The 121,896-nt window shown below is 39.9% G+C and overlaps 4 protein-coding genes across 8 annotated transcripts; 3 read left to right on the top strand and 1 right to left on the bottom strand.

Annotated features, from left to right (window-relative positions):
* Window positions 1-1,243: 1,243 nt before the first annotated feature.
* On the bottom strand, window positions 1,244-50,569 carry CFI (complement factor I). Its single transcript, XM_019962316.2, has 15 exons — window positions 50,418-50,569; window positions 42,828-42,875; window positions 36,640-36,699; window positions 33,123-33,402; window positions 31,146-31,299; window positions 25,098-25,261; window positions 24,153-24,266; window positions 23,903-24,013; window positions 18,298-18,321; window positions 15,658-15,693; window positions 13,695-13,798; window positions 13,414-13,517; window positions 9,669-9,946; window positions 3,607-3,711; window positions 1,244-1,658 (listed from the first exon to the last, which is right to left on the bottom strand). Exons 1-15 carry the CDS (start codon window positions 50,472-50,474, stop codon window positions 1,441-1,443), a joined length of 1,857 nt encoding a protein of 618 aa, XP_019817875.2. The 5' UTR covers window positions 50,475-50,569; the 3' UTR covers window positions 1,244-1,440.
* Window positions 50,570-60,083: 9,514 nt separating this feature from the next.
* GAR1 (GAR1 ribonucleoprotein) lies at window positions 60,084-67,848 on the top strand. 4 transcript variants are annotated; one of them, XM_070791073.1, is made up of 7 exons: window positions 60,084-60,169; window positions 60,756-60,966; window positions 62,441-62,595; window positions 63,050-63,109; window positions 63,329-63,467; window positions 67,099-67,164; window positions 67,528-67,848. In XM_070791073.1, the coding sequence occupies exons 2-7, from the start codon at window positions 60,768-60,770 to the stop codon at window positions 67,539-67,541; spliced, it is 633 nt and encodes a 210-aa protein (XP_070647174.1). In that variant the 5' UTR covers window positions 60,084-60,169; window positions 60,756-60,767; the 3' UTR covers window positions 67,542-67,848. The 4 variants fall into 4 exon arrangements, with proteins under 4 accessions (XP_070647174.1, XP_019817872.2, XP_070647172.1 ...); XM_019962313.2 differs by having other exon boundaries at window positions 60,123-60,278; XM_070791071.1 differs by lacking the exon at window positions 60,084-60,169 and adding an exon at window positions 60,176-60,439 and having other exon boundaries at window positions 60,760-60,966.
* Window positions 67,849-67,992: 144 nt separating this feature from the next.
* On the top strand, window positions 67,993-95,724 carry RRH (retinal pigment epithelium-derived rhodopsin homolog). Of its 2 annotated transcripts, XM_019962311.2 has the most exons (7): window positions 67,993-74,982; window positions 80,131-80,321; window positions 82,088-82,187; window positions 82,705-82,858; window positions 83,743-83,911; window positions 86,225-86,403; window positions 87,797-95,724. In XM_019962311.2, the coding sequence occupies exons 1-7, from the start codon at window positions 74,853-74,855 to the stop codon at window positions 87,909-87,911; spliced, it is 1,038 nt and encodes a 345-aa protein (XP_019817870.2). In that variant the 5' UTR covers window positions 67,993-74,852; the 3' UTR covers window positions 87,912-95,724. The 2 variants fall into 2 exon arrangements, 1 of the variants encoding a protein (XP_019817870.2); XR_011567080.1 differs by lacking the exons at window positions 67,993-74,982; window positions 87,797-95,724 and adding an exon at window positions 75,022-76,415 and having other exon boundaries at window positions 80,131-86,362.
* Window positions 95,725-95,919: 195 nt separating this feature from the next.
* On the top strand, window positions 95,920-114,748 carry LRIT3 (leucine rich repeat, Ig-like and transmembrane domains 3). Its single transcript, XM_019962310.2, has 3 exons — window positions 95,920-98,981; window positions 110,860-111,165; window positions 112,070-114,748. The coding sequence occupies exons 1-3, from the start codon at window positions 98,534-98,536 to the stop codon at window positions 113,173-113,175; spliced, it is 1,860 nt and encodes a 619-aa protein (XP_019817869.2). The 5' UTR covers window positions 95,920-98,533; the 3' UTR covers window positions 113,176-114,748.
* The last annotated feature ends 7,148 nt before the right edge of the window (window positions 114,749-121,896 follow it).

Below are 121,896 nucleotides of genomic sequence, written 5' to 3'. Positions count from 1 at the left end.
TATTATTATTATTAATACAACTGGAAGCTATCCAGAACTGGTTCTGGCTCTCAGGTTTTAAAGGTAATATTTATGTGAAAAAAATACACCTCTGTCTTCAGGATGTTGATAGCTGCCCTTAAAAAGAAAATAATAGTAAAAGCAGCGAGCACTGTTCACGGACAAAGTGCTAGGGATGCTGATAAGAAGACAAAGTCTCCTGTGTCTTGCAGTGTAGTGGGGGCTGTGGGGTGGTGGGTGGTGGGTGTTTGGGGAGGGGGTAGATAACTGAAAACAGAATGTGTTGGGTGATGACAAGCGCTGTGGTGAGATTAAAGGAGGCTCACGTGATAGAGAGGAACTGCATGCCCAGTGTACGCTGAGGCCACAGGGGATTTACTAAGGTGGGAAGGATGGGTTGAAGAATAGGGGTAGAGTTCGGGGTTGGCCTTTCTTTGAAAATGCTATCAGGCACCCAGGAGACATGTTAAGTGCTCGGTGAGATGCACAGTCCGGACTTTAGGAAAGGCCAGGGCTGGAAATACGGATTTGTGTGGTGCTGGACTGTGGTGGGATTTAAGGAGGACTTGTGAAATAGGGAACAGAAAGTTTGAATACTTAAAGAAACAGAAAAGTGGGACAAGAGCTGTGCGGTCCATTATTTTCCTGTGACAAGTATTATGGCAACGGTTTTTCTGTAACATGTAGCTTCATTTTCTCAAAATTCCAGTTTCCTTTTTAAAAGTGGGAAATGAGGCACAAAAAAGAGAATAAATTGCAGGGCCAAGCCATGAGCAGGTGCTAGAGTTGGGGTTTGAACTGGGCTTATGGGAATCCAATGTCCTTCCACTTGCTAAACCTTGGTACAGTCAATACAACACTCCCAGGCTTCCCTGGTGTCCAGGGGTTAAGAATCCACCTTGCAATGCAAGGGACACGGGTTCAATCCCTAGTCCAGGCAGATCCCACACGCTTTGGGGCAACTAAGCCTGTGGGCCACAACTACTGAGCCCACAGCGCTGCACCTGCTGAAGCCCTTGCGCCTAGAGCATGTGCTCCGCAACAAGATGAGAAGCTACCGTGATGAGGAGCCAGGGCACCGCCATGAAGAGTAGCCCCCACTCGTGGCGACCAGAGAAAGTCCACATGCAGCAAGCAACAAAGACCCACAGTCAAAAAAGAAATACACAAGTCTTAAAAAAAAACATACAGCACTCCTGAATGAACAGATTATCCAGGTCTCTTATAAATAAAATAAAATATATATGCTTGACTGAAATATTTATTTGAGAATTATACAGCAAAATTGCAAAATGGCATAAACTTTGTAGAGACCTTTAAAAAATGTCCCATCAAACCGCCTGTATTTTTTTCCTTGAAGAAGTACTAATTATTCAGTATCATTTCAATTAAAATGGAGCTCCTGAGAGAAAAAGAGTAGAGAGAAGAGAGATCATAGTTTTATATGTTGTGCTGAGAAATAAGAGACCTTCCTACATGTTGACTAATCCAGTCAAAATAATTGGCCACTTTGGTGTAAACGCCTGGGAACTCTGATTTTCCGCAGTTTTCACCCCAACTCACAACACCCCAAACGTAAGTCACGTTGTTGACATCCTGACACACTAAGGGGCCTCCAGAGTCCCCTTTACACGCATCAATAGAACCATCATCTGTACCTGAGGAAGACAAGGGACAAAGAAAATCACACATTTACTTCCATTGTCAAGGCTGTTCTTCCACCAATGCCTGTACTGACATGGACTTTCTTTTTATTTTTTTCAAGTTTTTTGTTTGTAGTTTTTGAACGTGCTGTGTGGCATGTGGGATCTTAGTTCCCTGACCAGGGATTGAACTCCCACCCCCTGCATTGGAAGTGTGCAGTCTTAACAACTGGACCTCCAGCAAAGTCCCAAACACTGACTTTCTTACACTTTCCTAACAGGCAATAACGATGGGCTCCCTTACAGAGCAGGCCCAAAGAGTTGTGGAAATGCAGGTTGGAAAATACTGTGTCTTTTATTAATACTCATTCTCCAAGTTTAGCAAGTACTCTCCTGCTTCCTCTACTTTGTGGAAGCATATTTCATAATGAGATGGCAATCTCAAAGTAGCATCAGTAGCTGAGTGGAAAAATAATAGGGGTACCTAGTACTCACTGATGGAGAAGGCAATGCACCCCACTCTAGTACTCTTGCCTGGAAAATCCCATGGATGGAGGAGCCTGGCAGGCTGCAGACCATGGGGTCGAGAAGAGTCGGAAATGACTGAGTGACTTCACTTTCACTTTTCCCTTTCATGCATTGGAGAAGGAAATGGCAACCCACTCCAGTGTTCTTGCCTGGAGAATCCCAGGGATGGGGGAGCCTGGTGGGCTGCCGTCTATGGGGTCGCACAGAGTTGGACATGACTGAAGTGACTTAGCAGCAGTAGCAGCAGTACTCACTGAGTGCTTAATATGTATTAATTGTTCACTGTTTTAATCCCCATCACAACCCTATGAGGGAAGGATCATTAGTATACCTATTTTAATATGAGATAAGGGCCCAGAGACATTAATGAACCTGTCTAGGGTCACACAGCTAATAAGTGGCAGAGCCTGAACTTGAACCCAGGTAGCCAGACTTCTGAGCTTATCCTCTTAACTGTGCAATCATGCCTGGGTAGATTGTGTGCTGTTCTCTCCTTTTGTGTTCTGAAATCCTTAGCTCCCTTTTAAGATGGTGGGGTGGGGGGAGCACAGGGAATGGTCTGTTTACTTTCTTCTCACTCTTGTGACTTTTCAAGATTTTAAACGCTGTATCCAAGAAGTTGGGGCTTCCCTGATGGCTCAGCAATAAAGCATCTGCTTGCAGTGCAGGAGATGCAGGAGACTCAGGTTTGATCCCTGGGTTGGGAAGATTCCCTGGAGGAGGGCACGGCAACCCACTCCAGTATTCTTGTCTGGAGAATTCCATGGACAGAGGAGCCTGGCAGGCTATGGTCCAAAATGTCACAAAGAGTTGGATGCGACTGAGCACACAGACGCATCCAGGAAGTTACAGGATGTCCATAAGTCTGCCTTTTTCTATAACCCACTGTTTGTAAGTGACTTCAGTAAAGTGTGCTAAACGCCCTGCCCTGGCTGGCACCCTGCCTTCGGGTCACCACCAGAAGCAGAAACTGATGTAGTTGTGTTAGGTGGTGGCACTAGCATCCCTGGGATATTGAAGGAGGGAGGGGCAGCGGTCCTGAGAAGCCAAAGGGATTTCTAAGGGGGGAGATCTGACTTCCAACTGGACGCATTTGAAATGAGATCCTCTGGACTTTTACTTAAAAGTTTAGGCTTTGAGCCTGAATATACCATTGCTTGTCTATAAGACTTTGTCGTGTTGATGTTTAGTCGCTAAGTTGTGTCTGACTCTTTGTGACCCCCCACGGACTGTAGCCAGGCAGGCTCCTCTGTGCATGGGATTTCCCAAGCAAGAATACTGGGACAGGTTGTCATTTCCTTCTCTAGGGGATCTTTATATCTAGAGGCCAAAGGAAAAGCTTGGAGGCCCAGAACAAGGCGGTGACTCAGTGGGGAGGACAAAGGTGTTTGGTAGGGACCATGGAGACGTCTCCCAGAAGCCACCTCGTGCTTACCTGCACACTGCATCTCTTTTTCAAAGTAGCGACCTGGGTAGAACTCTGAGCAGTTGTTTATTAGATGAACTTCACCCCACCTAAGTGAATATACTTTTTGGTTATCTAAACAAAGTGAAACAAAGAGGCATTTAGAAGTTACAAATGAGGAATCTAAGTATTTACTTTCATAATTTAGTAAACCATTAGGAACATAAAGAATATATATATTCTTTAATACAAATGTAAACTTTTGAGGAGAACTCACTAGCAAATTTAGTCATACATTGCTCATATCCCATTTCTATAATTGTCTTTCTAAAAATAGTCAAGAAGCCTTATGGAATATCTCGCCTGGGTACTGTGAGATGGGCTTTCCTGGTGGCTCAGTCAGTAAAGAATCTGCCTGCAATGCAGGAGACCAGGGTTCACTCCCTGAGTTGGGAAGATCCCTTGGAGAAGGAAACGGCAACCCACTCCAGTATTCTTGCCTGGAGAATCCCATGGACAGAGGAGTTTGAAGGGCTATATGGTCCGTGGGGTCACAAAGAGTTGGACATGACTGAGTGACTAAGACAGTACACTGTGAAATGAATGGGATAGCCTCCTTCTGATCACTGAGTCTAGTGGTCAGGTGGGGTGGGGGTGGGGGGTGGCTAGAAATCTGTGATCAGGGTCTTCTCACATAAATAGTTCCAGTCTTCTTATAGTCCCTTATTTGCTTGAAAGTCCTTGTTAGAGTGAAAACAACTTTTAAATACAAAAACTTAAAATGACAATACACATGAAGGAATTGGTATCTATGAGTTTTTGTGTCTGTGAGGAACTGCATCTCCTAAATGATTTGAAAGTGACTTAAAGAAGATTTAGGATTTCCCTTTAAGTCACAGATTTGGGACTTGAACTTGGTCCAAGGAAAGAGAATGACCAGGAGCTGTTGCTGATTGACAGTCCAGGGAAGATGAGAAAGCTAAGAACACAGATTCATATACCTCAGGTATAAGAAGTGAATTTTTGTCCCATCTCCCCTCTTCCTTTTTCCCACCCTACAGCAATTTGTATGTGCTCCAGGAGGGCAGGGGCTGGGCCTGACCTGATTCATTCACTGCTGCACCTAGCCTCATGTTGGTACCAAGTAGTTACTTAATAAATATTTATGTAATTAATGCATGAACTCAGTAATTCCATTATACAATAAACATTTTATGCCAAATGACTTGGCTCCTCAATTAATCTACAAATCTCTGTCTCTACCTGGGGACAGAGACCTCTGGTTTACCTTGAAAGGACACCCCCACAGATCCTACCCAAGTTGTTGTGGGCTAATATTCTTCTCTTCTGGGAAACAGAGGGAGAAACGAATGCTTTCTAACACATTCCTCCAACAAATATGACAAATCAGGAAAGAGTTTCTTTTTTCTCCTTCAAGTCATACTTCACATTAGTCTTTTTTTTTTCTTTTAATATTTATTTTTATTTATTTATTTGGCTGGCCCTCCCTGGTGGTTCAGTGGTAAAGAATCTACCTGCAGTGCAGGAGACCTGGGTTTGAACCCTGGGTTGGGAAGATCCTCTGGAGAAGGAAATGGCAAGCCACTCCAGTATTCTTGCCTGGGAAATCCCATGGACAGAGGAGTCTGGAGGCTACAGCCCATGGGGTCACAGAGCTGGGCATAACTTAGCAACTAAAACTCCTTTATTTGGCTGCACTGGGACTTAACTGTGGCATGTGAGTTCTAGTTCCCTGACCAGGGATCAAACCTGGGCTCTCTGCATTGGGAGCTCAGAATCTCAGCTACTAGACCACCAGGGAAGTCCCTCAAGTTAATCTTAAGATGACTGCCTTCTTTAGGATAAGAGCTTTCCAAAAATTAGCAAGTTATTATTTCCCCTAACTCAGGATAAGCCTTCCAAAACTGGGAGCTCTTGTAACACACGAGTGATTTTTGAGCCTCCAGACACTGTTTCCTCCCCTGAACTCTTGTTTTGACGCTCCTTGAAGCCTCCCTCACAGTCCGCTGCCTGGTGGTGGCGCTTCTGTCTGATGGCACCTCTGCACTGTCAGTCCCTGGAGACCTGACCTTGGTCATTCCACTTTGTAGCCTTAGCACCTCTTGTTTGTTGGCTATGTCCATGGTTTTCATCGGTGAGATTCTAGCACTTTAGCATTACTATCTTGCACTCACAGTTGGGGCTCAATAAATGTGATGATTAATAAATAAGCCAACATATAAGAACAAATCTACTAGCTTATAGAAAATACATGAAATAGGAGCACATGTTAAATGCTGCGTCAAGAATACAATCAGCAAATTTCAAGGTGTGGGAATTCTAAAATAAGAATGACCCAGATTTATTTAAAATAAATACATTTTAAATAAAGACGTAACTGTTCTAGATTTAAAAGGTTTAAGAAAAATAGCTGCTGAATGCAACATGTAGACTTTGGATCCCAGTGGAAATAATCTGTAAAAATGTTTTGTAAATGATTAAGGCATGTTCAACACAACTGGTTATTGGATGATATTATGGAATTGTTTTTATTAGGCAATGCCAAAGAATGCTCAAACTACCACACAATTGCACTCATCTCACACGCTAGCAAAATAATGCTCAAAATTCTCCAAGCCAGGCTTCAACGGTATGTGAACCGTGAACTTCCAGATGTTCAAGCTGGTTTTAGAAAAGGCAGAAGAACCAGAGATCAAATTGCCAACATCCGCTGGATCATGGAAAAAGCAAGAGAGTTCCAGAAAAACATCTACTTATGTTTTATTGACTATGCCAAAGTCTTTGACTGTGTGGATCACAATAAACTGTGGAAAATTCTGAAAGAGATGGGAATACCAGACCACCTGACCTGCTTCTTAAGAAATCTGTATGCAAATCAGGAAGGAACAGTTAGAACTGGACATGGAACAACAGACTGGTTCCAAATAGGAAAAGGAGTACATCAAGGCTGTATATTGTCACCCGGCTTATTTAAATTATATGCAGAGTACATCATGAGAAACGCTGGGCTGGATGAAGCACAAGCGGGAATCAAGATTGCCGGGAGAATATCAATAACCTCAGATATGCAGATGACACCACCCTTACGGCAGAAAGTGAAGAACTAAAGAGCCTCTTGATGAAAGTGAAAGTGGAGAGTGAAAAAGTTGGCTTAAAGCTCAACATTCAGGAAACTAAGATCATGGCCTCCGGTCCCATCACTTCATGGCAAATAGATGGAGAAACAGTGGAAACAGTGTCAGACTTTATTTTGGGGGGGCTCCAAAATCACTGTAGATGGTGACTGCAGCCATGAAATTAAAAGACGCTTACTCCTTGGAAGGAAAGTTATGACCAACCTAGACAGCATATTCAAAAGCAGAGACATTACTTTGCCAACAAAGGTTTGTCTAGTCAAGGCTATGGTTTTTCCAGTAGTCATGTATGGATGTGAGAGTTGGACTGTGAAGAAACCTGAGCACCAAAGAATTGATGCTTTTGAACTGTGGTCTTGGAGAAGACTCTTGAGAGTCTCTTGGACTGTAAGGAGATCCAATCAGTCCATGCTAGAGGAAATCAGTCCTGAATGTTCATTGGAAGTACTGATGTTGAAGCTGAAACTCCAATACTTTGGCCATCCAAAGTGAAGAGCTGACTTATTTGAAAAGACCCTGATGCTGGGAAAGATTGAAGGTGGAAGGAGAAGGGGACGACAGAGGATGAGATGGTTGGATGGCATCACCGACTCAATGGACATGAGTTTGGGCAAACTCCAGGAGTTGGTGATGGACAGGGAGGCCTGGCATGCTGCAGTCCATGGGGTCGCAAAGAGTCAGACATGACTGAGCGACTAAATTGAACTGAACTGATGAAGGGTTGGTTTTGTTTTTTTAAGTTTTCACCTGGTAAAGACTGCATATTTGTGGGTGAGATTACATGGTGTCTGAGATTTGATTTGATATCCTCCAGGGGGAAAAAAATAAATTCACCGTGGGGGAATAAGTTGATAAGCTCCTACTGTCATTCAGATCCTTTCTCCACCCTTCAATGCTCCGCCCCCTATCCCGAGGGCTGGAGGGACTGCCTCAAGGAAGAATGAATTCGGCCCTGGTTTCCAGCTGCTTTCCGACAAAGGACTCAGCAAAAGGAGAAGCAGGGAAGGAGAGAGGATAATGAGACTGGGGCTGGCTATAGCCTTCAACCCGAGGTCATTGCTTCTCGCAAGGTAGCTTGCTGTGCCCAAGACTCTCCTTCTGGTAACTTCTTCACCTTATACCTTCAGATCTAGGAAAGGTCTCAGTTCTGGGACTGTTTGACCTGGATTCCTGCACAGCCCTTGTGGTTCCCCAACCTCTCACTCACTTTGTTATTAACTCCTTTATAAATAAACTTTCCTATTATCCTATTGTGCTTGTGATTGATTCAGGGAGCTAAAACAAGAATAGGGAATGTTGGTAACTGAAAACTGCATGGTGAAAATCAGGTTTATTATACTTTTATCTCTACTTTTGTGATCACATATAAATGCACATAATAAGTTTTTTAAAAAGAAAACGGAATTCCTTTGTGGTCCAGTCATTAGGACTCTCACTGCCGAGGGCCCAGATTCAACCCCTGTTCGGGACACTAAGATCTGGTGAGCCATGCAGTGCAGCCAAAATAAAATAAAGTGTTGGTATTTTAAAAAAGAACAAATAAAAGAACATAATACTTTCTGGATAAATTAATTACTAATAAAATTTTAGCATTTTGTAAGTCTTGGGTATTCAAACATACTATAAATTCAGGTTCATTTGTATGCATATTTTACACTTTTCTCATGGCTCAGCTGGTAAAGAATCTGCCTGCAATGTGGGAGACCTGGGCTCAATCCCTGGGTTGGGAAGACCCCCTGGAGAAAGGAACGGCTATCCATTCCAGTATTCTGGCCTGGAGAATTCCACGGACTGAATAGTCCATGTGGTCGCAAAGACTTGAACGCAGCTGAGTAACTTTCACTTTATACTTTTCCATATGGCAGTTATAAAGAGTGTGTTGCAATAGGAGTCTGTTAGGCAAATGCAGTGAAGCTATTTACAAAGAAAGTTTAAGAGATCGAAAGGAAGCTAAATTTCTAGGCTGACTTCAAGATGAGGGGACAAGTATTGTCTAAATTAATTCTAATCTGTCTCTAATTTAGTAGGTCTTTCTAATAAGGTGAAGTCGCTCAGTCGTGTCCGACTTTTTGCGACCCCACAGACTGTAGCCTACCAGGCTCTTCCATCCATGGGATTTTTCCAAGCAAGAGTACTAGAGTGGGTTGCCATTTCCTTCTCCAGAGCATCTTCCCGACCCAGGGATTGAACCCAGGTCTCCTGCATTGTAGGCAGATGCTTTACCGTCTGAGCCACCAGGGAAGTCTCTTCTAATAATTTGCCCCTAAGCAAAGTAAATCTCTTATTCATATGAATGTTCACCTCAAGTCATCTTAGAAGCTCAAAGGATAAATTCTTTACGTTATCTTTCTCTTTGTGGAATGTTCGGGTGTGAGGCATGGAGAATGGGGGAGGGCAGAGGAGAGAGGGGAAGGCTGTGGGATCACTGACTCGGCACATACTGTGACAATACCTTTGAAAAACATTTTATCTTTCATTCATGTCATTCCAACCAATCCCCAAAGTTCATGCTAGATGTCCCCTGTCACTCTGCTTTTTTCTTGGTGAATGGTTACCCCTCAATGGATGTTTCACTATCGCAGAGTATAGGTATCCTTGAAACTCTGGGTCAGGATCAGTTACATAATTCGCAGAGCCAAATTAAATTTAATTTTAAAAATTAAAAATGTGAGGTGAGGCCGCTGCAAAAATGACTGAGAATCTCATGATGGTGACAGCAGAGTAGTACAGCAAGCACAAGGCCCTTCGGTGCCCAGAGCTTGGGGTGCTGGGTCCCCACACAGGTCCTCTGCCTGGGAGGGGGCCCTGGCTGGACACTCACTTTTCTGGATTTGATGCACTGTTTCTCTCTGAACCCTGGGAGATTAGCTCCTATGCCTTTCTCTTCCTATTCATTTTTCAACCCCCGCATTCTGATGAACAAACTATAAAACATACCTTTTTCTCGCCCCCAGCCAGAAACGATGCACTTATCATTAGGTTGAAATAGGTACGGAGACCAGGGGACACAGGCGGGGATGGATTTACTCAACACACATTCTTTTTCGTTTGGGCGTTTTTTCATTTCAATCAAAGCTATGTCGTTTTGGTAGGTAGTTCCATTGTAGTTTTCATGGATAATAATTCGATTCACCGAGTGAACAACCGTCTGAAAGCCAGGTCTTAACCAGTCTGTAAATGATGTCCATATTTGGTAACGATGCATTCTGCTGATTCTGTAACAGATAGGAAAGGCGGAAAATATATTGAGTTGGGATAGGGGGAAGCAAGTATAAATTGGACTTCTGATGCTTCATCTTTAAATTCTCCCCTTTTAAGGAGCTTTTTCATTTTCCCAGATTTTTTAAATCCTTGCTGCCATGAAGCACTGCAATGAAATTGTCTTAGGACAGAATTAAAGTCAGTGGATAAATGTAGAAAGGAATAGTTCATCTACTTGCTAAATATTAGGGACATAAAGGTCTCACTACTTACCAGAGATGCCAACAGTAGAATGAGTTGGCTACCTCTGAAGTAAGAGTGTGGGAATTGAGGATATTTAAGCAGAAACCAGAGAGCATCTAGCCAGGAATGTGCTTGAGGAAGTGGGGAGTCAGAGCACAGGATCCTAGAAGTTCCTGGGGTGAAGACCTGGGAATCATCATTGTAACCTTTAAAACTGACTTCATCCTAACTTTGCGTTGTATTATTTGCTCAAGAACCTTTACTGGGTCTTATTCATCTACAGAAAGATACCTGAGTTGAGTACTGTATCTGGAACACAGTAGCTGTTTCAAAATTTGGTTGAAATGGTGAATGGGTTAAATATTGCCTGTCCTCATGCCTCCCTCCATTTTCTTACCAATTTTCATTTTGTGGTTTCCAGCAAATTTGGCATCTACTATCACTTTCTTGGGCTTCCCAGGTAGCTTAGCTGGAAAAGAATCTGCCTGCAATGCAGGAGACCCTGGTTTGATTCCTGTCGGGAAGCTCGCCTGGAGAATGGATAGGCTACCCACTCCAGTATTCTTGGGGTTCCCTGGTGGCTCAGACAGTAAAGAATCCACCTACAATGCGGGAGACCAGGGTTTGATCCCTGGGTTGGGAAGAGCCCCTGGAGGAGGGCATGGCCACTCTAGTATTCTTGCCTGGAGAATCGCTATGGACAGAGGAGCCTGGCAGGCCACAGTCCATGGGCCTCAAAGAGTCAGACATGACTCAACAACTAAGCACAGCACAGCTTACATCACCTTCTCAGGGAAACACCTTACTGTTAAACAGTGGTGTCCTAGGAGCTAATGAGGTGTTTAGGATGTTTTTATTTACACTCAGTGTTCTAAGAATGCTGTGCTTCATATTAATTTTGGTTATATTTCAGGATCGGAGGTCCTGAATATTGTTCAAAGGTTAACTGTTCATCCATTCAATTTACTTAATAAATATTTAATATGCTGAGTGAATGTGGGTAAGCCAATTAGGAAGCAGATGGTATAATCCAGAAAAGAGGTGGGAGCATGGTAATAGTGGAGATAAAAAGAGACTTTGAGAATTAAATAACTGGCAATTAAAAACACCATCTGGAAGAAATTGTAGTACATATACACAATGGAATGTTACTTAGCCATAAAAAGAAACACATTTGAGTCAGTTCTAGTGAGGTGGATGAACCTAGAGCCTGTTATACAGAGTGAACGAAGTCAGAAAGAGAAAAACAAATATTGTATATGAACACATACATATGGAATCTAGAAAAATGGTGCTGATGAACTTATTTGCAGGGCGGGAATAGAGACTCAGACATGGAGAACAGACTTACAGACACAATGAGGGGAGGAGAGGGTGGGACGGATTGAAAGAGTAGCATTGAAATATATACACTAGTGTGTGTAAAACAGACAGCCAGTGGGAAGCTGCAATATGGTGCCGGGAACTCATCCTGGTGCTCTGTGCCAACCCAGAAGGGTGGGATGGGGTGGGAGGGAAGCTCAAGAGGGAGGGGGCATATGTGAACCTATGGTTGACTCATGCTGATGTATGGCAGAAACCAACAAAACATTGTAAAGCAATTATCCTCCAATTAAAAATTTAAAAAAAATTTTAAATGCCATCTGGAGTTGGTGATATATAGCTGAGCTGTGTGGTAGGGTTGAGGGAATGAAATGCGATCATTTCTAGATTTCTGCCTTGTATAGCTAGATGAATGGTGTTGCCATCTGCTGGGATAGGAAACAGTAGGTCAGGACAATATTTGGGGGAAGGGGCAAATCATGAGTTCAGTCTTATTATTTTTTATATTTAATTTCTTGGCCGCAGTGTGGGGCAGGTGGGATCTTAGTTCCCCGACCAGGGATCAAACTAGTATCCCCTTGCATTCGAAGTACGGAGTCTTAACCACTGGATCACTAGGGAAGTCTCGGAGCTCAGTCTTAGACCTTTTGAATTTTATGTACTATTACTTCTATACAGCCAAGATAGTGTACTGTAGGGTCAGGGTTGGAGAGGGCTAGACTGGAGATATCACTGTGTCAGCATATGGCGGTATTTTAAAGTGCAGATAACTTTAGAAAGAAGAAGTAAGAAGAGAAGAGGAAGCCAGGATACACATTGAGGAACTTCAGTATTTCACTTGAGCCATAATGCTCAGTCACTGGAGGAGGAAGCTGCAAAGAAGGCAGAGAAGGTGTGGCCAGAGAGGTAGGTAGAAAACCAGAAGAGCGTTGCGTTACAGAAGCCAAGGGAAAAGGGTTGTTCAGAAGGAAGAAACAAGATTTGGTGCTTTGCTCCAATCCATGAGGATTTTTATGGGTGTCATTCAACAGATTTCCTGTCCCTCTAAAGTTTGGGTCACCTGCAGATTTTCTAAACAGGCCTTCATCTAAGTTACTGTCACATATGCTGACCTTGGTTTTACCCTGGCTCTGCTACAGACTGGGCTTCCCAGGTGGCGCTGTGGAGAAGAGTCTGCCTGCCAAGGCAGGAGATACAAGACCCACGGATTCGATCCCTGAGCCAGGAAGATCCCATAGAGTAGGAAATGGTAACCCATTCCAGTATTCTTGCCTGGAGAACCCCATGGTCAGAGGAGCCTGGTGGGCTACGGTCAGGTGGCTACAGTTATGGTGTCGAAGAGAGCTGGACAGGACTGAAGCAACTTAGCACACACCCAAGCTCTGCTGCAGACCTGTAGTGTTGTTTTGGCCAAGTTATGCAACTTCTAGTTTCAGTCCGCCTATCTAGAAAATGGGAGGAATAATATTTGCCTCTCGAGAATGTTAAGAATGTTAAAACAAAAATAACATCTATGAAAGCTCTGGGCACAGTATCGGGTCTGTAAGAGGTACTCCATACATGGTGTTTCATTCATTCTAAAGGTCGGAACTGAAGCCAGAATTCAGAACTCTGTCCTTGACCCATGCAAATGAGCCAAGTGAAACAACTCAGTGCCTACAGGCTCCATCTGCCCTTGCCAGCTGAAGTCAACAACTTGGTCTGTGGGCAACATACTGGGTTCTGAGCAACTGGCCTCTGGACTCCTGATCATGAACATCAGAGAGGGTGTTTAGCAGACAACAGAGTGGAACTTAGTGATTTTTCTTACATAGGTTTTATCATTCAACTTTATCATAACCTCTATTATCTAATTTCATTGTTTCAGAAATCAGGAATCTATTGGAGAGGGTTTTTTTTTTTTTTTTTTTTTTACCTGACACAATGGGCAGCAGTCAGAATCCAACAGCCACCGATGTAAATTCCCCCACAGTGGATTTTGTCTCCTTCCTTGATTGCCATCTGCCACGGGAATTCTCCCTGTAAAGACACTCATGTGGTCACTGCCATTCTGCCAGACAGGTGGCTTGAAGATTTCCATCGCAAGGTTCTTAGTCTCTAATAATTACCATCCCTCCCCCTCACTTTCCCTGCCCCCCCCCCCCAAACTTGGGCGGCTCCTGGGAAATGACATTATAACTTTTTGTGCCGGTTTACCATTTTTGCTGGCTTGCCTCCTACGACTCGTTTCCTTCGAATGTGCATGTTGTTTTTAACTCCACAGGATAGTTTAGGCAAAAATGACTTTGTAAATTTTCTTTCTTTAAGAAAAGAAGAGATTGTATCATTATGATTTTTGAAACCACTACCTTCTGGGCAAACTTCTTGATTATCTATGCCACAAAAACAGCAGAGTCACAACTAATATGAAGCAGCCCAGATTCATTAGTAAGTTATTTTGGATGCTATTCACCTTGTTTAAAAATTCTGGCTTCATATTAAAAATTAAGCTTAAAATTGGCTTGATTCTCTGAAGTTCTACCGAAAGGTGGACTTGTGGCCGAAGGAGGCTGCCTGAGGGGTTACACACTGACCAGCCTCTGGCAGATAAGAGAAGCCACATGCCCAGACATTACTACTGTGACAGTTCGAGATGGGGTGACACCTCTGGATGAGGTTAACAAGCAGAACTCCACAGTCTACTTTCATAGTTCTTACTTTCTAGAGACTGTTTATGTGGGACTCTTCACTAATATTAATATTAACATTAATAATGTTAATGTTGAGTTCTTTCTATGTGTCAGATCCCATACTAAATACTTTGTATATAGTTTGTATCACTTAATCATCATATTAACACTGAGAGGTAACACGCCAGGAATCCCTGGACAATCCAGGATCAGGAGGCTGGGAGGGGGCTGTGTTTTTAGCCACTTAACATGTGATGGGTGTTTCCTTCCTCAGTGAGCACACTCAGACATAGCACATGTCACTGGGAGGCATCTAGAGTCAGGCTTAAGACACCAATTTGCAAGGGAATTCATGACAAAGAAGAAAGTAAAAGTATAAGATGCTCTTCTTATTATCTCGCTCTATTTTATCATGTCATGAAAATTTTTATAAACTTGCTTCTTAGTCCCAAATGAGAAAGGAAAATTAATATCACTGTCAATTACTTTGAGCACATAAGAAACAGGTAGGTCCTCAAGGGAGAGAAGTTGTGAACGATTATGGATAAAAGATTTTGGAGGAGTCCCATCCAGCCTAAGAACTGGGTTAGGGGAAGAGTGTGATGATAAATTTTAAATTTCTGCTTGTACCTTTAAGAAGGAGACCCCCATCTATTGAGGACTGTCAAATCAGCTTGGATTGAACCTGAAAATTAATTTATTACCCTGAGTAGAAAATAAAGGGCCTTTGTTGGAAATCCCTCTGACTGATATCTGCAGCTTTGAGATCTAAATCTTCCACTCATTGCCTGATTTTTAAAAAATTGCTGATGAACTCTGGGGCCTGGCAATCAGAAGGGAGTCTTACATGGGCTTCAGTTTTCAATCCTCCTAAAATAGGGAGATATTTCACTCCCAATTTGTATTTGAGCTTGTTACTAACCTAAGGTCACACAGCTAACAAATAACTAAGTCAGGAATTAATATGTAAGTTTGACTCAAAAATTCCTATCAGTTACTGTCTTCCCAGGAACTTAATACTTTGTTTAAATTTGGCTCTCAGTGTAGACTTGGCCAAAAAACAGATCTTCACAGATTTCCTGTTATCATGGTTTAAAATATTGCAAAAGAATCTATTATTTTTGTACTTAAAATGTATGTCCTGGATCACAAATCTGGTTGGCTTTGACAAAACTGATCTGACAAAGCTCATAGCAAATAGAAAAACTGTATATGTAGAACTAGACTATTTTTTTCCATTTCAAAATAAGCCATATATATTAACCCATTTTAAAAGTAGTTCTCAAGAAGTATTTAAGCTTGTTTTTCTTAAAAATGATAAGAAAAGTAGTAATGGTTTTTTTTGTTGTTGTTTAAATTGAAATCAAAGGAAATTAGTTCTTGAATCAATTATATTGCATATATGCATATATACTCACATACACACACATGACATTAAAATGCAAATTTGACCAGTGAAGCACTAGTAAAAGAGAATAATGTTAACTTACCTGCATCCATATCAGCAGTCAACATTTCTGCTGCTTCTATAATCAAACAAAAGTTCTAATGTTTAAGTTATGTTTATAGTAAAAATTAAATCATTAAAAACATTTAAACTTTGATAATAATTTTCCGTCTGAACTCTGTCCTACCTTTAAAAAGGACAATACGAAATAATCTTATTTCCTTTCTGTAGATAGGTAATTGTGAAGGCTCAAGACAGTGACCAAAAGAGTCCTGAGCTGACATTAAAAAGGGTCTTCACATTTTGTATATAATAAGGTATCTCTTAACAGGGGTCATGCAATAATTCATCAGTTTCAGTATCCAGCAGGGTTATTATTAGTCATCTGGGATGCAGAAGTCACAAGTTAAACAAAAACAAGAACAGATTTGCTCTTTTTCTTTCTTAGACTTCGGCTTGAAGTTATACAGGATGATTCCATCTTCACTCTGCTGTCCTGAAACATTTCAGTTGTGAACAAATCATGATTTCTTTGACCTGAGCATCCAAAAGTGAATTCCCACAAAAGGTTGCTCTGTCTTGGATGAGGCTGCAGCCCAGAGAGGCAATGTTACTTTGTTGCAGCTGTCCTGGGCATTATTACTGTATTTCCCACGTTTTGGGGAGGGGAAGATTTACATGTATCTGTTACACTACACATCTAGGTTATTTTCTGCTCAGAGCTTTCACAAAAGCAGTAAGATAAACCAAAGAGAAGACTTCATATTAAATGCTCAACAAAGGGCGTTGGGGAAAGTCCAGTATAGCTGACATATACTGGATATTACAAGACAAGCAGAAAGCTCCAAAGCACAGATCATAAGAAAAACAATCAATGACTTTGATTAAATAAAGATTTTAAAATTTAAAGATTAAAGACTTGTATTCAACAAAGCTCACGATGGCCAAAATTAATAGGTGGGTGACAGAATGGAAGAAGGTATTTGCATGTCTAAAACAGAAAATGGATTAATATCTAGAATGCTAGAAGAAAGAAGACTGCGGCCCCAATATGAAACGAGGCAAAAGACGGGAATTGGCAAAGGGATAGACGAAAAGGAAGAGGAAACTCAAAAGGCTAGCATGCATGTGAAAAGATACCCAGAATCATTGGTTATGCCATAAGTTCAAATAAATAAGCAATGCCGTATCACTTGAGAGTATGAGACCAGGAAAATTAGAAAGCTGGATAGTACTAAATGTTAGTGGAGCGGAGGCAGGCCCTTGGGGGGTGGTATTGGTGGAGGTGAGCAGCTTTGCCACAGAATATGCAGGCACCAGTTTGTCAAATGACTCTAACAATTTCTGGCCCAGCTTGATGCCTCAGAGAAATCTCCCACACGTCCTTAAGGAGAGTATATTCATCGCTGCATGTGAGTGTGGGCTGAGAGTCCAGTACTGAGCAGGTAGAGAGTAACCTGTGAAAGGTGAACACCACATAGCGTTTCATTATGTGGCAGTTAGAAGCAACAGATTAGACAGAAACATCACAACATGGACAGGTCTTAAAAATGCAATGCTTTATGAAAAGATAAAAAGGAAACAGAGGATACACAACACCATACCCTGTGAATTACAAATGTACCCTCACAAGAGAACAACCGACACTGGATAGGAATGTATACAAACAAAAAGACACACATGTTAAATCACATTACAGTGGTTGCTATGGGGAATGAGCGAGTCTAAGGTACAGGAGTAATGGAGAATCAATGAAGCAAGAGAGGGGCCTTCCTGAACCAGAGATGACTGTGTGCTGCTCATCTCTGGCGAGGAGTTGTCACTGGGCTGAGGAGTGTCACTAACTCATCACTTTGCACCTGAAGTCTGAAACTAGAAAGGAAGGAAGTGCAAGAGGGAGGGAAGGGGGAAAGGAATTAAGAAGAGGAAACAAACAAGTATCAAAATGAAAGAAAAAGGACAGCAGCAGCCTTGGAGGGCAAAATGACAAGAGGGAGGGAATACAAAGAAACAGTGGAAATTAGCCATTTAGAACAGGGGTGATCTTGGCTATATAAAAGTCACTCAGGAATCCTGAGAAACCCTCAGGAGGACCAAAAGCCTCTGGCGGTCATTTTAGATGAATAACGAAGAAAAGGATGACTCTAAAGAGCTGGAAGATTTGGGGATGTCTGTTACAAAAGTAAATAAGAAAATATCTAAGGTGAAAAGATGTTATCTTTCCTCTGAAGACAGTTTCTTCAGCAGTTGCCTTGGTTTTGAGGAGAAAGGAAAGGAAGAGAAGGCTATCTGGCAGAGGTGCAATGTGCAGAGAAGGCGCTTGGCAGGCTGTGAGCGGGGAGTGTGAGAAGGGATATACCCCACTGCGGGACAAGGCCTCTGTGCCTAAGCAAATGGTGAAACTGGTCATATACATCATCCTCGGTTAATGGTTACCTTCAAATATAACAATATAAATATAAGCAGTGCTTGTGTTTTGTTTCAATTCTGCAACATCCCAAGACTTTAATAAAATTTTTACTTTGAGCTACAAGTAAAGGGCATGAAAAAAACCCCAAAAAATTTACCACAGGAAAGCATCATTTTTACATGAAAAGAAAAATACACACCATTTCAAGCTAGGACCCTTTATTCTTCTTTTCAGTTCTACAATATAAATTTTCTATGATAAAAGTATCTTTACCTTTAATTTCAGGGTGTCCAGTTTCTAAAAACAAAAGAAAAAAACTCACTGTAGCAAAGAGATCATTTTCACTTAAATTAAATGTACACTAATCATCAATTTTCAGTACAGAATAACAACTTAACATTTATAAAAAGATAAAAGGGGCCCACACTATGTCACTTTTTGTAGCAAATACTTTGATTTTTAATAGTGCCTAACAAATGTTTCCTCTTATATTTAAACACACACCAACTTTACCACAGCAAGGAAATCATTTTCACTTGAGTTTAAAAGAGATTCTTATGTTAGATATATTTGAATACATACCTAACAGCAGATTTATTATATAGTTAGACAAAAAATTTGTCTGGAAGTTCACGGTTCACGTATTGCTGAAACCTGGCTTGGAGAATGTTAAGCATTACTTTACTAGCATGTGAGTGCAATTGTGCAATGGTTTGAGCATTCCAGATGTTCAAGTTGGTTTTAGAAAAGGCAGAGGAACCAGAGATCAAATTGCCATCTGCTGGATCATCGAAAAAGCAAGAGAGTTCCAGAAAAACATCTATCTCTGCTTTATTGACTATGCCAAAGCCTTTGACTGTGTGGATCACAATAAACTGTGGAAAATTCTGAAAGAGATGGGCATACCAGACCACCTGACCTGCCTTTGAGAAACCTGTATGCAGGTCAGGAAGCAACAGTTAGAACTGGACATGGAACAACAGACTGGTTCCAAATAGGAAAAGGAGTATGTCAAGGCTGTATGTTGTCACCCTGCTTATTTAACTTATATGCAGAGCACATCATGAGAAATGCTGGGCTGGAAGAAGCACAAGCTGGAATCAAGATTGCCAGGAGAAATATCAATAACCTCAGATATGCAGATGACACCACCCTTATGGCAGAAAGTGACGAGGAACTAAAAAGCCTCGTGATGAAAGTGAAAGAGGAGAGTGAAAAAGTTGGCTTAAAGCTCAACATTAAGAAAATGAAGATCATGGCATCTGGTCCCATCACTTCATGGCAGATAGATGGGCAAACAGTGGGAACAGTGGCTGACTTTATTTTTGGGGGCTTCAAAATCACTGTAGATGGTGACTGCAGCCATGATTATTAAAAGACACTTACTCCTTGGAAGAAAAGTATGGCCAACCTAGACAGCATATTCAAAAGCAGAGACATTACTTTGCCAACAGAGGTCTGTCTAGTCAAGGCTATGGTTTTTCCAGGGGTCATGTATGGGTATGAGAGTTGGACTGTGAAGAAAGCTGAGCACCGAAGATTTGATGCTTTTGACTGCGGTGTTGGAGAAGACTCTTGATAGTCCCTTGGACTGCAAGGAGATCCAACCAGTCCATCCTAAAGGAGATCAGTCCTGGGTGTTCATTGGAAGGACTGATGTTGAAGCTGGAAACTCCAATACTTTGGCCACCTGATGCAAAGAGCTGACTCATTGGAAAAGACCCTGATGCTGGGAAAGATTGAGGGCAGGAGGAGAAGAGGACAACAGAGGATGATACGGTTGGATGGCATCATCGACTCAATGGATATGGGTTTGGGTGGACTCCAGGAGTTGCTGATGCACAGGGAGGCCTGGCGTGTTGTGGTTCATGGGGTCGCAAAGAGTTGGACATGACTGAGCAACTGAACTGAACTGAACTGAACTTGAGCATTCTTTGGCATTGCCTTTCTTTGGGATTGGAATGAAAACTGACCTTTTCCAGTCCTGTGGCCACTGCTGAGTTTTCCAAATTTGCTGGCATATTGAGTGCAGCACTTTCACAGCATCATCTTTCAAGATTTGAAATAGCTCAACTGGAATTCCATCACCTCCACTAGCTTTGTTTGTAGTGATGCTTCCTAAGGCCCACTTGACTTCACATTCCAGGATCTGGCTCTAGGTCAGTGATCACACCATCGTGATGATCTGGGTCATGAAGATCTTTTTTGTACACTTTTTCTGTGTATTCTTGACACCTCTTCTTTATATCTTCTACTTCTGTTAGGTCCATACCATTTCTGTCCTTTATCGAGCCCATCTTTGCATGAAATGTTCCCTTGGTATCTCTAATTTTCCTTAAGAGATCTCTAGTCTTTCCCATTCTATTGTTTTCCTCTATTTCTTTGCACTGATCTCTGAGGAAGGCTTTCTTATCCCTCCTTGCTATTCTTTGGAACTCTGTATTCAAATGGGTATATCTTTCCTTTTCTCCTTTGCTTTTCCCTTCTCTTCTTTTCACAGCTATTTGTAAGGCCTCCTCACAGCCATTTTGCTTTTTTCCATTTCTTTTCCATGGGGATGGTCTTGATCCCTGTCTCCTGTACAATGTCACGAACCTTCATCCATAGTTCATCGGGCACTCTATCAGATCTAGTCCCTTAAATCTATTTCTCACTTCCACCGTACAATCATAAGGGATTTGATTTAGGTCATACCTGAATGGTCTAGTGGCTTTCTCCACTTTCTTCAATTTCAGTCTGAATTTGGCAATAAGGGGTTCATGATCCAAGCCACAGTCAGCTCCCAGTCTTGTTTTTGCTGTTAGAGCTTCTCCATCTTTGGCTGCAAAGAATATAATCAACCTGATTTCGGTGTTGACCATCTGGTGATGTCCATGTGGAGAGTCTTCTCTTGTGTTGTTGGAAGAGGGTGTTTGCTATAACCAGTGTGTTCTCTTGGCAGAACTCTATTAGCCTTTGCCCTGCTTCGTTCTGTACTCCAAGGCCAAATTTGCCTGTTACTCCTGGTGTTTCTTGACTTCCTACTTTTGCATTCTAGTCCCCTATAATGAAAAGGACATCTTTTTTGGTGTTAGTTCTAGAAGGTCTTGTAGGTCTTCATAGAACTGTTCAACTTCAGCTTCTTCAGCGTTACTGGTTGGGGCATAGACTTGGATTACCATGATATTGAATGGTTTGCCTTGGAAATGAACAGAGATCATTCTGTCATTTTTTGAGACTGCATCCAAGTACTGCATTTTGGAGTCTTTTGTTGAGTATGATGGCTACTCCATTTCTTCTAAGGGATTCCTGCCCACAGTAGTAGATATAATGGTCATCTGAGTTAAATTTGCCCATTCCGGTCCATCTTAGTTCACTGATTCCTAGAATGTCAATGTTCACTCTTGCCATCTCCTGTTTGACCACTTCCAATTTGCCTTGATTCATGGACCTAAGATCCAGGTTTCTATGCACTTTAAAGAAGGCACTTTACCGGGGGCGTTTGGAATGTAAAAATAGTTAGCCTCTGTTTTAAAGGCATGTACTGTTGAAAAGGGAAGGTAAGACAGGTATAAAACACTACAATAAACTATTAACAGTAATGCAGTGATGTCCTGACACAGACACAACCACTATACAAGAGGCTGTTGTGTCACTTCCCAGCTTGTGTAAAGTGACATCACGTCAGTGGCTTGAAATCATCCATGGTGGGAATAATTTACACCATAGAAATTAGCAAAAGCTGCAAATTAGGGAGTTCCTCTCCCTCTTCAAAGCCCACCGTTAAACATTTATCAGCACACCACCAGATTCACTCCATGTACGTCAGGTGGATGCAAGGACCTGCACACACTCCTCCAGCAGCCTTCCCTATCTTTGAGAAAGGGAGCTCCATCCTTTCCGTTCTCAAGCCAAAATACCTGGAGTCATCCTTGACTGCTCATTTGTTCTCACACCCCCATCCAATTCATAAGCAAATCATTCTGATTCTATTTTTAAAATATATCCAGAATCTGACTGCTTCTCATCATTTCCATTCCTACCAGCTTATCCTAGTCACTGTCATCTTCCCTGGATTACTCAGTAGCTTCATCCCTGGTCTCCCTGCTTCTCCCCTCACCCTCATACAGCCTATTCCCCACACAGCAGCCAGAGTAATCTTGATTTAAAAATGTAACTCAGATCATGCTATTCCTCTGCTTAGAGTCCCCATTTCATTCCTTAACAGACGTCCCTAGATCTTCCCTGATCACCTCAACCAAGCACCTCTCCAACCTCTCCTATTGCCTGTTTTTTTTTTTTTTTTTAATTTATTTATTTGGCTGCCCTGGGTCTCAGCTGCAGCACAAGGGAACTTTTAGTTGTGGCATGTGAACTCTTAGTTGGGGCATGTGGGGTCTAGTTCCCCGGCCAGGAATTGAACCTGGGATCCTTGCATTGGGACTGTGGAGTCTTAGCCACTGGACCCCCAGGGAAGTCCCCTCCTGCTTGTCTCTTAATCTCTCACTACGCACAGGTGGAATTCCTGCCACATAAGCCTCCTTGCTGACTGTCCCATACTGGAATGTTCCTATCTTAGCAAAACCACACTGGTTGTTGCCTCTGCCTAGAACACTCTTCTGCAGACTTCTGCATGGCTGGATCATCATTTTCTTCAGTTCTTTACCTAAAAACAAAAGTGAGCGAGCCTTCCCAAGCCACCTTATCTACACTTCCAGAATTTATCCCCCCTTTTATATCTTCTTTTCCTGCTTTTATAAAAAAAGTACTTATTATTTTACTAGATATTTTTACTTATTTTTCTTTATTGTTTCTCTTCCTCCACTAGAATATAAGATCCATGAAGGCACAGGTATTTTGAAGTGTTATTCACAGTGGTAACCCCAGCGTCTTAGAATAGGATCCAGCACACGCAGTAAGAACTCAATGAATATCCATTGAGTAGATGAATAAATATATTAACTTAGGAAGATTTTTCCTCCAGAATACATTAATGGGAGAATGAGGTCAGTCTGGGTGGGATGCATTAAGTTCCGTTCAGTTCAGTCGCTCAGTCATGTCCAACTCTTTGTGACCCCATGGACTGCAGCATGCATTAGGTACCTAGTAAATATTCCCTACCTTTGGAGGTTTTCCAGTGAGCACTAAAAAACAAAGAGCACCTGCTCACTGCTTTGAAATTCAGTAAGCAAAAGGAAGGAATTAAATAACACTTTGCCTTTCAATAATGAACTGCATTTCATGGAAACAAAATAGTTCTTCTCTACAAGATTCCAGTTAATAAATGCAGAAGGAATGTTGAATTAGAAATTGTCATTATTTTAAAGAAGAAAGGAGGGATAAATTAGGAGTTTGGGATTAATAAACACAGACACACACACACACCTCCCAACACACAATGGATAACTAACAAAGATCTACTGTATAGCACAGGAAAATATATTCAATATATTGTAATGACCTCTAAGGGCAAAGAATCTGGAAGAGAACATATATATATATATGGATATCACTATGAAGTGAAGTGAAGTGTTTGTCCCTCAGTCATGTCCAACTCTTTGCAACCCCACAGATTATAGCCCGCCAGGCTCCTCTGTCCATGGAATTCTCCAGGCCAGAATACTGGAGTGGGTAGCTGTTCCCTTGCCCGCAGATTTTCCCAACCCAGGGATCAAGCATTGCAGTTTCAATTCTTTATCACTGGAGCTACCAGAGAAGCCCACACCTAAAACTAACACAATATTGTAAGTTGATTATACTTCAGTAAAAACTTTAGAAAAAGAAATTGCCATTTTACAGGCCCTATTGACAAATTGGATCTAGGCAATAATTACAAAGTCTGCTAAAACCCCTGGGTCAAATAATAATAATAAAACATAACCACAAAACTTTAAATTACCTTCACAACCAACTTCATCTTCTCCCGTGATACAGTCCAGCTCACCATTGCACTTATACTGCTTTGGAATACAAACACCCGATTTACAGAGAAAACCTTCACCTCGGCAGTCTGTGCAAACACAAATAGAAGAGGGGATTTTTTTTCATTCTTAAGATGCAATAAGATGGGATCTTAAGTCAATGGGAAAGCTGCTTCTGTTTTCTTAGAAGAAAGCACTTGGGAGTTTAAAGGCTGGGTTCATCTCTACCTTTACAGCACAGCTCATCACTCTTGTCTACACAGTCATTGACACCATCACAGGCCTTCTTCTGAGGAATGCGTTTCCCATTCACACATTGAAAGGAGTCCTTTTTTGGAGGAGCTGTAAAGTAGAATTGTCTGTGTGAAATTTATTTAGCAAGTTGTGGATGACATCTTTATCACATGTTTGGAATAATGGCATGAAGATAAATTCAGGCACAGATAAAAAGTGATATAAAATGCACGAGTGGTAGCATTACCATAATATATTAATAGGGAAAATAAATGCCAAAGCTGGCTTATGGAGGCCCTTTGCTAATCTCTGAAAGCCAGCATTTATTGTGGAGGCTTCTTCTGAGACTGGGAAAGGGGATCCGGGAATCCGGAGCCCTTGCAAACACTGGTGCTCACGCACTCCTTTCATGCTGACCCAGCCCCACCCCGAGGCTTACTTGGGCGGTGCCATTTACATTTTGATGGCTCTTTTTTTTAGCACCAAAAAGGATATGATCTTTAACACTATATATATAGCTAAAATATTCCAATGTCAGGATGAAGGAGAAAAGCAGCAGTGATTGTCTCAAGCATAGATGCGATCACTTAACCATTTTAAAGGAATATGTAATCAGCTGGACTCCTCAAAGGAGATGCTGAGTTTCTTCTAATATTTACCTGTGTTTGCTACATCAGTTTTAATCCATATGTTCAAAGAATCAAAGGGGAATCAAACAACTTTACTTCCCATGTAGGAAGTAAAGGATAGAAGGATATTTGAATGGAAAAAAGTACAATAGGGGAAAAGCGCCGATTTGGGCTCTAAAACCCAAAATGTGATTTTGTCATTGTGTGTGACTGGCAACAGGAGATCCGTAATTTGTTTGTTTAGTACAGACTTGGTGTGAAACAAACAGTCTCTAAGGAAGGGAAAATATTGGGCAAGTACTCCACTAACCTGCACTCTCTGTGTAACACACCACACCAGCCAACCCCTCCGAATTGTGTACTCCCTTAGTGAAAGTACATTCAGCCAAACTGGTCTCTAATCCTCGACAACGCACATGCAGACATTCAGCAGAATTTGGATCAGGATCTCTTCTATGAGTATCAAGAGCACCCCTGCAAATCAAACAAATGAAACGTTAAAGTAGAATAGTTAGTGCTTTGTGTTTCTAATTCTACTGGAGGAGGTGAGGGACTAATTTCCTTTTATTTTCTATGTATGGGTGATAGGTTAGGCAAGATGCTTACATTCTCTGAGCTTCCATATCTTCCCCAGTAACAAGGAATATAACTCCCTCACTGAGTTTTGTAAAGATGAACAAAAACAGTCAATTTAAATTGACTGGAAAAGTTCAAAATACGACAAGCAACCAAAAAGCAAAAGCAACCTGTTTGATTTGCAGGGGTGCTCTTGATACTTATAGAAGAGATCCTGATCTAAATTGGTTTCTCCTCCTCTGTTTCTTGTTAAGAAGAAATGCCTCTTTGATCAAACATTCCTGATTTCTTTCCAACCTGAGATGTGTCATCCTTGGCCTCTCCACCGGTTAACTCCTCTTTTCTCCAGAAAAGGGAGAAGATTAATTTGATCAGAAAATCTTGGAAATAAAAAGCAGGCCAGGTCAACCCTGCTCTTCCATTCTCCCCCTGCTCCATGCTGAGTCTTACCTGGTTGGCCCCATGGTTACCTGGGATCAGGGAGGTTGAGTTAGTTTAATTCTAACAGTTGCCTTAATTCTCTACTTTTATGCTAAGCTGTGACCTCAATTCAGTCTTGACAGTGTCAAGTGGTATTTTGACATCTATATGCCATTGCTTGGACTTCTCAGTTTGTTCAGAATTTGTGTAGCTAAGAGGCTACCTCAGTGACCCACTATCCTAGAGATGGTGAGTTACAGTGAGCTTCCAGAACATTCAATTGCTCTCTGCTTTTCTGTAGAAGTTAATGAGGGAAATGGGTTAAAAATAAAAGGTTCAGCAAAGATGCAGGAGGCAAATGTAAGCACAAAATTAAGCAGTAATGGCAATGTAAATATCTGATAAATTACAATGAAAGGGAAAAAGAGAGCAATTAAAGGGAACAAAGATCCATAATGAAGATATAGCACTCATGAAACTGTGCCAAACTGAGTCGAAATATGAGAACAAATGGGAGTCATTTGGGGCAGTCTGACATGTGAATAAGTTGAGAAATCTCTCAACATATGACTATCTGGAAGTACTAGATAAATGCCCTCAATGAGCTCTTAAGGAATTAAGGGAAATACCCACTGGCTAAATCAGAGAAGTCTGTTCATGAGCTTATACAAAGTATGATAAGAACAAAATACTGGGAGATCAAAGAGTGAGAGAGTTTGCCATTAGGTTGAATCATAGGTTGTAGGTCACAAACTGTCAAAAATGAGAACTATCTAATGACTCAATTTAATGATAAGAGACTCTCACTAATGAACTACTAACAGATGTGGTTTAGAAAAAATAAAATTGAATGAAAAATGAAGAAGTGAGATGCAAGAAGCAACAACAAACCAAGAAGTTGGCAAATATGAAGTCCATCTGAATAACCACTGACTGAACAACAGTACTCAGATCAGATCAGATCAGTCGCTCAGTCGTGTCCGACGCTTTGCCACCCCATGAATCGCAGCATGCCAGGCCTCCCTGTCCATCACCAACTCCCGGAGTTCACCCAGACTCACGTCCATCGAGTCAGTGATGCCATCCAGCCATCTCATCCTCTGTCGTCCCCTTCTCCTGCCCCCAATCCCTCCCAGCATCAGAGTCTTTTCCAATGAGTCAACTCTTCGCATGAGGTGGCCAAAGTACTGGAGTTTCAGCTTTAGCATCATTCCTTGGTAATTGTTTATTACATAATGATAGCAATTAACTTCAGGAATATATACAAATAAGGTGGAACAAAATACTGAAAAGTTGATATGGAAACAACATTCTTTGTATTATTTCTGAAGAGGGCAAGAACTTCATAATTTAAGGATTCATGGTATAAATGTGAAGATAACCATTAATGGAATAGAAATAGGATATATATGATTTTCAAACCAAGTAGAGGAAGAAAAGGAAGATTAAGAAAACAACAACAGCTTTATTAACCCAACAGAATTTTTAAAAGGAAGAAACAAGAGGATATGAAAAGGGCAAATAATAAGCCCCAAATAAGACAGGAAAATCAACAACGTAAATAATCACAATAATGTAAATGGACTAAACTCTTCAGCTATCATCATATTGTATTTTTTAAAGAAATGAGATATATGCTGTTTATAAGGGACACACTCAAAAGATAAAGACCTTGAAAACTTATAAATAAATAAATGGGAAAATATTTGAATAAAGCAATTGACATGATTTTTTATTCTAATGGAATAAAAATTTTTATTCTAACACATCTATTATGTAGAACCCTGCATATGAAGCATTTGAAATATACTCAGTACAAAGGAAGTCTCAAAAAATGTTTAAACAATTGTCCTCATGTGGAGAAATTCTCTCTCCACAATACAATTAAATAGGAAATTTATAACAAAAAGTTAACCAAAAGCAAACTAATACATTCATTAGGAAAGTAAAAAAAGAAACTTCTAAATTATGTTTGAGTCAAGGGGGAATTATACTGAAAATTAGAAATATTTTGAACTGAACAATAAATAGAATACTCACTAGTAAAGGCATGCAGATGAAGCATTAACTAGAGGGAAATTTGTACCTTAAATGCTTATATTAGAAAGGAAGAAAAACTGAAAATTGACAAGCTAAGGATTTAACTCACAGAATTAGAAAGAATACAATAGGGAAAAGCAGAGAGAGAGAGAGAGAGCCAAAGATAACAGCAAACATTAATGAAAACAAAGAAACAAGATTTACAAATATAAAAGCGAAAGACATTAATCCAATAGACAAATCTTTGCAAGGTTGATGAGAAAAAATGAGAAAGAAAGAGTATACAAACAACATTAGGTACGAAGGAATGGACATAATCATAGATGAATAGAGACAGTAATGCATGCAACTGTACGGATGCAAATGTAGAGTATGCAACTCTACGGATCAGCAAAGGATTTGCACCCAGAGACCTGAGCAAACCTACAGTTTGTGCACTCAGCAGTGTTCTAAGTACTAGTCAAGCATAAACACATTTCATCCTCATGACTACACTGTGAGGCAGGCAGTATTCTCAGGTTACATTTGAGGAAGCTGAGGCATGGAAAGACAGGGTAATCAAAAGACGAATAGTTGGAAGAATAAAATCAGCCCTGGGAAAAAGCATTATATCTACTACTGCGGGCAAGAATCCCTCAGAAGAAATGGAGTAGCCATCATGGTCAACAAAAGAGTCCAAAATGCAGTACTTGGATGCAATCTCAAAAACGACAGAATGATCTCTGTTCGTTTCCAAGGCAAACCATTCAATATCATAGTAATCCAAGTCTATGCCCCAACCAGTAACGCTGAAGAAGCTGAAGTTGAACAGTTCTATGAAGACCTACAAGACCTTCTAGAACTAACACCCAAAAAAGATGTCCTTTTCATTATAGGGGACTAGAATGCAAAAGTAGGAAGTCAAGAAACACCTGGAGTAACAGGCAAATTTGGCCTTGGAGTACAGAACGAAGCAGGGCAAAGGCTAATAGAGTTCTGCCAAGAGAACACACTGGTCATAGCAAACACCCTCTTCCAACAACACAAGAGAAGACTCTCCACATGGACATCACCAGATGGTCAACACCAAAATCAGCTTGATTATATTCTTTGCAGCCAAAGATGGAGAAGCTCTATACAGTCAGCAAAAACAAGACCAGGAGCTGACTGTGGCTCAGATCATGAACTCCTTATTACCAAATTTAGACTTAAATTGAAGAAAGTAGGGAAAACCACTAAACCATTCAGGTATGACCTAAATCAAATCCCTTATGATTATACAGTGGAAGTGAGAAATAGATTTAAGGGATTAGATCTGATAGATAGAGTGCCTGATGAACTATGGAATGAGGTTCGTGACATTGAACAGGAGACAGGGATCAAGACCATCCCCATGGAAAAGAAATGCAAAAAAGCAAAATGGCTGTCTGGGGAGGCCTTACAAATAGCTGTGAAAAGAAGAGAAGTGAAAAGCAAAGGAGAAAAGGAAAGATATAAGCATCTGAATGCAGAGTTCCAAAGAATAGCAAGAAGAGATAAGAAAGCCTTCTTCAGCGATCAATGCAAAGAAATAGAGGAAAAAAACAGAATGGGAAAGACTAGAGATCTCTTAAGGAAAATTAGAGATACCAAGGGAACATTTCATGCAAAGATGGGCTCGATAAAGGACAGAAATGGTATGGACCTAACCGAAGTAGAAGATATTAAGAAGAGGTGGCAAGAATACACAAAAATGTACAAAAAAGATCTTCATGACCAAGATAATCACGATGGTGTGATCACTGACCTAGAGCCAGACATCCTGAAATGTGAAGTCAACTGGGCCTTAGGAAGCATCACTATGAACAAAGCTAGTGGAGGTGATGGAATTCCAGTTGAGCTATTTCAAATCCTGAAAGATGATGCTGTGAAAGTGCTGCACTCAATATGCCAGCAAATTTAGAAAACTCAGCAGTGGCCACAGGACTGGAAAAGGTCAGTTTTCATTCTGATCCCAAAGAAAGGCAATGCCAAAGAATGCTCAAACTACCGCACAATTGCACTCATCTCACATGCTAGTAAAGTAATGCTCAAAATTCTCCAAGCCAGGCTTCAGCAATATGTGAACTTGAACTTCATGATGTTCAAGCTGGTTTTAGAAAGGGCAGAGGAACCAGAGATCAAATTGCCAACATCCGCTGGATCATGGAAAAAGCAAGAGAGTTCCAGAAAAACATCTATTTCTGCTTTATGGGCTATGCCAAAGCCTTTGACTGTGTGGATCACAATAAACTGTGGAAAATTCTGAAAGAGATGGGAATACCAGACCACCTGACCTGCCTCTTGAGAAATCTGTATGCAGGTCAGGAAGCAACAGTTAGAACTGGACATGGAACAACAGACTGGCTCCAAATAGGAAAAGGAGTATGTCAAGGCTGTATATTGTCACCCTGCTTATTTAACTTATATGCAGAGTACATCATGAGAAACGCTGGGCTGGAAGAAGCACAAGCTGGAATCAAGATTGCCGGGAGAAATATCAATAACCTCAGATATGCAGATGACACCACCCTTATGGCAGAAAGTTAAGAGGATCTAAAGAGCCTCTTGATAAAAGTGAAAGAGGAGAGTGAAAAAGTTGGCTTAAAGCTCAACATTCAGAAAATGAAGATCATGGCATCTGGTCCCATCACTTCATGGGAAATAGATGGAGAAACAGTGGAAACGGTGTCAGACTTTATTTCTTTGGGCTCCAAAATCGCTGCAGATGGTGACTGCAGCCATGAAATTAAAAGACGCTTACTCCTTGGAAGGAAAGTTATGTCCAACCTAGACAGCATATTCAAAAGCAGAGACATTACTTTGCCAACAAAGGTCCGTCTAGTCAAGGCTATGGTTTTTCCTGTGGTCATGTATGGATGTGAGAGTTGGACTGTGAAGAAGGCTGAGCGCTGAGGAATTGATGCTTTTGAACTGTGGTGTTGGAGAAGACTCTTGAGAGTCCTTTGGACTGCAAGGAGATCCAACCAGTCCATTCTGAAGGAGATCAGCCCTGGGATTTCTTTGGAAGGAATGATGCTAAAGCTGAAACTCCAGTACTTTGGCCACCTCATGTGAAGAGTTGACTCATTGGAAAAGACTCTGATGCTGGGAGGGATTGGGGGCCCGAGGAGAAGGGGACGACAGAGGATGAGATGGCTGGATGGCATCACTGACTCGATGGACGTGAGTCTGAGTGAACTCCGGGAATTGGTGATGGACAGGGAGGCCTGGCATGCTGCGATTCATGGGGTTGCAAAGAGTCGGACACGACTGAGCGACTGAGCTGAACTGAATTGGGAAAATTCAATGAGCATGCACTCACAGTTGAAATCCACGGTCAATGCAGGCCACGTTGGCCTCAGTAATGCTCCAGCTGTCTCCACACACAAACATTTTTGTATCTAGGTCTGCAAGTTTTACAGCAACAATTCCTTCTGAATCTTGTTTTCCATTTGACAAGGAAACACTAAATTGCCCTGAAAGTTAAAAAAATATATTTTTAAAGAATTAGCAACAGTCATGCATTCATTTTTTCTCCTCTTGATTAAAAGCCTCTAAAGAAATAAAATGAATAATTTTTAATTAACTTTGAAAACTATGAAGATGTTAATAAATAATGGTAAACAATTATTTTATGAGTTTATTAATTATCAGTGGCTGAAGTACCCAGTTGTAAAAAAAAATCATAAAATCCTCACATCAATTTTATGAAGACTAGGGTGGTATTTATTTCCATTTTTACACATGAGGAACCTACATTTATCCAGTTTTATACATGAGATTAAGTTGCTTGCTCAAGGTGTGAAGCCAGGAATCTGTACTTGCCATATTGATCTGACTCCAAAATCCATGCTCTTAAAAGTAAGCTAAACAAGTAAAGAAAATGTAAGAAAGGTTTACGTATTCTCACATACTTAAGGCACTGCATGCCTGAAGAGAACGGAAGTCTGACACTGACGAATAATCTCCACTATTGCTTTCCTCCTCTCCAACAGGTAAAAGAGCCGGACTCAGGGATCTTCCTTCCTCCTGTCCACAATACCTCAGCATCTTACCTCAGCAACACAAAAATATTTAGGCTACTGTGTTCTAGTGCACGTCATGGTATCTTTAAAAAGAATGTTTCAAGCATTCTGTAAATTCATGAAATGTCTGTGATAATTCATATCCAAAGACAACGAGCTTGAAACTCGCTGTCATAGTTCAAATTTCATGAGCACTTCTTGTTCACTCTCCACAGAGCTTTATGTACATGGTTTAAGTTTCACAAGAATCTTATGAGTTAGGAACTACTGTTACTCACATTTTACAGATGCGGAAACTGCAGTCCAGAGAGGCTGCACAGCTTGTCAATAATGGAGGGGGTGCTTGGAGGGGCTTGCAACTAAATCTGACTGACAGTGAGACCCTCAATCTTCTTATTTATTTTTGGTTGCGCTGGGTCTTCATTGCCCCCGCGGGCTTCTCATTGCAGGGGCTTCTCTTGCCGTGGTACACAGGCTCTGAGGAGCACGGGCTTCAGTAGTTGTGGCTCCTGGGCTCTAGAGCGCAGGCTTGGTAGTTGTGGTGCAGGGGCTTAGTTGCTCCAAGGAATGTGGGATCTTTCTGGACCAGGGATTGAACCCATGTCTCCTGCATTGGCAGGCTGATTCTTTACCACTGGGCCACCAGGGCAGCCCAAGAGTCTTTTCATCTTAATCACTCCACTAATTCATGTATTAGGGTCCCAGCCTCCTCGTTACATTAGGCACCTGATTGAAGTCTTGACAAGCTCTCTGATCTGATGTGTCGTTTGCTAGGGTGGAGTATGTCCTTGGCCAGCAGTGGCCTGAGCTAAACCTCGGATCAGGGCTGATGAGGCTGGGGCTAGGGAGAGGGGTAGGGATTGGTGGGATGGAAACTGGAAGAAATGACTGGGGTTAGGGGTACAAAGAGGTTCTATTTCAGTCCCAATCTCATGTAAAGCATTTCCCCCTGGGTTCTAAAGCAACTCAACAGCTCTGGGAACAATCCCTTTAGCCAAGTAGAAGTGAGTAGGGATGGTTCTGACGGGCTGGGCAGCAGAGAGTGGCATAGGCACTGGGAGTGGGAAGGACCAGCCTCAGGGTCACATGCTCTAGATTCAATGGCTGGCTGTGTTCTGATGATCCCTAATTTCTTTATTATCACCCCAACTACTACTGAGGGTCTAGAGAAGAATTTTGAGTTGTCATTATAACATTCAAAAGGAAAAGTATTTTCTAATAGAAAATATAGTAGACAATTTTCTTCTTAATATAATAAACTAGGCTTTTCCTACCTCCACCTGTGCATGCTCCACTTTTTAAAAACTTTGCCTCAGGACGATAACATTCAAAACTCTTCTGCTGACAGTAAGTTGAGTAGCTTTTCCCATTAGTTGAACACACCCTGGTACCATTCTTCGGGCACTGATAAGGAAGTTTACAAAGACACGTCCCATCGATGCATTTCTGCCACGGTTGGCAGAAGACTTTGTTGCAGGAGAGATGTGTGTGTTTTTCAGTTAAGCACTTTTTATCCACGAAATCTTTTTGAGATGTGTCTTGTGTTGAAGTGGGCTATAAAGCATAAAATAAACATTAACTTAGCAACAAACTAAAATATTTTTAAAGATGTAAACCTGAAGGAAAGAAACAAAACTGACTCACCTACTCCACAGCATAGATAAGGGTGATGTGGTCTGGTGGTTTTCAGACTCAAACAACTCTGGCTTCTAGTCCCAACTTGGGCACTTACAGTTTAATTGGTCTTGAGCAAGTTACCTACCCTCATGAAACATGAGCCTCCTCATCTGTAAAATTGGGTATTACCTTCTATTTCACAAGGTTATTGCCAAGATTAGAAATAAGATGTGTATAATAGTTGAGAGGTACTAGGCATGAAATCAGTGGGAGCTGTAATTATTCAAAAGCCAAATAAAATTCTGCCTTTGAAGTAATCAACGTATCTCACCAGTCACCTTGCTGCTGCTAAGTCACTTCAGTTGTGTCCGACTCTGTGCAACCCCACAGATGGCAGCCCCCCGGGCTCCCCCGTCCCTGGGATTCTCCAGGCAAGAACACTGGAGTGGGTTGCCATTTCCTTCTCCAATGCATGAAAGTGAAAAGTCAAAGTGAAGTCGCTCAGTCGTGTCTGACTCTTAGCGACCCCATAGACTGCAGCCTACCAGGCTCCTCCGTCCATGGGATTTTCCAGGCAAGAGTTCTGGAGTGGGGTGCCATTGCCTTCTCTGCACCAGTCACCTTAAGGAGTAGCAAATTTGGTGCTGATTATAGTCTCATGGAATGGACTGATGAATGAAGCTGATTAATTCTATTAATAAATGCAAAACCATTTGCCAAACTCCTACTTTGTGCAAAATCCTGGTAAAATGAACATGATATTGGCTCTGTCTTTCAAGGGTTTGACACCTAGACAGTAAGATAGAAATACACATAAAAACTAGGGTAAGTGATGTAGCAGTCATACAAACAAGATGCAGTACTCTTGGAGATCCAGAGTGGGAGAGACTACATCTTTCCAGGGGCTTTTTTGTTGTTGTTGCCACTCCATGGGGCATCGGGGATCTTAGTTTCCCAACTAGGGATCAGACTCTTGACCCTTGCAGTGGAAATGCAGAATCTTAACCACTGAACCACCAGGGAAGTCCCTCCAGGTGCATTTTAAAAGGCTTCATGGAGCATCTAAGCAGAGCGAGGAAAGTCAGGTGTTAGCAGAGGGTTGGTGCTAGCAAAACACAGGAAGGGTGGTGCACATCATGAGCAGTCCCACCTGATGGCTCTAGGCTTGTGTGTGCTTCAGCTGGGGTGGTCACGGGTTAGGAAACCCTGCCTAAGGAGTATACCAGCCAGAAGGGAGACAGGCAAGCCCATCTCTGGTAGACATGAGTCAAGGTAGATATGCTCAAGCTCCCTGGTAGACATGGGCCAAAGATGCCATCAGGACTGTGTTCTGGGTCCTTGGCCTGACTAGGAGGCTTGGGAACATCTCGAAGAAGAGCTGATATCTGGATTGAGTTCTGAGAGTGCTCAGGAGGAGTCTACTGGCAGGGTGGGGTGGGTACACACTCCAGGCAGAACTGTGAAACCCTGACAGTAAAAACAGTGCATTTCAGGCTGAGGGATAGAGCAAGAGGGTGGTGGGGGATAAGGTAGCCAGTCCTGAGGGAGTCCCTGGGAGACTTTTTTTGAATTTCCTTAAATTTGCATTGGAGGAAGATCTTTCTGGAGATCAGATCAGACAGCTAGGCAGGAGGCCAATTAGACCTGTTGGGGAATTCTCTGGCAGTCCAGTGGTTAAGACTCCACGCTTCCATTGCAGGGGCCCCTGTTCCATCCTTGGTTGGGAAACTAAGATTCCGCATATGATCAGTGCTGCTAAAAAAAAAAAAAAAGACCTCCAGGAATCCAGAAGAAATACAGTGAAGGCTGGAAATAGTTCAATTGGGTCAAAAGCCAGTTGTGGAAAGTTAATGCTCTCTCTCTCTCTCTGTGCTCCAGGTATCCCTCTGAAGGATGGGCGTCCTTTTATCTGGTCTCCCCAGCCTCGGGCCATAAGAGTTCCCACCCCTCCCCAACCCGTACTCTTGCTCAGTGGGCAGAAACAAGTTAAACAATCTTTAAGGGCTGTGATGAAGAAAAAAATCAGTCACTTAAAGACCACATAAAACTTTGCAAAAGCTGTGAAAGTCATTCTATCTGATGTGATTTTTAGTAAACTTTATCAAATAACCAGGAAATTTGACAAATTTATCATTAAATACACCAATTTTTGATACACTGGTCTAGAATAAAATCTACTACTTAATACTTTCCATGGTTCCATGTACCTTTTTTGGTAGCACTTATTAGAGTTGAACTTTGTAATTATTTAGCTCCTGTACCTTCCACTGATAAAATTTAAGTGCCCTGACAGCTAGGACAGTCACCCTTTTAGGGACAATCACCTTTCTATTGAAAAATCAATATTTTAATTGGGTGAAAATTTTTCTTTTTTCCCCAAATTTATCCCTTTCTGAGGTGTCATTTTCCCCTGAGTTTTAGACTGAAACTTGGACAAGTGTCATCAACTTTTCAGTCATTCTTAGAGCAAAAACAAAAAATTAAAAGACACTTGGTCTCATGAGGAGTCACATATTGAAGGAGGAAACAGACAGAACAGGCTCCATCTTGAGAGCAGGACTCAATCTCGGGCTGGACTGTGGACTTTGAGTTATTTATGTCCAGTATCTGTGGAAGTGACATACCAACTGGAAAACCAGAACCCCCCCACCACCCCCCACCCCATGGAAGAGCCCCAGGGCTTGTACCTAGACTCTCGGGGCCTAAAAGAATACCCTAATTATCTGTGTAACTGAATAGAATCATAAATTCTATTATGCTTATTGGAATATGACCACAGGCCTATTGATAATTGTCCACTGTTAACTACCTAGGCTTGAGGCCTATGAATCATGGGTTAACTTTGATTGTATCTTTCTTTTCCTTTGTTCAGACTAGTTTCAGGGAATGTGGGGAGGTGGGTTTGGGGACATACACTTAGGGTATATAGATCACATCAGATCAGATCAGATCATTTGCTCAGTCGTGTCCAACTCTTTGCGACCCCATGAATCGCAGGGTATATAAGGTCTTCACAAAAACTGGTTGGGGTCCTTGGCTAAGAGGAGACTCTGCCTTGGGCCTGCCGGTGTAATAAACTGCACTCTACTATCTGCATTGTCCTTCCAAGTGAGTTTGTTTCCCGGAATGTGTGGCTACAACAACATAACAGCAAGTAATTATATAGACTCTGACCTTCACTTCAGATGAAGCTTCTGTCTCCTTGCTCAGACTTGCTTCAGGGGCATGGTGAGCCTGGAATGCATTGAATGAACAGTGAAAAACAAAACACACAAATAACCAAAAAGACCCCCCAAAAACAAACCAAAAAAAAAAAAAACCACACACACACACACTCTGAGGAGAATTTTCCCCTTTTTAGTAGCTGAAGATGTGGAATAAGCAGAAGATATTTTGCTCTTCAGCCAGAGAGATGTTGCTCATGTGTCTAATTTTGCAGAGAGCTTCAGAAGAGGAAGCTGAAAAAAAGGCCACTGAATTTGATGAACAAAGATGACTGGGATCCTTGAGGCAGAAGTTTTAGCTGAATGTCAGAGGCAGAGACCAGACGTTGGTGAGCTGAGGCCAGAATGGGCAGTGAAGAAATGGGAACAGAAGCATGGGCTAACTCTGTTGATCGGTCCTGTACTCAGACATGGGAGACTGACCACAGACTTTACAGAAACTTCTGCCTCCTCTCCAAGTTTCATTAAAATGAGAGTAATATAATTTTTAAAAAAGGCATAATCAATGAGGCCAAGGAGAATGGGGGAGAGGATTATAGACTTGGGATATTATTGAAAGGTTGGAAGCCGGAAAGCAGATGGGCAGGTGGTAATAGGTTTAGCACACGACAGAGCAATGAAACCCAAACCTAATGAGGGAACTCCATAAGAATAAAGCAAATTAACCCCCAGAGGACCCCAGAAAAGCTTAGGAACTGGGGCCCCTACTACTTCTGAAGAAGATGGAGTGGCTAAAAGAACCAAAGGATTAGTTAAAAGAATGGCTGTATGAATATGTTTTTAAGGAATCTCATATAAACAGCAGAAGAAACAACAAATATTTGAAAGTTGTTTCTAGTTAGAGAGAGTCAAGGGTGAGGAGGTGTGTGTGAGAGAGGTGTTTAATGTTATGTGTATCTGTGGTAGTCGCTCGGTCATGTCCCTTTGTGACCCTTTGACCCCAAGGACTGTAGCCTTCCAGGCTCCTCTGTCCATGGGATTCTCCAGGCAAGAATACTAACAGTGGGTTGTTATTCCTTTCTCCAGAGGATCTTCCTGACCCAGGGATTGAACCTGGGTCTCCTACATTGCAGGCAGATTCTTTACCATCTGAGCCACCAGGGAAGTCCATCTAAGCCCAACCAATTGTTAAATAAATTATTAAATATTTTAATATCACCATGATTTTAAGCCCTGTGGTATTATTTGCCTTTGTAATTGTATATAGAATTAATTTAGTAAAAAACAGCTAAATGAAAAAGAAGGTCATCATGCTTTCAGTATAGAAAGCATTAAGGTTAGACTTTGAAGGGGAAAAAAATGGAAAGATAGTATCATAAAGGGACACAGTAAAGAGAGATTTTTGTTGTTAGGTGAGATTTCATCATGAGTAAAGGGTAAGGTCAGTAATCCAATGGAATGGGAAAGATGGGAGCTTTAAGAGAGAAAGGGCAAAATTGTTAGAATAAGGTTGAGGATGGGATGGGAGAAGGTATAAGCAGAGCATGGGGGAGAAGATTGCCTTTGGAATTAGGCAGTTTTCTATTTCTAAAATTTCTTATTGTAAGTGGAATCAATTTTATGATAATATTACCATTTAAAATTTAAGATTGATGGTAATGGCAAATACCAACACTGTGGCTGCTGACAACGGCAATAATCAAAGGAAAGTTAGAAAATTATTTGTGATGGTGGAAAACAGTAAAAGTAAGGCTTTCTTATTCACTGTGTAAAACCTGATGGCAAAAAGTTTTAACTCTAAAGGGACTGGGTAAGTCACAGTTGCCCATGGAGCCTCAATGTCTAAGCAGTAGGCTGATGATCTTAGAGGACATTATTAAAGGGGTTTGTACATGCATTTTTACACCAGTCTTTGCTGTAGACAGAATATAAACTATTCCTCATACATTCATGTGTGTTTATCTTTCCAATGGGTGTGGAAGCTGTTAAAATTAATAAGAAGCAAAATTATTTAAATCATCACTGAAATAATATTGATTGTGTAACTTCCTTCCTTCCTACAATAACGGATTGTAATAACTAAAGTTACAGCTACTATTCTGCCTATAGTTGATGGTGAAAGGTAGAGTGGTGGATGTAAGTATTTTCTTAGGATTTGTTTTTGTGGTAAACATAATACTATTTACTAAAATCTCATGTAGCTCTTATTTCCAAGCAAATGGTGAGGCTGCATTTCCTTCTTGTGGCTGGATGTGGTGGTGACTTGCTTTGCCCACAGAAATGTAAGCTGAAGTAACATGTATTGGTTTCAGGTAGAAACATTTAATTTCCAGTGCTCAACAATGCTACTTACTTCTGCTCTGCTATGGTGATCAGGGGAGCATGTGTTTCAGAGGCACCATAGAATCAAACCAGCTCAGAAGGTTGGCCCAACACATGGAGGACGTGTTCACTGGAGAGTTACCCAGACCCACAGTCTTTGCATGAGAAAAAATTAACTTTTCTTATGTCAAGCCACTAAGATTTGAGGATTGGTTCTTATTGGAGTGTAGCCAAAACTGACTGATACAGATAGCCATCTAGAAATAGTCTTTATAATCCCAAACCTTGAGAACCACTTGTCTAGGGAGATTGGGACAAACTGAATCATTCTGTGTGTAAGCTATGTGTGAGCTGATGGAGTATGCTAAAGAAGCCTTTTCCCCATTGTTATTGAGTCTGGAATTTAAAGCTGAAAAAGAAGAGTACCAAATACATGGAAAGTACTCCCAGTTGTAGCCTGGGACTGTCTGCCTCACTCACGTGAGGTGTGTAATTGTGCAAATGCAGATTCTTGGACCCAAGCATTCGATCTCCTGAGTTAGAATTTCTGAGGGGAGACCTTGAATCTGTACTGTAAACAAGCTCCATAAAGATTCTTACACTCCCCAAGGATGGAGAGCCACTCCTATTGTGCAATAATTTTCAAAGTGGATTACATAAACCCCAGGGATGTGAAGATAACCCAGAGGGTGAAATAACTTTGTATGTTTTATTGAAAAAGTAGAAAGACAGAAATGAACCTTTTCTAATATTTGAATATGGATTGGCTCTTCACAGCATATTCACTCACTATTTATTGAGAGCCTACTATATGCTGGGCACTGCTCTGGGTCCTGGGGACACAAGTGCAAAAAGTAAATAAAGAATAAACATAGGGACCTCCCTGGTGATCCAGTGGCTAAGACTTTGTGTTTCCAATGCAGGGGGCCCAGGTTCAGTCCCAGGACATGCATGACATCACACATGTCACAATTAAAGATTCCAAATAAGACCCGGTGCAGACAAATAAATAAATATTTTTTTAAAAAAGAATAAATATGTAGTATGACATAAGGAGACAAACACAAACACACAGTAAGAGAAAGAGAGAGATTGTGGAGAGTGAGGGGAAGGATTGCTATTTTTGCATATAGGGTTGTCAAGGAAGACTTTGAGGAAAAGTCCTTGGAGCAGATGCCTGAAGGTGAGTGAGTAAGCCATGCAGATATCTAGGGGTGAAGTGTCACAGTCAGAGGAAACAGCCAGAGCAAAAGTTGAGGGGTAGAAGTATATGTGATGTGCTCTTGGACCAGGACGCTGGTGTGGCTGGAGGGCTGTGAATGGCTGAAGAGAGAACAGGAGGAGATGAGGCCAGAGAATTGGAGGGATGTGTGATTGATCACATAGGACCTTGTTGGCTACTGGAAAGATTTTGGCTTATCCACTGGAGGATGTGAGCAAATGATGTTGAGAGGGTAGGCAGATAATGAAGAATTGGTAAAGGAGATAAGAAGACGTGGCCAGTGAAGTAAAAGACAAATAAACAGAAAATGGTGACACAGAGGCAGAGAGAAGGAAGGGATGATTAGCAGTTGTGTGATACTCCTCCAGTAAGATGGGGATCTTGACAAAGGTTATTTTGGTAGAATGTGGGAACTCAAGCCAGACTGGGTTGGGAAGCCCCAAGAAATAATAGAAAGAGAAATTGAGCATAGCAACTTTTTTGAAGATTAGATGTCAAGAAGCACAGAGAAATGGGGTAATAATTGGAGGGCATTATTGACTACACTAAAGCCTTTGACTCTGTGGATCACAGCAAACTGGAAAATTCTTAAAGAGATGGGAACACCAGACCACCTTACCTGACTCCTGTGAAACCTGTGTGCAGGTCAAGAAGCAACAGTTAGAACTGGACATGGAACAATGGACTAGTTCAAAATCGGGAAAGGAGTACGTCAAGGGTGTATATTGTCACCCTGCTTATTTAACTTATGTGCAGAGAACATCATGTGAAATGCCAGGCTGGATGAAGCACAAGCTGGAATCAAGATCACCAGGAGAAGTATCAATAACCTCAGATATGCAGATGACACCACCCTATGGCAGAAAGTGAAGAGGAACTAAAGAGCCTCTTAATGAAGGTAGAAGAGGAGAGTGAAAAAGCTGGCTTAAAATTCAGCATTCAGAAAACTAATATCATGGCATCTGATCTAATCACTTTATGGCAAATAGATGGGGAAACAATGGAAACGGTGACAGACTATTTTCTTGGGCTCCAAAATCACTGCAGATGGTGACTGCAACAATGCAGTTAAAGGAGACATGCTCTTTGGAAGAAAACCTATGATAAACCTAGACAGCATATTAAAAAGCAGAGACGTTACTATGCCAACAAAAGTCCGTCTTGTCAAAGCTATAGTTTTTCCAGTAGTCACGCATGGATGTGAGAATTGGAAGGCTGAGCATTGAAGAATTGTTAATTTTGAACTGCAGTGTTGGAGAAGACTCTTGAGAGTCCCTTGGACTGCAAGGAGATCAAACCAGTCAATCCTAAACAAATCAGTCCCAAATACTCATTAGAAGAACTGATGTTGAAGCTGAAGCTCCAATACTTTGACCACCTCATGTGAAGAGCTGACTCATAAGAAAAGACCCTGATGCTGGGAAAGATTGAAGGCAGGAAGAGAAAGGGATGACAGAGGATGAGATGGTTGGACGGCGTCATCAACTCAATGGACATGAGTTTGGGCAAGCCCCAGGAAATGGTGAAGGTCAGGGAAGTCTGGCGTGCTGCAGTCCATGGGGTTGCAAAGAGCTGGACCTGACTGAGTGACTAAACAACAAAATGGGGTCAAGAGAAGGTTTCTCTGTCAGGATGGAGAATCATATTCATGTGCTTGATTATGGGACATTATAGACTATATCATCTACTTTTAGCTGAAATAATCTTCACAGATGGACAAGCGATTTAGAGATGCATGTACTGAAATGATATCAGATTGACAATAATGCCAAAATACAACATCAATAAACAAGAAAATGGCAGAGTCTACACTTCCAGCTACAGCAGAAGCTGTTCACTAGCCACACCATGGGGTTCAAGATCCCACAATCCACATGAGTCAAATAGAAAGCTAATCAGATATGAAAAGAAGCCAACCCTCCCCCAATCAATAATATTAAAGAGACTAATTGAAATATAGGTTTCCATCGAATATTATCATTGAAACTTTCCCTGTGTTTATTGTGTGTGTTGACTTAGCAGCAGCAGCAGCTCTTTGTAAGGTATCTTTTCCAATTAATATGATATTGAAATCAAATGAAAAAATTTAAAAATAGTGTATTTGATGATTATATTTCATTAAAGATTAACAGTAAGATTATTATTAAAGTACTTGTTTTTAAAATTTTATTTTTTAAAGTATATTTATACAGTAGAGTATATATTATTTATAAATAAATATATTCACATATACTTGGGGAACATGCACAAAAATTTTTAGTGATTACTACAATAGCCTAGTTATCTCTAAAACATGACTCAATTCCCTTAGCTGCTGTTTCTTTTTTTTTTTAGGGGGGATCATTTCTTTGGTATTTGTGATGCTGTAATGATTATCCTGCTGTAAACTTTATCTTTTTATTCTAGGCAGGAGTACAAGTTAGCTTTTTTGTTAGCCATGGCACGTGGATTGTGGGATCTTAGTTCCTCGACCAGGGATTGATCCTGCACCCTTGGCAGTGAAAGCACGGTGAAAGGCCTAAGCACTTGACCTCCAGGGAATTTCCCAGTGAAGCCATTTTAGATGGACAGTTGGTTATTAGACAACAAACAAGAAAAAAACAAAAACACAACAATCTACTATCCCACCCTGGTATACAGCCATATAGCTTTACCTCTGATTTCTTCACTGCCTTTGACTTTCCTCGTTTTCTAAAATTATCCTATAAACAAAAGAAAAAAATAATCAATTATGACCAAGTAGAGCAAAAGTCCACCATTTTCCATCCTGCTTTTTGCTGTAAAAACGTCGAAAATTCCCCTCTACTGCTAACTAGCTGTGTGATTTTTGGTAAATGACTTTACCTTGATGGTTGTTTCTTCTTCTGTGAAATGTGGAAAATAAAAAGAATATCCTCACAGAGCTGCTGTGAACAGCAAGTGCAAAATACATGGGACGGCACAAATAAACACTGAAGATCCTACACAGACGCTAATGTGACGCTGACTGTGGTAGACTGCTTATGGCCCCAGTTCTACTGCTCTTTATCCTATCCTTTGCTGTTCTCTCTTCCTCCGGAGAGGGGAGGTACGTTTTCCTACTTCTAGATTCTGGGCCTGGCCAGTGACTTGCTTTGGACAACAGAAAGTCAGCATATGTGACAAGAGATGCTTGGAGGGTACTTGTGCAACTGGGTCTGTCCTTCTGCTTCTCTGCCATAGCTACAGGAAGAAGATGATCGGGCCAGCAACAAAGAATCACTCCAGCTGAGCCCACCTTAGATGAGATGATCTCCAGCTAACCTGTAGGCGAGTAAACTAAATCAGGTTACATGCCACTGAGATTTTGTGATGACTGGATCAGGATGGCCAACAGGTACAATCAGGATTTCCCTGGAAAACACTGAGGAATAAGATGGAAAAGTTTCAAAAGGAGTAAGCAATATAAACTTTTGTCTTTCTTCCAGAAGTGAATAAACAGCTCATATCCTGAAAGTTAACAGTCATATCAGAACATTTCCACTGAAAGAGTTTTAGGCCCTATGCGGCCTCAGTTCCTTCTCATCGTGGTCTTCACTAGCAATTTTTCCCTCCAATTTTATTTCAGGGTCATTTCCATCACTTTTGCCTCAGAGAGTGCAAAACAAAACAAAACAATGGCGTAGTTTCTTGGTCTTGTTTTGTTATAATGAATGTAAAATGGATGAAAAAATTTTTTCATTTTTAATTGATATTTTTTAAAATAGAAAACACATAGAAATATTACAAACATGTTCAAAAGGGTGCCTGTAAAAATTATATTTCTCTCCTGTTATCCCTTCATTCCCTCAAGCACTACCGCAGAGTCAACCACTTAATAGTTCCTAGTGAACCTTTCCGGAGAAGGCAATGGCATGCCACTCCAATACTCTTGCCTGGAAAATCCCATGGATGGAGGAGCCGGGTGGGCTGCAGTCCATGGGGTCGCTAAGAGTCGAACACGACTGAGCAACTTCACTTTCACTTTTCACTTTCATGCATTGGAGAAGGAAATGGCAACCCACTCCAGTGTTCTTGCCTGGAGAATCCCAGGGACAGGGGAGCCTGGTGGGCTGCCATCTATGGGGTCGCAGAGTCAGACACGACTGACGTGACTTAGCAGCAGCAGCAGTGAACCTTTCCAGAGATCATCACTGTATATGTGAACCCATACTTTACTAATTCTGCACCCCCAACACCAGTATAATTTACAACCAGTAGCCAACAAAGGGAATTTAGATTGTTTCCAATGTTCTGTTATTATAAAGTGTTGTATAAATCTCCTCGTATAATACACATTATTTCCCCCATATGCTAAGTATATTTGTCAGTACTTACCTGGGAGTAACACTGCTGAATCAAAGAAATGAGCAGTTTTAGTTTAGAAAGACATTGGCTAATTTCTCTCTCTAGTGTGCATGCTCAGTTGCAAACTCTTGTGACCCCATGGACTGAAGCCCGCCAAGCTCCTCTGTTCATGAAAATTTCCAGGCAAGAATACTGGAGTGAGTTGTCATTTCCTACTACAGGAGATCTTCTCCACCCAGGGATGAACCTGGGTCTCCTGAATTGGCAGGTAGATTCTTTACCACTGAGCCACCTGAGAAGCCCTTCTCTCTCTAGAAATTGCTCAAATTTGAACTCTTATCATCAATATATCAGTTCAGTTCAGTCGCTCAGTCATGTCCAACTCTTTGCAACCTCATGAACTGCAGCATGTCAGGCTTCCCCGTTCTCACCAACTCCTGGAGCTTGCTCAAAGACATGTACATCGAGTTGGTGATGCCATCCAATCATCTCATCCTCTGATGTCCCCTTCTCCTCCTGCCTTCAATCTTTTCCAGCAATAGGATCTTTTCCAATGAGTCATTTCTTTGCATCAAGTGACCAAGTATTCGAGTTTCAGGTTTGTTGAAACAGTTTCAGCTTCAGCATCAGTCCTTCCAACAAATATTCAGACTGATTTCTTTTAGGATTGACTGGTTGGATCTCCTTGCAGTCCAAGGGACTCTCAAGGGTCTTCTCCAACACACAGTTCAAAATTATCAGTTCTTTGGCACTCGGCTTTCTTTATGGTCCAACTCTCACATCCATACATGACTACTGGAAAAACCATAGCTTTGACTAGATGGACCTTTGTCCATCATAGAGAGGCAAAGTCATGTCTCTGCTTTTTAATATACTGTCTAGGTTGGTCATAGCTTTTTTTCCAAGGAGCAAGTGTCTTTTAATTTCATGGCTGCAGTCACTATCTGCAGTGATTTCGGAGCCCAAGAAAATAAAGTCTGTCACTGTTTCCATTGTTTCCCCATCTATTTACCATGAAGCGATGGGACTGGATGCCATGATCCCAGTTTTTTGAATGTTGAGTTTTAAGCCACATTTTCACTCTCCTCTTTCATCAAGAGGCTCTTTAGTTCTTCTTAGCTTTCTGTCATAAGGGTGGTGTTATCTGCGTATCTGTGGTTATTGATATTTCTCCAACCCCATGGACTATACAGTCCATTGTATTCTCCAGGCCAGAATATTGGAGTGGGTAGCCTATCCCTTCTCCAGGGGTCATCAATATATGACAGGGCCTATTTTCCATCTTCTTGACCACAGAAAACATTAAACATTTTTATCTTTGTCAATTAGCTATATAAAAATGTCATCAGAGAATAGTTTTATCTGCATTTTCCCCCAATTACTGAGGTTGAACACATTTCTTTTTTTTTTTTTTTTTTTAATTAATCAACTACTTTGTGGCTGTACTGGGTCTTCACTGCTGCATATAGGCCCTCTCTAGGTGCTGCAAGTGGAGCCTCCTCCCTAGCTGTGGTGCTTCTCACTGCAGTGGCTTTGCTTGTTGCGAAGCACAGGCTCCAGAGTGCATGTGCCCAGCAGTTGTGGTGCACGGGCTTAGCTGCCCCACGGCATGTGGAATCTTCCCAGACCAGGGATGGAACCCGTGTCCCCTGCATTACCGGGCGGATTCTTAGCCACTGGATCACCAGGGACATTCTAGGTTCATTATCTTTTATCAAATTTCAGAAGTTTTTGGTTATTAATTCTTCAAATATTCTCCGACTCTCTCTTCTCCTTCTGAGATTCCAATTGTGTGTATACTGATGGTTTCTCTTTTTATTCTTCTTTCTGCTCCTCAGATAATTTAATTGACCAATCTTCAGCTTCACTTACTCCTCTGCCTGCTCAAATCTGCTATTAAAACCCTCTAGTGAATTCTTTGTTATACTTTTCAGTCTAATTCCTTAAGTTTCTATCTTTCATGGATATTCTCTATTTGTTCCTACATCCTCCTCGTTTTTTTTTTTTTTTTTTTTTGGTTATTTGAATATATTTAAGATGTTTGACTTAAAGTCTTTGTCTGGTGAGTTCAAAGTCTGTTCTTCCTCAGAAATAATTTCTCCTGTGAATGGGCCATATTTTCTTGTTTCATTGCATGCTTCATATTCTTTGTTGGAGACTGGATATTTTTAATATTATAATGTTGTAATTTTTGAAATCAAATTCTTTCTTCTTCTCAGGGTTTGCTTTCCTTGATTCCTGTAGACTATAGCTATTTATTGATTTTTCAAAACTGTTTCTATAAAGGTTTTTTTTTTTTTTTTTGTCCTGTGTGGTTTCTGAAGTCTTGGTTTCTTTACCTTGCATTTAGCTAGGATTTAGACAAAGATTTCCTTCAACACAAGCAACCAGAGAGAGAGGAAAAGAAAGGGAAATGGACAGGGAGGGGAAAAAAGAGAAAGGAAGGAAGAAGGAAATGAAAGAAAGGAAAGAAGGAAAGAAAAGAATAAGGAATCCTTGAAATTGAGAACAACAAAAAAACCTCTTCCGAGCTTGCAAATTGCCTCTGTGCTGGGGCACTTCAGTGCTCAGTACTTAACCAGAGTTTTGAAAATTCTGTCTTAGCTTTTACTTCACATTTGCACTGAGCCTGGAGGTCTAGGCTTAGGGTCTTCTTAGGTGTTTTCTGGGCTTCTTGCCTGGGCATGTGTGTTGCTTTCTAAATTCTTCAGGATACACAGGGGCTTTTGAATGCCCTAATTTCCAGCTGAAACTCTAACTTTTCCTTCCAAGCTTCTGCACTCTATTGTAGGCCTCAACTGTTTTGTCTCAGGTGGAGGTAGATTGTTTATTTGCTTGCCTTTATGATGTTTTTGAGGAATGCCTGCTGCCTTTCCACTCTGAGTTCCAGGTTAGATGAAAAAAAGACAAATTTATTGCTTCAGTCTTTCAAGTAGCCCCTGGATAGGTTAGAACAGACAAACACAATTTCTTTTTAAATAAAGTCTGCTCTGCTCCATTTAGAACTGGGGACTAGAGTTCCACACTGGGAATCTGGATTGCTATCTTCAAGACTGCCACTGAGTTGGTATCTGGGTGGGGTAAGGGCAAGTAGAAATACTGCAGTTTTCCTGCCATTTTTAAGTTGCCTTTTTCCTTCATTCAGCATTCACTTGGGTACCGTGGGACCTTGATAACTGGAGTTCTGACAAAGTTGGTTTTGAACACTTGCTTGACTTTTCTAGTTTTTTTTGTGGACAAGTGTTTGGATTTGCCTACTCTGCCTTGCTAGCTGACGTCACTCTCTACACTGTGTATTGCCTCTGTGCATATTCTCTTTCCAGATCTCATCACTCTGTTGACCATTACCCCAGTTCTTTCCTTCCAAAATACTACCCGTATAAACCGAATTTTATAATATGCTTTTAGGGTTAAAAAAAAAAAGCTTTGGTCAGGGATTATGTCACAGCCAAGTATACCACAGTATTTAACCATATTGACTAAAATATTTGGCTTCCCTATTCATTACTGGGACTTCCCTGGTGGCTCTGATGGTAAAGGAACTGCCTGCAATGCAGGAGACGGTTTGATCCTTAGGTTGGGAAGATCCTGTGGCAAAGGGAATGGCTAGGTACTCCAGAATTTTTGCCTGGGGAATTCCAAGGACCGAGATCCCTGTTCCTTACCACCCCTTTGTTACTGACACAGCAGCCACTCCCTCTGCACTCTGAGTTTCTTTCCCACCCTTTCCTAAGTCCCCTTACCTCTCTGTCTGGGTAGGTTCAGTAAAACCAGGATTCTCATCTCACTGTTCAGAACAACTTCACTGCCAGCCCATCCCATCATTGACATAATCCACTTTCAAATCAGTCCATCGAAATGTTTTGATATAAAAAGGGGGTGGGGCTTTTTATCCCCTAGAAGGAAATCTGCTCCCAGCTTTTACAATACAAAACTTTCTCCCAGCTGTACATATTTTATTTCATGTTGAAAATGTAGATACATTTTAAAACTTAGAACATATTTATGTTGTCTCTATAGTTGTTGCTCTTCAGCCGCTAAATCAGGTCTGATTCTTTGTGACCCCATGGACTGTAGCCCACCAGGCTCCTCTGTCTATGGATTCTCCAGGCAAGAATACTGGAGTGGGTTGCCATTGCCTTTTCCAGGGGATCTTCCCGACCCAGGGAAGAACTCAGGTCTCCTGCATTGGCAGGTGGATTCTTTACTGCTGAGCCACCAGGGAAGCCCCTATCTCTATGGTAAGCTCTATTTAAAAATGATTATTTCTCAGCAGGTGCCATAAAAAATCATTCCATTTCCTTTTATAAAGAAATAATAATATTTTACGAAGTTGTGATTTCAAAATGCTGCTTCTTAAAGGAATGAAGACAATTTTATGATTGGATGATTGTTCAGTAAAAGAAAGAGGCTCTTTTCCTTTGTGGAAGTGAAAACTATTTTCAGTTTTCTTTTTTATTCTGCTTTTGTTCCAGGAACCCAAAATGTGGCTGAAATATCCTTTTTTTCAGAAAACAAAATTTTCTTGTTATAATGCAACACACATTTATTTGGTATTTAAAAAAGAAAAATGAAGAATGAATAAGACAAAATTTTTGAACTCTGAAAATTTGTAAATATATGAAACATAAAAATCATGAGTAATCCCATTACTCAGAGATACTGTTATCTGTTTAATATACACTCCCCATGAACTTTTAAACTGCCATTTATATAAGCAGTTATTAATATATTTGTGTATGTATGTGTGTGTGTATTTTTCTTAACAAAAATAAGATTTTAGTGAGGCATTTTTTAATTTCAATAAATATAAAAGCATCATTTTAATGTGATAGTTATTTTTGGATGTGCAATAATTTAATCTATTTTAATCAACAAGCACTTACTTTATTTCCATTTGGTTTGTACTCTAAACATTGCATATATAGTTTAGAACTTATAAGAAACTTAAGTATTTAATTCTGATATCTTAGGTAGTTCTCTTTAAACATTTTCTGCTATAAACGGACTTAAAAACAAAACAATTTTTGGAATTATTTCAAAACTCTTTGATTACAAAAGTAGGCAAATCATTAGCAAGTCTCTAATATGTCTTAAACATTTCTAACCTTAACAGGCTACCTTCCAGACTGGCTACGATCTGTTGTTTTGGCTTTAACTCCTTGAGTTGCCTACAAAGTCTCTACTCTGATCAAGTGGGTTTATTCATGGAGAGGAGCCCAGTGCTTTGCTGTCTTTCTGGCCATACCACTTGCTGTTTTTCAGGCTGAAAATCATTTCCTCTTTCTCTCCACTGATCAGATCTAATCCAGAATTATGCTGCTGCTGCTAAGTCGCTTCAGTCGTGTCCGACTCTGTGCGACCCCATAGCTCAAATCCCACTTGGCCCATAAACCCTTCCCAATCTCTGAGCAGGAAGGGATTTTTCCTCTCATTAAAGTCCCTTGGCAGATGATGATATTTGTGCCATTTTTTGGCAATTAAATATATATGTCTTATAACAGTTCCTTCTCATGTTTTCAAATATTTTTCAAATTATGCTTCTTATTTCCTCATTGGTATATTTGTATCATCTTTCTACAACTGTACAAAAGGCTGTTGAAGGAAGAATCAGTCTTGCTCATCTCTATACCTTGCACATAGATAGGGCTTAATAAATGTTTACTGATTTAATAATTACTATAAATCATAGATCTATTAGTAAAATTTTCATTCAGTCCAATCTCTATGCACAGATATTAGCATATGAAAAAAGCAATTTCTTCAAGCTTTTTCATCAAGATATAACATAAAATCTTGGTTACTGACTAAATACTGTCATCGTTGGCAAGTGAACTATGTAATCTTTAAGTCAAAATAATATCCTTGAGTTTTTTTCTGTATTTTTACAATATTTGAACTATCTACTTAAAAGTTTGTATAAATATTGAATTGCTTACCTCACAAAAACTTAAGTAGAAGCACAAAAGTAAGAGAATGACATGACCAAACTTCATGTTGGAGACAATCAGGGTCTGTGTCTCTACTGTGGACTCCTCTGCACCCCAGGTATTCTTTGAAATTTAATTTTTAACCTCTGAAAAAATATTTAAAAAGAGCAGCCCTCCTAAAGAGCTTTGTACTTTTGAACTTGTGGAGAATTTGGCAAAAATCCAGAGTTTTACCGTAAATGAAACCAAAAAGACCTCAGCAAATAGCTGAGGGACTGTTTTCCCGCAGAGAAAACTGATGCCCCACCTCAATACTGAACAATGCCTTGTTCTGTTTGCTACAGTAGGCAGACACCACTGAAAGAAATTTCTTATGCTTTGGTAAACACAGAATCATATTTTTCTTTAAGGACGAAGACTAGGAAATGGTAAGGAGTAAAACGTCCATCGTATTGAATGCTATGCTGAACACTAAAAATCCTCACCAAAATGCTTCCTTTATCAATCATGGGTTGTCCTGTGATAAGTTCTTTTTCTCTCAGCAGAAATGCTGTCACAGTTCGATTCTCTTGAAGCAGATGTGAGACAGAGTTTGGGGTGGGAGATACTTGTCAGGAATCAGCTCCTGGGAAAGGAAAGGAGGAGAAGCAGGAATGAACAGAAAGAGAAAGCAAACTGCAATGTGGGTTCAACAAAGTCTTGGCCAGCTTGGCAGGGGGAGGCTCTGGAGTGATAGCAGCCAGTCACAGGGGCCCTGGGTCATGCAGAAATGGCTGGGTCCTGCCTGCCTTTCTCAGTGACGTGACCTGGTGACAGTTGCCCAGGAAATGCACGCCCTTGGGTGAGTGGGTCTTCAGTTGCTGTCAGACAGAAGTGTCCGCTGACCACACTCTTCACAGCCAGACAGCCAGACCTTCCTTGAAAGGGGGATCTGGGAAACTCATCTCCTGGTCTTTCAGAGTCTACCATTTGCACCTTTGAGGTCTACTTTCTATGTATGTTTTAAGTGTGGCTCCTTCAAAATTGCAGTGGGCCTCTTCCTGAGAGATAATTTAGGAGAGGGAAGTTGCAGGGGGTTGGGGTGGGGGAAGGAACTGTAGCCCCTGGCCTTGCGGTTGATCTTGGGGCTGCAGTTAATCCTCATCCTCTGCCTCCTTCCCGTCCATTCTAGATTCCCTTCACCCTGAGTCTCCCCCTCTGCTGGCCTCAGTGGCTTACCTGGTGGCATGACCCTCAACCTCTTCCTGGAGTGGCCTGAGCCCCTGAAAACCATTCCCTTCTCAAACCATGGCTGCTGTTCCTATCCCTCTACTGTCACAAGAGATACCTGAGTAGCTCATACGGTTCCCCACACATTTCTCCCTACCCTGGCTGTGTAACAGCAGACTTCCTCTGAAGTGATAGGTTACTCCTATCAAGATGGTGACCCCTCCTCTCCCCAGGTAGCTCAATGTGCGCCAGGCAGAAGGCAGAGCATATAGTTCACTGGGATTCTTGTTGTGCCCCAGGGCAACGGTGTGTTTTCTTTGAGAAACAGACCTCAGAGTGCAAAGTGTGGGGACAGGAAGCACATGGCTTCCAGTTGGTCATCAGAAGTGATGGCAAGTGTGGCCATTTCTGCTTCTGCTTCTTGGGTCGCAGACCTGTGTTTTCTCTCTGTTGCAGACACAGTGCGGCATGACGGTCCTTCGATTCAATGCATATACTGCTTCTTGGAGGACAGCACCCAGTCCTCAGAGTATTGTCTTAAGTGGCACCTCAGTTCGGCCTTCAGCAGGCTACGCCAATGCTCCGTAAGGCAGTCAGCTTCACAGTAGTGCAGTTATATGGTATGACCAGTGAATTGCTTGGCCAGAGCTCCAAGCTCACATCTCCTTTGTTAGAAAGTGGGTTCCCCTATCTAGTAGGATGTTACACGGGATCCCTTGTTGGAGGATTAAATACTCTGTAATCCTTTGACTCATGACCCTGTGGCCCTGCAGGTAGGAAAGGTACCTGACTTTATGTCTGTTTATTTCTGTCTATTCCTGTGAGGATGTACCTCTGGCCTTTTTAAGAGTGAAATAACTGAATGATCAATTTACCACTGAGTGGCTAGCTGGTATCCTTGATGAGCTGTGCCATCTTGGGGGCTCAGCATTGGTCTCTGTTGCTGTCAGATTGGACATTTGTTGGTGGCAGTAGCCAAAGAAACCTTCAGGGCCTGTGATGTTACTGGCCATCTCTGTCACCATAGCCATTTTATCCTTGTGCCTGCTGTGCTAGTACTGAGGTGCTTGATGACTGAGACTGGTGGATATCAATTAGCTGAGTCATTTTGTTGATGATTGATAACTTTTCTTTAGTGGATGTTCTCTGGTGGTGTTAACATGCATTACAAAGATTTTTATACTTCATTCCCACTCCTACAGGTACGTCTACAAGTTTTCTACTCAGACCTTCTTGTTCTTAATCTTTGAATATCTTTCATTATAGGGAAAAAGACCATCAGGCAATTACTACTGCCTGTGATTCCATATCCAGTCTAACCTTAGGCCTCTTTTTTCCCACGCAAAGTGGACAGCCATGTGTACAAGCTGAAGCTCTGCCCACTGGGAGGACTTTCTTCCACCACTGTGTTTCAGACAATTACCAAGCATGGCTGTCATTCAGCTGCCACTTTCAGGTTGTACCTACATACAGAGCCAACCCATCTGTGAAGCAAACTCAAATGTTTCTCTCCTCCTTCAGCTGCTCACACCAGGGTTCCCATAGAGCCACAGGTGTGGGCTGAGGGACACGGGTGCAACAGTTTGGATTTGGGGGAAAAGAGAGAAATCTGGGCCACCTGCTCAAGTACTTTGCTTGTGCCCTTTGCTCCTCTGTGCTCTTTGTTCCAGATGTGACAGGTTCATCTTATGTTTTTGCTCGGCCTGTTCAACCTTGTACTTCATGGGTCTGTTAGGACCCCGCTCGTAGTGCGCATTTCTCACACAGCGACCTCTCAGTCATTCCACATTTACCAGTGTCCAGTAGGGTGTAGGTTGTTTCTCAAAAAGAATAACTCTCTGCTGCACATGCCATGGCCTTGCTGCAGAACTTGAGGGTGCTGTTCTTCCACTGGGTCTTCCTCAAACACTCTGCGCTGTTTTTTCCCATCTGTGATACCTCCAAAACCACAGGGTCTTCTGGATAACCACTGCAGAACTCTCTCCTGCTCTGGGAACCAAAGCATTCTTCAGTGTGAAATATTTGCCCCCAAATCAAATATTCCCAAAAGGAATATCTCCAAAAAGACTGACTAAATTTTGTGCTTCCTTCTTTGTGAAATGAAATACAAGACAAAATAATTTGTCTTTTACTTTAGATATCTTGGAAGCAATCTGAGCTCTGTTCTCTCATAATTTTGCTCATGTGCCACTTGTCACCTGCTCTCTGGAGCATGTATGTCTTATCAAGGCATTCAGCATGCTGGCCACCTCTTGCTTATCTGCTCTGATTAAGGTAAAGCCATCAGTGTAATAAAACAATTTAATGTTCTATAAGAAATCTCAATGATACCCAGATCTCTTCAGACTTTCTTATGGCAGAAGTTGGAAGACAAGACTTATTAGAAAATTATAAATGTATACTGTTGTTCATCCCATGTGAATGCAAACTGTTTCCGATATTCTTTTCTGCTTAAAATACTTACAGTGGTTTCAGTTTTCCTGAAAACATTCTTATTGATATACTTTATAATATTGCTGAAACTAGAATCAAGGTTCTTATCTCTAAAAGAAATTTGATTGAAACAAATATGAAACCCTAGCAGGGGTGGAATTTCTAAGCTTAGAAAGAATAGAAGAAAACAAAAAGACATTTATATATCCAAATTATATTAAACATTTTATAACAAAAAAGCACTGAAAAGTGAACTAAGCATATAACTCAGGATACTATTTAAAAAATAATGAAAAAGAATCAAAGTGGTACAAAGGAACTAATAAAGACATAAGCAATAGTAAATAAACCAGAAACTAAAAAACTAGTAGACTTGATAAGTAACATGAGTCATTATGAGAAAAAATTTTTAAAAAGAGAGAGTAAAACAATTTTAGAGGAAAATTTAGCTATTGAAGTGGTCATTTCTAGGGGGCTGCCAACATCCATTGTCCTTCATAATAGGGTCCCAATTTTCTGTGTGGAATTATCTTTCTTCTATTATGAGTTGTTTTTGGTAGGAGAGTAATTCCAGGCACCTGCTTTCCAAATGGAAGTTGAGAAATCCATATCCAGCCTCCTTCCATTCCCTTTTATAGCCCAGGGACTGATCAAAGAGTCTCTGTCTCTCTGGTGTTTGGGTCTTGAGTTAAGTGATAAGAGAACAAAAGAAACAGTTGTGAATTATTTATTGCAGCAAAAGGAGACCATACTGGTCAGACTGTTTCAGCTACAGATAAGCTTCCTTGGATTCCTTTAGGCCTTATTAAGTATCTTTAGTTCTTAAGCCTAGTTTCTTAGCCACCTGTCAGTACTTGCGAACATCCTGTTATTTTCTACTGAATTTTCTTTTACTAAAGTTAGCCAGTGAGGCTTGGTGGCTTGTCACTTAGAAATTTAAGTGATAAAGTCGTGTGCAATTTATCAAATAACCTGAAGATCCGGGAAAAAAAAATGTCAAGGAAAATACAATTATCAGAATCGACTTGGGATGAGATAGAAAATTCAAATAAATTAATAGCTAAGATGAAATGGAAATATTAAAGATTTTAAACTCCCAAAGGCACTAAGTTTTACCAACTTTTTTAAGAAAAATCATTCTCCTGTTATTTAAACTTTTTCAGAACATAAAAAAAGATAAAAAGCTCTCTGACTTACTAGCAATACTCTGACATACTTATCCAAAACTGGGTAAGATAAGCCTTTGAAAGAAATCTATAAACTAATCTTAATTATTAATATACATGCAATGATCCTAAATAAAATGTTAGGAAACCATATACCATAAACCACAATATAGCAAAAGAATAACATATCATGACCAAGTGTGGACCATTTCAGAAAATATGGGGGTGTTCAACATTAGGATATCTATTAGTGTTGTTGTTCAGTTACTGTGTCAGGTCAGATTCTTTGCAACCCCACGAACTGCAGCATGCCAGGATTTCATATCCTTCAATATCTCCCGGAGTTTGCTCAAACTCATGTCCATCGAGTCAGTGATGCCATCCAACCATTTAATCCTCTGTTGCCCCCCTTTTCCTCCTGCCTTCAACCTTTCCCAGCCCCAGGGTCTTTTCCAATGAGTTGGCTTTTTGATTCAGGTGGCCAAATTATTGGAGCCTCAGCTTCAGCATCAGTCCTTCCAATGAATATTTAGGACTGATTTCCTTTAGGATTGACTGGTTTGATTTCCTTGCAGTTCACGGGACTCTCAAGAGTCTTCTCCAGTACCACAGTTCAAAAGAATCAATTCTTGGGGCTCAGCCTTCTTTATGGTCCAACTCTCATATCCATACATGACTACTGGAAAAACCATAGGTTTCACTATATCGGCCTTTGTTGGCAAAATGATGTCTCTGTCTTTTTAATATGCTGTCTAGGTTTGTCATAGCTTTTCTTCCAAGGAGCATGCGTTTTTTAATTTCATGGCTGCGGTCACCGTCTGCAGTGATTTTGGAGAGCAAGGAAATAAAATCTGCCACTGTTTCCATTTCTTCCCCATCTATTTGCCATGAAGTCATGGGATCAAATACCATGATCTTCATTTTTTGAATGTTGAGTTTTAAGCCAGTTTTTTCACCTTCATCAAGAGGCTCTTTAGTTTCTCTTTGCTTTCTGCCATTAGGATGGTATTATCTGCCTATCTGAGGTTGTTGATATTTCTTCTGAGTGTAATTCACTATACTAAAATATTTAATTAATTAAAATAATAGATTAGATAAGAGAGTCTGTATTATTATACCACAAGATATGGAAAAGGTATATGATATGAGTTTAACACCAATTTTTAATTTTTAAAAAGTGAGTAATCTAGGAAAGAACAAATATCATTAACCCGATAAAATGTAGAAACCAACCACATATACTAGTGAAACACTGGAGCCAAACTCAGAGTCTGGAATAAAATCAAGGATGCTATATTTCAATACTGTTGTTATAATTAGAGGCAACAAATATGAAAAATTTATAAATGTTGGAGTGGAAGAAACAAAATTGCTGTAATTTGTAGTTGAGATGATTGTCTACTTAGACAAAATTAATTGAAAACTATTAGACCTAAAGTCAAAGTTTGTTAAAGTGACTGGATATGAAGTCAAGGTAAGAAAATGAATTTCCTATTTGTCAGCAGTTAACAAAAAGAAAATGCAACAAATAGCTCACAATGACTGACATTTTCTATAGTTTATATCTCTTACCTCCCAACATCTCAGTGAAAATAAATAAAAATAATTCCATTACAGCACTGAAAAATGAAGAGGGAATCCATCAAGAGGACACAGTGAGGATTTACTTGAAGACATACAATAGAGAGGAAGAGATTAACTGCAAACTGATGTAGCTCCAAAATCACTGCTGATGGTGACTGCAACCATGAAATTAAAAGACACTTACTCCTTGGAAGGAAAGTTATGACCAACCTAGACAGCGTATTAAAAAGTAGAGACATTACTTTGCCAACAAAGGTCCGTCTAGTCAAGGCTATGGTTTTTCCAGTAGTCAGGTATGGATGTGAGAGTTGGACTATTAAGAAAGCTGAAGAATTGACGCTTTTGAACTACAGAGTTGGAGAAGACTCTTGAGAGTCCCTTGGACTGCAAGGAGATCCAACCAGTCCATCCTAAAGGAGATCAGTCCTGGGTGTTCATTGGAGGGACTGATGTTGAAGCTGAAACTCCAATACTTTGGCCACCTGATGTGCAGAACTGACTCATTTGAAAAGACCCTGATGCTGGGAAAGACTGAAGGCAGGAGGAGAAGGGGACGAGGGAGGATGAGATGGTTGGATGGCATCACCGACTCAATGGACATGAGTTTGGGTGGGCTCTGGGAGTTGGTGATGGACAGGGAGGCGGGCATGCTGCAGTTCATGGGGTCGCAAAGAGTCGGACATGACTGAGCGACTGAACTGAACTGATTGTACAATGATAACATATAATATTATACAGTAACTCTAATTTGATAAAAATTTAAAAAAATTGAGATCCTTTGTGAGGAGGAGGAAATGACACAGAGTAGGCCAATAAGTTTTAGTCCTGGACAAAAATAAACAGATTCATAGAAAAACACCATTCTTTAAACAGCACTGAGGTGCACAATGTGAACCATTTAACTATGCACTTCAGAATGATTAATGTGGTACAGTTATATTATGCATATTTTACTATAGTTGGAAAAAAAGAGCATTGATCATTATTATTGGATTCTTATGTCTGCTGATCATGTTAATGTACTGGGATGGAGACTTGTGCTGTGTGCTCAGTTGCTCAGTTGTGTCCAACTTTGTGCATGGCCTGCCAGGCTTCTCTGTCCATGGGATTTCCCAGACCAGACAAGAATACTGGAGTGGGTTGCCATTTCCTTCTCTAGGGGATCTTCCCAACCCAGGGGTTGAACCCACACCTCTTGCATCTCCTGCATTGGTAGGCAGATTCTTCATCACTGTGTCACCTGGGTATATAAAATTTTTATGCAGGGTTTTCTGAGACATAAAAATTAATTCAATGGTTCTTTCAAGGGTAAAAGGATAGAAAAAGGCTGATCAAATGGATGGGAAATGGAGCTCTTCCAAGAAGGAGGTGATTGCCAGTGGCAGAGAAAGAGAAGCAAGGCAATGATGCTGGTCTGATGGGGCATAAAAATGGTGTAGAGCACTGGAGGGAAACAAAATTAATTATACAGAAGGCCTAGTCAATGGAGAAATTTTACTTTAGACTTGTTACTAAAAGAAATGGGAAACTATTTAGGGTCCTGAAGATGGCTATGGTATGAGGAAACTCTATTAAGTTCAGTATGTCATCACATGCATTACAGATGGAGGGAAGAAAAGGGTGGAGGCATTTATTTCAAGACAACAAAGATGCTCAGAATGTGAGGATGTTGTAGTTCACTGCAATTATTTCTCAACTTTTGAGTTGTTGTAGATTATATTGGGTGATTTAGGATAGGAATAACAGAGGAGAGTGTGGTAGCGGCAACAGGAGGCCTGTATCGACAGTACGAATCTACTTTAGATGGAATGAATAGAAATAGATAGCTTTGAATAAAGAGACTGCCACCGAGGTAGGGTGGGGATGATGATAGGAGAGTGCTGAGATGTTGGAGTCCAAAGATTCAGAAACCAAGAGTATGATGCTACCATGAAGACAAACAGGGAATTGGAAAGATGAAAAACTTGAAAAGAGGAAGGAGGTGGTGATACAGCAAAGGATTGATGGGGTATGAGAATCCATGGTTTCACTTTGTCCCTCTAGTTAGTTGGGGAAGTTTCTTCCCTTCTGTCAGTTTCTTATATGTAAAATAAAGGGGTATCATGTAATCTTGAAGGTTCCAAAGGAGTTCAATGGTTTCAACACATTGAGTTGGAGAAAACAGACACCAAGACTGCACAGTCCATGGAGTTGCAGAGTCAGACACGAAGTTCAGTTCAGTTCAGTTGCTCAGTCGTGTCTGACTCTTTGCGACCCCATGAATCGCAGCACGCCAGGCCTCCCTGTCCATCACCAACTCCCGGAGTTCACTCAAACTCACGTCCATCGAGTCGGTGATGCCATCCAGCCATCTCATCCTCTGACGTCCCCTTCTCCTCCTGCCCCCAATCCCTCCCAGCATCAGAGTCTTTTCCAATGAGTCAACTCTTTGCATGAGGTGGCCAAAGTACTGGAGTTTCAGCTTTAGCATCATTCTTCCAAAGAACACCCAGAACTGATCTCCTTTAGAATGGACTGGTTGGATCTCCTTGCAGTCCAAGGGACTCTCAAGAGTCTTCTCCAACACCACAGTTCAAAGCATCAATTCTTCAGCGCTCAGCTTTCTTCACAGTTCAACTCTCGCATCGATACATGACCACTGGAAAAACCATAGCCTTGACTAGACGGGCTTTTGTTGGCAAAGTAATGTCTCTGCTTTTCAATATGCTATCTAGGTTGGTCATAACTTTTCTTCCAAGGAGTAAGCGTCTTTTAATTTCATGGCTGCAGTCACCATCTGCAGTGATTCTGGAGCCCCCCAAAATAAAGTCTGACACTGTTTCCACTGTTTCTCCATCTATTTCCCATGAAGTGATGGGACCAGGTACCATGATCTTCGTTTTCTGAATGTTGAGGTTTAAGCCAACTGTTTCACTTCTCTTTCATTCTCATCAAGAGGCTTTTTAGTTCCTCTTCACTTTCTGCCATAAGGGTAGTGACCATAGGATAAAACGATGGGTACAGTACTGCCCACAATCGTGCGTACTTCAAAGGATCCGGCAGAAACAAACGACTTGAAAGAACTCAGACAAGCCCTTTCATTGGGTTCGGATGCGGACAGATCCACCTTCCGGCAGAGCGCGGCTCAAATCTCCTTAGTAGACAACTGGGGGAGCCGCAAGCAACTGTCGAGCAAGAGGACCGCCTCGCAGTCTAACAATACAGCACGGACCTCCACTCAGCTCGCAACCGGAACTTGCTGGGCCGCGGGGAGAGGGGCGGACCCTGACGCCAGTCATCGCCAAGGGCAACGCCGCAGAGCGGAACTTCCTGCAACGTCATGCTTCCAAGGACGCCGATATTGTGTGTCACTTCCTCTGCTCGCCGTAGGCAAGTAAAGCTGATTGTCGTAAAGTAACGGTTGATGTTGGGATATTACTGATACTCTTCCAGCATTGAAGGCTCTCTCGGACAGGCGACAGCGTACCTGCTTTCGCAGGTGCCTGGTTTTTTTTCTAAACCCGTTATTCGAGTTTCTAGGCGAATCCCTCCCCACTTCAGTTTTGTCCCGGTACGGTGGCCGAAGAGGCTCGTGTGAGGCGGAAGTACCGGGCGGGTGGGTGTGAGCACCCGGGCCTGAGGTGCACGTGGCGCCGGTAGGTAGCGGGAGGAGGCTAAGCGGTCTGAGAATCTTGGACGTGGAACCCAGCGGAGGGAGGGAGGGAATGTGGCTGAGGCCCTTCCTGCCTGCTGGGGGAGGAGGTATTCACCCGGGGCGACGGGGCTCGTGATGAGTGGTCGGTCGGCGCTCACAGGGCTGTCGGCAGGTCACACTCACCTTTCGGGCGAGTCTCTGGCCCTCTAGCCGTGGTTGAGGTGGCAGAGTTGCTGTTACCATTGTTATCCGCGTTTACGGTTTCTGATTGAGGCCCAGAGGCCCCAGTGAATGAACGGCACGCACTGTTTTTCTCACCAGGTAGGAGCGAACATGTCTTTTCGAGGTGGAGGTCGCGGAGGATTTAATCGAGGTGGCGGCTTCGGTCGCGGCGGCAGCAGCAACAACCACTTCCGAGGTGGAGGCGGCGGTAATTTCAGAGGCGGCGGCGGCAGAGGAGGATTCGGCCGAGGGGGAGGCCGTGGAGGCTTTAACAAAGGCCAAGACCAAGGACCTCCAGAACAAGTAGTTTGTATGTAGGCTTCAGAGCTTGACCTACTTGGGCGCGGAGGGTGGAATGGAGTCGGGGGCGGAGGTTGTAGGTCCGTGTTATTAGTAAGTTTGACTAGGAGTCTGGTGCTGAAAGGTAGATGCAGCAGCTGTCTTTCTCAGGGGGTTGGTTCTTAGTTGTGGAGTCAAGCCTACGGAGAGGCGGTAAACTGACTTCACATCGTGCTGTAGAAAGTAAGAAAGCTGAAGGACACCTAAAATACATTATGGAAACAGAACTAGAGTTTTGGCTAAAAGGGAGATATAAATAGGTATTTTATGTCCTTACCCGTACTGTTTCCATTTTACAGATAAGAAAATTGATTCAGAGTTAAGTTTCTTTGCTAGGGTCATAGTGATGAGTGATCAGTAAGGATATATTTGGGATACAAAGCCAAGTTTCCTGACTCTTAATTGCCGCTCTTAAGTAAATGAAGTGAGTTTAAAAAAAAAAAAAACACACCACAACTTGCTGAGAAGGGAAACTGCACGGGGGAGTAAAAAAAATAATAAAGACCTAATTAGAGCAGTTTTGGGGTAATTATCAAAGAGATAGGGTGGAAGTTGTAGAAAGTGAGACAAAATTTGACAGTAGACAAAGAGGAGACAGGATAAATAGAGTCTAATATATGAAGAGCAAGTTGGATCAGTATGCAAAATGGTGTAGAGGTCAGTGGCTAGAGTCAAAGGTCCTATCCCCGTAACAGTCCATGCATGACACATTGAGAGCATTGCGAAAGTGAAGAAAAAAGGAAGGGTTAGATGGGAGAGAGATTTCAGTGGAAACAAACTTAGAACTTGACTAATACTAGAAATAAAAGGTTCTTGATTTTGAACCTGGGTGATGGGAATTGAGATTTGGTTTTATAGGAATATGGTGAGTATTTTAGTTTGGGGTGGATGTAAGTTAGATATAAAAGTAGTTATATGAAATTCCAGACTTTCTTGATAAGGATCGAAGAGTCAGTGAAAAGGTGATAGTGGGAAGTTTTAAAAGGGGAAGGAGGGAAAACAGGCAGGAGAACAATAGACTGTCTTAGAGTTATGGATGGGTAGAAGGAAGAAGAGACAATAGAATGAAGCATAGTATTTAATCAAATAATAATAGTAACTATAATAAAATAACTTACAGTTTGAGTGGTCTCAATGTGCCAGGCACTTTCTAAGCACTTGACACTTATTGTTGTTCTTAATCCTCACAGTACTAGGTGTTAGGCGAGGGTTTTGTTGTTAGCCCTACATTAAAGATGAAGACACTGAAGAATAGAGAAGGTTAGATAGACCCTTACTCTAGGTCACATAGTATTTGGTGGAGTTGGTACTAAGCCAGGAAGGCTTTTTTGCCTTAAGACAGATATGGTGAAATCCCAGGCAGCCAAGAGGAAAGCTTCTAGAAGAGATTGGTCAATATCATTTGAAACTGTTTTATATTTTAACAATTTCGTGTCCTATTTCAGTGTTAGGAGAGTTCCTGCACCCTTGTGAAGATGACATAGTGTGTAAATGTACCACAGATGAAAATAAAGTACCTTATTTCAATGCTCCAGTTTATTTAGAAAACAAAGAACAAATTGGAAAAGTGGATGAAATATTTGGACAGCTTAGAGATTTTGTATCCTTTTTAATTGAAGATGTAGCAATCCTGTTGAAAGGTCATGATTTGTTTTTTCTGGAGTTAAGTATTGATTAAACTGAACTTGGTGCTTCATTGAAATGGATGCAGTATTGCTAAGATTGGACCATAAAGGAGAACCAGGACAGGGGAATGTATTTCCAGATAAATTGAAAAGATAGGCTTCTTAAGTGTGCCTTCCTTTTTGGAAGGTTTTAGAAATGATTGTCACTTGGATCAGTGCCACTTGCTTTGCTTTCACTATGATGATGCTACTGCAATAGTATGGTGGAACTGGAAGTTTTAAAACAAAAACTTCACTTCTGTTTGGAAACTCATTTCTTACTTTTCGTGAATATTTCTGTATATTCTAACCTTGTTATTTTAAAAATTACATGTGAATTCAGAAGATTACTTTTCATTATAATTGCTTATTCCTTAATAAAATTAATAGTATTTTTCAGTTAAATTATCAGAGAACATGAAAGCATCTTCCTTTAAAAAACTACAGAAGGTGAGTCAAGCTGACACCTAGATCCTTGGTTTTTAAATGAATGACCTACCTTAGGACAGTTTTACTTAAAGGTACTTGAGACTTCTTCAGTGTATCACTAGTGAAGTTAGAGGGTTGGAATTTGACCCAGGCAGTTTTGAGTCTAGTGTGTCGGTTCTTAATGATTATATTATATTACCCCCCAGCTCATCACACTAATTGTTTCTGTTATACTTCCAGTTTTATATAGACCCATATAAGCTGCTGCCGTTGCAGAGGTTTCTACCTCGACCTCCTGGTGAAAAGGGACCTCCAAGAGGTGGTGGCAGGGGAGGTCAAGGAGGAGGAAGAGGCAGAGGTGGCAGAGGTGGTAGAGGTGGTAAGTTCCCCATGGAGGAAAATTTCTAATGAGATTTCAAAGTCACTGCCTATTTAAAGAGTACAATTTAATTTTGAATATAAGCCAACTTTTCTTATGGTTATTTATTTCTTTTAGTAAGGCTCTTTTCAAATCTTGGCAGATTACCATAGTAATAAATGCTTAGTTTCTATAATGTATAGGATTATCTTAATTGAATTTTAATTTTTTAATTAGTATTTAACAAAACTTCATGAAGGTGGGTGATATCTTTATTTTTATGGATGAGGAAATGGAAGCTTAGAAATGTTAATTTGTCCTAATCAAACAAGTGGCGGCTCAGAAATAAAACCAGTATCTTCTGATGTAATATCAAAGACTATTACCAATAAATTCATTGCTTTGATTTCAGTGTGTTGATATTATGTATTTCCCCACAGCTTTGGTACATTTACTGTGTAGGCAGCCAGGTGATAAGCAAGGTTGGGGACGAGCTGGGATGCGGCATCTGGGAATGATGTGCTAGGTGGGTGACAGGATGATGGGCAGAGCCAAAGTGGTAAGGAAGAGGAGCTGCCAAGTGGGTTACTGTATCAGAAAAGAGAATTCTGTTTTCACTTTTGCCTCTCAATTTAACGAATGTTTCACTCTGTAAATGTGCCTTTTTGGATCCAGATAACTTGGAGATAATCTCTTAAGAGATATGTTTATATTTATTTCTTTGGAAGTATACCTTTAAGAATTTGAATGGAGATCCCCTCATTCCCATTTTATATTCAGTCTTATATATAATAGTTTAAAAAATTCACAACTTTATTTTCTTAAAATCTTAATCTTTTTATATTGTATTTTGGACATATACGTTTGTTTCTGTATAATTTCTCTTTTTATGTTTCATCATTCTTTTACAAAGCTATCCCCCAAAATAAGTAAAAGTAGGAACTGCAGTAGGAAGCCAAATGTATTGAATAATAGAAAAAAATTATGTAAAATTTTAAAATTTCAAAGCTCTTCAGCATATGGACATCAGTGTCTGTTTTCAGCTCAGTTAACCTTAAATGTTGTGTCCATGGTACTTCCCAGGTGGTGCTAGTGGGAAAGAATCCACCTGCCAATATAGGAGACTTAAGGGACATGGGTTCGATCCCTGGGTTGGGAAGATTCCTTGGAGGAGGGCATGCCAACCCATTCCAGTATTCTTGCCTGGAGAATCCGATAGACAGAGGGGCCTGGTGGGCTACAGTCCATCAGGTCACAAAGAGTTGGACACGACTGAAGCAACTTAGCAGGCATGGTAGTACTCCCAGAACCAAACCACCCATGTCTGCTACTTTTTGTTCTTAGAATTAAGAAGCCTTAGTGCAGTTTAAAAAGTATATACCATAAGCAAAAGTTGAGGTACAGATACATTTAACAATAGGGCTAAATTGAACTTTAAAGTAACAAGCTTTTCTAATGTAGTAAAACAAAACTTGTTTAAAAAGTTGTAACCAAGGATTTTAGCTTTCCGCTGGATTGAGAAACTACTACTGTTTCTCCATTTTTATCTTTTAAAAAATTCTGTGAGATAAAATAAGTGAATATATGTTAGGTTGGTGCAGAAATAATTGTAATTTTGCATTGTTGAACTTTGCCCTTTGATATTAGAATACATTCTTAAATAAATATGATTATATTATACTTCATTTTAATGCACATTTCTTTATATTTTTTGCTAATGACATTAGCAATAAAAATACAAAGATCATGGCATCTGGTCCTATCACTTCATGACAAATACGTGGGGAAAATGTGGAAACAGTGTCAGATTTCATTTTATTGGGCTCCAAAATCACTGCAGATGGTGACTGCAGCCACGAAATTAAAAGACGCTTGCTCCTTGGAAGGAAAGCTGTGACAAACCTAGACCGCGTTTTAAAAAGCAGAGACGTTACTTTGCTGACAAAAGTCTGTCTAGTCAAAGCTCTGGTTTTTCCAGTAGTCATGAGTGAATGTGAGAATTGGACAATAAAGAAAGCTGAGTGTCAAAGAACTGGTGCTTTCAAATTGCGGTGCTGGAAAGGGCTCTTGAGAGTCCCTTGAACTGCAAAGAGATCAGATCAGTCAATTCTAAAGGAAATCAGTCCAGAATATTCATTGGAAGGACTGGTGCTGAAGTCGAAGGTCCAGTATTTTGGCCCCCTGATTTTAAGAGCCGACTCATTGGAAAAGACCCTGATGCTGGGAACGATTCAAGGCAGGAGAAGGGACCACAGAGGATGAAATGGTTGGATGGCATGACTGACTCAATGGACATGTTTGAGCAAACTCAACATGATAGTGAAGGACAGGGAAGCCTGGCATGCTGCATGCAGTTCATGGGGTCAGAAAGAGTCAGACACGATGTAGTGATTGAACAACAACAACAATGACATATTACTTGCTGTTTATTTTGTATGTATTTTAGACTATGCAAATGATGTTGGACAAAAAGCAAAATCTAGCAGTTTTCTTATTTGAGTTCAAAAATGGGTCATAAAGCATGGAGATAACTTGCAATATCAAGAACTCATTTGGCCCAGGAACTAACAAATGTACAGTGCGGTGGTGGTTCAAGAAGTTTTGCAAAGGAAACAAGAGCCTTGATGAGTGCAGAGGCTGGCCACTGGAAAGTGACTCCGAGCCATTGAGAGCCACATTAAAGCCGATCCTCTTAAAACTACACGAGAAGTTGCCTAAGAACTTATTGACCATTCTATGGTGGTTTGACATTTGAAGCAAATTGGAAAGGTGAAAAAGCTTGAGAGGGTGCCTCATGAGCTGACTGCAAAAAAAAAATCATTTCAGTGTGTCATCCTCTTTTATTCTGTGTAACAACAACGAGGCATTTCTTGATTGAATTGTGACGTGCAACAAAAAGTGGATTTTATATGATGCCAGTGATGACCAGCTCAGTGGTTGGATTGAGAAGAGGCTCTAAAATACTTCCCTAAGCCAGACTTGCACCAAAAAAAGGGTAATGGTCACCATTTGGTGGTCTGCTGCCAGTCTTCTGATCCACTACAGCTTTCTGAATCCTGGTGAAACCATTACATCTGAGAAGTATCCTCAGCAAATTGATGAGATGCGCCGAAAACTTGCAATGCTTGCAGCCGGATCAGTAGAATGGGCCCTATTCTTTTCCGTGACAACACTTGACCTAATGTCGAACAGCCAGCACTTCAAAACTTGAACAAATTGGGCTGTGAAGTTTTGCCTCATTTGCTGAATTCACCAGACCTCTAGCCTTATTCATCTGACCTCTTGGCAAATAACTACAACTTCTTCAAGCATCTTGACAACTTTTTGCAGGGAAGAAGCTTCCACAACCAGCAGGATACAGAAAATGCTCTCCAAGAGTTCATTGAATCCCATAGCATGGGTTTTTATGTTACAGGAATAAACAAACTTATTTCTCGTTGGCAAAAGTGTGTTGGTTGTAATGGTTCCTATTTTGATTAATAAGGAAGTACTTGAGCCTAGTTATAATTTAAAATTCAGGGTCTGAAACTGCAGTAACTTTTGTAACAACCTAATACTGTTCTTTATAATTGTAAGAAATATATTGATGTTTATAGGCTTATCAAAATATGATAGGTTACAGTTATTTAATTAATATTTCCTTTATTTTTAGGTGGTTTTAGAGGTGGAAGAGGAGGTGGAGGTTTCAGAGGAGGAAGAGGGGGTGGTGGTTTCAGAGGTGAGTGGGAAAAAAAAAACTTGAAGTAACTGAATTTCTAGAAATGGTATTGTCTACTAACTTTTATTTCTTTTTGCCAGCAAGTATGTAGAACACCATGGTATTCCTTTTTTTAGCTGAATATACAGTTTCATTTTATATCACGTTTACCTTTGAATTTTTTCACCTGCTTCTGCTTTACTTTGCTGTATTATTAATTTGAAAAGCAAAAAGGTGGTAATATAAATGATAGTTAAATTTGGTAAAGTATGTTTGTTGAACTTTACGAGAACTAATGCTGATTTTAAACTTGAATTCTGGCTAATAGTGTTGTTTAAAGTTCACTTTTCTATATTTTTAATATTTTCATTTTCTCTTAATCAGGAAGAGGACATTAAGTGTAACAGTTGACAGAAACTTCACCAGTTGACTTCTGCATTAACCTCATAATCTGCTTCAGTGGATCAGAAACTTGTTTCTTGAGCACATTTTGAAGAACTGGTCTTTTAGGACAGTGGAACTAAAATGCCAACGTTATGCAAAAATGAGTGTGGCAGAACAGGCAGCTTTGCCTCAGAAGAGTATGAATAAGTGTTTTAACATTTTGTACATTGTTCGGAACTTTGTGGGTGTTTAATAAAGGGACAGCTTTTAATTGGAGCATATTTGAATTTTGTAAATAAAGTGTTTTATTTCTTTAAGTAATTTAGAGCTGTGTTTATTAAACCAGAGTTTAAAGGGACAGCCTACTAGATTTAAGATAGAAAAAGAGGATGTTTACATATCTAACTGAGCTTTAAAGAAAAAGCAGGCTAGTAGAGCAGTATTTCACATTATTTATAAATTAACACTCCCTTTAAAATGTTAGCATTTTGTATATAAGAACATCAGCACCCTTTATCACATTTTTTCCCTTTTGTGTGTTAGGACACAAATCAAAGCAAGACAACTTCTCTAATTGTAACTCATAATTGATTAGAAAATTTTAGTGTTAATTATGAATCTATTAAAGTTGGAAAAACTCTGTTCAGGTTGAGAACTAGAAATTCAAGACATTTCTGAAGAAATATTTAACTTTTTCATTCAATATAGATGGAATGTTGAAAGCTTCATTGAATGTTTTTATTTTCATTTTTTAAGGGACTCCAGGTTTAAGGTTTTACTGACCATAAATAAATATTTGATTGCTTGCTACATGTTCATATTCTTGGATAGGGACATTACAAATGAAATTGATTGTGGCCCTCAATGCTGTTATAGTATCAAGATATAACAATGATAGCAAGTTAGAATACTGTGATATAGGATAATTTCCCCTACCATTGATTCCAACCTGCCCTCCCTCCCCAACATGGTTCATTCTTGGAATGAGTTGTCGTGTTATTTGTTCAGTTTTCTAGCATGCTTTACCTAACACTTGGTTAACTCTTGAATGCTTATTTGAGTAGCATATAGTATTGCCTAAGTCAGTATTTGCGTTTTCCTTATGCTTTTTGATTAATGGAATTGTAGCAGGATTAATAAATGTATAAAACATAAGTATGTATGATGAACAAATATGTTGAAAATTTTTCACAGAAGCAGTTATTCTATTATAACTTGGGAAAGGAATCTGTTTGATTTAGAATTCTTGGGTTGAAACTCTCAGTTAAAGTTAGGGCCAGGGTTTTTACTCTTGTTCTTTTAGCAAGCACTAAAGTGACTATGGTATTTTCCTACGGACAAATAATACACAGTTCCTACACCTTTTTTTAACATTAAAAAAAAAAGTCTTTAAAATGGCTGTGTAGAAGTAATGTATAGGTTGTAGACAAACCACTTTTGAGATTTTCTTCACCTTTTAACTTGGATATATCTATCTTAGTCACTCAGTTGTCTCCAGCTCCTTGCCACCTCCAGACTGCTGGATACCAGGCTTCCTTGTCCATCACCAACTCCTGGAGCTTGCTCAAACTCATGTCCGTAGAGTTGGTGATGCCATCCAACCATCTCATCCTCTTTCGTCCCCTTAACCTCCCATCTTCAATCTTTTCCAGCAACAGTATCTTTTCTAAGGAATCAATTCTTCACATCAGGTGGCCAAAGTATTGGAGCTTCAGCATAAGTCCTTCCAATGAATATTCAGGACTGATCTCCTTTAGGATGGACTGGTTGGATCTCCTTGCAGTCCAAGGGACTCTCAAGAGTCTTCTCCAATACCACAGGTCAAAAGCATCAATTCTTTGGTGCTCAACTTTCCTTATAGTTCAACTCTCACATCCATATGTGACTACTGGAAAAACCATAGCTTTGACTAGACGGACCTTTATTAGCAAAGTCACGTCTCGGCTTTTTAATATGCTGTCTAGATTGGTCATTGGAGAAGGAAATGGCAACCCACTCCAGTGTTCTTGCCTGGAGAATCCCAGGGACGGGGGAGCCTGGTGGGCTGCCATCTATGGGGTTGCACAGAGTCGGACACGACCGAAACGACTTAGCAGATTGGTCATAGCTTTTCTTCCAAGGAGCAAGCGTCTTTATTTCATGGCTGCAGTCACCATCTGCAGTGATTTAGGAGCCCAAGAAAAGTCTCATTGTTTCCATTGTTTCCCCATCTATTTACCATGAAGTGAATGTTAAGTTTTAAGCCAGCCTTTTCACTTCTCTTTTACTTTCATGAAGAGGTTCTTTAGTTCCTCTCGCTTTCTCTCATAAGGGTGGTGTCATCTGCATATCTGAAGTTACTGATATTTCTCCCGGCGATCTTGATTCTGTTTTGTGCTTCAACCAGCCCGGCGTTTCGCATGATGTACTTTGCATATAAGTTAAATAAGCAGGGTGACAATATAAAGCCTTGACATACTCCTTTCCCAATTTGGAACCAGTCTGTTCCATGTCCGGTCCTAACTGTTGATGTGCATACAGATTTTGCAGGAGACAGGTAAGGTGGTCTGGTATTCCCATTTGAAGAATTTTCCAGTTTGTTGTGATCCACACAGTCAAAGGCTTTGGCATAGTCAATAAAGCAGAAGTAGATATTTTTTTCTGGAATTTTCTTGCTTTTTCTGTGATTCAACGGATGTTGGCAGTTTGATCTCTGGTTCCTCTGCCTTTTCTAAATCCAGCTTGAACATCTGGAAGTTCTCGGTTCATGTACTGTTGAAGCCTGGCTTGGAGAATTTTGAGCATTTGCCAGCATGTGAAATGAGTGCAGTTGTGCAGTATTTTGAACATTTTTGGGGGATTGGAATGAAAACTGACCTTTTCTAGTCCTGTGTCCACTGCTGAGTTTTCCAAATTTGCTGGTGTATTGAGTGCAGCACTTTTACAGCATCATCTTAGAGGATTTGAAATAGCTCAGCTGAATTCCATCATCTCCAGTAGCTTTGTTCATAGTCATGCTTCATAAGGGCCACTTGACTTCGAATTCCAGGATGTCTGGCTCTAGATGAGTGATCACATCATTGCAGTTATCTGGACCATTAAGACCTTTTTAAAAGTTCTGTGTATTCTTGCCACCTCTTTTTAATATCTTCTGCTTCTGTTAGGTCCATACCATTTCTGTCCTTTATTGTGCCCATCTTTGCATGAAATGTTCCCTTGGTATCTCTAATTTTCTTGAAGTGCTGTCTAGTTTTTCCCATTCTATTGTTTTCCTCTGCAGTGATCACTCGGGAAGGCTTTCTTATCTCTCTCCTTGCTATTCTTTAGAACTCTGCATTCAGATGGGTATATCTTTCTTTTTCTCCAAAGCCTTTTGCTTCTCTTCTCAGCTATTTGTAAGGCCTCCTCAGACAACCTTTTTGCATTTCTTTTTCTTGGGGATGGTTTTGATCACTGCCTCCTATATAATGTCAGGAACCTCCATTCATAGTTCTTCAGGCATTCTTGTCTATGAGATCTAATCCCTTGAATATGTTTGTCACTTCTACTATATAATCATAAGGGATTTGATTTAGGTCATGCCTGAATGATCTAGTGGTTTTCCCTACTTTCTTCGATTTAAATCTGAATTTTGCAGTAGGAGTTCATGATCTGAGCCACAGACAGCTCCCGGTCTTGTTTTTGCTGACTGTAGAGAGCTTCTCTATCTTTGGCTGCAGAGAATATAATTAGTCTGATTTCTGTATTGACCATCTGGTAATGTCCATATGTAGAGTTGTCTCTTGTGTTGTTGGAAGAGGGTGTTTGCTATGACCAGTGCGTTAGGCATTAGCCATCTTTTAACTTTTATTTCCACATCCTATTTTTCTTTTTTCTTTTCCTTATAGTAGTTCTTCTGGGTTTCCTTTGGTATATTAGTGGTGTTTTTGTGTGTGTGTGTGTGTGGCCTCACTGAATGGCATGTGGGATCTTAGTTCCCTGACCAGGTATTGACTCTGTGCCCCCTGGACTGCTAGGGAAGTCCCTAGGGCATTTGGTTTTGAATCTAGTTCATATGTTTAGGAAACCTAACATTAATACATTTTGTACTGTGGTATCACTGAGCTCCATTGTAAAAGATACTTTAATAGTTCAGTCAGTTCAGTTGCTCAGTTGTGTCCGACTCTTTGCGACCCCATGAATCGCAGCACACCAGGCCTCCCTGTCCATCACCAACTCCCGGAGTTCACTCAGACTCACGTCTATCGAGTCAGTGATGCCATCCAGCCATCTCATCCTCTGTCGTCCCCTTCTTCTCCTGCCCCCAATCCCTCCCAGCATCAGTCTTTTGCAATGAGTCAACTCTTCGCATGAGGTGGCCAAAGTACTGGAGTTTCAGCTTCAGATCATTCCCTCCAAAGAAATCCCAGGGCTGATCTCCTTCAGAATGGACTGGTTGGATCTCCTTGCAGTCCAAGGGACTCTCAAGAGTCTTCTCCAACACCACACTTCAAAAACATCAATTCTTCGGCGCTCAGCCTTCTTCACAGTCCAACTCTCACATCCATACATGACCTCAGGAAAAACCATAGCCTTGACTAGATGGACCTTTGTTGGCAAAGTAATGTCTCTGCTTTTGAATATGCTATCTAGGTTGGTCATAACTTTCCTTCCAAGGAGTAAGCGTCTTTTAATTTCATGGCTGCAGTCATCATCTGCAGTGATTTTGGAGCCCCCCAAAAATAAAAGTCTAATACTGTTTCTACTGTTTCCCCATCTATTTCCCATGAAGTGATGGGACCGGATGCCAAGATCTTAGTCTCCTGAATGTTGAGCTTTAAGCCAACTTTTTCACTCTCCACTTTGACTTTCATCAAGAGGTTTTTGAGTTCCTCTTCACTTTCTGCCATAAGGGTGGTGTCATCTGCATATCTGAGGTTATTGATATTTCTCCTGGCAATCTTGATTCCAGCTTGTGTTTCTTCCAGTCCAGCGTTTCTCATGATGTACTCTACATATAAGTTAAATAAGCAGGGTGACAATATACAGCCTTGACGTACTCCTTTTCCTATTTGGAAGCAGTCTGTTGTTCCATGTCCAGTTCTAACTGTTGCTTCCTGACCTGCATACAGATTTCTCAAGAGGCACATCAAGTGATCTGGTATTCCCATCTCTTTCAGAATTTTCCACAGTTTATTGTGATCCACACAGTCAAAGGCTTTGGCATAGTCAATAAAGCAGAAATAGATGTTTTTCTGGAACTTTCTTGCTTTTTCCATGATCCAGCGGATGTTGGCAATTTGATCTCTGGTTCCTCTGCCTTTTCTAAAACCAGCTTGAACATCAGGAAGTTCACGGTTCACGTATAGTTACTAACATATTAAATCTTTTGACGTGTTAGCTGAATAACTTTCTGAGTGCTTGCATCATGCTAAAATGGTAGTTGTTGCCATAGCAATGAAAAGGTTTAGTGGAATACAAGCAATATTACCTGGTATCCCTGAGCATTTGAGAAGAGTTATGAAAGGAGGACTTATTTTAGGCCAGTTTAAGTTTATAAAATCGAAGAATCATGAGCTGTGTTAACTTGACATGCTTATAGTTATATTTCTTAGTATTCTAAGCCTCATCACAATATAGTTTTTCCATGTGACTTATGAAGGAAGCATAAAAAATTATTTAGAATGTACCTATCACAATCATAATCTGTAAAACTTTTATCAATAGCGAATAGTCATCTTTGGAATTATTTTTCTTCAGTTTTTGTAAATAGAGCTAATTATTTCTGGAAAATTTAAATGGTGGTACAACTAACTAGGCATAATCCTTTACAGAAAAGATAGAAACTATGAACAAAAGCAAACTCAAAACGTTTTGAGTGAATAGTGATTGCAAAAAAAAAAAAAAGCAAAAAAGAGAAAGACTTGAAACCTAGTAACCCATGGTTTTTTAAATAGAGAGGTCATTTTAGGATTACATTAATTGCTTTAGGGTTGTTTGAAAATATTTTGATATTGGAATACTAATGAGATTCACTTTTCTGGTATACTCTTCACAATATTACTATATGTGTCATAAAAATTTGAATACTAGTAGCTGTAAGATCTGGGACAGATGAACCCACCTGATTTCAACTTCTTCAGTTTATTCAAGTATATGGCTGAAAATTGAGGCAAAAGGACTACCTTGTGTCCCCTTTCTGCTAGGACATGCTAAGATTATAGAATTAAGAGGGTAAATATAGCCCTCTAGTGGTTCTGTTATATACTTACACTGTTAACTTTGGTGCATCTATCATTTTTCTTAAATTGCCGATTTTTAGGAATTTCACTATTGAGTAGAATCAGATTTTTATAATATATGGCATAAAAAATTACAAAGAAAAAATATGGTAGGGATATCTTATTCTAACAATAAATGTTCATATTAGATTATCATCCATTTATGTAATACACTTTTGGAGTTAAGATAATCCAGAATATTAGAATTGCTCTGTAGTTTATGAGGTGAATTGTTCACTCTAGATACTTTGCTGGTGTATGCTATGATTATTAACCAGATAACAACTGACGCATATCAAAATGTAGTGTAAATGAACTTAGGTGGATTATGAAGTAGATCATGTTATATCTGTGCTTTGAAATATAGAGTTATTAATAACTTAGATTTAGGTTTCTTGACCTGGAATTTATGGTATAGCTTTAGGGGAAAACAAATTGCAGAATTATTTTGTATATATATAACCCCATTTTTTGAAAAGAATGGGGGGAAAAATGGAGGAAACATTAAATAGTTCTATAAACAAATGTTTCTATAAGCAAAGAAAAAGAATATACAGGAAGCTATTATTATCATTAGGAGAGTGAAGTTTGTAAGGTTGGAGGGGATTGCTTCTTTATCTCTAATGATTTAAATTGTTATGAAAAAACAAAAGGAACTGGAGTGGAAAACTTGGAAGGATCAACAGGAAACAGCCACCTTAACCTGTATAGTTTTAGAGGACTAATGCTGACTCTTAATTTCCAGCAGAAATCAGTTAGTTCAGGTCCTGATCTGATTTTCTGAGTTTGTTTATTGTTTGAATGGGACGTGTGCACTTGATAATCTCCTTGGGTACAAACTGATGCCCAAATTGGTTAAAATGTGTGTTGTTTGGTATTTCTCTTTATTTTGCTAGTAAGCTTTTCCCTTCTTCTGGGGATTAAAATCCTTTCTTCTGTAGCCCAATTACATTTGTTAAAGGAGGGCCTCTATGAAAAGGCCCTTCTTTGAGGTCTTTAAGTGGAGATGGAAATGATTGGTTCTGAAAATTTTTCTCTCACTGGCTTTTGAAACATTTCGTAGATATTGAAAGCTCATTATGAAGGATGTCTCAATATCTTCACTCCAAAATGCTAAGGAATAATTTAGGCAACAGTTCATACTGTAAAAATGAAAATGGCTCTGTCTTTTCACAGACTGAACACAACATTGTTGCAGCTTACTTGATTACCGCAGGTATGGATATTTACTCCATTAACAGTTATTTTGCTTTTGAATGAGTGAAGGCAAGCTGTGGTTTTTAGCATAAGGTAGTAGAAGAAGCATGGGTTCAGAGATAGTGTTTCAAGTTCTGTTCTGTTGGCCAACCTTGACAAGTCACTTATCCTTTCTCAGTTGTTGTGCGCATGTGATAAATAAGGATGTAAAGATCAAATAAGAGAATATAGGTCAAAGGATAAATGGAAACATTGTTAATGGTGGTTAGTCTAACAAGTTATTCTGAATTTTGATAGGCAGTGAGATGGGGCTGAGAAAAGTTTTCTAGAAAACAAATAATCATCTGTATGTGTGGTTATTATATTGTCAAATGAATTTTTATTGAGGGAGAATGTGCACTGTGGCAAAAATGTATTTTTATGGCATTTACTGTTCTCATACATACTTTCTGTAGTTTTGTCATCAGTGGTAGAATCTAGTTCAGACTGAAAGATCCTGGAAAGAAAATTAGTTGTAAAAAGAGAGAGCAGATTGTATTATCATTGAGGACAGAGTTTGAGCTCGTTTTTTAATGCTGTCTTGGAAAACTGAAGTTTGGTTTTCATTTTTTAGTCTCTTTGCAGCAGTGAGCAAGTTCCTTTATGTTTTTGTTCTTCCATTTTCATATCTATAAAACGGGGATAAGAATAAGCTACCAGTTGGGATTGTTGTGAAAAGTAAAAAAAAATAATGCACAAATATACCTAAATGATATATACAGTGTATGTTGGACAAATACTAATGAATTTTAGAAGTAACTCTTATTATTTTTTGGATTGACTTATGAAAAATTGTAAGTATATTCAAAAGTAGAGTAAAAGCATAGCAAATCCTACTATACCCAGTTTATTCTTTATAATTGCTTAATTTCCCCATTACTCACAACTAGAGTATCACTTCTCTGCTAGAAACTATGGTTCCTCAGTTAATTTTCATAAATTTTAGTGATATGCTAATAACTTTTTCATTTGAATACCTCTGTATGATAAGCCCTGGGTGAGTTCTGTTTTCTTTTTTTGTGTGTGTTGCAACAAAAGGAGAAAACAATATGCTACTTAATGAGATAATCTCCTTATCACAGCTACACAGGAATACTTTGTATACAAACTTTTGGTTTAGTTAGTTTTTGGTAGATGACCAAGAAAAGCTATCTTTTTTGATCTGGTTACAAAGGAAGCATGCAAAGAAGATTTCCTGTTAAGAAAATGTTCTCTCGTGTTCTTATTCCTGTAACAACAATAACAGTAATAGCAGTCTTACTATGACAATGATGACTCTGCTACTACTGTTGCCATGACTACAACCACCATCACCACCACTACTGCTAATGTTATCGTTTGAATTCTTGGTATATACCAAGCACTGCTATAAGCACTTACCTGTTTGGAATAATTCATCCTTAAACTAATTCAGTAAGTAAATTTGTTTTATTTTCTCCATTTATACTGATAGAGTTTAAGTAACTTTACCAACACACACACATCTACTAAGTAGCTACACCAGTATTGAACTCAGGTTCTTTGGCTCTAGAACCCTCATGTATAATCACAAGGATCAGTTTTAATGTATATGTGTTGTATTTTTAGCAGGTGAACTGAAGGGAGCATGTCTTGCCTCATTATGCTTTTGTTTAAATGTTTATTGTTCTTTGGGCTCCCAAAACCCCACCTTTAACAAAACTCACTTAAACCAAGACTATGAGGAAAAAAGTTTAGTCAAAGCATTTATTTCATTTGCTACTGTTACAAAAAGCCTATTTTTCATTTTAAATTTCATTTTTAATTTAATAGTTCTCTTGGATTTTAGCTCTTAACAAACTTTTACCAACTTAAGCTCTCCCTTTTTCCAGTTTATTCTGGTGGTAAGAAGGCATGCTGAATTAAGGATCTGAAATAGATTCATTACAGGTGCATTATAGGCTAAAGGATAAGAGATATTAGGCTGAAACAATGACTGCATACCAGCTAATGAAGAACCTTAGCTGTGAAGGCAGTAGGGGGCCACTAAATGACATGATCCAATTTGCGTTTTAGATATATGCTGTAATGGTAGCTAACAGACCAGGTAGGAGGCACCCTGGGTAGGAGGTATGGTAAAGGTTAAGAAGGCTTCTGAGGAGGAAGTAGTGGCAATAGAGATAGAAAGAGCTAGAATTTAGAATCCATGGTGGTTGGATGTGGAGACTGGTGAGGGAGCATCAAAGATGACAAGTAGGTTTCTTTTTTTGGGCCATTGGATAAATGGTGAAGCTATTCACACCTGGAGAAGAACATGTTTGGGGCAGGAATGAAAATCTCTGGGTTCAGTTTGAGAGAAGTCCCACAAAAAGCTGGACACATGGGTTTGAATTTTATGAGATTGATCTGGAAAGTATCAGCATATAGCCTTGACTCTGAACTCACTGAGTGTATGTTGAATGTGAAAAGAAAGAGGTCTAGGACAGAAACTTGGACAATGCATATGTTTAATAAGGTAGAGATGAAGAAAGAAAGACCAGGAAGTAGACTGAGAAGGATCTCCCGAAGAGATTGGAGAAGAGCCACAGAAGCCGAAGGGAAATTAAGTGAAAGTGTGTTAATTGCTCAGTCGTGTATGACTGTTTGCAACCCCGTGGACTGTAGCCCACCAGGGTGCTCTGTCAATGGAGTTCTCCAGGCAAGAATACTGGCATGGGTTGCCATGGCCTTCTCCAGGGGATCTTCCCAACCCAGGGATCAAACCCATGTCTCCTGTATTGCAGGCAGATTCTTTACCTCTGAGCCACCAGGGAAGTCCCTAAATTAAGTTAACTTAGACCTAACTACTAAATAATCTGTTGTCTACTCATTAGAAAACATGGGTTTCCATGGTTGCTCAGTCAGTAAAGAATCTGCCTGCAGTGCAGGAGATATGGGTTTGATTCCTGGGTCAGGAAGATTCCCCTGGGGAAGGGAATGGCTACCCACTCCAGTATTCCTGCCTGGAGAATCCCATGCAGAGAGCAGCCTGGTGGGCTATAGTCCATGAGGTCTCAAAGAGTCAGACACAATTGACTAACCCTTTCACAGCTAGAAAATCGAGCACAGTGCTTGAGACAGCTGCAGAGAAAATAAAAGGACTAAACTGTTTCCCTCATTCCCCACATTATATCTAAAACTACCCCATAAGTACAATTACTTTATTCTAGTTTGGTAGGCAACAAATTTACTACACTGTGTTTTTATCTGACTTTTAAAAAATCAACAAATCTGTAACTAACCAGAAAGATTCTTCAGTTCACTAAACTTTTTGGAGCTACAATACTGCATGCAAAACTAATGAGCCAAAGAATCATCAAATTTTATATCATTGTATCTTAATTATGCTTGCAGGAATAATAGATATTAAGCAATATGAGTTTTAGTCATCTGTTAAATCTGCTATATGTCACATACTCAACATAGAAGCCATTAGAAGCCTATAATTTACACAGGAAGATTAGGAATATAAGAGTTAAATAATATAGCATCACGTAAGATGAAGTATAATATAGACAAGTACTTTGAAAATTTATTAGTGATGAGAGGATACTATGAGGAAGACAAGCCTTGGAGGGCAGAATCAGGCTTGAACAGAATTTTGAAGCGTGGGTAGCATTTGGATAGGTAAAGGAGTAGGGTGTTCCAAGTGAGAGAAATGAGAGTTGAAATTTACCACACGCCTGGTGTGTCTGATAGATACTAGATGGAGGGCTTCTTTGACAAGTGTGAACATTTGCTTAGAGAAGGTAAAAACTGTTCGAAGCAGAGACTGGGGTATCAGGTTGGGACATGTGAACTTTTATCCCACAGATGTTGGGGAGTAAATTGAGAAGAGTCTGGGTTAATTCTATGTTGTAGCAAGCTTATTCTGCCAGCAGCGTGCAGGAGGAAAAGAACAGGAACCTGGAAGATTAGTAGAATGTTGAACAGAAGTTTTGACCAAGGGGCCAAATATAATAGAAGTTCTTCCTTAGCTGATACCTTTGTGTGTTGGTACTTGGAAACCTTCCTTCTCTCTGGCAATAGCTGGGTCTGCTCACCAGAGTTCTCTTCATGATGGTGAACACCCTCTATTCCTTTTGTCCTTTACCCCTCCTTTAGCCCCGAGGAGTCTGGTAATGGCTCTACCCTCTCTCAGTTGTTAGGACTTAGTATGGCTTACATCTGGCTGAAGGGAAACTTATATTTCAGATGGGGGTGTTAAGCAGGCTAACATTCACATCCAGTCTACTCAACAGTATTTCTCATTGTAAATTAGTACATTGGCATTCAGATTAAGAATTTCAGTCATCAGTCTACCTGAATCCAGCCAGTTCTGGGGCACTGACAACATTGAGTCTCTGGACCTGCAGGGCTAAGAGTCAGATACCAGACTGTGGAAACTTCACTAGGGTGATGTGGCCTGTGAGGTTTCTGAGTGGATCTGAGAGCCAACTTGACTTCCTGTCTACCTAGCCAAACCTTGTTGTGTGCATTCTTATTTAGGGATGTATGTGTATGTGTGTGTGTAATCAGATTTGAACATGTTAAATTTTAAGTAATATTGAAACAGTCATATGATCTTACATACTGTAGATGCTTAATAAATGTCTAATGGCAATGAGTTGTATGAAAAGGGATGAGGGACTGGAGCGTATTTCAGGAATAGAAAGTGACAGAAGTGCTGTTAGGATAGAATGATAGCTGAGGCCTGAGAAACAACAGAGAAAGAAGAGCCTCCATCTTCAGGAAGGAGGAAAGGAAATAAAGCTGCCAAAGGAGACTATATGGTCATACACACACACACACACACACACACAACTATATGTATCCTAAAAATCAGCATTGGTATCAATGGGAGTCACTTCAAGGACAAAGTGATCAATAGTGATGTTGTTAAATGCCAGCCTTTGGTGCTGGTTTATACAAGTGGCAGATTCTTTGTGTTTTGATTTTTATATTTCTGTTTTCACAAGAGGGCTGTGACAATATTGCAACTAGTTTGAAGAATAGCTGGAGCTCTTCCAGTGAATGAACCAAAACCAATTTGTGAATTTGCTTTGTTTCTGAAGGAATTTAAATATTTAATTTTTATTTTAGTTTTGCACATTCAAATTAAGTGAAGTGTGTGATTTTTTTATGTTCTCAGGTGTGATAAGTATCCTCAGCAACATAATTGTTCTAGGCATCTTCATTAAGTTCAAGGAGCTTCGGACACCCACAAATGCAATTATCATCAACCTGGCTGTTACTGATATAGGGGTCAGTAGCATTGGCTACCCCATGTCTGCTGCTTCAGATCTGCATGGAAGCTGGAAATTTGGATATGCAGGATGTCAGGTATCAGAGATCCTTAGAATCAAAGCAAAATGAACTAGATTAAGAACTTGTAAGTTTAAGTCTCTTTACAAAATCAAATAGTTTTACGTAGCATAATAGATATGGTGCTCTCATTGAAAATAGCTTCAGGAGTGACTGGGAAATATATTCTTTAATAAGAGAAATGAAAGCAGTAGCCATCATTATATTTTCAAAATTTCCCCAACCTAAAGGAAAAAATTAAACTAGCAAAAAATTAGAAATCAGTTAGAGAAGAAAAGTGAACATTTGCATATTCAAATAAAAACTTGTATATTGCAAATTCAAAAAGAAATACTCTGCTTTCATTTGAAACAATAAAATATTTAATGACCATATCATAATGTCTAAATAATATAGTTAAACTACATGTTGTTGATTTTTTTCTGTGGTAAGTTCTTTGTGAGAATTGCTCTTAAATATATCTACTATAATTTTTACTGTGGTAAGTTCTTTGTGAGAATTGCTGGTAAATATATCTACTATAATTTTTACTGACAAGAAAATAAATTAATATAGTTTGCAGAAATGACTTTTGCCCCAATTTTTTTAGAACTGTTTGCTGTTTTAAGCTATATAGCTGTAGAGAATAAAATGAAAACGGTAGAGAATAGTGAATACCCATTTATGCATCAACAGGTTTTATCAAATCTTGATGTTTCGCAATATGACCTTCAGGTTGTTTGGGGCTTCTTGCTTTTTGTTTTTGGTTGTGCTTCAGGGCTTGTGGGATCTTAGTTCCCCAACCAGGGATGGAACCCAGGGCCCTGGCAATGAAAGTGCAGAGTCCTAACCACTGGACTGCCAGGGAATTCTCTGTTCCCAGTTGTTTTAAATCACAAATGTTCTCATACATGTCTCTTTCTGCAGTATATGAGAGTTTCTTTAGATACATTACTAGAGGAGGAATGGTTTGGTTGTAGATAACACAACGTCAGCTTTATCAAGTGTGGCCAAATTAGTCTTCAAAATGATTGTTCCAATTATGAGAACTTCTGTTGCTCCACATTTTCGCCAGTGCTTGGGATTGTCAGACTTTTAAATTTGTAGTGTTATAATGGATGTAAAATCGTATCTTATGATTTGCATTTCTTTCAATATTTAATGTGATTGTATATCTTATGTCATAGGCACTCTGGTTTCCTCTTGTGTGAATAGCCCATTTTTCTGTTTGTCTTTTCCCCTTAGTGAATTGTCTGTTTTCTGAATACCAGTCTTTTGTTGGTTATATGCACTGCACTTGATTTATGGTTTGGTTTTGCCTTCTTTAGAGTATGTATAGAAGTTTTACTTTAAATCTTAGCTTTTTAAAAAAGCTTATTTTAATTAATGAAGTCCCAGAATGTTTTCTATAAGTACCTTTATTAAGCCATTTACAATTTGACAATAGATGATGTATTTTAACATTAGTAAAATAGAAAATGGTGCTTCCCTGATGGCTGAGTGGTAAAGAATCTGCCTACAGTGAAGGAAATGCAGGTGCGATCCCTGGGTTGTGAAGATTCCCTGGAGGAGGAAATAGAACCCACTCTAGTACTCTTGCCTGTAAAATCCCATGGACAGAGCAGTCAGCATGCAAAGAGTTGAACATGACTGAGCGATGGAACACACACACAAAATAGAAAACACTCAATGTATTTATTTACTATTTAATGTATTTAAAATATATTTTAGCAGTGGGATAAAAGTATAAATGTCTCTTGGGAGGGTGTGTAGAATGGTGGAATCGTTCCAATTTTGATTTTCAGATTTATGCTGGGTTGAATATTTTTTTTGGAATGGCAAGTATTGGATTGCTCACGGTCGTGGCTGTGGATCGATACCTGACCATCTGCCATCCTGATGCAGGTACAGCACTTTCTCAGCTTTTGCAATGAACCCATTTGCCTAAGTTCTGCTTGTCACACCTTCACTTCAAAATGTATTAATAAATGTAGTGACTTGTGACATGGTCAGCCTTCTTTCTCTGATAATTCTTGATTGGAAGTTTCAGTGGTTTTCTATTACAGCTAGAATAAAATTCACATTTCATAACACGGCCGCCAAGACCTGCGTGTTCTGACTCCTGACTACCTTGCAGCATAGCCTGGGATCTTGTCACTTTGGGGTACTGGTGAAACCCTTTCCCAATTTGGGGCCTTTGTAAATGCTATTTCCCTAGTGCTTCTCCCTGCCTATCCTCTGATTCATCATTTTATCATTCAAGTTTCAGCTTAAATGTTATTTTTTTCCAGAATATGAATTCATAGGTTTTGTGTGAACTAAAGTGCTCTTGGTGATAATTTTGAATAATCAGTTAAAACAAGATGAAGATATGAATCACATCATTGGGAAATGATTTAATATTCCATGTATTTGTTAATAGGAAGAAGAATGACCACCAACACTTACATCAGCATGATTCTGGGGGCCTGGACCAATGGCCTGTTTTGGGCTTTGATGCCTATCATTGGGTGGGCTAGTTATGCCCCAGATCCTACTGGGGCCACCTGTACCATAAACTGGCGGAAAAATGATGTGTAAGAAACATGTATGCAGTTTATAATTAAACGCTTCTAATGCAGACAGACACATTTTCACCATTTCAAATTTAACCTCAGATCTAATGTTTCTCATATAGAGTGTGGCAAAGGGTTTCCTTGGTTTAGATGATGTGATTCCGACTAGAGACGAATTGAGAAACGTGAATTATGTTAATTTGCAAGGACAGGGCATCCCTTTGTCTCCCTGCTCTGCTCCCTCCTTTCTGTCCTTTGGCAGCAAAGGGGATACAGAGCCTCCTTTAGCGGCACCTTAGAGGTAGGACCTGAGGGGAAAAGGACTGGAGAAAGTTCTGGAGAAAGCCCAGGCTTTCTTTTCTGGTGCTAAAGCATCTTCTGAGAATTACACAGCAAAAGTGCAGTCGCTGCAAAGATCGCTTACTCATCAGTGATGCTCTTCTATGTTTACTAAGGAGAAGAAGGTAATTTAGTCCATTAAAGGAAGTGAAAGATTACTCAGAAAAGTAAACAGAAAATTTCTCTCAAACTAAATCTAAGTCTAAACATTTTTCTGTACAGGGTCAAAAAATAAATATTTTAGATTTTACAGGCAAGGTTGTCTCCATTGCAACTATTCAACTCTGCCTGTGGAAGCAGCCATAGACAGTAAGGAAATGACTGTGGTTCCAATAAAATTTTATTTACAAAAACAGGCGACAGGCTGGATTTGCCCACAGGTCATAGTTTGCCAACCCCTAGTCTGAATGAACTAAAAGTCGAATGTACCTCCTAAGCTGTTTACTAATACTAGACAATGCCAGTATTACTTCTGCTAATTATTCTGTTTCCCTTCCCCTATTTAGTACGTTAGATGAATAGTGATTTAATGTCATGATTTAATTATTTCCTTTTCTTACTTTCAGGTCTTTTGTTTCTTACACGATGATGGTAGTTGCGATAAATTTTATCGTGCCCTTAACAGTGATGTTTTACTGTTATTACCATGTCACTCAATCCATTAAACATCATGGTACTAATAACTGCACTGAGTACCTCAACAGAGATTGGTCAGATCAGGTAGATGTAACAAAGGTAAGGCATTAAAATCCTTTAATCAAGCTTCTACATGGACATGGTTCCTTGGCCCTGTAGTCATCTCTCCCCAACTCCCAGTTCTTATTTTCTGGCTCTTTTTTCTAGTGTTGGCCTCCATATTTCTAAACAATGTGCTTATCTCCTGTTTCAGGTATTTTTGTTTGCTGCTACTTCTTGATTTCCTACTGTGAACAAAGACTTTCTCTTATACCATCATCTTTTCCTTCTCCCCACCAACACCTCTCATCTTGTCAATAAAATGTTAATATTTGGCTAGATGAAAAGTAAATTTTATATAGAACAGTCTTATGGACTCTGTGGGAGAGGGAGAGGGTGGGAAGATTTGGGAGAATGGCAATGAAACATATAAAATATCATGTAGGAAACGAGTTGCCAGTCCAGGTTCGATGCATGATGCTGGATGCTTGGGGCTGGTGCACTGGGACGGCCCAGAGGGATGGTATGGGGAGGGAGGAGGGAGGAGGGTTCGGGATGGGGAGCGCATGTATACCTGTGGAGGATTCATTTTGATATTTGGCAAAACTAATACAATTATGTAAAGTTTAAAAATAAAATAAAATTGGAAGAAAAAAAAAAAAAAAGAAAAGTCAATTTTACATTATTGTGACTATCTAAATTTCATTTATTGCAGATCTCTGTAGGGCTGTATGACTTATATTTCTTTTTTTTATACAACTATTCCCCCTTTGGAGTTAACAGTTCATTCCTTTTCTTTTTCTTTCTTGTCTTCTGTCCATCTCTCTCCCCTTCTCTTCTTCTCTCCCTCTCTCCTCCCTTTCCACCCCCTATCTCTCTGTAGCTTTGTTTCCTGACTGTTCTGTGTGACAATGAAGTGATTTTGGAAAGTGGAAGCTTTAGTCACTCAGTTGTGTCCAACTCTTTGTGACCCCATGGACTGTAGCCCACCAGGCTCCTCCAGGCAGGAATACTGGAGTCAGTAACTGTTTCCTTCTCCAGGGTGATCTTCCCAACTCAGGGATCGAACCCAGGTCTCCTGCATTGCATGCAGATTCTTTACTGTATGAGCCACCAGGGGAGCCTGGCAGTCCTATGTACCTGTTCCTAATTCATCTCTAAATAGACGCTTCAGTTTCCTCTTAGTATTTTCATATGCATCAGAGACTAAATTGACTTCATCCTTTTCTTAGTTATCCTCCTGACACCCCCAGATCTCCTGCTCCAGATTACACTGGCTCTTCTTTAAGATGACTACCTAGAAAGTCAGTATCCCCACATCTCCTTTATCACAAGCTGAGAATGCTTTGGCCTGTCTCCTGGATCAGATCACCTGTTTTCTGGATTGCATGTCTTCCTTTTTTTTTTTTTTTTTTTTGGTTGATTTTCTCACAGTTGGTGGAACACATCCCCTAACAGAGTCCTGAGAACATTATAGGGAAGTCAAATTTTTAAGATTTGGCATGCCTGAAAATGTCTTAATGCTCCTATTATATTTGATTGATTGTTCACTTGGCATAGAATTCAAAGTAGAAAACTAATTTTCAGAGATTTTTGAAAGCATTACTATATAGTCTCTCAGTTTTAGGTGTTGCTGCTGAGAAGACTGACAGTTTCCTGGTGGTCTGTGTTCTCTCTGGAAGCTTGTCACTTTCTCTGTGTCTCCAGTTTTCCCTCTGAAATGTGATGCTGATGTGCCTTGGTATAGCTCTTTATTCACCCACGTACCTGGTACGGGGCGAGTGCTTTCAATGTCGAGACTCAGATCTCCCCTTCTGGGAGCTTCCTTGTATCATTTCTCTCGTGAATTTCACTGCCCTTTTTGTTTTCTCTATTCTCTTTTTATTTGGATATTTAATCTCCTGGATTTATCTTTTAATTTTCTTAAATATTCTCTCCTACACTGTCTCTCTTTGGGGTTTTGTTTGTTTGTCTTGGTTTCTACTTTCTGAGAGATTTCTTCAACCATGTCCAGGACTGAGATTGGCTGAGGAGATGCTCAAGCCTGGGTTGTAAAATTTAAACAAGCACTGAAAAGCTCAGTAACCCAAAAAAGATAAATCCAGCTGTATTCTCCGCAGCTCACCAGCAGAAAAAGGGCATTCTTTACATTCATGAACCAGTTCATCCATTTCACAAGCTCCAGTTATCATAGCTGGCTTTAGGTGTATTAACAGAGTACAATGAGGGGAAAATTTCGGTGTTTCCTCTATGTCTTCAACATCATAAACTTATTCAAGTTCCAATCCAGATAATTTTTCATGCAGTTTTAGATATACTAGCTATTTTGATATTTTAGCTATTGGGCTTGGTGAATACTGATTTCTTTTACAGATGTCTGTGATAATGATACTCATGTTTCTGGTGGCGTGGTCCCCTTATTCCATCGTGTGCTTATGGGCATCTTTTGGTGACCCAAAGAAGATTCCTCCCTCAATGGCCATCATAGCTCCTCTGTTTGCAAAATCTTCTACATTCTACAATCCTTGTATTTATGTGATTGCTAATAAAAAGTAAGTCATGTCTAAAATGCTTCTCAACTAAAAAAAAAAAAGTGTATACAGAAAGAATATTAGAAAGGCAATGGATAATGTTCTAAATTTTGGGGGAGGTAAATGACATAAACTCGCTTCAGGTGAAATTAAGAGTTATTTGGTTCATGCAACTGCACTGCAGAAGTATTCAGGACCTGAAATGTCTAGGACTCCAGTTCTGTGACAGACTCTTCCCTCATGGAGGCGAAATGATCATGGGTAATTTCAAGACCAAGTTCCACCAGCTAAGCATCCCCAAATGCAAGTTTCATCTTTGATGGCCCTCTGGCAGCAATGACCCTGGAAGGTTTTGCAAAGAAAAGAGTGATTCTGTTACTGGAAAGTGGACAAAGCAAGGCCAGTTGGGTTCCATATGTGGGTAGCATAACTGTATATTTACTAGAAGGAAGACATATCATTCAGATGCAAGAGAAAAATTCATTGTTAACATAACAGGCTTCAGGACTGTGTAGTCACTGAGGATAATGGAGACTCTTCCTTTTCCCCTTTTGTTGAGCCTCTGAGCAAGGATTTCTTTCCTGCCTCCTCAGTGCAGCTTTTGTCGTTTAGTCGCTAAGTCGTGTCTGACCCTTTTGCGACTCCATGGGCTGTCCATGGGATTTCCAGGCAAGAATACTGGAATGGGTTGCCATTTCCTTCTCCAGGGGATCTTCCTGACCCAGGGATCGAACCTGAGGCTCCTGCTGAGTCTCCTGCATTGCAGGCTGTTTCTTTACCCTTGAGCCTCTGGGTAGGGCAGCTTAGACTGCTTCATTTCCTGTTACTGCTTAAAGGTGGATTGAACCAATCTACTGTGCTTAAATATTTGACCAGAAAATCTCAGTAGATGTGAAGTACTGATAATTTGATCCTGGATTGCCAGTGCTGCTTCTATTAAGCTTATATATTTATGCACATGTTTGGGAAAGCAACTTTAGCAATAGGTATATGAAGAAACATAAAAACTTAAGATCAAATAGACCACATAAGAAGAATAAAGAACACATCTTAAATTTAGAGTCTATTAGTAGTTATTTTGGAAAGGTCAGGCATTAAACTTGCCTTTGCTCATTAGAATAAATGTCTGAAATACCCATCCTTAGTTCAAGTAAATGACTCCTTGCAACTGACATTGTCATCTTAGACATAGTTATTGCAGTGTTTACAATCAGTGGTGCAAAATTGATCTTTATTTGTACTGTATACTTTATAATACATTTATAAAGGGTCTCAATAGGATATGTTAAAATTGGAAGCAGAAATTTATTTGGAGATGCTAATTGGCAGTAGTGGCATCTTAGTCATATTTGAAAGTTCTTTAAGCATTCCAAGTCATCATGGGATAATGCCAGATTTTCCCTTTTTATTATAGGTTTCGAAGGGCGATGCTTGCCATGTTCAAATGTCAAACTACCCAAGCAATGCCTGTGACGAGTGTTTTACCAATGGATGTACCTCAAAACCCACTGACTTCTGGAAAAGTCTGAAATAAGAGGAACTCACACATTTACCAAAACATTTTCTTTACTTTTTTTTTGTAGTGGTTTAATTTCATTTTAAATGTGAGCTCATTTCAATCAAATAGAGACATAGAATATTGTCCTAATAGACGATAAATTTCTCCAGTGTAGTTTATAGTTCTGTTTGTGCACTGGCTACCGTTGGGAATGTTTCACTATTTCCTTATATGTAAACATACTACTCATCTAGTTTGATGAAGAGGCACATGAGATTAAGGCCTCTTCTCTTTCTCCCTATCATGGTATATATTACAGTGTATCAATGACCTGGTGTTTTGCCTAGTTCCTCCACTAGATCAGAAGCAACTGTTATTTTAATGTTCAGTTCAGTTCAGTTCCGTCACTCAGTCATCTCTGACTCTTTGCGACCCCATGAACTGCAGCACACCAGGCCTCCCTGTAATTTTAATGTTAGAATAAATTAATAGTAATAATAGTTATTATCATTGAAAAAGCAAGAGAGTTCCAGAAAAACATCTATTTCTGCTTTATTGACTATGCCAAAGCCTTTGACTGTGTGGATCACAATAAACTGTGGAAAATTCTGAAAGAGATGGGAATACCAGGCCACCTGACCTGCCTCTTGAGAAACCTGTATGTAGATCAGGAAGCAACAGTTAGAATTGGACATGGAACAACAGACTGGTTCCAAATAGGAAAAGGGGTACGTCAAGGCTATATATTGTCACCCTGCTTATTTAACTTATATGCAGAGTACATCATGAGAAAGGCTGGTCTGGAAGAAGTACAAGCTGGAATCAAGATTGCCAGGAGAAATATCAATAACCTCAGATATGCAGATGGCACCACCCTTATGGCAGAAAGTGAAGAAGAACTAAAGACCCTCTTGATCAAAGTGAAAGAGGAGAGTGAAAAAGTTGGCTTAACTTCAGAAAACGAAGATCATGGCATCTGATCCCATCACTTCATGGCAAATAGGTGGGGAAACTGTAGCTGACTTCATTTTTTTGGGCTCCAAAATCACTGCAGATGGTGATTGAAACCATGAAATTAAAAGATGCTTACTCCTTGGAAGGAAAGTTATGACCAACCTAGACAGAATATTAAAAAGCAGAGACATTACTTTGTCAACAAAGGTCCGTCTAGTCAAGGCTATGGTTTTTCCTGTGGTCATGTATGGATGTGAGAGTTGGACTATCAAGAAAGTTGAGCACCAAATAATTGATGCTTTTGAACTGTGGTGTTAGAGAAGACTCTTTGAGAGTCCCTTGGACTGCAAGGAGATCCAACCAGTCCATCCTAAAGGAGACCAGTCCTGGGTGTTCATTGGAAGGACTGATGTTGAAGCTGGAACTCCAATACTTTGGCCACCTGATACAAAGAGCTGACTCATTGGAAAAGACCCTGATGCTGGGAGGGATTGGGGGCAGGAGGAGAAGGGGACGACAGAGGATGATATGGTTGGATGGCATCACTGACTCAATGGAGATGAGTTTGGGTAAACTCTGGGAGTTGATGATGGACAGGGAGGCCTGGCGTGCTGCGGTTCACGGGGTTGCAAGGAATTGGACACGACTGAGCAACTGAACTGAACTGAACTGAATAATAGTTAATGGGCTTCCCTAGTGGCTCAATGGTAAAGAATCTGCTTGCCAATGCAGGAGTTATGGGTTCAATCCCTGGGTCAGGAAGATCCCCTGGAAAAAGAAATGGCAACTCACTCCAGTATTGTAGGAAATTCTGCAGACAGAGGAGCCTCAGGGTATAGTCCATGGGGTCACCAAAGAGTTGGAGATGACTTATCAACTAAAAGACACAACAACAAATACGGTTAATAGTCTTTAATAAATAATTACTGAAATAAGTTGTTGGAATTTATTTCTAGCTAAAATGGGAAACTGTCAGGATTTCACAATTTTCAAATTTTAATGCAATTATTCACTTAACTATTTAACAAAAATGATCAAATGAATATTAAGCACTATTGTTTTTAAATCACATGTCAGTCAATGCCATATATATTTTATGTAACAGTATAACCTGTGCATATTAATATGTGTTCTACTTTTTTAAGTACTATTTTTATGTGTATGTATTTCCATATATTTGACATGAGAATTAAGTTTAATCAGAGTGGAGTGGGGGTTTCTGTATGTTTGTTCTCTTTTTCGTATCTTGTTTTGTTGATGAAAAAATTAATCAATAGTCAGTGTAAGAAAGGAATAGGAAATTTTATTCGAGCTAGCCTCATGTTTATAACCCAAGAGACGGTCTTTCAGAAAGCTCTGAGGACTGTTCCAGAAAGGTGAATGGGGAGGCCGGTATATATGTGCAATGAAGAACATATCTTGGTAAAAAGTTACTGCTTTTTCAAGGAACAGGTATCTTAGCTAATGTTTTTAGTGCTCTTTTAAGTATGGAAAAATGCAAGAAACTGGGTTCATAAAATTTTCTCCTTAAAATACATAACCATCTGAGGGTCAGTTCTGCCGGTTTCCCCAGAGCAAAAAGTGCTTCATCCTGACCTTCACCCTGAATTCCTACAATTCCCTGAATTGTAGGTCAATGCCTACTGTGGCTAATGACTTGATTCTTGTAGAACTGGACAGTCGGCACCATTGTTTATTTTATAATCCCCTCCTTTGGGTAATAATTTCGGCCAAGGTTAGAGAAGGATTTTGCGACTCATGTGTCCCTCCGTGCTAGGAATGCTCATTCCCAGGTCAGGTGGGGATTTTGTTGATAGGCCACTCCGTTTGCTGTTCCTGGACTAGGCCCCGTTAACAGCAACCAAAAGCCTCTGGGCTACCTGTCTTACCAGTCTGTTATGGTCCAAGAACTGTTCCCTTTTGTTGATTATCCCTGTATATAGACTTTCACCATTACAATTCTTGATCTTATTATAGAACTATATATTTGGTCAATTGTTTTAAGTTCTCTAGTCATTATTACTTTTATCTGAGGCTCAGTCATACATCTGGTAATGCAGGAAACAATAATCTGGTAAAACAGACTGAATACAAATAATATAGCTAGTAACATTAATAAGGTCATAAGCAAGCATTTAAGCTAAGAATTTCCATTACGTGTGGCCCAGTATATCCCCAGGTCATCTGGCCCAGTCTGTTCTGTACTAATTGTGGACCAATAATGGATATTTAAATTGCTGAAATATTCCCAGTGGTTCATCCACAACTCTTAAGAATTGTGGATGAACCACTGGGAATATTTTAGTACAAATACTTTTTGTGTGGGGAAGGCAAGGAGAAATTACTCTATCTGAGTGTTTCCTCAGAGTAGAATTACTGGATAAAAGTATAGAAACAGTATTATTGTTGCGAGCTTGCACTCTGCAAAGACTGAACTAATTTACATGGCCACTGGCAGTGAAGAAGTTCACTTTTCCCATTATAGTCCTGCTAATAGTGCTGTATCAGTTCTTTAAAACTAAAAGCTATATACTTGAACAAATTCATTTCATTTCACATTTTTTTAACTGCTAGTGAGGCTGTGTATCTTTGCATATTGTGTTTTCTTATGTATTTATTTTTGTAGGCTGTTTCTTTAGCACCTTTGACTGCAAATAAAGGAAAACCAGGGCACTAATCCAAATATATACAACTGTCCATATGTTTGTATTGGTAAACTGCTATAATAATCTGCTAATTTATTTCTCCATCCTCTGCCTTTCTCCACTGTAATCAATGTATCAGCTTTATAACTGGAATACTCTTCTTTTAAAAATAAAACTCCCATCCCCCAAATCTTCAGCTCAGAAAACCTTCAGTCAGTACGTCCCTGGTAGTCCAATGTCCAAGACTCCGAGCCCCCAGGGCAGGAGGCCTGGGTTTAGTCCCTGGTCAGGGAACTAGATCCCATGCGCCACAACTAGGAGTTCTCGTGCTGCAGCCAAAAAGATTCACTGCCACAACGAAAGGCCCTGCACGCCACAACAAAGACTGAGGGTCCCAGTGCTGCGGCGGAGACCCAGCACTGCCAAAAATAAATATTTGAAACAAAGAGATACAAGTAATTTCTCCTTTTTTTAAAAAAAATGCACATATCTTAAACCAAAAAAATCAATCATCTGCCAAGTAACTATAACTCTGTCAGTTGGACCCTCATGAGCCTCTTCAACACGGTCCCACAAGGACTCTTCAGCTTTTTGTCTTGCTCCTGTATGTGTGTTTTGTACATACAACCTGAAATGCTTATATTTCTCTAAGAACTACATGCTCTTTCTTGCTTCCTCCCTTGGTTCCTGCTGTCCCTCTGCTTGCCACTTTCAGATTTTCCACTTAATACATTGGTGTGCCTCAAAGGGGCATCTCAGGTACCACTTGCTCTAGGAAGCCTTTCCCCACCAATACTGTTGGGTCTGATGATCTCTTGTGCTTCTTCCAAGTGTATTCTGTGCCTCTCTCTATCGTGTGATTCCTTTTGTGTAGTGATCGTGTCTTATCCATTTTTCTACCCCTCAGTTCGGTTCAGTCACTCAGTTGTATCTGACTCTTTGCAACCCCATGAACCGCAGCAGGCCAGGCCTCCCTTTCCATCACCAACTCCCGGAATTTACTCAAACCCATGTCCATTGAGTCGGCGATGCCATCCAACCATCTCATCCTCTGTCATCCCCTTCTCCTCTCACTTTCAATCTTTCCCAGCATCAGGGTCTTTTCAAATGAGTTGGTTTTTTGCATCAGGTGGCCAAAGTATTGGAGTTTCAGGTTCAGCATCAGTCCTTCCAATGAATATTCAGGACTGATTTCCTTTAGGATGGACTGGTTGGATCTCCTTGCAGTCCAAGGGACTCTCAAGAATCTTCTCTAACACCACAGTTCAAAAGCATCAATTCTACCCTTAGGACTTAATTTACTGCTTCGTACATAGTACAAAGCACTGAATTCTTTAAATGCTCAGTAAATACTGAATGAGCAAATGAATTGTGAGGATTCTGCAACTTTCCAGTATTTTATTTTGAGAAAATTCATTTGATGCTGCTGTTTTTGTATGTGTATTATTCATTTTAAATAGTGTTTTCCATAATCTTATTTTTATGAAATTAATTTTCTTTTAAAAAGTTTTTTGATTAAAAGATGATGAATAGAACCATGTCAAAAGAAAATTAAGTGCCTTATATATTTATTACCTAAATCCTTGACTGACTATTTCATTCCATGTTATGTGTATGGAAGTAGTTTTTTAAATATTTAATTTTTATTTTTGGACAGAGCCTAATATATGCTAGCAGACAGGAGAATTGAGCTTCAGATAAGGTTTGATTGCTCATAACTTGGGAAGTTAGCTTGGAGCAAAATAGGTTCTAGAACAAAGATACTAACCTTTACTGAAAAATAAATGTGTTGATCATGAGCCTGCACTGCATAGTGAGGACCTGGGAGCATCGCAGGATGCTTTCTTACCATAGTCTCAGTGCTGCTGTGACCGTGGTGAATTCAAGCATTTTGCCTAAAACACTCTAGGTACTGGACTTTATTTAGTTTGTTTTTGGGGGCTAAGCAGAACGTGGCAATATTGATTAAATTAATTTTATGTCATGCACTTCTATCTTTAAAGCTAAATTTTATAAAACTGAATATTATGCATGATGCTACTGCTAAGTCACTTCAGTCGTGTCTGACTCTGTGCGACCCCATAGACGGCAGCCCACCAGGCTCCCCCGTCCCTGGGATTCTCCAGGCAAGAACACTGGAGTGGGTTGCCATTTCCTTCTCCAATGCATGAAAGTGAAAAGTGAGAGTGAAGTTGCTCAGCCGTATGCAACTCTTAGCGACCCCATGGACTGCAGCCTACCAGGCTCCTCCGTCCGTGGGATTTCCCAGGCAAGAGTACTGGAGTGGGGTGCCATTGCTTCTCCAATTATGCATGCTGGTAGAAAGCAAAAAGTAAAATTTGTAATGTTTAACATGCAAGTAATCTACAGTGTTTTCTAACATCTGATAAGACACTGAAGTATTTTGAACATTATGTGTTTCTTCAAGGTATAGTAGCAATACATCTAAGGAAAAGGGATTTGATGGGCATTTCCTGGCAAATTTAGATATGAGAAACTATTGAAATTTTCTTGACACTTGTTTGATTTTTTTAAATTTAAATTTATTTATTTTAATTGGAGGCTAATTACTTTACAATATTGTATTGGTTTTGCCATACATCAACATGAATCCGCCATGGGTGTACACGTGTTCCCCATCCTGAACCCCCCTCCCACCTCCCTCCCCGTACCATCCCTTTGGGCCATCCCAGTGCACCAGCCCCAAGCATCCTGTATCCTGCATTGAACCTGGACTGGCAATTCATTTCATATATGATATTATACCTGTTTCAATGCCATTCTCCCAAATCATCCCACCCTCTCCCTCTCCCACAGAGTCCAAAAGACTGTTCTATACATCAGTGTCTCTTTTGCTGTCTCACATACAGGGTTATCGTTACCATCTTTCTAAATTCCATATATATGCGTTAGTATACTGTATTGATGTTTTTTTTTCTGGCTTACTTCACTCTGTATAATAGGCTCCAGTTTCATCCACCTCATTAGAACTGATTCAATGTATTCTTTTTAATGGCTTAGTAATACTCCATTGTGTATATATACCATAGCTTTCTTATCCATTCATCTGTTGATGGACATCTAGGTTGCTTCCATGTCCTGGCTATTATAGACAGTGCTGCGATGAACATTGGGGTACACGTGTCTCTTTCAATTCTGGTTTCCTCGGTGTGTATGCCCAGCAGTGGGATTGCTGGGTCATAAGGCAGTTCTATTTCCAGTTTTTTAAGGATTCTCCACACTGTTCTCTATAGTGGCTGTACTAGTTTGCATTCCCACCAACAGTGTAAGAGGGTTCCCTTTTCTCCACACCCTCTCTAGCATTTATTGCTTGTAGACTTTTGGATCGCATCCATTCTGAGTGGCATGAAATGGTATCTCATTGTGGTTTTGATTTTCATTTATCTGATAATGAGTGATGTTGAGCATCTTTTCATGTGTTTGTTAGCCATCTGTATGTCTTCTTTGGAGAAATGTCTATTTAGTTCTTTGGCCCATTTTTTGATTGGATCGTTTATTTTTCTGGAAGCCCAGAGATAAATCCATGCACCTATGGACACCCTATCTTTGACAAAGGAGGCAAGAATACACAATGGATTAAAGACAATCTCTTTAATAAGTGGTGCTGGGAAAACCACTTGTAAAAGAATGAAACTAGAACACTTTCTAACGCCATACACAAAAATAAACTCAAAATGGGTTAAAGATCTAAACGTAAGACCAGAAACTATAAAACTCCTAGAGGAGAACATAGGCAAAACACTGTCCTACATACATCACAGCAGGATCCTCTATGACCCACCTCCCAGAATACTGGAAATAAAAGCAAAAATAAACAAATGGGACCTAATTAAAATTAAAAGCTTCTGCACAACAAAGGAAACTACAAGCAAGGTGAAAAGACAGCCTTCAGAATGGGAGAAAATAATAGCAAATGAAGTGACAAACAACTAATCTCAAAAATATACAAGCAACTCCTGCAGCTCAATTCCAGAAAAATAAACGACCCAATCACTTGTTTGATTTTTACTTCTCTTAGAATGTGTTACTTTGCTGAAAACAGTTTCTAAGTCTAGGCGGATTGATCCCCTGCAAGCTACACTTGAAGGTTAAGTAGCTACAGATCTCAGCTAATCCTGTGTAATCTGCTGTTACTAAATGGCCATTTGTATGCCTGGCGCACCAGTTTCTGAATGCTTAGGATTTGGTTTTTACCTTTTGTCCAAATAACCTCTAAAAGGAGCCATGCATCTCTTTGCAAGTCTGTGCATTGCACTGAGCCTATTGGAGAGAGTGAGCTGTTTATGTCCTTCTCAGTGCACCTGTGATTATCACGGCAGAAATGATGGCCTGGGATCAAGGTATGCTTCTCTCCTTGCTTCTCAGTGTTCTAATGATTCAGAGGAAAAGGACTCAAACCAGATGGCTTTGTTTTGAAAACAGAAATCAGAGAGGAGGCTTAATTTAGATAAGCTTTAAGGTACCTGTGTTAATCCTGGTTGCCTACTCCGTTGTTTTCACTTCGAGCAGTTTAACTCCTTCAAAGCCCCTCAAATTGTTTGAGACTCTCAAACACATTGTGTTACTAAAATATTCATTGCACTTGTATTCACACAATGAACCTGGCAGGAGGTCAAACCACTGAAATTTGTGTGGCCAGTTCAACCTGTGTATAGAAAGCAAAAGGGGGCAGGGCTGATCAGAATGTGTGTGACAAGCCCAGATCATTTGCTGCCAGGGTTTTCCCTTTCATTTAGAGGATTATTTATGCCAACTGAATAGACTTTAGGCAGTAGGAAGGACGATCACATGAGTGAAATTAGAGACGTTCATAATCAGAATTTTTCATTTTAAGATGTTAGAGTTTGAAAGAAATGGGTCAGCCTTTTGTGTTGGACACTGTGGGACCTTGCAGAAGTTACTTAACCTCTGTGTTTCTTTAATATATGCTTGTGAAGTGAGAACAACAAGTGTTTAGTTATAATATGCATGAGTCCTTTCAGATAGAAGTTAAATACAAAACAGAACTCTTATTGGCTAAACATAGTAAACGTTTTTTTTTGAGAGAGAATTTTTAACAACAAAGTCAGATTTTTTTGTGTGACTCAGTTGACGTGAACAGTAAGCCTCAAAGTAATTTGTTAAAAGAATCACTCTATTTGTGTCTTACAAATTTATACAAATAACTAATAAGTAACATATTTTTGTATCATTTTTCATGTTATTGTATAAAATTTACTAACTCCTGGTATCTGTTTGAGATATCCACTCAAGGTGGTTACAGACACTGAGAAGAATGTAACAATTTAAGACCTACTTGGCAAAAGATATACTGCAGTTAATGACTCAGATCAGACTACCTTTCAGAAAACAGTCACAGAAGTGTTTCCTTCTTCATGGTGGCCCCATTATTGATGCATTTTATAAAAACCATAGCATGTTATGCCTGACAAGAACTCCAGAAATAATCTAGTTTGGCCACTGTAATTTTTTAAATGAATAAATCATATAGAGCCGAAATGGCTTGCCCGAGATCACAGTGTTGAGTTGTTGCAGTGACTGGCTGACAAAGAGACTGGGTCTTTTAGCTTCCTATTGAGGCTTTCTCCAATACAGTGCACTGGAATGCTGACTTAATGAGGAGAGGCTGGATCATTCTGGTATAAAGTACACTGAAATTTGTGATTCAGAATAGGGATGAAGAGGTATGCTAGAGAATTCCAGTGATGCATAGGCACTTCCCTGAAGAGAGGAGACGAGGCAACTAGCACATTGCTTATGCTGCTTCCTTCTCTTTACATCATGGCCTGGCTTTAAAAATTCACTGTTTTAATGTGATGTGTTTTACTGAATGACTGTTTTATTGACTGTTTACTTCATGTGTAATGTATCATAATTCAGATGATGCTTTATATTAATCATTTTCAGCAATCTGGTGGAGCTGAATATACAATGGGAGATAAATAGGTCTTTTTTTTCAGGTTTAAGTAAATCTAAATTTTCTGATTTTTCATACTTTACACCCACACACAGGCAGGCTTGTTTTCCTATGCCCGTTTTTCTACATGCCACAAACAAGATCATGATGTCATTTGCTCAAGGTCGCTTAAATTGTGAGCAGTTTAAAAAAAAAAAACACAACAAAACTTGCAGTTAATTGGTTTATTTCTTAGGCTGAAAGTAATGCATTGGTCACATTATCAAAACAGAGCTTAATTTTAGTCATCCAATATGAATACTTGCCATTTCTTTCCTTCCTTCCCTCCTTTCCTTCTTCCTTTCTCTTGTGCTTGTCTTCATAAGGATCAATTTATAACTTCAATAGGGGATTCTTTTAAAATGGGGCATTTCCTAAAGAAGTTTAGAGTGTCCACTTTAGAGCTGGACAGATGTGGCTTTGAAAGATGGTTGTATAACCACTAGCTCTGTGACTCTGGGAAGTTACCTAATGTTGATGGGCCTCAGTTATTTTATCTATAAAAATGAGATTGATGATAATAATAGCATACACCTACTGAGTGCCAAGAAGGTGTAAACTTTTCCATCCATTTCAATTACTCATGTGGGTACCATGTGGGAAAATGAGTTGAGACTGGTGAAGTGGCTTTCCATGGCCACAACGATGATAGAGCTTAGAGTCAAACCAAGACCAGACTGACTCTAGAGCTGGTACCTTTACCTATTCCCTAATATCAGTTCATTGGGCTGTTGTGATGATTAAAAAGGGGTGGAATGTGATGCATATTGCACATGCCTGACACATAAAAAGCTCAGGTTGAGTCACATGAAAATAATGATATTTGATGGTTTTTAATGTGGCCATGGTTTTTAAAATGGCCATTTCATATGGTTCAATCTAGAAGAAGATGATGAGTATGACAAATTGTTACTGAGCATTCAGCTAGCCTGAATGGATACTTAGTGCAAACCAGTAGGGAATGAAAAATTCAATGCATGGTTCAAATAAGTATTACTTTTTTCAAATGAGCCTCAGGAAACAGATTTCCTTCCGTTGCTTTGTGACACTAGGGCGGTGCTATGTAATGACCTTGATATGAATGAGGTACCTACAAACTTTCCCGTGGACACTGTGAAGCTTCGCATAGAAAGGACCATTGTCCGTAGGATCCCTGCCGAGGCCTTCTACTACCTGGTGGAGCTCCAGTACCTCTGGCTGACTTACAATTCTGTGGCCAGCCTTGACGTCAGCAGCTTTTACAACCTAAAGCATCTACATGAGTTGCGCTTGGATGGAAATTCTCTGACGGCTTTCCCTTGGACATCTCTGAGGGACATGCCCCGTCTGAGGACCCTGGATTTGCACAATAACAGAATAACCAGTGTGCCAAAGGAGGCAGTCAGGTATCTGAAGAACCTCACCCACTTGGATTTATCAAGCAACAGATTAACCACACTGCCACCAGATTTCCTGGAAAGCTGGTCCCACTTAGTGACAGCGTCATCCAGAAGCCTGGACCTTCCACCAAGAAGAATTATTCTCGGTAAGCTCACAGCCTCTGGGCTTTTCAGGTCCAGACAGTTTGCTCTGTGTACCTTCTTCAGTTGTCCAGTATTTTCGCATCTCTCGAATTTGGTGTTTTACTCTGTACTTGCACTTTTGATGGAGTAGTACTTTATCATTTGACCGAGGTCAGTTTACCGGTCTGCCCTGTGTAAGGTATAATGACTCTTTTGTGTCTGTATGCGTGCACACCATGTGTGTAGTGTATGAGCATGAATGCATCCATGTTTGTGGAATGAGGGCAACAGGTGTTTGTGTGTGCATGTGAGGGGAGGGAAGGAAACTTGCCTCATAGACTGAGAGACGAATGCTGCTCTTAGAGAACCTGGAGAAGAATGACAAAACCTATCAACCTGCTCTGATTCTCATGAGCACATCAGTGCTCCATACTCTGCCACAACTGACGTTTTGCTCTGGTCTCTTTTCAGCCCTTTATCAGGGTCTTCAGGAGTGAGGGAAGGGCATCTGCATCTTTATTAAGTAGCAGTGGTTTAGTTGGTTAGGAAGTATAGCTTCCAGATGTGTGTGTATATATGTGAGTCACTCGGTTGTGTCCAAATTGTTGCAACCCCATGGACTGTAGCCCACCAGGCTGCTTTGTCCATGGGATTTTCCAGGCAAGAATACTGAGTGGGTATCCATTCCCTTCCCAGGGGATCTTCCTGACCCAGGGTTCGAACCCAGGTCTCCTGTATTGCAGGCAGGTTCTTTACCATCTGAGCCAACAGGAAAGCCCTGTAGCCTCCATACATTCTTAATTTAAAAAACAAACAAATAAACAAACTAGTCTAAACACCAGTTATTTTACTGACCCTAGATGGGTCTCCTAATGGATTTAATCTCTTAGTTTAGCTGTGTTTAATCTTGTGTATTTTGGTCCTGAATTTGTTTAGATTCTATGGATATTTATCTTGGATTCTTAACGCGTAAGCTCCTTCTAGCAAGCCCTTCTCTTCTTTTTGTCTTCCTACAGTGCTTTGCACACTGCTCTGGTGAATGCCCAGTACACGTGACTGCCCAGTTGAAGTCAGTGAACTGAGACCCTTCTCGACAGTATCTGTGGGCAGTGAGGCCTTTTCCCACTTTTGTTTGAGACACAGACCTGAAGCTTTGACAAAGCAATTTGATTTGCTAAAGCATCTGCCTGCAATGCAGGAGACCCGGGTTCAATCCCTGGGTCGGGAAGATCCCCTGGAGAAGGAAATGGCAACCCACTCCAGTACTCTTGCCTGGAAAATCCCATGGTCGAGGGAGCCTCGTAGGCTACAGTCCATGGGGTCACAAAGAGTCCAACATGACTGAGCAATGACACACGTTTTGTTCATGCCATAAGGCTTTTTTGAATTGCACAAGATATGTTCATCATGGCTGCAGAAGAAGTTGTAATTCTCAGAAAAATGAAAGAAATTTTGAGTGTTTGGTCAGTGAAACGACTTATAAGACTTTGGAATGAGAAGCAACTGGATGCTAAGAAATTGTGCCAGAAATTTCTACTGACCAATATCACTTGCTAAATATTTTCTGAAATAAAGTATAAATGAAAGATAATTTTGATATTTTTTATAGAAAGGAAATTACTATGTATTTTATAATAATTGTAAATGGAGTTTAACCTTTAAAAATTTTGAATCACTATATCGTACACCTATATCATATATTGTATCTTAACTACATTTCAGTAAGAAGTGTTTTATTTGGGGAAAAAAATGAAATACTGTGACAGCACTTAAATGGCTTTAGCATTACTTTTGTTGAAATGTATATGCATTTTAGTGCTTATGAAACTAAAAATATTTTCTCGATAAGAACCAAATAGAGAAAAAAAATCACAAAATTTTTCTTGCCCAGCTGTTTCCTGTTTTGACCACTATCTATCCTTCAGACATTTTTGTTTATATAATGAGAGAAACATTTTAGGGTGGGTTAGAGAAAAAAATTAGTTTAATTTAGCAATACTTGTGGAGTCCTTAAATGTTAATAAGTATACTGTGATAGGAGCCATGCAAAACCATACTGTAGTACTTAATTACTTTATTCTAGTGACTAATTTGATTCTTATGAGTAACACTAATGGCTAGAAATTTTCATAACTTAAAATTCCATAACATTGGAATTTTATTTTGCTATGTATTTTTAAAAGTTTCTTTGAATGCAATTCCTAATTCTAATAATATTACTCAATGGAGATACAGACTAGAAAATAAAATCCAATTACTAAATGGCTACGAATAGCTCTCTAATGATTAGTTGCTAATATTAATATGAAGAAATAATTTTATAGGACATTAATATTTTCCTTTTTGCTTTCCTTGCCTTTGGAGTCAGATCTACAAAACATCACTTAGACCAAAGTCAGTGAGGTTATCACCTACATTTTCTTCTAGAAATTTTATGGTTTGAAGTCTTATATTCAAGTCTTTAATCCATTTTGAGTTAATTTTTGTGTATAGTGTAAGGTAGTGGTCTGGTGCTGCTGCTGCTGCTGCTAAGTCGCTTCAGTCGTGTCCGACCTATGCGACCCCATAGACGCCAGCCCACCAGGCTCCCCCGTCCCTGGGATTCTCCAGGCAGGAACACTGGAGTGGGTTGCCATTTCCTTCTCCAATGCTTGAAAGTGAAAAGTGAAAGTGAAGTCGTTCAGTCGTGTCCAACTCCTAGTGACCCTGTGGACTGCAACCTACCAGGCTCCTCCGTCCATGAGATTTTCCAGGCAAGAGTACTGGAGTGGGGTGCTATTGCCTTCTCCGAGGTAGTGGTTTAGTTTCATTCTTTTTCATGTGGCTGTCCAGCTTTCCTCACACCACTTATTGAAGACTGCCCTTTCTCCTTTTCATGTTCTTTATTCCTTTGTTGTAAATTGTCCACACCTGTGTGGATTTGTTTCTAGGCTCTCGGTTCTATTCCACTGATCTGTGTGCCTGTTTTTGTGCTAGTACTCTACTCTTTGATTTTTACAGCTTTGTAGTATAATTTGAAGTCAGAAACCATAATATCTCCAGCTTTTTTCTTTCTCAAGATTATTCTGGCTATTTGGGATCCTCTGTGGTCCAATACAAATTTTAGAATTATTTGTTGTAGTTCTGTGAACTATGCCATTGAAATTTTGATTAGATAGCATTGAATATATAGATCACTTTGGGTAATATAGTTATTTTAAAAATATTAATTCTTTCAATCTATGAGCACAGTATATCATTCCACTTATTTTCATCATCCTCAATTTCTTTCATTAGTGTCTTATAGTTTTTAGTGTACAGATTTTCATTTTCTTAGTTAAATTTATTTCCAGGTATTTTATTATTTTTGTTGTAATTATAAATGGGATTGTTTTTCTAATTTTTCTTTCTGATTGCTTGTTGTTAGTGTATAGAAATGCCACAGATTTCTGTATATTGATTTAGTATCATGTGAGTTTATTGAATTCATGGTTCTTTTTTTTGGTGGTTTTTTAGTGTTTTCTTTTTTTTTTTTCTGGGGAAATGGCTCGTGGTTTAGTGTTTTCTATATATAGTTTCATGTCATCTGCAAATAGTGACAGTTTTGCTTCTTCCTTTTTAGATAGAAGTGCCTTTTATTTCTTTCCTTTTTCTTTGGCTAGTACTTCCAATATAGTGTTGAATCAAAGTGGTGAGACTAAGCATCCTTATCTTGTTTCTAATCTTAGTGGAAAAGCTTTCAGCTTTCCATTCTTGAGTATGGTGTTCACTATGAGTTTGTCATATATGGCTTTTACCATGTTGAGGTACATTCCCTCTATACCCATTTTGTTGAGAGGTTTTTTTTTTTTTTTTAAATCATAAATGGATTTTGAATTTTGTCAGATGCTTTTTCTGTATCTATTGAGAGGATCATGTGTTTCATCCTTCAATTTGCTAAATGATACGTTACACTGATTAAATTGTGGATGTTAAACCATCTTTGCATCCTTGGAATAAATCCCACTTGATTATGGTATATGATCCTTTTACTGTATTCTGGGATTTGGTTTGCTAATATTTTATTGAGGAACAGTTCAGATTATTTAAAAACTTACACAAGAATACTTTTAGTATAACATTAAATTTATGTAATTTTACATGATCATGCAATAATGCATGATCATGAGTCTTTTACAATTTGCAAAGAAAAAGACTAAAAGTTATACTAATTGATTAACTGTTCTCTTTGACATCTTTCTGCTTTTCTGTATTTTCAAAATGTTCTGCAATTATCATGCATTACTTTTTATAATCATAATAATAAGCAACAAAAGATATTTTGAAACACGTCCAGCCACGTGTGGCAGCTGACCAAAGCAAAGTCATGACTGCTGTGTAACAAAATGGGGAAAGAAGTGCTACCCTCTGCAAAGAAGACTTGTTCATGTGTGTGCATCACACACAGAAAACTCAGTTTTCACATCTGGAAAATGGAGATAACAGGATTTACTCCATCTTGCTAATAGAAATGTAATGAGAATGCAGTTTATGTGACAGTCCTTTAGAAAATAAATTGGACAGTTTCTGAGGCTATGATTTTATTTATTTATTATTTTTTTTAAGTTTGTATTTTTATTAAGCCTCTTTTAAAGACGAAGAAACATGCACAGAAAGGTGAGTACTTTTCACCTTTGATTGTGGCATACAATCAGAATAAAACACGTACACACCGTTAAGCTTCCAATCTTAACCAAGAAACATTTGAGAGTTCTATTCTAAACTAGTATGTCACACTGCCATGAAAACTCAATTAACTCAGTTTAACTGCAAACCATCCAAGTGCACCTTCCCCAAACACACTGATTCTACTGGTCTGCTCTTCATCAGTATTTAGAAACTTCTAGTTCAGAAGCTCGGAATTTCTCATGTCTGGTCCCAGACTAGCAAATCTGAATCCTGTCCATTCTTCCTTGTCTGTTCCCTGAGGCTATGATTTTAGATCAACAATAATCCATAGCAATTATGACTGAGAAGTGAGTATCTTGAAAAGAAGGACTTCTCTAGTTTGACTTTTTTGTTAGTTTAACTAGAATGTACCTAAGTCTTCCAATTTCATTGTTTAAATATGGTAGTGAGAAGCAGCTCTATTTAGAACTCAAGTGCTTAACTGTAGCAATTATATCTTTCCAGGTGCCCTGTAGAATTTACTTTTGTTCTATTATAATGGGATACATTCTCTTTTCATTTCTTTTTTATTACCCTATGTTTATTGCTGTTAACAGATTCTATTTATAATAGTAATAGTAGCTAGTACTGATGGATGCTAGTCCAAGCCTAGTTCTTATAATTTATGGATATAACTCCTTCTAGTCGCACATGAACCCCATGGTAAGTACTGTTTCATCCCTATTTTATAGATGAAGAAATGAGGCACAAGTTAAAACACTTGCCCAGATTCATTTATTCCATAGTGATGGAGGTAGGGTTTGAATATAAACCATTTGGTTGTAGAAGCCTTGCTCTTCCCCACTGCTTTGTAATGCAAGGTATGTAGTAATACCAGAGTTATTTTCCTTATATATATTATTTTACTGATCTATTTAAGTCAAATATTTATTTAATAAAAAAGAATTTAGGGAGAGGCTTTTCAGTTACTCCACTTCTCTTCTGTGTGAATAAAAATATCAACCTAATAAAATTGTCCTTTAATATAGTTATAAAAATGTAAAGTAGTGTCCTGCAAATAAGCATTTAAATTAACTATGAAACTAGATTGATTTGCAGTACAGGTAAATTTCCATGACCTCTTTCTCAAGAATAAGAAAATATTTACACAGGCAAAGTCTGTAAGGCCTAACACTGTTTATCTTGGAGGAAAAACTCTGTAGTAGAAGAGTATAAATTGCTTTTTTGTGTCCTTCTTACGGGAACCTAAAGTTGCTTAGTTGTAAAGGGCTCTTCTATTCAGAATGGCTTCCTTGGTGGCTCGGGAGTAAAGAAGCCGCCTGCCAATGCAGGAGATGGTTTTGATCCCTGGGTTGGGAAAATCCCCTGCAGAAGGACATGGCAACCCACTCCAGTGTTTTTGCCTGGGAAACCCCATGGACAGAGGAGTCTGGTGGGATACAATCTATGCAGTCATAAAAGTCAGACACGATTTAGCAACTAAACAACAAAAAATTCAGAATGGAGTTTGCCAAAGGGCAGTGGTGGCCCTGAGTATTCCCACAGAATTCTGTAAAATGGCATTAATTTAGTTCTACAAATACTTCTGATGCTCTATTGGCTTACCTGCTCTTTCCTTGGCACAGAGGAGACAAATCCATACAATTAAGGCTTACCCTTTGCCAGACATTCATCTGAGGACTGCCTGGCAGTATCTCAGCCTCTAGGACAACCCCATGAGGTGGGTCTGTAATTGTCATCACCTTCTTTTTCCAGCTGGTAAAGAGGCAGAGTCAAGTTTCAACTTCACAGTCCATCTCCAGAGACATCACTTTTATTTTTTAAACTTTAAAAAAAATTTATTTTTAAAAATTTAATTAAAAAAATTTTTTTGGCTGCACTGTATGGCTTATGGGATCTCAGTTCCCTGACCAGCGATTGAGCCCAGGCCATGGCAGTGAAAGCTGGGAATCCTAACCACTAGGCATTCAGGGAACTCCTTAAACTATTTTTTAATTTGAGGAATTGAGATATCATATGCATACCGTGAATCTTGTGTACAATTTAGCAAATGATGGTAAACCTATACCTGCACAAAACACACACCCTCATCAAGATACACAGTATTTTCATCACCCTAGAAAGTTTCCCTGTGCCCTGTCTCATCAGTCTTCCCCCACCCCAGAGAACTACTACTTTTATTTCTATGACCATAAGTTAATTTTGCCTATTCTATAATTTCATTTGAGGTGCTTTTGTGCTTGCCTTCTTTCACTCAACATTATATATTTTTTTGAGATGCAACCATGTCATTGCACATCTTGGTAGTTTCTTATTGCTCAGTCTATTCAATTGTATAAGTGTACCAGTTATTCATCTTTTGTCCTGTTGTTGGACAGATGGGCTGTTTCCAGTTTTTACCTTTATTATGAATTAAGCTGCTATTAACATTTTTGTGCAAAGTTTTTGTGGCTATGTTCTCATTTCTGTAGGATAAATTCCTAGGATTGAAATTGTTAAGTCATAGGATGGCTAGATATATAACTTTTTAAGAAAGAAACTGCCAGTTTTCCAGAGGTTGTACTGTTCTACACTTCCATTAGCACAGTCTGTTTGTTCCACATCCTCAGCAGCACATGACATTTCTTTATTATTTTTGTTATTCTTGGGAGTGGTCATGTCAGGCGAGTGGTATTATATTATCATTTTAGTTTGCATTTCCCTGATAAGTAATGGTATTGACCATATACATTTATTTATTGACCATTGATATATTTATAATTTTTAATGTTGTTCATATTTTTATTACTGAGTATGTCTTAATTAATTATATGTATTATGAATATTTTCTCAAGTCTGTGACTTGTCTATTGATTATCTTCATGATGTCTTTTTTTTTAAATTTTCTTCATGATGTCTTTTGTAAGAAAGCTTAAAATTTTGATGACATCTGATTTATCAGTTTTTCGTTTTATTGTTAGTGATGTCTGTGTACCATCTAAGAAATATTTGCATACCTACAGGTCACAGGAAGCCCCCTTGTGGCTCAGAGGGTAAAGAGTCTGCTTGCAATGCAGGAGACCCAGGTTCGATCCCTGGGTTGGGAAGATCCCCTGGAGAGGGAAATGGCAACCCACTCCAGTAATCTTGCCTGGAAAATCCCATGGATAGAGGAGCCTGGCAGGTACAGTCCATGGGGTCACAAAGAGTCGGACACGACTGAGCGACTTCACTTTCACTTTCACAGGTCACAGAGATAGTCTTTCTTTGTAGTTTTAACTTTTATATTCAGTTTTTAGCTTTATATTCTTAGCTTTTATGCTTATGACTATGACCCAGCTGAAAACAGTTTTTGAGTGTAGTGTGAGGTAGGGGTTAAGGTCTATTTGTTCCCAAATAGATGTCCAGTAGTTCTAGCACCATTTGTTAAAAAGGCTTTACTTTACATTTTGAATTGTTAAGTAAAACTGCCTCCACAAAGTTGACTAAAGCATGGTTTTGCCTTCAAGAGCTTATAGTCTACAGAATAGCTTTTGTACTGGAATTTATTGCTGACTTTTCATAAAGAATAGCATATCCAACTACTGTGATGCACAAAAAACATTATCCTTTGAGAAATGGAACAAGGCAAAGTTCATTTACCCCTATCCAAGAGTAGTTTAAAATTAATTAATGCAAATTGCTGGTTGTGGTTGGTGCTTTGCCAAGGAATGCAGTACAAGTAATAGTTTAACTTTCAGAGAGTTCTTGTATCTTTTTCCGCAGAAGAAAAAAAACACTTGAATGTGTTCAGCTCTAGATTAGTATTATTATTAAGGCTTTAAAAGTTGTACCCTTAACTTTAGATGTTCATAGCATGAATAAATATTTTATTTTTGAGGGATTTAAAAATAAACACGTCACTTTTAGATGTAATCCTTTGGATTAATTTTTAAAGAATTTTGTTTTACCATTAACACTTTTTTTTTTTAACAGTTTCAAAGTATAAATGAAACTCTTAATTTTATAGCTCTTAATCTTTCCCTATATAGACACTTATGCTGCAGACATTGCTGTTTTAACACTTGTTATTTGTAGATGACAGCACTTACAGCTGCCACCCATACTCTAGATGTTTTTAGGTGGCAAAGAGATAAGTGAGTTATGGTGGAAGAAGCATTAGACTAGGAGGCTCAAACACCTAGGACTTGGGACTCTAAGCTACTTACTGTGTCAAGGCAGTAATTTCTTTGTGCCTTAATGTCTTCTGGCATGAAATTGGAAGAATCATACTAGCTTCCTGAGGTCAGTATAAGACATATATACAGTTGTTAAGAATGAAAGCTTTAAGATCAGGATAGTGAAAGTGAAAATTGTTCAGTTGTGTCTGACTCTTTGCGACCCCATGGACTATACAGTCCATGGAATTCTCCAAGCCAGAATACTGGAGTGGGTAGCCATACCCTCCTCCAGGAGATTTTCCCAACCCAGGGATCCAACGCAGGTCTCCTGCATTGCAGGCAGATTCTTTACCAGCTGAGCCACCAGGGAAGCTCAAGAATACTGGAGTGGGTAGCCTATCCCTTCTCCAGTGGATCTTCCTGACCCAGGAATCAAACCGGGGTCTCCTGCGTTGCAGGTGGATTCTTTACCAGCTGAGCTACCAGGTCACCCTAAAGCAGGGTAAAACGTAGACGCTTTACAATTTTTGACAAGTGCAGTATTTGTCTCATAGGAAGCAACCAACAACTGCTGTTTTGTGTTATTATTTTAACTTTTATTAAAGTATGATTGACTTACAATGTGTTTAATTTCGGCTGCATAGCAAAGTGACTCAGTTATACATGCATCTATTCTCTTCCATATGCTTTATCACAGGATATTGAACGTAGCTTCCTGTGCTGCACAGTAGGCCCTTGTTGTCTCCCCATCCTGTATGTCATAGTTTGTACCTGCTAAGCCCAAACTCCCAGTCTTTCCCTCGCCTCCTCCACTCCCCCCTTGACAACCACAAGCCTGTTCTCTACATCTGTAAGTCTGTTTTCGTTATTATTTTATAAAGAAAAAACTCTGGCATACAAAGTCAAAGTCTTTTGAAACTATGAGTATTCTACACGTATTATATTATATGACAGAATGAATTTGATATTTATTGGCAGGCTGAGTAGAATTTAAATCAGTATTAGAGAACTGATTATAGATTCATGGGACTAAATGTGAGAAGAAGGTTAAGGTAATTCATCCATGAAAGAAAAGAAATTTCTAATATAGAAGATAGTAGAGATAGTAAGTTTTACCAACACTGGCAGAGAAATATGAACCACTCACAAAGTGCTGTTATAATAAAAATAGGCATAGATAGAAATCTGGAATTTATGAATGGTTAAGTCTTCCGCAATGGTTAGACTTTTTTAAACTTGTGGTTCTGTTTTTTCTTCTTAAAAATCAATACGAATCCACTCCACAACCACAAATCTCTTTGAGATAAATCTTTGCTAGCCTTGGGCTTTTTTTGTAAGGCTGGTATGGGACATCACCCTTAAAATCCTCAAGATTTCTGTCTGATTGAATGCTCTGAAGGCACCATCTTAGATCTTTCTGAGATCCTAGCAACTAATTGGAGAAGGCAATGGCACCCCACTCCAGCACTCTTGCCTGGAAAATCCCATGGACAGAGGAGCCTGGTAGGCTGCAGTCCATGGGGTCGCTAAGAGTCGGACACGATGAGCGATTTCACTTTCACTTTCCACTTTCATGCATTGAAGAAGGAAATGGCAACCCACTCCAGTGTTCTTGCCTGGAGAATCCCAGGGACGGGGGAGCCTGGTGGGCTGCCGTCTATGGGGTCGCACAGAGTCGGACATGACTGAAGCGACTTAGCAACAGCAGCAGTAGCAGCAACTAATTGTATAGAACCACCCACCGGAATTTGACTTTTGCTCTGAGACCCTTTGTTAATTTGAGAATTTTGGAGAGGGTGGTGTAAGAAGCAGTTTTATTGGGTTTAGCTCCTTTACATTTAACGATTCTTCCTTTAGCTGTTGTCTCTCCTTTATATTTTACTATGAGCAGCAAGAAGACACCAGGCAGCAGTGTCAACACCATGTGGAAATATCCTTAGCCAGAACATTCATTTCACTGAGTACATTTTCTACTTTCCGTGTTAACCACCAGTGATAGTGTTGCTAAGCTTTCTGCTGCTTCATAACAAGGGTGTGCCCTTTTGTCTACTTTCCAATAATATTTTTCTCACTTTTCTTTAAGCTTTCGCTGTCAGTCTCTTTGAAGGGTACAACACTTTGGCTAACAGTCCTGAAAGCCAAGGCAGATCCTGAAGGCGCTTGCAACTGGAGGCTGTCAGCTAACTGTATTTCCTGCTGCTGATTCTCTCTTGAAGGGGGATTTCAGCAGTGTAATTCCAAGGCCACCACATGTGACATTCATGCCAAGCCATGTTCTACCACTTTTTTCCAATCTTGTCACCTAACTTTGCCTATGTCTCACTCGATGCTTTGGTTACACAGAAATTGTACTACCTCAAAGTCACACAAAATATTGACATATTTCAGGTTGAGTTAGGTGCCTCTCAGCACCCTATAATAACATTTATAATAATATAAATACTTTCTGGCACTCTAGAATCTGTCACCATATTTATGACATTCTGTGATACTTGGATTCAGATCTTGACTTTGACACTAATCAGCTACATGACCTTGGTCAAGTTATTTGGTTTCTCTGTGTCTCAGCTTTTTCATTTTTAAAATGGGGGAAATAATATTCTTTTCATAGAACTGTAGGGATTAAATCAAATAATAACAGGTAAGTGCTTAGAACAGAGCCTAGTCTGTAATAAATGTTCAATAACTATTAGCTATGATCATTAAAGGATTCCCAGGTAGCTCAATGGTAAAGAGTCTGCCGGCAATGCAGGAAATCCAAGTTTGATCCCTGGGTTGGGAAGATCCCCTGGAGAAGGAAATGGCAACCCACTCCAGTATTCTTGCCAGGAAAGTCCAATGGACAGAGGAAGCTGGCGGGCTACAAGTCCGTGGGGTCACAGAGGTGGACACAACTGAGTACACACGCACACACACATGATCATTGATGATCTGAGCTGACAGGACACGTTGAATTTGGTGGCTGGAGTGCAGGGTAAAACTGACAGGTAACTCTGACCTCTCAAAGTACTTATGTTTTTAGGGCCAGAGTGCAGAAATGCCATCCCATGAGGCTGTGAGTAGACGGATGTCATCAGAAAAAACTTTATCCACCTTTTCCTCCCTTCTGGTCTAGGTCTGCAGGACAACCCATGGTTCTGTGACTGCCACATTTCCAAAATAATGTCATTGTCAAAAGTCGCTGACCCTGCAATAGTACTTCTCGATCCGATGATGGTGTGTAGTGAACCGGAACGCCTCACAGGGATTTTGTTTCAGCGGGCTGAACTGGAGCAGTGTGTGAAGCCATCAGTGATGACCTCGGCTACCCAGATCACATCAGCTCTGGGCAGCAATGTCCTGCTGCGGTGTGACGCCACTGGCTACCCAACCCCGCAGCTCACGTGGACCAGACCAGATAACTCGCCAGTCAATTATACAGGTATCTTCTTAATTCAGGCCTTTGAAATAAGGTGTTTACAAATGTGTGACCTTAATCTTGTGTTTTTGTATGGTTTGAGATTGTCTGGCTATTTCAAGTAAAATATTGCTAAGAGTGTTGAATGGAAAAATTTTGAAAGGTACTCTTTACTGATCAATATTTTCCTCCGTTTGTCTGATTAACTACATAGATGAAATTAGACAATCTGACTTTTTTTTTCTTAGATGGAAAACAATGTGATTCAGCATTTGGGTGGTTGCACATAGGCCTCTGTCTTTAACTTTCCTCTATCAGAGGAAAATTAAAAAAAAAGAAACTCATGGTTTACCAGGTTATCTAGATGAAATATACTGTGAAAGAAAGGAACAGAAATTATGACTCCTCCATGCTAGAAAACAATCCATGATGCCTTCTGACTGTGTGGATGGTTGGCATTTTATTACAATGAAAAAATATTTTGAGAAGTATTTAAATAATATCTTGTGATAAACATTTTATAGAATCACATTGGGTTAAAATCGGAAGGGATATCTGAGATCACTTTGTCTTATCCCCTTATTTAAAAAATGTGGAAACAGAGGTCTAAAAACTGATAGCTTGTCTAGAATCACATACTAGTGACGAAAGTTTACTCAGGCCCAAGTTTCTTAATTCTCAGCCGCATGTATTTTTAAAATACTATTTCCCATACAAACCTCATGTCACCTGGCATGCCCTGGATTTCCGTATAAACCATTTACAGAACCATCGCCTGCCTTCAGAGACTTGCAGTGTGCCACTTCTCTCTTCGCTTATGTGAGAGGTATACGTGTAGGACCAGAAGTTGTTTACTCTTCAGTTGGCATGTTGCTTGAGTCCTTCCTTTCTTTTTTTCTCACAGAGTATGCATTTTTCTTTATTCCAGTAATTCAGGAATCTCCAGGGGAGGGAGTCAGATGGTCCATTATAAGCTTGACGGGCATTTCTTACATGGATGCTGGGGATTACAAATGTAAGGCCAGAAATTTGGCTGGGATGTCAGAAGCTGTGGTCACTGTGACAGTGGCCGGTGTTGTCACAGCCACCATCTCATCAGATACTTCTGAAAGAAGAACTGGGGATCACCCTGAACAAGAGGTCCAGCCGGGATCTAGAAGCCCTGCATCTCTGCCTGGTTCATCATCGTCTCCCTGGCCTTATTCCTCCTCTTCTTCCACTTTTCCTCCTACTTCACCTTCATCTCCTCCCTCCACTGCTTCCTTCTCCTTGTCTCCTTTCTTCTCCCCCACTGTTTCTTCAGCTACAACTCCAAGCACTAGAATATCCGCAAGCACCACCATGGCTAACCGACAGTCGCTCAGCCCAGATGGGAAAAGAAGTGCTAAAGCAGAGATGGGTGGTGGGAAGCTTCCCCCAGCTAGTGCGAGTAGAAGAGAAGAGTTAGCACTGTTGGATCGAGCCCTGCGGATGGAAGCGAATGCCACAATAGAAAACCTCCAGGTGGTCAGCGAAACAGAAGAAAGCGTGATTTTGACATGGGACACCATTAACACCACCCAGAACTCGGAAGTGACCGTGTTTTATTCCAAATATGGTGAGAAGGACCTGCTGCTGCTTAATGTGAACTCCAGCAAGAACCAAGTCACCATAAACGGCTTGCTGCCTGGTTGGCAGTATATAGCATGTGTCTGTCCAAAGGGAATGCCTCCCCAGAAAGACCAGTGTGTCACCTTTTCTACTGACAGAGCTGCAGAAGGAGATTCTCAAGAGTTTTTCCTGATGGTGCTGAGTGGTGCCGCCTGCGTTGCTGTCTTGCCATTGATTTTTTTCCTGTTGTACAAAGTTTGCAAACTTCAGTGTAAGCCAGACTCCCTCTGGGAAGATGATTTGGCAAAAGAGACTTATATCCAGTTTGAGACGCTGTCCCCCAGGTCTCAAAGTGTAGGGGAACTGTGGACGCGAAGGCCCAGAGCCGAATCAGAGAAACTGCCGCTTTGCTCTAGGTCAAGTGTGGAGTCTCCTGACTACTAAAAGTGAGGGTTCTGGATCGGAGTATTATTGCTAAGGTTTTACAGCTCAGGCACATGTGAGCTCCACAGAATTTCTTTCACAAAAGTAAGGATCTAGGGGTATCGTTGACCCTCTGTTTGGATGACTTTTGGACGCTTTTCACATCCTTTATGAAAAAAATCACAGATGGAGTGCTTTTAAGTGTGTTTAAAAAAATCATGAGACTGCTGAACTGAAAAGACAAATAATTTTGATTTTTTTTCTGTAGAAAATGTCCATAGAAATCATTTTTAGGGTAGTGCTAAGTCAGTTAATAATATATTTTAGGATAATGCTTTAGTTCTTAAAAATAAATTCATGTGAAAAGAGTCATAAAAAGTAAACTCTGAATTTTAAAAAGATAGCTTTTGGGGGCAGTGAAGAAAGATTAGTACAACCAGTTAAGCCTTGATGTTCCTTCTTGTTCAAAGTGCTCTATGGCATTTGCTGTGCCCGTTTGCTGCCATTGCCTGGTAGAGTGGAACAGTACATAATTTTGCTTTCACTATGGTTAAATGCAACCCAGTGGACGGGGAGGGCTCCCGCTCTTAGTACCATTATGCATTATAATATAGTATAGTGGTATTCGTATTGAAAGTATGAAAAAAATTTCCCTTGTCCTTAGAAATATGGGTACTAGCAAAAATAAGTTAAAAAGAAAATCATGGCAAATAGTAAGACCATTTTGAGAAGATAGTAACTGTTGCATTCTAATACATCTGCTAACAGACTGTGTGGGGTCTTTTTAAAAAATGTACTCATTTTAAAACAATCTCTTTAATAGTTTTATATTTACACTTCTTTTCCCCTTCCCTCTTTTCTTCTCTCCCTTCCCTCCCCCTACTTCCTTCACTTTTTTTTTTTTTCCTTCTGCTTTGTCAGAAAATATTCATGCAGCCAAAGGACCGTGGCTAAAGAGTTTGTCTTTTGCCATGTTATATTTTGATTACCTGGATAGAGGAATGATCTTTGAAAGTCTTTTAGATCCAAAAAGGATGTCTTAGGATTTTAAAAGAGCAAATTCAGGGGATTGATTTAGTCAAACTCAAGGTTAAAAACATCAGGGAAATTTGATTGGAGTGGGCCACATGATTAATAGGAAAGGGAATTGATAAAATTTAGCTTTTCTAAAGAAATTTTTTAACCATATTTACTAAATATTATATTCTCTACATTGAAGATTTTGGAGTATAGAGCAGATTTATAAAGGTGTCATGAAATATACTGAGAAGCAAGTTCTAAGAAAATATTATATTTTACATAAGAAACAAATAGGCTTTAATGTAACACATTGTGGAAATCATAATAAAAGCAGCCAGAGGATGAAAACCTTCTCATTCCAAATGGCTTTTAGTTAAAAAGAAAAAGAGAAATCTAGTTTCACTGTTATCTGTATTAGAAGATTGGCATGGATGGATGTCCCGCTCAGAACTCCCAAACCTCGCCTTCTCATCTTCTTTTCTGTCCTTTCCAACCTGTTTGACCTTGGTGCTTTCATCACTATGTGCATTGTCTAATGATCTAACAGTTTTAAATTCAGTATTCATTTTTTGGATTTTTTAAAAAATAAAATACCTTTTAAAGACAGTTTTGTGTTCAACTTATGTTACATGATTTATTTTAAATTTAATGATAGCAAAAACATGCATTTCTTTACTCTAAAAGCATCATGGAATTTCATTGCCATATTTAAAAAGTTCATATAAACAGACTGCCAAAATACTACCACCTTAGAAATAATATAGCTGTGGGCGAATGTTACAGACTGTTGAGCCAAAAGACACCCAAAGTGTACAAAGGCAGGCTATTCGTCAAGAAAAGATACAAGGATCAGTTCAGTTCAGTCACTCAGTCATGTCTGACTCTTTGCGACCCCATGAATTACAGCACGCCAGGCCTCCCTGTCCATCACCAACTCCCGGATTCACCCAAACTCATGTGCATCAAGTCGGTGATGCCATCCAACCATCTCATCCTCTGTCGTCCCCTTCTCCTCCTGCCCTCAATCTTTCCCAGCATCAGGGTCTTTTCCAATGAGTCAGCTCTTCGCATGAGGTGGCCAAAGTATTGGAGTTTCAGCTTCAACATAAGTCCTTCCAATGAACACCCAGGACTGGTCTCTTTTAGGATGGACTGGTTGGATCTCCTTGCAGTCCAGAGGACTCTCAAGAGTCTTCTCCAACACCACAGTTCAAAAGCATCGATTCTTCAGCACTCAGCTTTCTTCACTTGGATCATCCTGATGAAATGAATTACTGACTGCTCTCATAATTAAAATCAAGTGCAGCCTGGACTTCATTTTGGCCAGCAAGGAAAAGCTAATTGGTGGTGGAGAGGGGATAGGGATGGCAGGAGAAAGCACCTATGTCATCCTCAACTTGGACTTGGCACAGGAGGTGAGTCACAAGCAACTTGTTACTCATAGTGAGAGCAAACTGTAAATCATCTAGTTTCTAAAAATACATACGTTTGAACGTAGGGTTATCCTGATGATATCATTGCTCTTATGTTCTTACAAGTATGTGCTTCCTTGAGTGGGAGGGGAAGGCTGATATAGCAAGCAGCGTGGAATTCCACACAAGCAGCAGCCTGTTTTTCACTATCACTATATGCTGGTGGCTCAGATGGTAAAGAGTGCCTGCAATGCAGGAGACCAGGGTTTGAGCCCTGGGTCGGGAAGATCCCCTGGAGAAGAGCATGGCAGCCCACTCCAGTATTCTTGCCTGGAAAATTCCATTGACAGAGGAGCCTGGCAGGCTACAGCCCATGGGGTTGCAAAGTCAGATACAACTGAGCAACTGACATATATGCATTGTGAAGAGCAGTCATAAATGATAAATAGTAATATATCTGGTAATTAAATATGATTACAATATGTTACTTTCAGACAAAATATATTTGAAGTTGTAAAACTTGGGATACATGGTGAGGGAGTGTCACATATGAGGCTGTCATCAGTGATGTGCTGTGACATACAGAACATTGAGAGCACCAAGCAAACTGTTCACAGTGTCTGGAAAAGCAAACCCTGAAGAGAGAGAGGTGTCTTGGGAAACTTTTACAAAAAGTTCAAAGAAGAAACTTTTGAGCCAGGGACTTGAATCCAAAAAGGGATTATGGATAACAAAGAGAGATTTTAAACACAAACACACATACCCACCCACACACACTTCTGCTGAATAATTATGAAATAATTTTAATAAAGTGAGAGAAAGCTTAGGAAAGTTGAATGGTTGTTTAGTAATCTCAAATTTCAAACTGTATGTATAAAAGATATAAAGAAGAAAGAGTAGCTAAGATAACTGTAGAAATTAGGAAATCTATTATAAAAATGTTATAAATTAAGGCCCTAAGGTTAAGGGACAGAGACTTGTGACTTTCTGTTAGAGACCATTTCATGCTGTTGAAGGCATTTGTGAACACACTTATATAACAGGTGAAGAAACCAAATCTTGGAAAGTATCTTAATAAGATTGCATATTGAAGCTAACAGGGATAAATGTAAATTTTTATGTTTTGATCAGCATAAATATGGGTGTTTAAGTAAAAAGCAAAATTTATGACTTCAGTTGATGACAATCATTCAATGAACTGATACAGTTATGTCTGCATGTGTGTGCTGAGTCCTGTCTGACTCTTTTGAGACCCCATGGATTGTGGCCTGCCAGGCTTCTCTGTCCATGGAAGTTTCCAGGCAAGAACACTGGAAAAGTGAAAGTGAAAGTCACTCAGTTGTGTCTGACTCTTTGTGACCCCATGGACAGTTCATGGAATTCTCCAGGCCCCAGAATACTGGGGTGGGTAGCCTTTCCCTTCTCCAGGGTATCTTCTTGACCTGTAAATCGAACTGGGGTCTTCTGCGTTGCGGGTGGATTCTTTACCAGCTGAGCTGGTAGGGAAGCTTAAAAACACTGGAGTTGGTTGGCATTTCCTACTCCAGGGAATCTTCCTGACCCAGGGATGAAACCCACGTCTCTTGCTCTGGCAGGTGGATTCTTTACCACTGCACTGCCTGGGCTTCCCCAAGTTATGTATGGTAACTGCTAAAAATGCTAGCATTAGGTTACTCTAGCGTAGGTAACTGGAGAAGGCGATGGCACCCCATTCCAGTACTGTTGACTGGAAAATCCCATGGATAGAGGAGCCCGGAAGGCTGCAGTCCATGGGGTTGCTAAGAGTCAGACACAACTGAGCGACTTCACTTTCACTTTCACTTTCATGCATTGGAGAAGGAAATGGCAACCCACTCCAGTGTTCTTGCCTGGAGAATCCCAGGGATGGTGGAGCCTAGTGGGCTGCCGTCTGTGGGGTTGCACAGAGTTGGACACGACTGAAGCGACGTAGCAGCAGCAGCAGCAGCAGTGTAGGTAACAGATCAAAGAAGGCAAGTGGTCTGTTATCCTCTGCATTAATAGAACATTTCTACAGGATCACGTTTAATTTGGGGTGCCAAATTTAAATAATTATGAACCTTGATCACAACTATGGGCTGTCCATTAGAAAGCAACTAAGATCACCCACTCCAGTGTTCTTGCCTGGAGAATCCCATGGACGGAGGAGCCTGGTGGGCTGCTGTCTATGGGGTCGCACAGGGTTGGACATGACTGAAGCGACTTAGCAGCAGCAACAAGATCACCAAGCATTTGGAAACTTTATCATGCATGAAAGGGTTCAGGATCTGGAGCACAGACTGTGGGGAGACCAGACTAACTTAGTGCAGCACAAGGTGCTAACTCTTCCCTGGAGGACTATGTTTAGGGCCATCTGCTTGGGTTGTTAAAATGGAGGCTACTAGGTTCTACAAGTAGAAATATGAATTCCGCAGCCTGGGGTCTAGGAAACTGCACTTTGATACTCAACCCAGGGGAATGATGAAGGTGATGTAATGACTTTGAGAAACACTGTTTTGTGCAATGGATATAGAAGCAATATTGGGATGACAAAGAAGCAGAACTACTCCACATTAAAAACAAATTTTTTTTTCTAACAGTCAGAATTAGAAAACAGTGGAGTAAGTCATATTGTCATAATATTACTCAGGACTTTCATAGATATTCCAGAAGTCAGGAATGATGAAAGATACCCTAAAGGACATTGTGGACTAAAAAGTTCAGTCATTTGGGCTGTAGCAGAAAGAAAGGAATATCAATAAAATTGTATCCTTTGGTTTCAGTGGAAGAGAATGCTAATATTTATATTAAGTAGCCTCTTTTGTTTAATTATAATAAAATTTATTTCATGTGTAAACATCTGAGTCTTAATTTGTTTAAATAGTGGAAAAATTAGGCTACAAACTATCGGGTAGGTTTGTGTTGTCCTCTTTTTATGCAATTAATTTCAACTAAGTGGTTGGATGCAGCAGCAGCAGCAGCAGCTAGTCGCTTCAGTCATGTCCGACTCTGTGCAACCCCACAGACGGCAGCCCACCAGGCTCCCCCATCCCTGGGATTCTCCAGGCAAGAACACTGGAGTGGGTTGCCATCTCCTTCTCCAATGCATGAAAGTGAAAAGTGAAAGTGAAGTCGCTCAGTCATTTCCGACTCTTCATGACCCCATGGACTGCAGCTCACCAGGCTCCTCTGTCCATGGTATTCTCCAGGCAAGAGGACTGGAGTGGGGTGCCATTGCCTTCTCCAAAGTGGTTGGGTGAGAGTCACTGTAATTTTTCTTTTCCTTGATACAGGTTATAACACAGATGACTCATTCCTTAACTATTCAGAAAAAAAGCCCAATGTTTTTATGAATTAATTTGATGTAATTTATAAACACAGTTAAGTCTTTACATCAAAGCAGCAATTTTCTGATCATTGGCATTATTTTAATATACCATTTATTAAGTGTGCTAGTTGTTTTTATCTTAAGGAATTTCCAAAGTATTTAACACTGTGACAATAGTGAGGAGTTAAATTCTTGAAGTAGTTACATAGATAAGCATTGATGCTGGGTTTCTTATCATATTCTCTGTGATTCCTAGGAACTAAGCAAAAAGGGTAAAAGTACAGAAGAATTTTGGAAGAAAGTATCTCAAAAACAAGATAGCAATCTGAGGATAATGGTAGCCACCTGAATCCTCTTATTTTCATGCATTCGCCCCTCAAAAGAATCTATTAGTTTAACTAAAAACTCAAAACCCCTTCATATGACCACATTTTTAGCATTAATAGGAGATAGAGAATACCATGAACTTTGCAGTGCTTGTAAGAGAAATAAACATCAAATTCCAAAGATGTCTTGCCATTGCTGCAAGCCTGGAGAGCAAGAGAAGGAAGAGAAGGAAGGTGAGCGTCAAAGGACACCTTTTAAGAATTATAGATCAGATGTGTGTTTGCTCAGTTGCTTCAGTTGTGTCTGACTCTTTGCGACCCTACAGACTGTAGCCCTCCAGGCTCCGCCGTGCGTGGGATTCTCCAGGAAGAATACTGGAAGGGTTCTCCAGGGGACCTTCCTGACCCAGGGATCAAATGTCTCTTGTCTCCTGCATTGGCAGGTGGGTTCTTTACCACTAACACCACTTGGAAAGCCTATAGATCACATAGTAAAATGTTAAGTGGGGTGGGGGGAGCAGAGATTTAAAGGTATTTAAAAAGACTCTTTAAAGCAACAAAAACAAATTGCATGCCTTCCTTAAAAAACAAGGGAAATTAAGACAAACAAACAAAAAAGGCAAGCAAGCCACCAAATGCAGAAAGATTAAAACCATTACTCTTTAAAGACAATGAAAAACATCCTCAGGGCCTCCAAGCAAAAAAAAAAAAAAAAATCAAATTAGTTATAAGGTTAAGGAAATTAGGCTGCCATTGGACTTCTAAAAAGCCAAATATAAAACAAACTACAGCAGAGCTGTATTTTCAGAAAATTCAAGGAAAGAAGATACCGTCTACTACTATACCATCCTGAATGTGCCCAATCTCATCTAATCTCCAATGCTAAGCAGGGTCGAGCCTGGTTAGTACTTAGACCAGAGAAAATGAAAGCCAAAACACCTCTATACAGCTATGCTGGCTTTTAAGACTAAAAGAGATAAAAAACTGTTTTCTCTATTTCCTAAGAGGTTTAAACTTTGTGACTCAAAATTTAGTGATTTAAAACATTATATTTTGCACATGATTTTGTGGGTGAGGAATTTGGAAAAAGCTCTACTGGTTGGTTCATTTCTGATCCTATGGTGTCAGCTGGGATAGCTTGGTTGGATGATACACTTCAAAGATGGCTTCTCCAAGCATGTCCAGTGCCTTGGTGGGAATGAGGCATGGAAGGCTGAGTCCCTTCCCTTCTCTGTGGTTTCAGGGCTCTGCACACGGTCTGTTGTGGTCAGACTCCTGTGCGGTGGGATGTCATGTCAATGGTATTTGACATGTCCAAATCTGTGATCTGTGATATCAGAATATTGTACATAAAGGCAGTATTCACCAATTTTTATTTTCCTCAATGTTTTTATTAGAAATGAATGTTGAAATTTTTCAGAGGCCTTTTCAGAACAATCAATGCATTAATATATTTGTATTAATAAATTTTCTAACATTGAATCATCTTTGCATTTATTTATAAACCCTTCTCATTTTGAGATAATTATAGATTTACAAGTAGTTGTAATTGGGGAAGTGTGGGGATATCTCTTTTCAGCCCAGGAAGGGTGAAAATCCAGGGTCCCCAGTTGGTCTTTGCTGGCATGGGGTGGGGGTGGGACCCAGGTTTTTCTGTGATATTTTGTTGGAGGAGGGCACTTATTATCCAAATGATTTCCATCTTGCTAGGCTATGATTTCTAGTTCTTTGGCTAAGAGAGTCAGTTTTTGTTCTTACTGTGTTTATCTATGCCTATTGAAATTTCTGGATTGCCAGCTTCTTCAGTTCCAAGTGTGGGATACAGAGGCAAAAAGAAAACCCATGGAACTCACCATCATTTTATTCCTTGGGTCTTCTCTCCACCTTTCAGTTTTCTTATGTTTGATTTATATATAAAGTCCAGGGTTTTTAATTCTACTGAACAGAAGAAATAAAGATAAGCCTGTTTATCCTATCTTTCTAGAAGTGAAATTTCCCCTCAAATATCTTTTGAATATAGCCCTTTATGTATACTCTGTCTAGGGGGAGAAAATGACCTGCAAATGAATCTTGAATTCTTTTGTTTCTTTTCAGATTTGCTTTTCAGAGTATTATAGGAGCAGCAATTCTAAAATTATTTCTTATGAGTTGTAGGAATAAGTAAATGAGTGAATGGATTCATATTCTTGGAAACCAAGGTTTTTTCTGTGCAGGAAGATACAAATACAAGATAGGGAAAGGCAAGAAACAACCTTGTGAGGTGGATTGAAATTTGAAATTGGAGGTATGAACTGATTATTTCACATCTATCTATCAATATCATCTGTCTATGTACTTATGTTTTTCCTCTCTTAGCACTGTCTTTGGAACAGCTAGAAGCAATTACACTCCAGCAATAATGAGCACACCCAGCACCAAACTCTTGTCTTCTAATATTATGCCGCACTAAGAGAAACCCACGTTTCCTTGGAGAAATAGCTGATTCAAGACTGTGATGGGGAAGATAACATCTTTTTGTGCCGGAATATAAGTAAAAGTGTTAGTCACTCAGTCGTGCCCGACTCTTTGCGACCCCATGGACTGCAGCCCACCAGGCTCCTCTGTCCATGAGATTTTTCAGGCAAGGATACTGGAGTGGGTTGCATAAGGAGGTACTCAA

The sequence above is a fragment of the Bos indicus genome, chromosome 6 (genome assembly GCF_029378745.1).
Source record: "Bos indicus isolate NIAB-ARS_2022 breed Sahiwal x Tharparkar chromosome 6, NIAB-ARS_B.indTharparkar_mat_pri_1.0, whole genome shotgun sequence".
In the NCBI taxonomy this organism is placed as follows: domain Eukaryota; kingdom Metazoa; phylum Chordata; class Mammalia; order Artiodactyla; family Bovidae; genus Bos; species Bos indicus.
Note: the sequence above shows the minus strand (reverse complement) of the source record. Positions and strands in the feature narration are given on the sequence as shown.

Bases quoted from the DNA above. Each gene is read 5' to 3' on its own strand.
- LRIT3 (XM_019962310.2), top strand. From the start codon at position 98,534: ATGAATGAGGTACCTACAAACTTTCCCGTGGACACTGTGAAGCTTCGC. The intron at 98,982-110,859 runs GTAAGCTCACAG...CTTCTGGTCTAG, and splicing joins ACCAAGAAGAATTATTCTCG to GTCTGCAGGACAACCCATGG. The intron at 111,166-112,069 runs GTATCTTCTTAA...TCTTTATTCCAG, and splicing joins CTCGCCAGTCAATTATACAG to TAATTCAGGAATCTCCAGGG.
- CFI (XM_019962316.2), bottom strand. From the start codon at position 50,474: ATGAAGTTTGGTCATGTCATTCTCTTACTTTTGTGCTTCTACTTAAGT. The intron at 15,694-18,297 runs GTAAAGATACTT...GTTTGATTATAG, and splicing joins TGGACACCCTGAAATTAAAG to AAGCAGCAGAAATGTTGACT. The intron at 9,947-13,413 runs GTAAAAAAAAAA...TATCTGTTACAG, and splicing joins ACTGCTGCCCATTGTGTCAG to AATCAGCAGAATGCATCGTT.
- RRH (XM_019962311.2), top strand. From the start codon at position 74,853: ATGTCTCAATATCTTCACTCCAAAATGCTAAGGAATAATTTAGGCAAC. The intron at 74,983-80,130 runs GTATGGATATTT...TTATGTTCTCAG, and splicing joins AGCTTACTTGATTACCGCAG to GTGTGATAAGTATCCTCAGC. The intron at 86,404-87,796 runs GTAAGTCATGTC...TTTTTATTATAG, and splicing joins TATGTGATTGCTAATAAAAA to GTTTCGAAGGGCGATGCTTG.
- GAR1 (XM_070791073.1), top strand. From the start codon at position 60,768: ATGTCTTTTCGAGGTGGAGGTCGCGGAGGATTTAATCGAGGTGGCGGC. The intron at 62,596-63,049 runs GTATCCTTTTTA...TAAAATTAATAG, and splicing joins TTGGACAGCTTAGAGATTTT to TATTTTTCAGTTAAATTATC. The intron at 63,110-63,328 runs GTGAGTCAAGCT...TTATACTTCCAG, and splicing joins CCTTTAAAAAACTACAGAAG to TTTTATATAGACCCATATAA.